The 111,674-nt window shown below is 37.2% G+C and overlaps 5 protein-coding genes and 1 non-coding gene across 15 annotated transcripts; 3 read left to right on the forward strand and 3 right to left on the reverse strand.

Annotated features, from left to right (window-relative positions):
- Positions 1 to 3,734: 3,734 nt before the first annotated feature.
- On the forward strand, positions 3,735 to 7,665 carry LOC121329598 (transmembrane protein 9B-like). The gene is made up of 6 exons (XM_041275262.1): positions 3,735 to 3,823; positions 3,922 to 4,046; positions 4,652 to 4,743; positions 5,191 to 5,299; positions 5,963 to 6,097; positions 6,594 to 7,665. Exons 2-6 carry the CDS (start codon positions 3,948 to 3,950, stop codon positions 6,747 to 6,749), a joined length of 591 nt encoding a protein of 196 aa, XP_041131196.1. The 5' UTR covers positions 3,735 to 3,823; positions 3,922 to 3,947; the 3' UTR covers positions 6,750 to 7,665.
- Positions 7,666 to 13,731: 6,066 nt separating this feature from the next.
- On the reverse strand, positions 13,732 to 16,192 carry LOC121330087 (A-kinase-interacting protein 1-like). 5 transcript variants are annotated; one of them, XM_041276355.1, is made up of 5 exons: positions 15,980 to 16,192; positions 15,437 to 15,635; positions 15,033 to 15,113; positions 14,711 to 14,833; positions 13,732 to 14,297 (listed from the first exon to the last, which is right to left on the reverse strand). In XM_041276355.1, exons 2-5 carry the CDS (start codon positions 15,626 to 15,628, stop codon positions 14,154 to 14,156), a joined length of 540 nt encoding a protein of 179 aa, XP_041132289.1. In that variant the 5' UTR covers positions 15,629 to 15,635; positions 15,980 to 16,192; the 3' UTR covers positions 13,732 to 14,153. The 5 variants fall into 5 exon arrangements, with proteins under 5 accessions (XP_041132289.1, XP_041132290.1, XP_041132288.1 ...); XM_041276356.1 differs by having other exon boundaries at positions 15,437 to 15,638; XM_041276354.1 differs by having other exon boundaries at positions 15,969 to 16,192.
- A 1,469-nt stretch (positions 16,193 to 17,661) lies between these two features.
- Positions 17,662 to 84,024, forward strand: LOC121329486 (DENN domain-containing protein 2B-like). Of its 4 annotated transcripts, none has more exons than XM_041275056.1 (20): positions 17,662 to 17,762; positions 40,759 to 40,863; positions 49,647 to 50,885; positions 53,538 to 53,683; positions 62,115 to 62,251; positions 62,908 to 63,120; positions 64,665 to 64,761; positions 65,059 to 65,103; positions 66,465 to 66,649; positions 67,923 to 68,032; positions 68,145 to 68,214; positions 70,139 to 70,216; positions 71,325 to 71,465; positions 71,699 to 71,847; positions 79,065 to 79,242; positions 80,568 to 80,609; positions 80,829 to 80,940; positions 81,626 to 81,865; positions 82,953 to 83,039; positions 83,367 to 84,024. In XM_041275056.1, exons 2-20 carry the CDS (start codon positions 40,790 to 40,792, stop codon positions 83,399 to 83,401), a joined length of 3,378 nt encoding a protein of 1,125 aa, XP_041130990.1. In that variant the 5' UTR covers positions 17,662 to 17,762; positions 40,759 to 40,789; the 3' UTR covers positions 83,402 to 84,024. The 4 variants fall into 4 exon arrangements, with proteins under 4 accessions (XP_041130990.1, XP_041130989.1, XP_041130992.1 ...); XM_041275055.1 differs by lacking the exon at positions 17,662 to 17,762 and adding an exon at positions 25,259 to 25,415; XM_041275058.1 differs by lacking the exons at positions 17,662 to 17,762; positions 40,759 to 40,863 and adding an exon at positions 47,797 to 47,893.
- Positions 84,025 to 84,095: 71 nt separating this feature from the next.
- Positions 84,096 to 89,076, reverse strand: LOC121329487 (60S ribosomal protein L27a). The gene is made up of 5 exons (XM_041275059.1): positions 88,981 to 89,076; positions 87,919 to 87,982; positions 87,418 to 87,493; positions 85,037 to 85,211; positions 84,096 to 84,266 (listed from the first exon to the last, which is right to left on the reverse strand). Exons 1-5 carry the CDS (start codon positions 89,053 to 89,055, stop codon positions 84,138 to 84,140), a joined length of 519 nt encoding a protein of 172 aa, XP_041130993.1. The 5' UTR covers positions 89,056 to 89,076; the 3' UTR covers positions 84,096 to 84,137.
- Positions 84,849 to 84,979, reverse strand: LOC121330429. Its single transcript, XR_005951859.1, has one exon. It is a non-coding gene; the product is annotated as a small nucleolar RNA SNORA3/SNORA45 family (small nucleolar RNA).
- A 4,730-nt stretch (positions 89,077 to 93,806) lies between the features above and the next one.
- LOC121329476 (tripartite motif-containing protein 66-like) lies at positions 93,807 to 108,971 on the forward strand. 3 transcript variants are annotated; one of them, XM_041275031.1, is made up of 18 exons: positions 93,807 to 93,916; positions 94,872 to 95,028; positions 96,202 to 96,322; positions 96,608 to 96,724; positions 97,051 to 97,165; positions 98,222 to 98,368; positions 98,537 to 98,654; positions 99,024 to 99,988; positions 100,851 to 100,994; positions 102,187 to 102,435; positions 104,265 to 104,397; positions 104,557 to 104,620; positions 104,870 to 105,068; positions 105,333 to 105,661; positions 105,957 to 106,089; positions 106,277 to 106,351; positions 107,660 to 107,812; positions 108,354 to 108,971. In XM_041275031.1, exons 1-18 carry the CDS (start codon positions 93,908 to 93,910, stop codon positions 108,639 to 108,641), a joined length of 3,516 nt encoding a protein of 1,171 aa, XP_041130965.1. In that variant the 5' UTR covers positions 93,807 to 93,907; the 3' UTR covers positions 108,642 to 108,971. The 3 variants fall into 3 exon arrangements, with proteins under 3 accessions (XP_041130965.1, XP_041130966.1, XP_041130967.1); XM_041275032.1 differs by having other exon boundaries at positions 104,870 to 105,038; XM_041275033.1 differs by having other exon boundaries at positions 108,358 to 108,535.
- The last annotated feature ends 2,703 nt before the right edge of the window (positions 108,972 to 111,674 follow it).

The raw sequence follows: 111,674 nt of genomic DNA on the forward strand, positions 1-111,674 counted from the left end.
CTTCATCGTCACATTGGTATATTTTCACAGGTTGATATCACGTGGTGCATAGCTATTTGAGAGACTTTACACCATCTTTCCTGCTTTGTGTAGTAAGATTTGTTATAAATTTTGTTTGCCATTTCTTTTTAGTCCATATCAACAGCACAACCAAAGGGAAAGATGCAAAATGCAAAGCTGGTTCGGTACAAATGCCAAAAATAAAAATTCATGCAAAAGAGACGTGCTGTATCTATTTATGTTTCAAAGCAGCAAGCTTTCTCACTGTGAACAAGAAGCAATAATTGGAAGAAAACTTCATATGGAGAATGGACATGTTGAAACCACGGACACAGCAACAGTGGTAAAGGTGACTAATAAGTGTGAACCAGTGTCTGCTTTAATGGTTTAATACTATATAAAGGTACATGTGTGTTGTTTACACACACTGTTTACACCAACAGATGTTTTTATTAAAATAACAGAGAGCTAAGTGAAGACCAGGATGCTATTTTAAAATGTAACGTGTACAGAAGCAGCTGAACTTGAAAGCTCAATTAAAAACATACCCTTCAATTCAAAGGACAAGTACTTATTTGTCAAGGGTCCTGTACATTTTAAGGTATAGTGAAGAGTATTAGCTTCTGTACGATATATACTAACATAGTGTTCATCATATAAATATACTATGCTAGTAGACTATGTAATTCATAATTTAGGAGGCAGTGTGGTCATGTGGTTAAAGTCTCGTGCTTGTAACTAGAAGGTCACTGGTTCAAATGCCACCTCTGCTACTGACTGACTCACTGTGTGACCCTGAACAATTCACTTAACCTCCTTGTGCTCCATCCTGCATATATGTATATAGTGTGCATTTACATTTATTTCACATATACATGTGGATTTGGGACTGAAAATGAAATATTTTGTAGAACCACTATCTCCCTAGGAAGCTGCTCAACCAGAGGACGGGTCCTCCGGTCCACCTGCTTGGGTGGGGTATTAAAAGCAGGGCTGTCTCCTAGGATACCAGGAAGAACATCTAACTTTTTCTCAGCAGGGGAACTGGGTGGCTGAAGCTGCCTCCTGGTTATGTGGACCCATTTTAATTAAAGGCATTAATCAGGACAGTGGGGATATGTGACATTAAGATTATAAAGCAGATCTAAGCAGACAAGAGAAGAGGGTTCCTCTTCCAAGAGCCGAGATCCCGGGGTGAATACATTAATCACAAAGACTAAGTAGAAGTAATTAACCCTTTCATGGAGCGGAGAGCAAATGCCACATTAATTACTGGGCATAGATGCAAAGCTGTAAAATTGTATCAGATGCAGTAGTTATTATGTAATAGTATGCCATTGTGCTTTATAGTTGTGCTAACATGTACATTGGAGTTGAAGCTGAATGGAGCAGTCCTGAAAGGGTTAACGTGATTAAACAATAATTTTGACCTAAGAGCTGAACATTAGGTTTTGCATTGAATGAGCTCAGCCACAGATAGGTGATACTTCCAGATACTGTCCAGGTGGCATTAAAATGGCAGAATGCCAGGCTTTATCTGAAAGGAGTGGCAAGCACTAACAAAAGACTAGTTTCCCATGAGGCTTCAGGACTGAGAAAGTGGGTACAAGCTGCATTTTTTATTTGGTCAGGTAAGAGGGGATTTAACTGCATAATTTTGTTTAAGTATCAAATGGTTTAGAAATCTCTGACAGTAGGTCCAGGGAGGCACAACGAGTAAAAACGAAACACATGGTAGAAAACACTATAATTTATACGGTAGAATAATGGCTGGTATGGTTATTCAATAGAGGGGAATGACACATACAGCGTTTCAGTGCAGATACATTGCAATTGAAACATTCTCCTTTCACATGTTGAGTACCCCCTGCTTAAGCATTAGAGGCTAATGAATGTGCAGCGTGAGCACTTAATAATAAACCATAATAATTACCATCATTAAATTTGAAGTACTCTTTGTAAGCCATTCATATTCAGCTCTTATCAAAACCGGCGCGCACACAAACTGAGGGAAATACACGAAAAACTGGAAAATTCTGCTGTGTCATCTGGACAGTAAACATATGTTAATGTTCATAACGGATCTAAATCTGTTCCTGCTTTGTTTACCAAGTTTATGAAAAACAACATCTCTTAAACTGAATGTGAAAAATCATTTAATTTATGACGGTCATATGAATAAGGCAAATTGATTCCAACCACTACATAACTCGCATCTTCTGAATATTACAGATTTCTGCACAGCTATTGATTTTTGTTATGCGTCATTAATTTATAATTTGTTATTTAATTGTAAATACAGTGAACAGATTTCCTGAATGAAAGCATCGGTTGGAGCTCTCTGCATTTACTAATCTGTCTGCAGAACATTCGCAAAGGGATCCATTTCGTTGGAAAGTTGCTATGGAAACCCAGTGCCCGTGGTTCTTCGGTAGCCTGTTTACAACCCCTGTTTCTGTCTGCTGCAGTTGACACTAAATCAGTATATATGGATTGGCACTGTTGAAGTGACTGCTCTTTTCTAAATGTCTGTACCACTAAATGCAGGCATTGTTAATATAATGGAATAATAGGATATACGTCAGCTGTATCAAAATACATCGAAAGCTCCCAACGCTTGCAGAAATGTTTCATTTGAGTAATGGAGCAGTTTCTTTTTTTTAGTGCAGATTTTCGCTATGTTCAAAATATGCATCAAACTTTTGAACTATATTTCACTTTTGCCAAAGGTGTATTAAAGAAAACGGCACATTGGCAAATTATGACACTACGTCATTATATATATATATATATATATATATATATATATATATATATATATATATATATATATATATATATATATATATATATATATTAAATATAGCTCATGTCAGGGCTTCCCGAAACATTGCTTGAAATAGTTCGAAGCTACATACGTGCAGTCCAGTGCATCTTAGATAGGCAAGTTTTTCGCAATGATAAGAATTTATATGTACATTAAATTTAAGTTGAAGAATAAACAATTTGTTCGATCTCTGGCTTTTTTACAATGTTACAAATAAACCGCTTTACGTATTGCACGTTTTAACCAAAATTATTTAAAGCTGTTATTAATTTAAATACACAATATTTCTATTATGCTGTTTTTTTTTAATATGTTACGATTAAACTCATTTTAGTTTAATTGATATAATATTTTTGTTGGGGTACAGCTCAAACAATATTTTGAAAGATGTTGAATTTAATAATCCTGCCGCAGTGTCTTTGGTCCCTCCAGTTCTTGCCTATAGGCAGATGGCAGTATAGACTTCAAATTCTAAATGGCTAATTATTTTGCATAGTAATTGTGGCTGGCTTATGAGGTTGGCTGTCCCCGTGAATTTCTTTTTATCAAGATAAACAGTGAAGAAAGTCTTTTAGAAGTTACTCCTCTATGAAATTTGCATTTGCTTAATCATTGGGCCATTAAGAGAAACAATTACAGTACTTTCTAAAGTATTTATTTTAAAAACAAAACCATACCAGGGGAAATATAATATCCGGGTTTCTTTGAAATATATATTCAAGATACTGTGTTGAACATTTGTTAGCATCTGTCAGATACAGCCAGGCCCTCTACTCGAGGAGAGGTCCAATAAAGAGATGATTTGCTGCAAGAGGCTGACTGTGAATGGCTAGACTGATTTGCAATGCTCTGAAGGAGGGGAAGGGCATAATCCACCTGCCGGGCAATTAAAAGGTTACGCAATTGTGCAGGAGTAAACTATTTCGCAAAGAGGTGTTACTGTGTGTATCTTGGTTCTCTATATATAATATTTTGATTAAGTGTCTGAAACAAACGGTAGGTTCAAATAATGCGTAAAATAAACACTGTTTTTAAATAATAATAATTATTATTCGATAATAATAATCGTACTTCCTATACGTTATTTACAACAGGAAGTACATCCTAAATATAAGAAACAATGGCGTTCAACAGCAGTGACATTTTCAGAGTATTCCAGCAGCTGCTTGTCTTCTTCGTTATAACACTGATATTATCAACACAGAAAACGCACGCCAAGGTAAATGCGCTTCTTCGTAACTTTCAGGATTTGTTTGCTTTTAATTTTAAACGCAGACCCAATTCACATCCCATTGGTCAGTCATATGACGAGTAATGTGACGTACGCACAAATACAGTTTTTTAATTAAAGGTTAGACTTTGTAGGCGATGTTACACAGTGATTTGAAACGTTACTGTAATGTGAAGAGGTTAAACGTGAATGTTTAAATCGTCGACCTATGTGTTTGCTAGTCTACAGCACTGATACAAAGAGCTTTCATTCAAAGAATCTTCATCTTCACCACTATTTTGACTTGTTATACTATTTTAAGCTCGTTATCGTTTGGTCTTGCTGTATATATTATGTATTTTCTGAATCCAAGTACTAAAAGAGACAAGAGCTCCACTGCCGTGTTGCCTTCGTGTTGCAAAACACGTGAAAAAAAGGCCAGTCACACAAACCTATAATGAATTATACTTATCATTGTGTATTGTTTTATGCATTATTAAGTAAAATACTGTCTGTTTTAGTATAAATAGTCAGTTATTGAATAACCTGAACATATTCATATGGTACTAACTTTTCAAATCTTCAGAATGCTAAATAACACGTTTTTGTTGTAGAATTCAAAGGACATTCGGTGCAAATGCATTTGTCCGCCGTATAAAGAGCTCGCTGGGCAAATTTACAACAAAAATGTGTCGCAGAAAGACTGGTAAGTCATTTGCTGTTGACATATTTAAAATTAGTAAAACATTTTGATGATAATATTTTATATATATATATATATATATATATATATATATTATATATAATATATAAGTATGGTAGTTATCTACTTAAGTTTCCACCCAAAACGAAGGCAGTTTTGCTCCTCATTAATTAACTAAACATACAGAATTATTTTACTTTTTATTAGAACCATTTGATACTATTTTGAAAACTGTGCACACAGTAATTCTTCAAAGTTCCCTATCACATAGTGGACAAAGTGCCAGTTTGGTTAAAGTATTTACAAAGAGTAGTTAGAGACTGTTATTGTTCTCCTTTCAATTAATAAATGGTGCTTATAAGAGTAAAATATGTAATAGCAGACCTGTGGGTTGTGTTGGTAGTAACAGAATATCCACAAAAGCATTTGTTTCTTCCATTTTGTTTCTAGTGATTGTTTACATGTGGTAAAGCTTTGGCCTGTGGCTGGAAGTGATGTGGAGGCTTACTGTCTACGCTGTGAATGCAAATATGAAGAAAGAAGCTCAGATACTATTCAAGTAATTTACAAGTTTTCATTTTCACACAGACACACACAAAAAAGTCAGTGTCTGACCTGAATACTTTTATATGCTTTAGAAAAATTAGCTAAGAATGTTTTATACGTTTGTAAACTTAATGTGTCTCCTAATCAGTAACCTCTTGGTCGAATTAAATCTCCAAAACTAAAAGCCCTGCCCCTTTAGTCATGGGATGGGTATGCAGAATCTGAGATTGTCTTTGGCCTAAACTAAACTCATTTCAGCTGAATTAAATCATTAGTTTCCTATGGGAAACTGTAGGAAACGATATATCTGAAAAGTTGTGGAGCATATGGATATGAATAAAGCATATCTATATTAATACAGTTATATTAGTAGTGGAATAAATGCTCGCTAACATCTACAGTACCACCACAATCTGTTGCCTGTTCTGGCACACGATAGTGCCCTCCCTCAAAACCCTCCCACCCCTTCTTTCAGTCTTTATGGAACGATGCTATAGTTACTAGCACCAGCTTTTAATTTTAGCTCAAGCATTTTTCTTAGTGTGTTGTTTTTGGTGGTCATAAAATAAGCATCACACCTGACCACTGAGCATTATTTATTTATTTTTATTTATTTATTTTATTTATTTATTTTTTTTTATTTTATTTATTTATTTTTAAACTCTGTTCCTTTCAGGTAACAATCATCATATACCTGTCAATCCTAGGCGTGCTTCTGCTGTACATGGTGTACCTGACACTTCTTGAACCAGTGCTGAAGAGACGCCTCTTTGGACAGTCACAGCTGTTGCAGAATGATGATGATTTAGGGGTATGTTATTCTAACAAATAAAAAACCCTTAATTAGTCATTTAAGACGCTTTTATCCAAAGTGACGTACAGAGACTAGGAGGTGAACTGTGCATCACAACTACTGCTGCAGAGTCATTTACAATAGGAACTCGCTTTTATGTCTCTTCTGAAAGACGGAGCACAAGGAGGTTAAGTGACTTGCTCAGGGTCACACACAGTGTCAGTGGCTGAACCACCAAGTCTCCTTATAAAATAAATAGGAGATTAAACATAATACATTGTCAAGTAGACAATCTTTCCAGCTGATGCCTTTAACAACTGAGAATTTAGTCTCAGAATTGATGATTTATGGCTATAAGGACACTCAAAAGGTAAAGTCCAGTAGTGAAACATATATAATGCATGGTTTTCACTTAGAAGTTTTTAAACTTGTGATTTGGTTTAGTTAGACTATCCGTGCTATTTGTAATCGGAGCCTAACCTTTGCCTAATCTTTTTTTTAAATCTTGTCATAGGACCACCAGCCATTTGCCAATGCGCATGCTGTGCTGTCCCAGTCCCATTCTCGAGCCAATATGCTGAACAAAGTGGAGTATGCCCAGCAGCGCTGGAAGAGGCAGGTCCAAGAGCAGCGCAAGTCTGTCTTTGATCGGCATGCTGTCCTGAGCTAAATCTACATCCTCGATCAAACGTCTAACTGCAAGAAGAGATTTGTACTGGCGTAGCAGAGTCACTGGGGCTTAAGTCTTCTAAACAGCCCGACCTCCAGACATGCTTTCTTTCTATCTATTTACTTGACTTGCATTTGCCCAAGCCATTGCATCTTTACTGTGTATATACAGTAGTGGTTGATTATAATCTTAACATGGTCCTTTTTTGGTTACCTAATTCTTGATTAAAGGGTCTCAGCTAGTTGTAATTCTAATGCTCAACACTTTGCTGAAGTACTTGTACAGTATTGCAGCATTTGAGGAAGTTATTAACCAATTTTGCACACCATTAAAGGTTAGTGGTGTAGTAATCTATAATCTGCTGTCCACAGTTTTGCCAATTGTTTTTATTTTGATGGTCATGTTTTCAGAATCTTTTCAAGGATGCATTTGAATACCTTCAAGAAAATAGAGATCTAATCAGTTTGCTTGTAATGCTAAAAAATGGTTACCAATGCATTTGAAAACAATGCACACTATAGTTTAGGTGAGAGACATACTGGACATTAAATTTAAATCTATATATATATATATCATGTTAAAAAAAGTTAAACTATAATGGGGATTTATCTGCTAACAACACTAAATATTGTGAAGCTATTTAATTTTTCACCATGCAACTCCTATTGTTAATGGCTCTAAGTACATTGATGCTTCCATTGACACATCATAACTATAGTACTGAAATCACTGATGTTTTCTTTTAAAGGCTTTTATAAATGTATGTTTTGTGTAATTGTAATATAGTAAAGGGGAGACATTGCTAATGATTGTATAGGATAGCAATTATGACAAAGTTCCATTTGTTTTTTTAGTTCCTCAGGAATTGTAAATGCCTTCTAAATTACAATTAAATGCTGTATTGTAACTACAGTTATATTTGGATCAACATGTTTCTCATTTCCCCTGCGGATTGTTTTTTTATTTGACTGTTTAAGTGTGTTCTGGTTTGTGAAGGCTGCTGTAAAAGTGCCCATCAAATATCTGACCGAGGTTAGATTATCTGCCCCTTCACCCTCTGCAAACCAGATTTAAAGGTAGACAGTGTGTGTAGACACTTGCTAATTGTTCACTTATTTTAAATGAAATTATGCACAGATTTATGGCATATTTCAAGATTTGTGCAACAGCAATTGAGTTTTGACAAGTTTTTTATTTTTATTTTTAACCTTTTTAACTATTACATATTAGATACAAACGTGATATCTATGTTGCGGACAACTTTTAAATCCACAATGAATGAAAGGTTTGGTGTAGTGGGTTAATGACTCCAAAGGATTCTGATCGGAACCCTTTGATGTTCCATAATTGATGTGGATAAATGTTTAACTGTGAATTCCATTTCAATATTTCAAGTTTTGCAACCTTATACTTGTGAGAATTTCTGTTTTAGTGTTGATAAACCTGGATTAAGGTGCATTAGGTAGATATTACAGCCAGCAGATGTTGCATAGCCAGGTCTCTATGACCTCCAGTGCAAACATACCATGCCTACTATCTTATTAGACAATTAATAGAAGAATTTATAAAATATTGTGTAAGGTAATATTACCCACGTTAATGTAGATGGAATAAACACATTGCGAAACAAAATGCCGAAATGGGAATTAAAACTGGAAAGCACATGCCCATTTAATTAGGAAAAACTTTGTATTATTATTATTATGATGATGATATTTTCCTCAACGTGTTACATTCACTCTCACGTGGCAAATAAAACGTTTGTTGTATTGTGTGAAAAATGTAATGAGTGGAATTCTTTAAGAGATTGCAAAATCTTTTTAATAATAAAAAAACACAACACAGCCATGTACATGCTGCTGCCTCTGAAAAAAATGCATGCAGATGGCTTGGGGGGGGGGGGAATCATGTTTTTTCTTTTAGTATTGGACGTTGCCGAGTGGGACAATGCCTGTAATCTACCCCTTGCTCCAAGGTTTCCCCACGTTGTTTGGGGACATCAGGGTTAAGAACATGACTTACTTTGCAGACACCTCAGAAAGCATGTATACTTATCTCGACACAGTGAAAAAACACCTAATGGAGACACTGCTGGGTAAAGCTTATTGCAGTGACTGTTCAACATTGTGGAATTTTCACAAAAGGTATTCTGTTTTTATGTTTTCGTGTTTATTTTGTTACTTTCAAGAAGACTGTGGTTATTAAATATAATTGTTTTGTTTGCCAATTTATATAACCCTGCTATTAAATTAAAACCAAATGTATTTTTTTTTTTTAATGAACATTGCTCTGATGATACTGCATCATGCTGTGTAATTCAAAAGCAGCTGTTCTCTACTCAATCAAATCAAAATGAAACCCTTCACAGTGTGTAATGTAAAACTAGATGACAGTAAGCTGGAAACTGGGTTTGGCTACTTGCTTTCTTGATTGTTCTCTCGACCCATCTTCCCAACATATAAAAAAGCAAGTGTATTTCTTTAAATACAAAAATTACATATACAGCTATAGCCAAAAGTTTTGCATCACCCTTAGAATTAACACATTTTGCTTCATAAAATCTAATGAAGCCTGTTGAATAATGTTACGGTAACATTACACACCGCTTTGTAGTTTTTGGTATACTTAACGAAAAACTGAGAAACATTGAAAAATGTGACATTTTTGAAATCTAACATGAAATACTGTACTACTATTATGACTTGCGATTTTGTTTTGTAATTTCTTTGCTTACATGATGTTAAAAGATTAAATAAAATATCTAAATTATGTTCACACACACACACACATATGTGTGTGTATATAAAATTTTTTAAAATTATGTCTCAATCCTGATATTCAAGGAATGCAAAAAGGCCAGAGCTGTACTTTAATTTTTTTTAGATGTCCATATATTTTCAAATTATACTATACACAGTACTTTTACATATTTTCCTGACTCCTTTCCCATTCTCAAGGTTAATAAGTGGTGTGGCCGCATGCTCCCCGGACGTGGTTTATGGTGCAATGGGTTGGATTCTCTAGGAGAGACTTGAATGCACTGAGCGCTTCCTTTGATGACCAAACCTGTCAAGCTGTTTACCTGGTAATGAACAGGCTGCCAGAAAACAACTGGAAGGAGGTTTTGCAGGTGGTGTCTTGTGAGTCTCAAGGACGACCTGTGCATATTTTCTTTTTGTCTGAGAAGTGGATTGAATGTGATGTGCAACAGTTTCTGCAGCAGTTAGCTCAGTGCTTCAGAGGGAGCTGTCATCTCATTGGTTTCAGCACTGGGGATGTTAAACAGGTAACCCTATACAAAAGACCACACTTTGTTTAGTTTCTTAGTCAAAGCCAACACAAAGATGCAGCTTTAATATTTCCCTGAACTTGTTTCTAGATCTTAAAGGGCACCAGTGCCCCATTTTAAAGATATCCATTCTGTAACAGGAAATGTCTTATTTTTAGAGAACCAGAATGGTAAGGAAGCCAACAAGGGCCGGTTTCCAACAATCTAGTGTCCTCCGAGGAGTAATATTTTAGTTTCAAATTAAATGTGAATATCAGGCATTGTGTCTTTAACTCTGGGTGGTCATCCTTCATTGCTTATTGCAGCCAGTGTAGCTGTACTATTTTTTATGATGCAGGATGGTAGTTGGCAAGTCCCTTTTAGTAAAATGCTGTTTAACTGAGCTGCTAAATTCACTCCCAGCTGCAAAAATGCTGTATATTAACAAAAGGGTGCATTAACTTTGTTTTATTTTAAATATATTTGTAGGTGATTCCTCTTTACCCTGGTGATTGTTTAACTACAGGACCTCTCTGATTTAAAATACTGCAGAGTCCAGACAGCCTTGGACAGACCCTCATCCATAGAGCTACCCCATTGTTACGCAATCAGGGTGCAGACACCCTGGTACACAGCTGCTACACTACCTGCAAGATAATGATGTGTTTTAAATAAGCTAAGCAATTGGATTATGATGCGAGCCCCTCGATGGAATCATAACCTTACAAGTCAAGCCCATCTATTATCCAAAAGTGCTGTGCTCGCCTTGATTGCAACTGTAATAAACCTAATAGAAGGTTTTGCTATTTTACATGCACCTTGACCAGTTTTGTTCCTGCGTGTCCCATCAGTACTTGCGAGAGTGCTGATATGCTGGAGAACTCCCAGGGCTTGAGTCAATTAATGATAGGCACCTGCGTTCTAGCAAGAAGAGAGCCAGATGGATTTTACTACCTTGGTACCATAAAACAAGAAGGTAAGAGCATACTGGTGTTATGGGTTTAGCAGATTTTTTAAAAACCTTGCCAGACGTTTAATGTTTTTATTACTGTTGAGCCTGAAGCGTTGGGTATTCATCATGTTTTTTTTAATTATGTGATAAAATTGCCTTCATTAATAGTGTGTAGGATTTTTCCACTCTACTTTTATTCTGATTATTTACTGATGACAGATTATTGGACACTTAAGGATAATTTTGAATGATTCATGAAATATTTAATTGTAAATCATTTGTCATTTTACTGCTGCGGCAAATAACCTGGCAATCGTATTAATTATTTATTGCAATACATCTCAGGACACATTTTTATTTATTTACCCAAACAAACACACTGTCATAATGATGGGTACTAGGGAAGAAGAGGAGTATTTTTGGCTGATTTTGTCAAGCCAGCTGTCATGGGTGGGAGCTATCAGGCCTCCATGCAAAAAACAACCCTAGTAGACATCATTCAATACACTGAGGCTCACAGACACGATATCATCCCAGGGGATAAAGTCCTGGCACCGTGGGAAACTGATCTGACGAGATACGGACCTGAGAGTGTCACGTCTGGAGTCGAGAGATCCCTTGAGAGGTAAAAGCGTCAGTGCTTGTTTTTTCTGGTAATTTTTTATTTATTTTTAGTAGTATAAAAAAACCTACAGATGTTTCAAAACTAAACTGCTCAGGCCATTTTTGTCCAAAGTATTTCTTAATAGTTTGGGAAAGTTACCAGTTTTTTATTGCAAGTGGAGCAATCTTTGCCTTGACACAAAAGCTGACCCCACATATTTGCGGTTACATTTAATATGTAAAATAAAAGAAACATCTTTATTTTAATTATTATTACTATTATTTTTTATAAATACAGCATGCATTTAGATTGTTTGTCTTGTGTATTAATAATGCTGATCACCACGCAGTATCCCAACATTTTACTTGCATTTCTTTACAGATTATGTAACCTTTAAAATGTCTTCATTGTAATTTTCGCAGCCAATGAAAATGAAGAGATCAGTGTATGATTCTGGAATGGAAAAGAAGCTAAAGTGGTGGCATCTGGATCCCATCTTCTTTATATGAGAGGACACTGCGAGAAAAAACATACTGCGAAAGGAAATTGTCCATTCTGAAATACACACTTACAGATCCAGAGTAGTCCCCATGGCCTGTGTGATCAGGACTCATTTTGTAGGTGCCATGGGCCATGTTACCTGTCAAGTCCTTACAGACACTGTAGAGGCACTTACCCACCCTGTACATAACTGTGATCAGCATAGGTACCACAACTGGTGGCTTCTTACCCCAAGACCCGCTGTTTATGAAAGGGATCCTAACCATGAAGAACTGGACAGGAAGGTCACCACACAGCTTGAGGAGCTAGAGATTTCCAAGAAGGCCGTTCCTGCATCATTGTCTTCATCTGAAGAAGAGTCGGACTCTGACCAAGAGACTTCCAAACCTACAGTGACGAACAGGGCAGTGAACACAGATTCCAGTCTCTTTGGGAAGCAGAGATCCCTCTCTCCAGACAGGCCCGATTGGAAGTAATGGAAGAGGAGCCATGCTGAGCCACATCATATGAACCAGTCAGCCAACCCCTCATATGGGGTTCAATGATTAATTACTCTAAAGACACGAGTAATTAAAAGTCAGGGTAATACAAAGACTACTTAGTCTAGGCAGCAAAACGTGATACACTGTATTAACACGTTTCTCGCTTGTGGTTGAATGGCTTAACAGGTATCAATTTAATTCTTAAAGAAGAGTATAAAAGTCAGGGTAAAGATATAATGTCCAGCATAAAAAAACAAACAAAAAACAAACATAAAAGGAGATCTCTATAGTGCTGTAACAGTGAACTTCTCAAAGAATAAAATAATATATGAAGAGCTTAAACTGCTAAATGAAAAGGGCTGAACCTTATAAAGGGTAGAAAGCTATATAAACCAGTTTATAATTGATCCAGTTAACAGTATTGCTCTTCTACCATTTTTTAATTATTGTATATTTGTACACAGTATTATAATGGGTAAATTAAAGATACACTATTTTTGCTTGTGGCACAATGCAAGTATACAGCCTGCCCTCTAGTGAAAGCATATCTGTACTGCAACAGACAAGGATATTGCAATTATATTTACTTTGATTTGGGTGCATTTAAGATTTTGCTTGTTTTACACAATGAGGAGGTACAATGTCTTCTTTATATTTGTAATTTGTTGCATTGTGTGCAATTAAAATAATATAAAAATCAGCATTAAAAAACATGTGTTTACTCAACTTGTACACTACCTCATCCTTCCAGGTCATATATTGGGAGTGCTTATTTTTTTGCATGCAAATAATGCAAGAACAAGTAACAAAATGTATATTTTTTAACAACTACATGCCTCTTCTGAGACTTTTCTTTTAGTATGTCAGGGAATGATTTGCTGGTATAAACCACAGCTGAATTTTAAGAGCTTTTTCTAGAAATGGAGAAATCACCCTGGACTGCAACACCCATCTGTGTATAGTTTACACCTAAAAATATGCAGTTGATGGTATCTAGATCGATTGCCTGGTACCGTCAAATTGTGTAGCTCATTCCAGCAGTGTACAGGTTGATCAAATCAACCTCCAAGTAGAAAAGGAATTGGAAACCCCATAAGAAAAACCTGGATGTGAAACAGCATATCATTGCAGCCTGCAGGTAACAAACAAACAAACAAATAAATAAAATAGCCAAGTCATATACCTTTAATTTGAGATCTACTTGTCTGCATACTACAAATTCACACACATTAATAGTTACTTATAAGATTGAAAATAGTCCATATTTATTGCATATGCAATACAGTACACTGGTATACAGAAAAACATAAAATATATAATTTGTTTTAAACTGGTGCAAACATTTACAATAGAGCCAACTAATATTTAGCATATCTGATTAAAAAAAACAAAACAAAAAAAAAACAACATAATTTTGGTCATTTATATGAAAAAGTGCACTTTTTGTACAGGTCAAGTCCATGCTCTACAGACTACATAGAACATGACAGATACCAGCACCCATATATGAATAGGACGTGCATAAGAATAAAATACTTTGGTAAGAGACAGGAATGCTAGTTTTTTGCCACAAGCCCTTTACGCCTCAGTAAACAGGTCACACAGCAAAAGAAAGATCCACGCTCTCCCCTGCATTGATTTTCACCACCCGGGTCTGTCTCTCAGAGTCACATGCTCCTGCAGTGATGGCGTAGGTGCCAGGAGCCAGTTCTATATAAAAGTCTTCTGAAGTCCTTTGTGTCTGAATAACAAAGCCAACAGAAATGTATTCATGGTACAAAATGTGGCTGATTCAAACAGAGTATATACACGGTGGCTATGAAGCGACTCACAGTGTATAGAATAATCAGGAATGGTTCAGGACATAGACAAAAGCAATACAAAGTCACTTGCATTCCACATAATGGTTATTGAATGATGTATACATGTATGATTTATTGTTGTCATGAATATATGACATTAATAATGTTGTCACATGCCTCATCATACAAAGTAGTAGCACCTGCCAGGACCATCACATGTATCACTCCCTGTACGCTGCTGATAAAGTTGCATGTTTTAACTGAGATTCACCGCAGAGCAATTAAACCTTTGTGGTGCAACTGAAATAAATAGATCCTGATTTATCATAATTCAGGGGTAAGTTTGACTTACTGGCTTTCTGGAAACCCTTGGTTTGGCTACACCATGAGAGGCGAAATGAGGTGAGTGGTATCTACATACATGGTTCATTTCAGTCTGGTTGCACTCACATGCTGGCACTGATCTGTAGAGGTTCTGAAAGACAGATTACCTATTATGTACTGTGTGCCCCAGTAAATATAGAATTCTATACATGCAAGATGTTTCATTAGCTTTTCAATAGGTAAATCAATAAAAAATATACTACCCACCACAAAATGGTGTTTTGATAATGGTCTACCTGACCCAAATATGCTACAGATGTATTATTTATTTCCCAAAACCTGAATCTTACCTTGCATTGTTTGGTTGTGTGAGCCATAAACTCCAGCACTGTATCAAAAGCATCATCAATGCTGGTGTGCCTAGTTGCTTCCTATTAATAGAAATTACATAAATTGTGTTGGTAGGTATTCCATAACCAGAATTATATACTGCGTGCCATATATATATGTTATAATAGGGTTTAAGACACCTCCACTGAAAACTGCAAACGTATATAGGAGAAAAGGAAAGACAACACCACTCAAAACAGGAACAAGTAAACAAACTGTGTGTGTGCATGTATGTATTGTATTAAACATTAATCACTTAATTTCTGTAGTTACCTGCTGAAATAGTTCATACTACTGAGTACCAAGTTATTTTAGCTCTGCAGATTACAGAGGCTGACACACACATTTTCCGCTATTTTATTACCTCATTATCACTTTTTCCTACTCGGTCCTCCCCCGAATGCCTTCTCAAAGTCTCTTCTACTGTGAGTTGGGCTACAGGACAGACTGAAGGCCACTCCACCATGCTTCGTCTCCTTGCACGCTCCAATACTTCAAGACCAAGTTTAGCAGAACGTCCCAGAGAGCCTTCCAGCCAGGTCTGCCCTATCTCCATATCTCAACTGCTGACAGAGTCATGTGGAATATCATATAACAGGTTTACTTAAACAACACGAGATACAGGATCTGTTCATGCCAGAAGGCTATGGTGTTGACATACCTTGGCTACGGACACTTCTCAATAAAGTTTTCCAAGCACTATGACACTGTCTGTACAGGGTATTATTATTATTATTTTTTTTTTTAAACACTGCATATTTTAATCACCTTGATATCTTCTCCAATAGTAACTTCACATATTTTAACAGTTAGCTATACAGTATGAAGGTTGTCAAAGTGTGAATGGCATTGATACTATTTAAACAGTTAATAAGCAATAATTTATTAGTACTTACCAAGTACACACCTTTTTAACTTGCATGGCATATCAAGTTGTTGTACACAGCTTTGCCCACTTAAGTTTCGTAACAATGTACCGTCACGTTTAAAAATAAATACATCACCTCAGCACAGTAAATGATCAGTTTGCTAACAAATAAAACAGACCACCGCAAACATTTAGGTCGCTTTTTAAGCGCTGTAGGAAAACTTCCTTCCTAACTTTCTAAAAGGAAACGCACTGTCACCTGGGAGTCGTAGTCCAGAATTAACTGCTCTCCGTTACACCATCGACATACAGTTTTGTTATTTCAAATCAGAATGGATTCATTTCAAATTTAAAATGTATTAATAATTATATTTATATATAGTTAAATGTTATCTATAAATGCTCAAGAAATAATTAAAAAAAATTATACCAAACGTATTGCCAACCAAAGCCTACATTTCCCAGCGTGCAACATTATATTAAACACAAGGCACGTAAACACACGTCTTAAGCTGTGCAACAGCGTGTTTTTTTATATAGCGGCAGTTTGCATGCTCAATGGAGACATGGCCAGCGTTTCAGTGTATAAAGCTGCGCTTATCTCTTTTAGCAGCTATACACAATTAGGCTGTAACAGCATGAGATTAATACTGTGTTCTTCCAGCATCAACTCCAAACCTGATGCGTTGGATGAAAGAAAACAATACAGCCAGTCGATGCTATGGCGAATCTCTGTCTAAAGTGTACGTTTACCATTATCACCAAGGCTACTATGAGACAGAAAACACTACTGTTTACAGGAAACATTTAAATCCAATATTAATGGAATAGAGAGCAGGTAACTTAACTAACTACCACAAATTCTGCCTGAAGATGAAACTGTTTGAGGTAAAATCACCAGCACACAAGCACACTTGTAGATTATTAGTTGCATTGTTATTAGTAATATTGAAAATGTCAGAAAAGACCTCTTGTGATGATCTAGCTTTCAAGCGTGTCTCTGATTTAAATCCCCATGTGTGCTTTCCAAAGGGGCAAAATAAGTCATTTGAATGCACAGTTTTAATTCAATTAATATCCCACTATTATTTTAGTCCAGTATGTTGCTACTAGAATTTTGCAAGCGTAGCAGAATTGAACAATTCTGTTAAAATGCGCAGTAAGTCACGATCTTCTTTGCAGAAACAGTTGCCTGTATACAAATATGGCTATATTTTGTTTTCATAACTCATGGGCATTGTCTGTCCCTTACTGAGATAAAATATTTATTGCAAAATGTAAAAAAAAATTATCTTAGGGTTACCTTGTGTGTGTGTGTGTGTGTGTATATATATATATATATATATATATATATATATATATATATATATATATATATATATAAAAGTATTAATCTGATGTGCTTAAAATTCCCTTCAAATTTACAATAAGAAACAAAAAAATCCTTGGACATAATTCCATTCTCTGATGATTGGAATGTAAATACTTTTATCTCTAACACTTTTATTTGTGTAACAAAATTACAGAATGTGATGTTATTATCATCAGCTGTGGCTCTGAACCACGGTGGATCTCAGAGGTCTGCAGAATCAGTACTCTCTAGACGCAGGGAAGAAAAAATACATTCTTCCACTCTCCCTCTTAAATTTCACACAAGCTTTACTGGTTCATCGTCATTGCTTCCTGTTCTTTCTTCAAGTTTCCAAAAATTGCTGCACACAGACCAGTTAGTACCAGCAAAGGAACAGAGCTAAGAAGAAAACTATGGATTTCTGAAAGAAAAAAAAAGAAAGGGGGGAAAAAAAGAGAAAATTGTAGAAAGGTAAGAGAATAACTTGTAATTTGATTTTGTCTATTTTGCCACGGGATAAACAATTTTGAAAGAAATTATGGACAAACGCTACTGTTAGATTTATTATGTTTATTGAATCGTGTGTCAAATTAATATTAGCATTGTATGGACGTTCATTTAATTAAAAATACATTGCTAACGTGTAATACCTACTACCCCCCCCCCCCCCCCCCCCCCAAAAAAAAAAACAACAAGTTTTTAATGTGGTATATTTAAAAATTATAAGTATGATATTATTATCTGCAATATTATAAATTCAATCACTTAAGTTAGTGAATTTAAGCCTCATATATATATATTATATATATATATCATATATCTATTATATCTATATAAGAGGTTATATATAATGTTGCAGTTTATACATTAATATGTTTTCTGGTAATGCACTTTTGAAACACAGTAGATGTGTGATGTTATTTAAATATGAATTGATATTCTGCAGTTTTAGGAAAGAAGAGGGCGCTGTTATCTTGCTTCGATGAATGCTTTTGTAAAAAGAAAACAAGCGATGCTTCAGTAAAGGAAAATGTTTATTTTCAATTTTGTAAAACGTTAACAGTTATGGGGAAACTAACGGAAAATGATCCTCTCACATTGTGTTTACATTTTTTTTATTACTGTTTTTTTTTTGTGTTTAATAAGACACTGTTTTATGTATTAGCATGTATACATCAATATAGCATGTATACATTAATAGCATGGCTGCTTCCTATGGGATATTTACAAGCTGTTAGTATAAACTGGTACTGGTAAATGTGTAACGGTTATCTTATAAATCTACAAAGCTTTGCCAGGAAATTGTACTTCATTGTATATTAACAGCTGCAATATTGTGGTTACATAGAAATGGAGCTTCAGTTGTGTATGCTGTCTGGAGAACAGTAAAAAGATATATCATTTTAATGAGCATGTTCTTTACAGTTAAAAGTAGACATTAAAGTGCTTCAGTGAAAACTTGGGTTACTACCAACCATAACTTTGTGATGTGAGGTATTGGGTGAAGGGGGTTAGAAGCATAATACTGCATTGCCTTTGGAACAGGGAACATGCAGATGTTTGAAACAGCAGTAGCTCAACAATTTCTTTACAGACGTGCAAGCTAGTAGAAAGGTCAGTATTTAAACATGTGGCGACGGTTTCAAAAGCGAGCCTTAACAATCCCTAATGAAAGACAGAAATGCCTTCAGTTCAGTTCCTGTGGGTGTTCTGTATTTGTTTGGGTTCTGTAAAGAGCCCATTCTGTATATCAAACCTCAGTGGGTTCTGTGTACTGGCTAAATCTGTTGGGCTACTTGTGCCTGGGAACTGGTAATTCCAAGAAACAGGCTCTATTATATTTCCTTTACAGGTTTATTTCCAAGACCCTCTGTTTTATTCATTGGCTATAGTGTGGGAACGTTTAGATAAACAAATGCAACTGCATCACAGAATCAAGTGTCCATGAGAAATCCTGTGCTTGCATTTCAAGGCCCCTATAGTCTGATTTCATATCGTTATTATGGCTCCATTTTATTGAAGGTCTTGTCAGTGTCATTAAAATACAATTTCTTATCTCTATCCCTGTCACCACTGTGCTTGTTAATTTGTATGACAACAGAAAGAAACCATGGATCCACTTTAATAAATGTCTTTGAAGTATAAATGTATAAATTAGGTTGCGACCCCAAAAAGATCACACACTGATCGTTTGATGTTTTAATAAATGGAATCAAGCAACATATCGAGCTTATGCTTAAAAAAAAAAAACAACTAATACTTCACGTACACTTTGTACAGGACCAGAGGCTTTAGTAAATCTGTTGTATAATTTATTTTACCTATCAGCCAGCTGCTGTGTTTGGAATATGGATTTATGTTATATTTTGTTTTCCTTGTGGAGCACACACTCAATCAAATGACAGTGTTCTTTACTAAGTAGCAGGGTTTTGTAAAAATGATGTCCTGTACTGTAAAGTAGGAGGAATCAACTGATAGAAAATCACAAACAATAATACCTCTAGAGAGGAAGCTTGTCACAAAACAGAAAAACACGAATACTCTAGTTCTCCCAGCAGTACTACCCCCGTTCTCTCTAAGGCTAAGTGAATTGTCTGCTCATAAGAAATTAACAAATGGAACAAGTCAGGCTTTGGTTGCATAGAGTTATTATAATGCATAGTTCATGCTCTGTTTCCTTTAATCATACGTGTCAAAAGCAATACTGCTGCACTGTGTGCCAGCTTCAAAACTTAAAGTGCTACATTCAAGCAATCCTGTACAAAGTACAGCATCTTGCAATAGTCTGAGATAGCGTTTGTCTTTCTCATTTAGTATGGAGAGAGTACAGAGGCTTTTGTTTAATTCTAGTTTAATTCAGGAAATCAATCCTACTATAGGTTGGAAATATTCTACCAGCAACTTTCCCATTTAGTTTGGTTTAATTAGCTCAATGTTTTGATGGTATAGATTACTTGATTAGTGTCATCCTGCAGCAAATCAAACAAATGTTATTCAGGAATATCACACAGGCCTATAAATTGGGTTTCTTTCTTAATTCCATTTTGATTTGTGATGTTGTTTTGGCTGTGATATGTTGTTGGAGTGCCAACATTCTATCATAATGGGAGGACTTTTAGCTAAACGTAGCACAGTGTCCGTCAGTAAAGTTGGAAAGATTTGGGGTCCCCCACTGTGCCATGTTAAGAGTCATGTCCTAAAATATGTTCAAAATGTGTTTCCTGGACCACCATTTCTGGAAAATGTGCAGTTTGTCATATTGCTAGTCATTTACCAGCTATGTTTACAGCGTGATTGAGTTTCTTAATTATATCTGACTGAACAACTGCAAAGTGAGTTCAGGCAGCAGTCCATACTTTTGTACATAAACATACTGTGCTGTGCCAGATGGCTAGCCTTTCCAGCAGTGTGATATATATATATATATATATATATATATATATATATATATATATATATATATATATATATATACACACACACACACACACACACACACACACACACACACACACACACACACACACACACACACACACACACACAGTACCTTCTTTTTTCGCCCCAAAATGACCTCAAAATTATTTTGAATATTAAAAAATAATCTGTCAGTTTACTCCAACCTGAGTAAGAATAAAAAAGAAGAATGGGATTCCCTTTTAATTATAGCCCCACTTTATTGTGACTTACCAAATAACAAAAAACAAAACAGTGACCCTCTTTTATAACATAGGTAAGAGACTGCACAACTTGTGTTCCACCTGAGAAATAGATTACACGTGCTTGTGTCATGGCATTATGGCTCTAATGGGAGCCATGGCAATACCACCTTTGAACCCTGTTCTGTAAATACTATTATGTTGCCAAAAACATAACTTACCTTCATCATAATCTGCTTTTGTTACTGACTTCTTCTTCAAACACACTATGAGGATAGCAGAGCCTTATTTACAATTTTGAAGAAAAAAAAAACATCAAACCGATAATAACTTTTAGATTAACAACCTAATTACTGAAAAAGTTAAGATTTAGGTCGCTATTTTTTTCATTAACTTATTATTGTTTAACAGGAAACTGTCCAGCCAACTGTGTATTGAGCTTTGCATCCTAATTTGTCTGACACTGAATTTAAATTCTGCTAGACCTCAAATTATGTATCGCAGTATTTCAAACTTTTACTTTGGCAGAATTGCTTGTAATTATAATTTCAGTGCGAATTGTGTTCTGGCTTGCTCATAAGAGTTCGCAAATTACAGATTGCATAAGAATTCCTCACCTCTTAGCAAAAAGGAAGTGCTTTTGTTTTCCCTTGCAGCCAGAAAGTTCTGTGGTTAATTTTAGAGCTGTGGAGTTTAACTAACTGTGTGTGGATGTTGCTACTTGTTTAAGATTAGTCAATACTAGGCAAGTTGTTTAGAGACTTATGGGGTATAAATTAGTTTACATTTTTTCAAACATATTTCATTTTTAAACCTAAATATTAAAAGATCTCCTCATCAGCATTCATACAATGACTAATGGATAGCGTGGGTTCTGCGGTTTTGTTCAAGGATTTTGATAGTTTAGTGTGCTGTGACTGTCCTCAGGCGAACACACAGATACAATCCCACATTCTTACCAAAAGGATCATTTCATTGACCAGACCCGTGGGTAGGTGAATCATGTCAGCAGCCAGTTCTTTCCCTCACTTTTCTTGTCCACGATTTAGCTGTTTGTCTTGTTGATTGCTTCTGCTATCATCTTCGCAGAATGAAGGCGCTACCTAGAAGGCGCTGTAGAAGTTAGCTGCCTGTGGCCCCTTCAGTTTTATAGATAACGTTAACGTTAACCCGAATCGTTGTTTCAAACTTAGAGTGTAGGGCCAGAGGGCGCAAATAGAAGGTAAGTCAAAGTTCTTCTGTAGAGACTTACAAATGCATGGGATATATTCAGCAGGTGAAGTAGTATAATGGTAACTGGAGTTGATGGTTATAGACAAAAGCTGCTGCCTTGTTGGTCAACCTGCAGGCATTATTTCAGTCATTTTTTCAACTGTTTTCAATAGAAACAGTACTTGTAATGCTCTTTGAGAAGTTTATCGGCAGGTATTCAATAAATTCCATCATTAATGTGTTGATTTCAAAAGAAAAAAAGACTGTCTTTCCCTTATTTTCAATTGAGTACCAATCAATGGCAATTAAATTCTGAGTGTTTTAAAAGCTGATTTGGAAGTGCATTTTCCTCTGATCCGGGATGCTTACATTTTTACTGCCATACTGAAAATTCACTTCCAGGTAGCTTTTAAAACATCCAATGCGTACATTGATTGCCATTGATTGGTACTCAGTTGTAAAGGTGAGGGAAGGTCAGCTTGTCTTTTTTTTTTTAAATCAGCACATTCGTTAATGGATTTGTTGAACATTACCTGCTGATGTCTTTTCAAGGCAATTATGAGTACGGGACTAGTGTCAGCACACCACGATTTTCCACTATAAGGTGAAAACTGCAGTCATTATTAGATCGGTTAAACCTGTAACGTCAGGGGACAGTGTGCTTCTTCATTACAGCACAATGAATTTTAGACACTAGCTTTTCCAAAATCATAAGCTGTAAGCGGGAAAGCTTTACAGCTGTGCAGGATGAGCCAAGCTCTGGGAGGCCATTGGAGGTTAGCTTACACTGGAGCCAGATAAAATCTGGAAAAGCGAAAAACATTCCTGAGTCCAGTCTTGAGAGAAGAAAAATGACAAGCATGCTGGTACAGTATGCCATCATCTACTACTTTCTGGTACTTTCAAAGGAACACAAAAAAAAGTGAACTTTGCTAAAACCCATGTGAATAGTACAAGCTTACTGAGAGATAAATGTCTCATGTCTCAAAAGAATAAGTGATGGGTGCCTAATCTTTGGCAGTGACAATGAACTCCTCTAGGGTGTTATGAGCTTTAAGAGAGGGCTAGACCTGGCTGGAGCATGCTGCTGAGAACAGAACATTTTTCAATGATATACTCATTGTGAGCAGTGTTTCTCAACTCCAAAAGCTTGAGTCAACAGTGCGGGATTTTGTTTTTTATTTCAATAACATCATTCTGCCAGAGCCAGACACTCTTGTGTTTCACGCCAGTTAATAACTGATAGGAAAGAAGACATGTAGGTTAAATGCAGCATGCCAAACTTTTCAGTGCACACAAATACTTGCAGACTATGAGGATTTGTTTGAGCATATCAGCCAATGTTTATGACATTTATCCATTTTTATGACCACCGATGCTATTGCATTTTATAAATAGCGTGCTGGTTATTAGTTTGCATAATATGATGGGTGTGTATCAGATTTTTGTTTTCATTTTCATAAAATAAGCCCTTCCAGCTGTATACTTGCTTGGCAGAGGAAAGGCTGTCGTGAATTATAACAGCAAATTAATCACCTACCTTGCCTTAAGGCAATTTTATTTTATTTTATTGAGGTATACTAATGAAAATGTAGGAACGCAATTACCTTGTGTTGGAGCAGCTTAGCAGAAACCTATTTGGTCCCAGTTTTACCATTAGATGATAGGGTTTTATTTATGCAACAAGCTATGCATTGTCCTTGTTGTAAGATTATCAGCCCTTTGCAATCACAGAGCTGTTTTTTAAGCAATAAAACATTGAAAGTGAACTTTGTAGTGAAGGATGCTATGTTGCCTAGTTAAATTTAAACACTGTGGCATTGTTTACCCTGTGACTAAATGCAGGAATCGTTTTGACATAGTTCAGTGCTCAAGCACAGTAAACCAGTACTCTCCACTCATTTAGATTGCTGTAAATGCTTTAGGCCAGCTGTGGGACTCTACATTTTAACTGTCAAAGTAAAAAAAAAAATGTGCTTACTGCCGTGAAAATAAATCGGTTCATCTTTAGGGGTTCCAAGGCCAGCTCAACTTGAATAATTTTGTAATGCAAACAAGTCAGTTTAACAGAGTATAACATATACTGTTTGTATGTAGATATACAAAGTGCGGTGGTACCAGCAGTGGAGATAACAATTTATGTTACACATGTGACAATGAGTTGATGTCATAACCATCATTTGGCTTTCTATAGGAACAGCTCTTGTCTGTATACTGTGTGCATGGTTTAAAAAAGGGATCCTGCATGGCTCAGCATGGGATAATAATTTTTACAAAGAATTTGGGGCTCTGCACTGAGCATGTATAATAGGGCACTGGTTTGGCAGAGGATAAGGGCAGACTAAAGCAACAGGATTACAGCATGTATTTGCCTTCACACTTAGACTTGGGTCTACCAACATGCAGACGCAAAAACAGCCAAAACATTTGAAAATGTTCAGTATTATCTGGTGCATTATGGGAAGTAACTCGTTAAAACGGTAAACATAATTTTAAAAAGGTAGTCAGCTACTGTGTTATAATTATTCAAATAGACCACATAATACTGGAATAGCCTTACCCCATTATAAAAATTGACAAGCCCAGGCTTCAAACGCGACTGGAAACCCTACCCTACCTGACTCTTAGAATACCTATGCTAATTTTGCCATTCAGTAAATTGTAAAGACCTGGTTTATCAGCAGGGCACAAGCTTGTCTAAGCACCATTCATAAAGCAGAATACCGAAAAAAAAAAAATCCAAAAAAACCCGGTAGCGTTGTGGAATTGAATCCATGTCATACTTTTTTACATGTTACACTTTTACATTATATTGAAAACACAATACATGTTTTCAATATACTATAGCCCACCCCCACAGTTCTTAAAATCCCAGATACGCATTCAAACTTCTGAAACCATGGCATTTGCCTTGGGGGGGAAAAAATGAATAATGAGACTGAAGCAAGGCAAACGCAAGCTTTTCATGAAACTGCCTGCAGTATCTGTGCCTGTGTGCGTGTGAGAGGGAGAGAAAGAGAGAGAGTGAGGGGGAAAACAACATGTTACCATGGAAACTAGCCCAGCCTGCTCTGTGGATTCCCCGGGCTCATTTTTGGTTGGAAGAGGTGATGCAAGGAAGTTGTAGAGAAAGATCAGCAGGTATCTCGGCTGAAACGACTGGTTTTACAGAAGTCTAGCTAATAGGGCAGATGTTTGTCTGGGAAATACAAAACTGAGAATGGAGTGGAAAGAGAAACACTACAGCTTCCAGGTAATTAAAATCGTCATTTTTTTGTCTGCAACGTTTTTTGAGTTTGCTGTAAAAAGTTTGTCTAGCAATGAGTGCGGCAGTGCAGTTTTCAGCTTAACTTTGGCATATCTGTCAGGGATGATGTCACACAGAAACAGTTGGATTCTATTAGGCTAAACAGAAAACGTAAACATTTCTACGTTAACGTACACAGAAAACGTGACCATATTTGGCCATTTATGTGTTTGTGATCCTCTATATGTAAGAGATGCTAAGTCGTTTTTAACAATGTACAAAGTTCATAAAACGACATCTTTATGCTGTACGATTTAGTCAAAGATTTTGATGTGGTTGTCTTAGTTTATGTTAGATACACAAATTCTGGTCGTATACTTATGCTGAACGTTATCCTCGGTTTATAAAACTTTATAGTAATTTATAGTGGCATTGCTAAATAGCGGTGCACAACAGTTAAGTGGGCAAAACACGTGTTTTGTGTTAGACGGAAATCATTATGATTCTGGGAGAATTGTACACATTTTCATGAACAATAAATAAATATGTTTTTGTTGCTTTTGTTTGTTCGACACATGGAGATGTAAGCTACAGCAATTTTACCATAAAATCAATTACATGTTTGTTTGTTTATTTATTTAAAGAAAGTAGGTAACGTTATATTCTTGGCCATCACTTATCGTTTTTTTTTTTCATTTAATTTATTATTTATTATTTATTATTATTATTATTATTATTATTATTATTATCTGTCTTTTAGAGAAAGTAATAGATAATGTTGTGTATTATGTATTGTGCCTTACCTTAGGTAACGTTTAAGTTTGCAACAAATTGTACAATTAAATTGTGATTGTATAACATTTTCAATCTTTTATTGCATGCAATAAAATATTGCACAATTTTGCAAACAATACAATTCCAAACTGCTTAATGAAGTCATGACATTTGAAAATCATACAGTGTGAGGTTACATATGGTAGAAAGTAAGGGAAATTATTATGCAGGCCTATGGTTAATGTGAGCAGAGTAATTTTCATTCTTTACACTCCTCAGTGGAATAGCTAGCAGGCTGAGCAGCCCTGTGTTTTTTCTTGAACTTTCTAAACAGTGTGTCTTTTGTATTCTATCTGACAATGGCCTTGCCTTCTGATTGGCTTGCCTTTGTCTGACAGCTGAAAGTCAGGGAAGAAGGCTGCATGTTTCCCTGCTTGTTTCCCAAAACGGTGTAACAGGAGAGCACCTGAGATGCTTTCTCTCTGGTATAGGCTGGACTTTAGTCTATGTTGAGGGTATATCTGCCCTTTATACATTCCTTTTAATAAAAATGTTTTGTACACTTTTCACAAAGGGTTTTTAAGCACTGTTTGAACCGTGTTTTCAAAAGCATTCCTAAATTAATACAACATTTGTTATAGAACTATTAAGAAGCAATAATTTAATTTATATACAATCAGACAAAAAACAAAAAAAAACCTCACTGGGTTATAAAATGTCATTAATTTATAATGAGTCTCAGTAGCCTGATTACATTACTTTGGGGGCATCAGTGGTACACACCAAAGGTGTTTTGAATGATTGATTTATTGATTGGGAAATACTTGTTAGTGCGTGACCAGGGTGTTTTGTAACTTGAGGAGTTTTTACAGTGAGCACATGTAGGGCCAAAGAAGGGAGATTGCACTCCAGGGACAATAAATACAAATAGGCCTTTATTCATATGAAGCTTCCAGCAGCCTGAGGCTACATATTTCAAACATAATGAATGGTTTAGAGACTAGAGACATTTTAACACAACCCCCTTGCCTTTTTAGGTTCTTTTGTTGTTGCTTCAGTATTTAGCTAGATTCACATTCGCTGTTGAATGCCATGCCATTGTCTTTGATTTCCTCATTCCAGAAAGTCATGGGAGACTATGACCTTTGAACTCTGCTAGATTCACATGGTACCAAACACAGGGAGTGAAGCTAAAGCAGCTGAAATCCAAAGCAGTAGAACTCTCAGAATGATCAAAACATCGTAAAAAACCATGTGCAGTATGTCCCATAAACAGGCCCATACAGTTGATGTTCTCGTCACAAATGGTTTCAGTTCTGTGGTTTACCATAACCATACAGCTCTGTTGTGTAACAGTATTTTTCTCTACCTTGACAGGCTACAGTATGGAGAAAGAATGAGCAGGTCTCAACAGTGAAGCACTGCTGTGTAATTGTTTGATAATCATTGCTGTGTTTTTTTTTTTTTTTTTTACAAATAACGCACACCTTACATATTAAGATAATCTTCACAATACAAGCATGCATTGTTAAATATGATGATGTCAAAGCTTATAAGCTTGCAATACACAGCAGTGAGCAATTTTGCTTTTAGGGTATAGTATGGGCTGTATAGTATAGATTCTAAAGTTTCATTAGCTTAGAGGGCATACTTGTGGGATAACGGCCCACTCTGCTCTGGAATTGGCTAAGATAATCCAAAATCCACGTCCATGTTGTAGCAAAAGATGCAAGCTATTGTAGATGTACTGGATCTTGCTGGAACAGGTATTTTAAATTGATACTGGTTGACTATATTTTACCGTAATGTAAAAACTAAGGAACTCAGCAAAGGAATTTCACATAATATAAACTGTAGCAGTATTTCTAGACTACGCCTACAATATAGATTATGAGACAGGTGTGTGCCCTTCCCATTAGTACATGATGTATTTAGTAAATTACATTTACCAGGGCATTTCAGTGATACTGCACATTAAAGCACAACGGTTCACATGTACAAGGTGTCAGACAGTCCAGGTGTGTGTGCTTGTGTATTGTAAGTTTTCATAGCCTTGTGTAAACTTTGAATGTGAAATAAATAAAATGCGTCTTTTTGGTATTGCAATCCTTTGACCTGAGTTGGAGACCCAGCTACTGTAGGAATGCTCACGGAAGTAGATCATGTTTTGATGACCCACCTCCTTCATCCTTGTCTAGCAGTATAAATTGGTACATCTCTTGGCCCTGCTTTATGGCAAGTCTGAATGCACCAATTGCATTACTTTGTTTTCCTTTACTTTTTCCTAAGATCACTAAAATGTCCACAAGTTCACAACACAGTAAGACAAGACACAGCAGTATTTTCATGTGACAACAAATTGCAGCTTAAACATCCCAACAATTTTTCATTTTTCTCTACTGACCTCTGCTATCTTGACATATTATAATTACTGCTGGTGAGGGTGAACTACAGTACTTCACATTTTAAATAGGATTTACGGCAGCTAATATACGATTTTATACAGAATGGATGATCATGTCTTTATGTAGTATATTTGTCATATTTTATATTAGCCATATGTTATATGATTACAAATACATATTTGTATTGTGTTATATGCTTTTGTTTCTTGTAGACTGGGAGAATTTAGTGCATGCATGAAGTGAAACATATTCTGTATGCTTTGAAATGGCTTGTTTTATCCTGTTACGGTATTCATTTGCTACAGTTTATCAAGGAAAGCAACAATTTCTGCTTGCTTATTATCTATTTAAAAATGTAAAGAGCAAAGAAGTAAAAATGTTCAGGAAAAATGACTCAAATGAGTTCCATCTGGGCTGGGAAAGCACTGCTCAGCCTGAAAGGAGTGAGTAGGGGCAGCTGCTGTGTATGGGGTGGCAGGGTCAGAGAGAGCTGCTCTTTCAAAGGACTTCAGGACTCAGAAAGGGACTCCACAGGAAATGTATTGAGGAATTCAGCAGTCGAATTAAACACCTTCCACTATGGTGAGTGGACATGGAATGTGTGGGCATTGCAAAAGCTTACAGAAAGAGCCTCTTTAAAATGACTCGATATAGCTGGGATGATTCTTTTACTTTTTGAAGGATAAATATTTTGGGGTGGTATTAATCAATTGAAATCCATGGACTAGTAATATAAATAATGCCAGTGATTAGGTTATTTGGTAACGTCTCATGATCGTTTGTAAAGTCTGGAAAATGTTGAGATTTACGTTTCAAGCTATGCTTCTCCTTTTGCTGTGAACGAGTTCCATGGTGGTTTTAAAACATTATACTGTTCTGCTGTACTCGTGCTGACCAGCAGAAAACAGTCTGATCTGGCTGCCAGTGGAAGCTGCAGCTTTACACAAAGGTAATAAATATAACAGACAAGAGACATAATTTGCATCGCACATGTATTTTTTCAACTTTTTATTTTGTGTCCAAGTTTGATTCCATTCTTTTTATTTTTATTTTTATTTGGGGGGTATTTATGTATCAGTCTTGGAAACCAGATTAAAATTTACCTTCTGCTGCTAAAATATTGGGCTCCCTGTTGTGCTTTTTGAAATGTAGTTGGGTTACTACTGGGCTGTACATTGTTTCTTCTGTTTTTATACTTTGCACAAGTTTGTTTTACTGTATTCATTGGAATTAAAAGGAATTATGCAACCTTTCAGCGTGACTCAGCTGGAATCTGTAAATAAGTGGTGAAGATTCATGGTTATTGTAAACCCACTGAATTGGTTGAGCTTATTAAACAGGAAGAAATGTTTTCACAAAAATATGTTGGGGATTCTGTTTTTGTAGCATGTTTATAGAGAAAAGATCCTCAGAATGGGAGAGGGATATAGAAAAGCACTCTTCTGATAAGAGAACTATTTAGGAAATGATATCCAGATAAGAAGGTTACAAAGCTAAACAACATGTGGGACTTTCACATGACACACATTATGAACCAGTTTGTTCCAAAGGATTTGTGTTCAGTATAAAATTTGCCTTTGCCAATTTAAAGAGGGGTATAGTTGACAATTTCTGTGCATTGGTACTCACCAAATGCAACAATATTAATAATTAAAAGACCTTTGTTGGTTTTGTATTTAGAAATCCTGCAATACTTTATCTAGTTTAGAAGGGCAATATTCATATTGCTGTACAGAACAAAATTGTAAAGGGTCATTTTGTCACATTCATTCCATTCTGAAGGATTTACAGCTGCCTATGGCTTACTTTCATTTTGTTCTGCATTAAAAAGTGATTGATGTTACCAAAATGTGGCACATAGTATATCACACAAAGGAATCAAATGGTTACATCATAGTGTCTGTTACAATCCCAATGGGAGATCAGTGTACAGTATTGCTGATGCATGCAAGTAAGTCTTTTTGCACGTAGGGTTCTGTTTGTCAAGGCTGGACTGCAGTTTCCCAGAGGATTTTACCTTGAAATGGTGAAATAACATCCATCAAGTGAACGAAGGGTCAAACTTAAACATTTAAGTAAAAACATTCTAATTGGATTTCCAAGGGGATGGTCCCCTAGCTGAGTTGTGGCACTAAAGTAAAAATACCATTAACAATGTGCAAAGAAGTCCTATTTACCTGAAAGAAAGGCCATGGGTGTTTTAAATGCAGCCCTGAAGGCTGTGTGTTACCATTGTTATGCAAAAGGAATGCTGTGATTTGTTAAAACATAAAAGGGGGCTTAAAGCATTATGAACTTCAAAAATAAGATAACAATCAAAAACTTGGAGAATGCCGAACAGAGTGGAGTGGGGCAGCTCTATGGCTGCCCTGAGCTGTGAAGCAATGCGTGCTGGTTTTAATCAAGCAGTCGCTCAGCACTTGGGTTGAGTTTGAAGCCGATGTGCCAGTGGCTGCTGCTTTCCGTTCCTTTAGAGTGTTTGGCCGATGGATTGGCCTTCAGTCTGTTTTTTATTAGAGTTTTGTAATGAAGGAGCTGATTAATCGAAACACGACTGGAAGTTAGCTTTACAGAGAAGCTTTTTTTTTTTTTTTTTTTTTTTTTTTTTTTCAATTTCTAATTAAAGCCAAAGTAAAAGGTTAGACACTAACAGCAACACAAAACACAAGCTGGATATTCAAAAATGGAAAATCCAGTATTAATCAATAAAAATCTGTAACAGTTTGTTAACAATAATCTACATTACAGGGTAATAAGTGGTACTGTAACGCTGAATAATGCATAAACCTTATTTGTGCTCATATGAACAAACTAAGTGAGTGTTACCTATTAATATTATCCTATTACAAGGTCCAAAAGCATTCTCCAAACAAGGCAGGTGGAAACTTGTAGTGATTTAATTTTTGTCAAATGCCAACATGGTGCAGTAATGTTGGAAAGACTTACTGTAAAAACTTTTGTATAAGTCTATTTTCTAGCTATTTTTAAGGGGTCCTAAAAAGGAGGAGTGACTTATACACCGATGTGACCTATAGGCTTTTTCCTGATATTGTTGTCTTAAAAAAATAGGTGGGGGTGGGGGGGGGGGGGGGGGGGGTGGGGGGGGGGGGGGGGGGGGGGGGGGGGGGGGGGGGGGGGGGTGTGGGGGGGGGGGGGGAGGGGGGGGGGGGGGGGGGGGGGGGGGGGGGGCGGGTGGGGGGGGGGGGGGGGGGGGGGGGGGTGGGGGGGGGGGGTGGGGGGTGCGTGGTGTTTGTGACTGTTTTTACTGGACAAAAATGACATGTATGATAATCTACTGACATATGTCATTCACCAACTAGGTCCTGTTTTAGACTTGTACAAAATCTTACATAGGTTTAGAAGAGAGCAGATTGTACGTGCAGTAGAACAAACATACAAACATTACTGTACGTGATGAAAGCCTGAATCGTGTTTATGAGGTTGTATGTTTGGAGTTTATTAGTATCTAGTAACGTCCAGCTGCTGCATGTACTGTATAAAGATATTCATATTTGCAATTACTAAGACACATACACATGAAAGCAGCACTGCGTTTTATTAAAAAAATAAATCTAAATTCGGAACCTGTTGAATACAGTACATACAAAAACAATCTGCTCAAGGTTTCCAGCACGTCTAGAGATTATTCCATCGCTATAGATACTATTCATGTAGTTCTATTCAAGTTCTATTCAAGTTCTGCCAGTTTAATGCCAGTTCCATGCACAATCATTTTCAATGTGTCGTCATACTGACATGTTTACAAACAGCTACAGCATTACATGTATTTGGGATGCTTAACAAGACATGTGGTTCTATGCTATGCATCTATAACTATAAGTCTAAATGAAAGTGAGGCCTGCATTACAATTAAATTGAATTGAATTACTCCTTTAAAAAATATCCTGAAGTGACCTCCCCAGCATATGGAGATATTATTAAATGTGTGGCTTAGTCTTCATGTTACTATAAGTAATGTTGTTGAAGCTGACACCCTGGGATCCTTCAAGAAGCTGCTTGATGAGATTCTGGGATCAATAAGCTACTAATAACCAAACAAGCAAGATGGGCCGAATGGCCTCCTCTCGTTTGTAAACTTTCTTATGTTCTTATGTTCTTATGTTCTTATGTTCTTATGTATACACATTTATACAGGTAAGTAGCACTCATAAGTCATTATTATTATTATTATTATTATTATTATTTTTATTAAGCAGACACTTTTATCCAAAGTGACTTACAGAAATTAAACATCATATAAAATAATTAAAAAAAAAAAAAAAAAAAAGTTTCATATAAGAAGGAAAAATAAAATAGAAAAATAAAAATAAGGATACGGAGAGAAATGGCCGATGAAAAGACACAGCAGACACATAAAAGCAAATGAAGAATTGTAAACATTTAAAACGCACAGCAAACGAATTAATAAAATAACACAACACATAGCAACACAGAAACAATGCAGAGCAGCCCCTGTCCTTTCCCGGGGTTCTTACACGATTGCTGTACACTCTGCTGCTCACACCGGCAGGGGAGATGAGTTGGCAGTAAACCTTAATCAGAGACAACAGCAACAGGTGTGTGACGGACGCAGATAAAACAACAAAGCCATGACATGAACATGACATAAAACATGACACGCAGAGAACACTTGCAATGGTGTTTGAATAAGAAAAGTGTAAACAAAACACTCTTGCCACCCGTTACTACAGCCCCAAAACAGAGCCAGAATCTTTTCTATGCTGTGACACGCAGAGAACACTGCATTGACGTACGTGGTCACCCATTTAGAATGGACATTCTTATCCCACAGCTGTAGATAAATATATCATGGAGGAGTTTGTGTGCCTCAATAAGGCCTCTTTATCTAATATGTCTTACTCACAGTTGTAAAGTGTTATTGATGACAGTGCCTAATTGCTTCCATGTAATTGCAGACTGTCAAAAGGAAAGATGTGTTATTGTTCAGTAATTCAACATTTATAAGCAGCACGGTGACAGGGTGAATGCTCGGCCTGCTTATTTTATATGAATGGCTAAACAATTTAAAATAGAAAAATGGAACAATGCATTGAAATTGTGGTACCAGTAGCATATTCATTCAAAACCACTGACATTTTTGAAGGAAGACTTTGTTTACATACAGTGCGTACAGTAAGCCAAGAAAAAATACCTGGGGCAATTGCTACAGAAATTTACATTAGGTTTGTTTTTTTAAGCTAGAAAGTAGACCCTACAACAGTAGATCACAAATATTAGAATTGAATGCTCATTTTGTGTCTTACCACACACTTTTCTCAATAAACTGAATATTAAAAATATCTAAGGTTTTAAAATCTACTTTACTGCCCCCTTTTTTTTAGCTTCAGTACATTTTTCACTGTTCCCTTTATTATGCAGTTGAACTTTTCATACAGAATCTTAAAAAACAAGGATCTGTTGTTAACTTTGCTATACTTGGAACCATTTCCTGATTATTTTAGTATGGGGATTGATTGAGGAAGATAAATGGCTTCTTTTATCATTCCTGTATGGAACATTAGTTTTGCCCTTTGCATCTGTCACTATTAAAAATGACAAGGTCAGGGATCTTGTCTATTATTTTGACTTCTGAACATTCCATACTGTGTCAAACACATGTGGGCTACTATATATTGGCCTGCCACTTTGAGATAAAGAGAGAAACCGTAGCTTGTTAGTAATGATGTTGTCAAGGCTGTGATATATTAGGAACTTTTCATTGAGTGTCCTTGCTGTAACAGTGGGGTCTGCTAATGACTTGGGGAAGGTGTTATCAGCTTCAGAGAGAGATACTGTAGAAGGCAATGTAGCAGCACTTTTTAATTAGAACAAAATTGTAGGATTTAGAAAAGTATTAAAGGGATACTTTACTGTAGATCAGTCATTTTTTGCATGTTTAATATCCAATTAAGTGTGATTGGTATGGTTCTGTAATGCTGTTTTTTAAAAAGCTAATTGTTTGCCATGCTGATTAGCTATTCTAGCAAAATCCTTCTGAAAAGACTGCTCGTGGCTGATTGTGGAGTGAAGTGTGGAAACATGCCAGTGTTGCACATGTTTCAGTGCACAATCCTTCACCTGTCATTAAACAATGATATTTATGCTTTCTAACCTGGAATAGTTTGTAAGCATACTATAGTGATTCCTAATCAGAAATGGTGAGAGTCATACATCATACACACACAATCATACAGAGCACACATATTAAACAGTTAAGAAAAGAAATGTGACTAAAATGTAGGTGCTGTAAACTTATGTACTGTATAATTAGGAAAACAGAAAACTTAAACATAGAAAAACCAATGCAAAAGTAAAATGGTGAAACACATTTCATTCGATTCTTTGGTGGACACAGTTAGGCCACCTCATCAAAAATGTAAAGTATCTTGCCCCTTTCAGGCTGTTCTGTACCACATGTTCCACCTGTTTGAAATCTTGCTCATAGACTTATACAGTACCATCACACATTGTTTACACATGATACCAATATTCCCGTTGGTTACGCCCGCTGTTTAAACTGTTTCTGATTCAGGGAGAGATTGAGCTGTCTTGCATTCTAGCAGCTAATACTATCAAGTGGTTGAGTCTATTTGGCTGATGCAAGGCATAGGGAATGCAGTCATTACAATGGCAATACATGGTGCTGTACTTTGGGGCAATGGCAGCGATAGGGCTGCTACAGTGGTATGAGTTATCAATGGTAAAATAATAATAGGAGGCAATACATGCTTCTAATCCATTGCAGCACCAGTGTTTTACTGCAATATGTGTTTCACATCAGTTGTCCATAAAGGGCCTTATACTGTGGCTACAGTCAAGTTATTATAAAATATTTCTGTTGTTTTCCAATGTTGGTCAATGATTTACAACCTTCAAATGAAGCAGCAGTTATTACATGACTCGGAATGGCTTAGTCACACAATGGGATGGACAGAGAGGGAGTGTCCCTAAGTTCTACAGAATCTTGCCCGTGTTTACACCTAGGCGTGACATTCTTTGTCAAACAGGAATACTTTAAAGCTCTCAGCTTTAGAGACTTGAAAACTTCAAAACCCCTACAGCTTCTCAGATTTCATTTCTTTTGTGAATGGTACCTTGTGTGTACTGCTAGAGTTTGCATTCCAGTATGCCCTGTTGTAAGAGGGAGATGAACTGTAGATTGAGAGGTAGTGCTAAGACTGTACAGTACAGTAATCACAAGCTGGATTCAGAGACAGTATTCTGCACGATAAGGCTGTGAAGTAGTTTGTTTCCTGGTGGCCCTCTTTATATTAGAGGATAAGGTTCCCAGCCCACCCCCTCGGACCTATGCATTTTCTTTTTAAAACTGCAAAAAAAAAAAAAAGACCCATAAAATGATGCTGAATTCCAGAGGTAGTAGGCTTTAAAAAAAAAAAAAAAAAACAGTAAAAATTATAATAAGTTTGAAAAGATGCAGACCTAATCTAGACCATAGCTCGAGAAGCTCTGGATGTGCCAGCACACATTGCCTTTTTATTTGATTGATTTGAGGTACAGTAATTATGTGCATCACAAGATGAAATATGACTTGCTTCCAGGATTCTGGATTGGAAGGTTAATATCCCAAGCCAATACTGTTGGGAGGTACAGTATATATAAAAATGTGTTTCTGATTAGTGCTAGTCACATGATTTTTCCATAGAAAATAAAACAGAATCAGGCCACTCACAATTGGCTGATTTCAGGTTATATCTTGGAACGTGTCTCAATCAGAACTTGGCTAGGGTTCAGGCTGATATAAACATATACTTCAGAAAAGCAGAAATATTTCCATTAGTATCCATGTTTTGTTTGAATTGTTCCCTGGATTGCTTTAGGTAAGGCTAAGAGCTTTCAACCTGTTAGGAGCTGTGTAACATGGGTCAGCATTAAAGGCTGCACTTGCTTATCTGTCCTTAGTGGGAAAAATAACAGTGGAAAAACACGCAAAAGGTTTTAAACGTACTGGGGAGCCTGCAGGGTGATTACTGAGGGATGTTGTTGTCTGTGTGTGGATAAATCTATTATATTGACACAGAATTTTGTATTTGTCAAAAAACAGGAAACTGTCTAGTACGGTATTTCCACCACACTACAGATGACCTCACAAGTTTGGTTTCTTGTGTTGCACAAGTTCCAGTTCAGAGATGCTTGTCGTGATTTGTCCAATGTCAGACTTGCTAGCTGGGCAGAAATGTTATAGTGATCCACTTTATGATAGATTTTCAAGCACCTTTTATCAAAAAGTGCTCTCCTTCATTGCAGGATCAGTGGTGAACTGTACATGTACTGTAGGCACTGTCCATATTCTTTCTATAAATTGGTAGTTTGCATTTTACAACAGACTACACAGTATGTCGAGTTGTGCATCATATCCCAGTGTGTCTTTTTTCTCGTTCAAGTGTATCACTGTTCATTGATGCACAATAGATTCCTCGACCCCAGCGGTAGACCTTGTGATTTTACTCTTTCTGGAGGAGCTTTTGCAAATATTGCAGTCGAGCAGTCTGTTCTTCATATACTCACAATACATAATTTACCCCGGTACAGTACATGTGGAATGCTATGAGTCTGTGACGTTATACATGCTTTAGTTTCCATTTAACGGAAAGTGAGCTGAAATTCCACCCGATGTTAGTGTTAATCTGAAGCCCCCGAGACCTGCCGCACAGCCTCTCCTTCCTTCAGTGCGAACACTGCAGAGGACTAGCTTCTCACTGAGATCATTCCTGCATTTGATTCTTTTGCAGCTTTTATCTTGTAGCTTTCCTTTCATTTTGAGAAGCTGCATAAGGTCTTACACCTTTTTTAAAATACCTTTTTAAAGGATGTAGTCCTATTGGATACATTGCCGGCTTGCCAGCCTGGCTGCAAGTGCTTTTACTCGGTCCAGACTGTCCTGGCTAGGACTCAAACCCACAACCTCCTACTCCTGCCACCTAAGCTAACCACTAAATCTTTTGATTGGTAAAATAATAAAACTGAAATCATGGTTCATGTACTGCCAATTGCTGGCCGGCATATAAGTTTGACTTTTCAAGGGAAATATTTCAGGGGGAGATACAGCAGAAAGGACAGTGTGAAGAAGTTGCTGCTGAGAAGAGGCTTCTTGTAAAATATTCCTCTGTGATCAAAGAGTTCATTCCATGCAAAGTCAAACCTTTTTTATAAGACGTTTATTTATTTAGGGAGGCTGACCTGGGCTATGTACTAGACACAACTTGACCCCCACATCCCAGAAGTGATGCAAATTACTACTAAGAATCTGAAAGAGTAAAAACCACAGGACTACGAAACTCCCTACTCTGGAGTGAAACGAAGATCTATGTTCTAGTAGCCCTCTCTAACAGGAAATAGCTGACAGGAGGAATGCTGGCTGTCTCCTCCAGCTGTCTTCATGGTGATCTGCAGGCAGACTGGAGCTCAGCGCTTGCTTGCCAGGCTTTTCAGACAACAGCTTCCTGTAAACAATCATCTGTTCTAGTGTCCTCCTTCGAGATTGTATTATGATTTACACTATTATGTGACTACTAATCTTTCCAAACTGAAATGTATTTGCTGAACGCTCATGTTCCTGTTTAATTGAGGTGTTACAGTGCATGCTGGAGGATGAATAAATCTGGCAAATACATGTAGAGTACTTCTAAAGCGTGCCTTTTTTGACACTTTCCCACATTAGTTTGTTTGTGTTTGTTGATTTTTATAGATATGCATTTGTGTAGATGGATTCCAGGCTTTGCAAGCAGCAGATTTAGAGCCTGATGATTAAAAGACGACTGAGTTGATGAAAATGCTGCATTTCGAAATGATGAATAACGTGGATGTTAGCCAAAAAAAAAAGCTTCCATGTGTGTTTTTTTCTTTTTGTTTGAAGGATTTTGTGGAGCACTTTCAGACAATAAAAATGTTTGCTGTGTTTTAAATAACCTGAAAAAAATGACCTGGAATTGAAAATGCATATCTTTCTCTATTGATTTAAGTACCCATTTTGGACAATGCTACATTGATTCATGAGGAAATAAATCTCTTGTGTGTGTTTGTGTGTATATATATATATATATATATATATATATATATCATAAATTCTGTATTCAACATGAATGTAATTATGTTCCTTCTAATGGATGAAAAAAGTAGAAATATCATGGTATCACTACTTCAGTACACTTAACAGTACTTGCAGCACTAGAGTACTTGTATAGCAGTCTATAACTACACAGTGTCATGTATAGATTTCAGAATATGTCTCTTGGAACACTTTCTGGCACTTGTTTTTTTATATATCTCAAGGCAGCCATACCCAGGCTGTTGTACCTCTGGAGGTACAATAAGGACTACAGTATTGTAGATCAAGCCTGTCAGAACACAAATCTACAAGAAACCCAAACTATACTTAAAAGGTTTGTGACATACTACTGTGTATGGTATGGCAGCGAGCGACTGCCATTATAAACATTATAAACACATACAGCATTGCTTTACGGATTTGTTTTACAGTATGAAGGTCAAACTCAGTAGTAGGTGGCACTGTGGGTCTTTTTTCAAAATGCAAAAGAACAATAAACAAAAAAAAATGTGTTGAAAAAGGCCCATGAGTGTATAAACCATGTTATGACTAATTTATCATCCCTAGAACTTGTTTGCATTCTGAATTGCCCGGTCAGGTTATAAAGGGAAGGGCTCTCATAATATTTAGTTTAAGCTTTGTGGGTTCTGAACATTGAAACCACAACTCTCCAGCGGAGCTTGTAAAACTAATATCTGCAATAAAAACACAGTGAGCCGTTTGCTAGGTACACACATTGATGGGAAAAAATAATCTTCTTGTAATGAGCCAGGAGGCTGACCTTGTTAATCTTGGCAACTGCTTCCAAACAGTATAGGATACGCACAAGCATTCTGCATTTACTGGAAAGGTTGCTTCCTCCTATTATATAGAAAATATGCATCTCCTCTATAATTTAAAATGAATAATAAGTGTTTTGCATTAATTAGTAATCATTTTAAGTAGCAGCGTGTTTAACAATGCTACTGTACTGTAGGGTTCACGATGTGCACCATTTATTCATTTTTAGTTCTACAGTATTTACTGTTAGTTAATTGGATTTACCACACTAGATTATATTTAAAATAAAAAAAATAAACAAAAGTAGGGCTCTTTGTGGAAACTAATACAGTGTCTAACAGGGCATGTGTGTCTCGTTAGGGTACTTTTGTATCTAAAGCATATTCCCTTTGATCCTACTTTATTGATCTAGATACTGTACAGAGAGGCTCTTTCAGTCCATTCCAAACCAGTTTCAAGGATCTTCAGTACTTAACTGAACACCTGCGCTCAATCAAGCAATTAAATACCTGGCTGAAACAAGGCTCTGCACGTCTCAAGTCAACAAGATAGCACAATGTTGAAGCAAAGTCCCGCAGCCACAAGTCAGGATGTAAACGATGGAGTATCTAAATACTGCTGTTATGTATAGTATCTGGTGTTACACAGTACATACTGTACTTCCATCCCTTTTTGGAGGTTAATTAAATCACATATTAAGATAGGGCCCCTTGGCTGGTACTGTATGTACTGTGTGCAGACCTTGATGTCAGCCTTATTTATCATTTAAATTGCATAAATTAAATGTAAAAAGACAAGAGCAAACTTTTAATTATTTATGACACATGTATTTTATGTAAATTTTATTTCCAATCCATTTTTGGGACGAGCAGCCATTTTTAAAATGTGAGGGCTAAGCTGTGGTTTATTGTTATGTGCTTTCCAAAAATAAAGGGGGGGGGGGCTCAGACTCATTCATTAAAAATATACTTAGTGTACATTATAAAACGGGTGATCAAAAGATCATCAGTGCCCTGCTTTGAGATCTTATTCATACATTTAAAAGGTTGTCTCTTTAAACTACCTTGTACAGTACTGTCCAATTGTGAATGTACTGTAATGACTGTTAGAAATTTGGCTGTTGTTAGTATATTTTTGTTAGAAGGTGCACCACTGTTTTTTTTCTATTTTACTGAGACAACTCCTCCGCACTTCTCTATAGGGTTGTGTTAAGGGGGCTAGCAAGACAGCTACTGACTTGAACAGTGTCAAGAGACAGTGTACAGTTAGTTCATTACAATCAGTTGTACACTCATTCTTCCAGGTGACCAGGAGTGCTGAGGGCAGAGGTGACAATGACTGCCAACAAGAATGCCAAAGTGTCTCCTCGAGCAGGAGGGAATAAAGCACCGCGGGACATCCCAGACAGGTTAGTGATGGGTGACCAGTGAGGGAGATGCTAATGAAGATCTGAGGGGCCCTTTTAATATGTACTGTAAGACTGGTAAGGCCTCTACAGCAAAATCCAATTTGTTCCTGTGACAGGGATGGTTGAGTGGTGACGTCAGGCTTGAGAGACACATAGACAAAGGATTGCAGTTGTAAAAATAAATTTAAAAGGATTTAACAAAAGCACTTTGATCATAGAGTGAAAATAAAAGTTTAAATAAAACAAATCACAAACACAAAAACCATATAGGTCAGGCTGAGTAATCGCCTTCACTGCTCCTTGCTCTCTTGCTCGTTCCCTCTCTCCTCCAAACAACCCACCCTGAGCAGTGAGAACTGCAGGCTTTTATGTTTGTGACCAAGGGATTAACTAGCTATCAATTATCTGGTAATCCCTCGGCCACATTTTGCACGGGTTTTCTGTTTACTACTGGCAGACGATGAGCTGCCAACGTCGCCTGTGTCAGAACACATTTAACAATAACAAAATAAAAATGCACGGCTACACCGTCATATTTAAAAATACATAAATTATAATAACAAAACACACTAAACACAGGGGCGGCGGGGTAAAATAATTAAATAAACAGTAATTTTAAAATCATAATACGAAACAATTACATTTTACAGCAGGGCTTTGCCCTTCCAAACATGTTTGGATGGAAAACGTTTGTTTCTGGGAATTTGTGCCGTGGACTAGAGAATATGTGCATTTACCAAACAGTTTATAAGAATCTGGGGATAAACGCATGCATGAATAACCACATATTTGGCATTCAATACTGTATACTTTCAGCTACTGTGCAGTACCTGTCAGTTTTGTTGATCTTGTTATTAACCTGATCATGTGATCAGGTTTTAGGATTTTGTTGGGATTTCCATGAGGTATTTTGTTTTACTGTGTTCTCAATGTGGACCATGGTTACAGTATGAAATTCAGGTCAGTGAAAGTCACCTCATTTAAACTGGAAATACTCTATAAAGCAGTGATCACTCCTGTCCGGTGCTGTCGGTGCTTAGTCTCTGTACGGCAATTACATTGACTGCAGAGTTCATAACAGTGGCAGGTTGGAATTGAGTGCTGTCATTTTGATATCGTTCTACTTGATCGCAGTGCAAATGAAAGACGACACTGCCGTGCTCAGGAAGAAAAAATATGAGGAAATTAAAATTGAATTAGTAGAAGTAGAACAACAGAAAAAGTATTCTCTGCTCCTAGTCTTTATAGCTGTGGCTCAGAGATAACTGCATATATATTACCACATGTACTACAGTACAACTTGAATTACACACAGGATCCATTAAATTCCTTCCATTTCTAGTCTAGTATCTTTGCTTGTCTAGTACAGTACTTTGCTACACTTTCCTTGAGTAGTAAACTTAAAGGGGTTAACCAAAAAATAATGAAAATACAAATACACATTACAACCCCCCCCCCCCCCCCCTTCCCCCCCCCCCCTTTGTGTGTGTGTGTGTTTATTTATTTTAGCTGATAATAGATTATTAACAGGAGACCACTAATTAAACCCAGGGTTTCAGTAAAGATCACTTTATGGCCAGTAAGTGTCTGTCAGGGGGATTGAAAGGATGCTACTGAATAAGGAGACATTCAGCTTTGAAGTGATTGAGTTCAGTTTTCTTAACAGAAGCACAGTTGTTTAGTTTGAGCGTAGATTCACCAAGGTTGTGGTAGAGCCATGAGAGTGGTGGAGAACCTTTCTGTGTTTGAGAATTCTGATTGCTTTTTTGTTCTTCATACATAGAAAGTGTTCTACAGTAGTTAGTTGTATATTTGCATCAGAGTAGCCCAGCTGAAATGTGTTTCTTCAGCTGTCTCTTCCCCTGTTCCTTTTATCCTGTGGAGAGAATTACTGTTACTTGTGTAGGGTTATAAAACATCTTAAATCTGGAAGGGTAGGTTGTTGAATGAGCAATTCCCACAGATGTTCTAAGTTGCACACTAGCAAAGTGATATGATTTACATTTATCTTGCAGTTATCTTGAGAAACTTCCAATACAGTATTGCATATGCAACATTTATAATAATGTTATACTATATTCAATTCTCAACTCAGTGTAATTAGTTTTTCTGTAACACACTTATTACTTCGAGTGACTAAACACAGTACCATTTTCAATTCAAATAATATTTCTGTCTTTCAGAAATGTAGTTTTGCTGTGGACAATACCCTTACCTACAGCTTCACTGCTTCTGTCTTTGCAAAGATGCTGTAACACATTTACTGTATTGCACATTCAGCTTCATCACTGTAGCCAAGCTAGATTTTGAAATATGTATCCAAGCCATTCCAAAGCTTTTGATAAGTTTGAACATGATTCTTTGTTTTCAGTCATTGAAGTTAAAGGGGGGAGCATGCACGTCCGCTGTTCTCTGTTGGAACCGTTTTTATTTAGCTAAATGAAACTCCTTGACCTGTAACAAATGTTGCTCCTTTAAAAGGACTGTAAAACAGGATGCCTATCACTGTAAAGAGTAAAATGACCTTCTAGAGCTCAGAGGCCTGGGTTGAGCTCATTGTACTGTCACTGTGGCTGGAGGACCCTTTCTCGGGGCGGACTGGTACATTTTCGGGTGTGTTAATTGGGCCTCTTTTGAAGTTGTCTTTGATCTCTGCAACTCGAAGCTCTTCCTCCCAGTCTGTTATCGGAGTCTGCAAACAGGAAATGGCCGGGGGCTGACATGCCCACAAACCTCTGCAGAAGCTTGGCTTTGATTAGCACCCTCTACAGTGTATGTGTGGCCCGTTCCAGCTCCAGCCAGTCGTTTGATATCTCAGAGTTGGACATCTCCACTCGCTGACTTGCTTATACTGGCCCAGTGCTCTTGTTTTTCTTTTTCTTTTTTTGGGGGGGTAAAGTTAATATATTATTCTTTGTGCTAAAGTGTGTTTCATTTTTTTTTATCTGTATGTATGCATACTGAATAGTATATACATATACTGTGACTATCTTCTGTGCTGTTGCACCCTGTTCTCACAAGGGAAACGTCAACACAGTAACGTCTTGCTGAGACTCTGGAAACGCTACCCAGTTAATGTTTTGCTCCACACACAGGCGGAGGTGCTTAAGTGTGAGAGGCCCCGAATTTGCGCCCGCCCTCCAGTTTTGTGTTGTAAAAAAAAAAATCTATGTTTGAAACAAATCCAGTACTGAAAAGGTGACACCTTTGTTGTTCTGTGGTAATGTAGCCGCAAAGCATGGTGGTTGATCGAGCAAAACGTTAACTGGTTAACGTTACCATAGCCTCATCAAGACGTTATTTTATTAACGTTTTCCTTGTGAGACCAGGTTGGCTATTCAACTATAACGATACAACAATTCTGAATTCAGCGGTTCCAGTTTAGTACAGAGTATATGCACTGTACTGTACAATTGTAACTATGCAATAACCAATATTTAGTTTCTATCAGTCATTTTATTATAGAAAGAGTGTGGTACGTTGTGTTTGTTCGTATGAAGTATATTTTAGAGACATCATAGCCATATACACACTTAAAATAAATACTGTATATTTTTAAGAAAGCCTTGTTTTCCCATACCGTACAACAAAGTACTTCATGCTTTAACCATCGTCATAGTTAGGAGGCAACCCCATAGCCTGTTACTTTAGTCTGCTATTAATTAGTCTGCTAAAGGAAGACTCCCCAAAGCTTACCATGGTGTAGCCAACACTCACAAGGTTCTGATAAATGTGCCTGTGGTGTATCACATTTACTGGACCTCATTGGTTAGTATTTAATATAAGGGTTTATGTGGTACTGGACTTTTTGCTTATAATGTTAGTTGTTCAAGGAATAAATGGTTCAGAAGCTAGTAGAAAAAAATGAATTGGTATGCAGTAGGTAAAAAAATAAGATTGCACAGCATAATGTTACCATGATGTTACAGTCGTTCACCAAAGAATGCCCCGTTGACATTTTAAAACAGCTAAACTAACACATTTAATGAATCTGCTTCATCTTCTGTTAGAAATAATACAGCTTGCAGAGACGTTCACATTTTTCTCCTTTCTGTCAGATGTGGCCTTTTACACTTGGATTTGCGTGCTTTTTCTCTCTCTCTCTTTCTTTACATGACTTCATAATGACAAGCCAGCACAAATGAACTGCTATTCTCCGTCTGTGCAGGTTAAAGTAAATACTGAATCAAACATGACTCAATAGAAAACCGGAACCTCATTTCAAGTACAGCATGCACCACAACGATGAAAACATGAATTTTCGAAGCTAGAAAGCCCACATGCAAAATGTTGTTGTCAAAGCTGAATATATTTTATTCAGTGTCCAGACCATTCCGTAGGGATTACAGTTTTTTACACTTGTAAAAAACCCTTCTAATCCAGGAACATCACAAGCATTTATAAAAGCTTTTATATAAATTGTGTTACTACCATTTTACAGATTCTATTTAAATAATTAAAACTGACCCCCCACTCCTTATGCTTGTCTGATTGGGGCCAGGCTAGCAGTGGGATTGTGAGGTTTGTTGCCACACAGAATCCAGTCCTGCAGAGCAATGTACTTGGTCTTGTTGAATCTCACATGCTATAGCAAAAATACCTAAAAAACCTCCAGAAGCAGTTTTATCTGCAGCTGATTTTCCTTTGATTTTTACATTTCAGCAAAACCTCCCTACCACAGGCCAAAGTATATAAACTCTGCTTTTAAAGTAAATTAAACACATTGCAAATGTTATGATTGGATATACATGTTAAATCTATTTGGTGCTGGACAGAATTGTATTATTTTATCCTTAACATGCAGATGCTAGTGATTCCAGAGTTGGCCCTGTCCTCTTTTCCTCATCTTCTTTTGTACCATACCGATACTGCAGAATTTAAAGTGCGAGTTACGGCTGTTTGTGATATCTGAATGCAGATAAAACTACAAAATATGTGCTGGATAAATATAACATAATGTGTCTACTGCACACTATACAGTAATATTATAAAAAGCTACATTTGCCTGGAAAATTACCTTTTATCTTTTTAAAGTACGCCACCTAAATGTTCAAGTAAAACAAGCCACATGCAACAGCAGCCTATGCATTTCACTTCTCTTTGGACTTTTGTAATGTTAGCACTGAATGGAAATTCAGCCTTTTGTGAATTAAGAGCAGATCTGTGGATGCCACTGGACTAATTAATAAATCCATACCTCCAGTGTTAGCCAGTAGTGTTAGCCAGTTCTCTCTGTACCTCCTGGAGTACAGGTTCTACCTGGTTTCAATGCAGGGCCAGAGAACTGTACAGTCATTAAAAACCCAGTCTCTTACTATTTTCTCTCACATTAAAGTGATTGTATCCTCCTTGTTCTTTTTGGTTTTAATACACCATCAACCCATATTGCATGTGTTTCCAGTAGTGCATGATTTAATTTTATAAAACGCCACCACAGCTTATTGGAAATGGACCTTATGTAAAGTTATATAGGATGATGTCAGTAAACTTTCATGTGCGCAGTGAATGAAGCATGGATGCCATTAGGGCTTGCTACTGTTGGTCTCATGGAGTCACTGTTTAGTTCATTACGAATTCTGGATTACAGACCATACTGTTTATATTACTGAGAGTTGTTTCATTTCTGCCTCTTGCTTTATCTGTTATCTGATGCTGACATACTGTAGGCATTCGCCAGGACGGTTGCCTTCAGCTTTACTTTAGATTATAAAGATACTCATAGCTAGTTAAAGACAATATAATATTGCCAATAGCATGGCCGGCCATGTGGCAATTGGCTCCTAAGGAAAAAAGTCAGCCTAGCCTGTCTAAGCTGCTGGTTGACAAGCATTTTCTGAATAAATAAATAGTTATTATTACGTTAAACTATGTTGTTTCTTTCTGTAGCCAATAATTAGCTTTATATGTGAATCCTAAGCAAAATTACACAACACACTGCACTTTGGCCTTGACTTAAGTTTAGTGGCCTTGGTGCCCCCTACAAATGTATTGAACTGAATGCCATCTCTCATGGTACTGCAGATACTTATAGAATTTATTTAATACAACCTGCGCTGCTGTTGAGACTTGTTTTGCAAAATGACGTTTCTGTACTGGGGTGAGTGCATTTACTTTTCTTTTAGTGATGATGAAACGCTCAGGATGTGAATGTCTGGCCCAATCTCCAGGATGAAAAAACAATGAGTAACAATGTATGTAAATGAAAAATACGAGTAGATGTCATCTCTTGCATCAACATTGTTGACTTAGAGTATGTTGAGTCTGTATTGGCAGTCAGATAGAGAACCAGGTGTTTAGTTCAGCTTTGATTTGAATTCAGTCAGTTGAGCTTCATTATATTTTTCCATAAGAGTGCATCAGCGTGGGAAACGGATTCATGAAACTGAAAGTCAGTTATTGTAAAAGCTATAATTCCTGGGGTTTGGTTTGTTCAGTTCTTGTGCTAGCAGTATAACATGCAGGGATATCTTTAACTGCTGGTTTCCTCTTGCATGCTTGCTTGTTGAAAGCACTTTATAAGATTATTTAGGGTAATTGATTTTTTTTGCAGGACGATGGCAAAGGGTTTGTTATGTGCTTAGTAACTTTGATTTGACCCAGGGCCCAACTTCGTTCCCATAAAGCAGCTCTAGAGGGGAGGTCTGAACATCAGCCACTTCCAAGGAAGGTTAGCAGCAGTGCCACAGACTCCCAGTAGGGGCCGTTGCAAAGGTACTTCATTGAAGCACAGGGAAAGCAGGAATACCAGAACCTACATGCAGAGGGTAGTTAGGCAGATGGCTGGAATGATTGGTTTTGGAACAAATGTGGGTCATTGTCCTCATTCTGGAATCATGCATAGCTAAAAGTTAATAAATTGCACAAGTGGCTTCAAATTCTGTTGCTTTAACTTTACAGCCCTTGTGAATATAGTGCAAATTTTTTTTTTTTTTTTATGTTTAACCAAATTTATAAAGAGTGTTGTGTTGGTGAAAATTCAGGAATCTAAATTGCTATCAGTGCTCTCAAAATGTGCTGCTACTCTAGTCACGTGAGTATTTTCTTAAAATTGTTTTACATAAGCATTGAAATAATCTGTCTGCATTTTTTTTAAATTATCAGAGTATAGGCCATATGCTGCTGGCTAGTTGATTACAGTTTTCAGATGTAATTAACTGTGTAGTTGTTGGACTTGAGCCTAGATCTGCCAAGTCCTAATTATGAAGAAAGCTATGTGCAGTACCTAGTAAAGATGAGGTGCACTACTGATAAATTACAAGATGTGATTTAAGTGTGTGATTGGATGACATACAGTATGCCATTTGCTATTAAATAAAATATAATATAATAGGTTTAAAATTCAAGCATTGATTTCAAATTACAGTTGGTCATGAGAACTGTTTTTCTGAGGCATTGTCAAAGGCGTTCTCCAATAGTACGCAAGGCCAGACATACCTGTGTCGTTGACAGATTTTAAGGAAACAATATGAATCACTTAACAAATAGAATGGGTCGGAATATTTTATCACTAATATGTCTCTGATTGGTTATGGGTCAAATAACATTGTTTGGTTAAATGTCACAGAGTATATATATATATATATATATATATATATATATATATATATTATATATATATATATATATAATGGTCCATTTACCACTTGAAAATACGCTGACTGACTGACTGTTATTGTAACAATGATGAAAATTTTCATTTACAGTTTACAAGTTTCAGACACCTGGGGACCACATCTGGTGTAAGACCAATTATTAAAGTGGCATATAGTTGGTACAGAACACTGATGCAGAGTTCTGAAATCTGAGGCTGCCAGTCAAGATTGGAAATATATTCACAAGCAACCAAACTATTTCCAGTTAAAAGGGAAATGGGTATTGGTAAGAGTGTACTGCAGGAGTTTTATTTGCCTCAACCTGTCCACTGAATCACTCTCTGTGTTTCATTCCAGTTTTCTGAAGTTTCCCCGAACTGCACCTAATTGTAACGTCAGAGTGTCATTATTCAGTGATCCTGTTGCTTAGATTTCACAACAGTGCTCCACTTCTCAGCAATTCTTTTAAAGTGCTTTAGGTGACAGAGGCATGAAGATTGGATGGGATCAGCGGTGTTTGGAAAGATACGTTAGGTTGAGGTGAGCAACAGGACATTAGGTAACCTGCCTCGGAGACGTGAGAAAAAAACCTAGTGCAGTTTCTGACATGACTGCAGGTTATTCCGTGCCACAGATAGCGAAGTAATTCACTCTGCTTCCCAGCTTGAAAGAAAGAATTCTGGTAAAGCACTGCTAAGGAAGTAGCCTAGAGTTGGATTAGTCAATTGAAGGTAATGTACTGTGTTTACATAATCATGTTCAGCTAATTGTAATTGCAATACAGTGATAAAAACATGCATATTATACTGTTCTTTCCTGTTTATGGTGACCTAAAGTACAAGAAAACCCTTGTCAGGTTAGCAGTTTCCACAGGCTGTTTTACAAAATTGGCCTTGCGTTTTCCATCTAAAATGAAGTGTTTTTTCATGTGTTTCTTAAAACTTTGTTGTATAGCGTAAATTGGTGTGCAATGTACCAGCAATGATACATTTATTGGCTTGCTGCATACCTTCGTCCTTTGTAGAATTCATAATGTTTGGGATCAGTGTTAGAAATGTTTGCATGGTACTCTTGCATTATTATTTTGTTAGACCTAATGTTTAAGAACCAGTTTCATTTCAGAAGCTACACGGAACAAAAATAAAAACAACATATTATTTAAGTTATTATTATTTTTCCTTCTCTCTCCAGGTGCCAATCAGTGTCTCCACCCCCTATTTCTTCCCCAGTGAAAGGTCTCACACACCCTCTGAGTGATAGTGACGAGCCCTGCCGGAAGGGAAGGTATGCCAAGACATCAGACTCTAAGCTTCTAAGTCTCAGGAACTGGAGCAATAGAGGCGTGACTCTGAGGAGTGGCTCCACACTGCCCTCCGACATTGACTCTCAAAACAGACTCCTGAAATCCGTCAGCATTGGCTGCCTGGACACAAAGCTGTCACTTTATAAACCTCTGGGAGGAGGCAAGGACCAGAAGGAGAACCATCAAGAGGACCCAGGCAACGATGGAGTAAGCAGCAACCAGCTTGGCTGGAGCACGCTGTCCTTGGGACCTGCCTCAAACCACAGGAGTCTCTCCCTGAGCAGGAGTAGTGTTTGTCCTCAGTCCCTGGGCATCCGGAAGAAAATTTCTGAATGGGAGTACAGGAAGGCAACTCCTGCTAGAATGAGCCTCTTTCTGGACAAGAGACCGCTTGGAGATAGAGTTGACAACGAGGGCTGTCCGAGCCTGCTGCCCTCCCCTTGCAGCGAGAAGACCTTTGACTTCAAGGGAATAAGGAGAATGAGCAGAACGTTCTCTGAGTGCTCTTACCCTGAGACTGAAGAAGAGGAGGCCTTGGATAAAGAGCCTCTCCCCAGGTTCGAAAAAAGACTGAGTAAGATCGAGCCGGCTAGTGCTTTCCTCCGCTCAAACTCAAGGAAGGAGACTTCAGCTGTGCTGAATAGGATACAGAAAATCGAGCAGGCACTGAAGGACAACCCCAGTCAGGGTCCTCCTCAGTTCCTCAGCAATTGCTATGGAGCGGACAAGGTGCGCAAGAAGTCCTTCACTATAGGCTCCCCAGATGATGCCGGAAGCATGTGCAACAGCAAGAGGGGCAGCTTCAGCTCTGTGGTAACGGAACCAGATTCTACCCCAGGGACTGATAAGGTTTCTAAAATGAAGCAAAGGTTCAGTGTGAGTTCTGAAAGCTCCTATTGTCCTGAACTGGTTCCCGAAAATCCTGACAACACTTCAGTAAACCCTGTACCCAAACCCAAACGCACCTTTGAGTACGAAGCTGACAGGAACCACAAAAGCACGCCTAGCAATGGACTAGCTCCCACCCCAACCTCTGCATCCCCTCCCCCACTTCCATCAACACCAGCACCACCTGTCACCAGGAGACAGAAGAAAGAGAGCATTTTCCACAGGAAGGTAAAGAACAGGTGAGAGTCTTTGAATGCCTTCATTTTGCATACTTGGACCAAGAGAGTTTTGCAGTCTATCAATGAAAGAACTTGCAGTTCTATGTACATGCTTCTTAAAGTTATGTGGTCTTTACCTGCATTTCACTTTAGGGGGGGAGTGCATTAACTGAGGAAATTGCAGAAAAATGTTTTGGAGATGCATGTCTTCATGCAAGTCCCATTCAGTTCACATTGGACTCATACCCAGTAATGCTATAAAGCGTTTGGTTGTTTGGTAAATTGTCAGACCCCAAGACCATTTATCTAGTCCTATATGTGTCACTGATACGTGCTCCAAGAATGCTGAAGAGGCAGAAGCTGCTAAATTAATGCAGTTAAATGTTTATTTTTCAAATCAAGAGTGAATTCTTTCCATGTCTGCTGAGACTTCTTATGACAGAAGGTTATTTAAGTGGCCTGAGAATATAGCAAAGGGTAAAGGACACAGGTCAGGGTTTGCTTTTTACTATTCGTTATATTTATTATGTTTATTTTCCATGTGACTTTTGTGTTTTCTTATTTTAAGTGCATACAGCAATGTTCAGAGTAACTCTGATTGTGCAGTGTTTATTTTGCCTGGACTCTGCTTTAATTTGAAAACAGGCAGTGTCAGGTGCGGCAGATCCAATTCATTTTCACATGCGCTGTTTATTTTACACGTGCTGTTTTAAAATATAGATTTTATTCAGGGTAAAACAGGTTAAAAAGGCATTGCATGGCAAAATGACATCAGTACTGCATCTCCAGCCAAGCCCAACCCCTTGTTTACTGTATTTTTCACATACCTCTTTATAGACGTGCATACTGATAAATCCTCTCCTGATCACTCGTTTTATCCTCAAGCTCCTCAATAATGCGATCCAAGTCATTATTTTATTACAATAGCATCTCAAAAAGCTCTGCAAATGTCTGTGATATTCTTTGAGAGCTGGATGCAGAAGCAGCTATCTTCTTTCTTATTTGACCGTGTTATCTCTGTGGTGCAGGGGCTAGCTCCATAGCTCAGATACGCCCTTTTTAAAATTTTAATTTTTTTTTATTCGGCTCCTATCGGTCTCATTCGGCCATTGTAAGGTTTTCTCTGCTTTTTCCTTAGAAAAAACGACTAGAGACCTGTGCTTTACGTCTTTTTGATGATGTCGGACAGTGTCCGACATTGGACTGGAAAGGGAAAATTGTAATGTCGGACCTGGTCTGACATAGGACTGCAAAGGGTTAATGGATCAGCTCCAGAGCGCAATCTTCACTTGATGAAAAGCAACATCATTTGAAATATAACCTTGTAGGTATTTTAAAGCATCTGAAAATTACTGGCTTAGGCATTGTGCTACCCCGTTATAATGTGGTTATCGGGGTCCATAATTAGGACACTGTGCTGTAGTGTTTTGCCTTATGACAAAGTTTGGCATTTTTGTTCTCACAAGCCAAATGAATACTGTAATATACTGTGGAAAATGAAAAAAAAAAAACACACAGAATTAGCAGGTACTCGAATCCATGGTTTATTGGGATGATTATTCCCTGGGCCACATCAAAAACAATAAACAGTCTTGCACTTTCACAGCAGCACATTCACACAGCAGCTTGTCTCTCTTTACGCTGCCTGCACTCATGTGGGCACCTCCCTGTATGTAAGTCAACTACAGTGACAGGAAGGAAAATAATGGTGCTATAAAGAAAGTCCTTTAATTTTACAACAAGGATCAAACGTGAAACCAAAGGTATAAACCCTATAATACAATCCAGTTGAAGCATTGTATAATTCAAAACAGACAGACTTTTCTCAATGGTAGCTGATGATCCCTGTCCAAAGCTGTAAAACATTCTGAATTTCATGTAGTCTTTTCAACAAGTTCCAAATAGCTTTGTGGAAACCCATTAATTTCAAACCCAGAGAGGAATGTTTTATAAACTGGTGGGAAAAGATGACAACAAACAGTATTTTCAACTGCAGTATCTTGGATAATTAAAACTGCAAAATGTAATGTTGTAATTGTTGCTGATTTAGAGTTATGATAAATTATCTAAGGAACAGAATCAAATTGCAAGAAGTTTGAAATTAAATTTCCAAGGTGTTTTGTATTGATTTATTTTACAAGTCTTCAGTAAACACAGGGCTAGTCAGTATAATGTTGGATTAGATGGTATTTAGAGGTTTTGGGTTTACTCTCTGTGTCTATTGCCTAGATGTAAGCCTGAAATTAGTGCTTTGGTTAGGGCTAGCATCTAGTCCAGTATGTGAAATAAATCTTTTCTCATTTAAACAGCAGAAATGACCAATTTAGAGAGCTTGTGCTTTCACTATTGTATGAATCCAGAGTAGGTACTGCTCTGGCAGTGTCAATCCAAGCTTTCCCACTCATCACTGCCAATGTGCCTCATCACCCCACATGCTAATCAGAGGTGCCTGTTAGTATAAGCATACTGTTTCAAGCTGAAGTATCTCACACTATTAAATGTTCAGGATTTGGTTTTGATCTCCTAAAGTGGTCTCTTGAATGCTATCGATGTCAAAATCATTTATAATTTTTTTTTTTTTTTTTTTTTTTGACGTTTCTACATCCTGGCTGATTAAAAGTAGAAAGAGCAAACCATTTAATGATGCACGGTTTTGTTACTTGTGTTTATTAGAAAATCCTTGGAGTTTGAAGATGCTGCAAGCCTCCAGTCCTCTCACACACCCTCCCCGACTGAGAACGGTACTGCCTCCCCCGAGACCCTCAGTCGACTCAGTTCCAAGAGCACTTTGCAAGAGAATGCTTATGAAGACATTGTAGGTAAGAATTTTCCATGCTGATATTTTTCGTTTGTACTTGTGCCCGGGCCACACACAGCAGTAGTCAGTAGGGCTTTCAAGCTGATGCTGTAATACTGAATGTGTTCATGCTTTGTTGGCTTTAATTACATGCTGGGAAATATTGCATATTTACTGTATGTGGATCTTTTCAGCCAACAGCAATAACTATAAAAGCACATACACACAATGGACTCAACAAAATGCAATAAACTAGACTCTGTAATACTCATACAACCATTGAAGTTACATTAAAGTAGATTAAGTACAGTAATCCATCACTAACCACGGAATTCATGTATACACGGTTTTCTTTTTGTGTACCAAGTTGCCAACCGCGGCATATAGATTTGTGTATACATGGTTTTGCACGGAAAAATATGCCGCAGCTGCATTTGCTTCCGCGGCATCTTGTGTATTCTTCATCGCACACATCTCGCCAGCATCTCACCCTACCAGTACCAGCATCATCTCTCGCTTAGTCTCGTGTACCAGTCATAGTAGTATGCACATTGGGTCTTCAATCTTAACTTAGCGTAACTGTCACCAGTCAACAACACCCTGGCCTTCAACTCTAGGGATTCAGGGTAAATAAAACCTTAATTTTGATTACTTTTTACATATTAATTACCATTATGTTACAGTATTTGCATTGTTTTTATGTTACTGTATTTTTCATTTGTGTTTAGTGAAGGAAAGTGCAACTTAGATAGGCTTTGATAAGTGTAACCGCAGCCATGTAGAACCTAACCCCCTATTTTCCCATAAGCTCTAGTATTTACCAACCACGGTTTTGCCAACCACGGTGGTTTTCAAGAATGTAACCCCTGCTGTTAGCGAGGGATTACTGTATTTAAATATACAAGCAGGCTGTAGTGGTGACGTCAGACCCGGAAGAAACACATAGTACTGCGAGGCGAAATGTGAATTGCGCGGTTTAATAATGAAATAAAAGGTTTTAAACAAAAAACAGCACGCGGCGCTTGAGGCCAAAATAAACAGACAAACAAAATGGACTAACACTAAACAAACAGTGGATGAACAGATAAACAAACACAGTGAGTCAAAATAAACAAACAGGTATCATGCTGGTCCTATCAACACACAATAGAGATTGTTATGAATTATGATTATTATTATTATTTAACTTTATTTTGCACCTCCTCTCTCTCCCATTCACTATTCACCGAACACCCAACCCAGAGTGTGTGAAACATGCATCTATATATACTGTTGTGCGGGATTCAATTACTACTTAATTATTCACTTGAATCCCAGCACGTGAACTAATTTGTGCAATCCCCATGCTCACATACAATTACATACTTTAAATGCATGTGAAGTGATTGTGCAATCCCCTTGCGTAAATACAACTATATATTTTAAATCACTTTTGCTACACAGACCCATTTATATCTATACACCAACATTAACACTCCACACGTAACACAGAACACATAAATACGCACAGGGGCGGGCACTTGGCCACAGCCAGTCTGTGTTTTTTTGAGTCCTGCCGGTGAATCATGACTTGGAGACATAGAAGTGTCACCTTATGTAAACATGAACTATATAGTGACATCGGGAAAACTTATACAGGGCAACTAAATGCTGTTTAATGCCACCATGGTAATCAACAGAGCAGCTTGGCCACACAAATTGTACATTACTAAATTAATTAAATTTGTAAACATTTTATTTGAATGGCAGTCCTGGCTAGGAGTTCATAAGTATGGACTGTATAGACCACTCTTCTGTATACCATCCAACAGGAACTAATTGCTCTTTTTCATTACATATTATATGCTTTATGAATGCTTGTTCTTATGTAAACAGTATCTAGTCCCTTTGCTTATTTATGGAAGGAAATAGCGTTTAGCAAGCATGAAAAATGTATTTAATAATGAATCCTTTATATATATTAACAGGCATATTGGAGTATGCCTGTTAATCTACTGTATGCACTGTAACAGGCTGTTTCCATGGGCAGCATGAAAGTGATTGCCAAGAGTCACATGTAGGTTATATAATGTCTGTCTTGCTGTGGGTCTGTGCAATTTGACAGTCACGGTTCAAATTTATATTGCATCCCCTATATGTGTGTAGAGTCTGCTTTGACTGATATAAATAGTTACGACTTCAGTAAATGAAGTATGAAAAGATTTTGAGTTTATTTATTTTGTTGCTGTTTATGTTAAGAGTCAATTCAGGCTACTTCATAGAGATGTCCAATTATCTCTGGCAGCACAACTGTACTTCGGAGGGTATGATGGCAGAGTTTTAATAAGGCTTGGTTTTAATAAGGCTCTGTTTACTGAAACTGACAAAAAAAAAAACCAGGACCCTGAACTTCACATATCGATTCTTATTGTTGTATGTTGTAGCTGACAGCTTATGAATGCCCTGTTGGATTGACCTGAAAATATGCTTACAACTTCATAATGGTTTGGGAATGAAAAAAAATGTACCCCCAAAACCGATCAGCTAAATAGATCTGGGAACATAATCATTAGCGAGTGCACAATAGTGTGCTTTGCAGTGGTAAACAAACTCCCTTGTACTGGAGTTATTTATTAAGTCATGCTGAAACTTGACAGCTTAAGCCATGCGGATTTGAAGGGACTCTTCTGGTCAGCCTAGAGTTTCCAGTTATTATATTTACAATACAAGGGCAACTTAAAAGTAACAGAAAATAGTTAAAACTGCATCAGGGAAACATGTGTACCTCTGCCCTTCAGCAACTTTTGTGACTGTATTGGGTAGTATTTACATTATAAGGCAACCCTGGTAATTATTGACTGTTTAGTCATGCTTATTGGCTACTCTTTCTATTTTAAGACAAATTATTGTGAATGGTAAATAAGCCATTGTCCTAATTTCTGCTTTTCAAATTGTGTGCTTATCTATTACCATCATTGTAAATGTTATATAAATAACACAGTTCCTCTGAGTAAGAAATCTTGATTGATTGGGGAGGGGTTCTGCTTATAATGAAGTGTGACATTGCAGTTTAATTGGATCTAGCTCTACTTGGTCTTTTAGGTCATGTTGTAAGTTTTGAATTAAAATAAGTGCCAAAATCCTTAGAGTGAGAAAGAGTGCATAGCTATGGTAATAACCCCAATCAGGCCATCTGGAAAAAAAACAAACAAAAAAAAACTGTTACTTGTTCTGTTACGCATACATGTCGTTGGTAATATAAACAGCTGTCCTTCTGTTATGATAAAATTCTATGAATTGCTTTTAGTCCTTTATCTGAAGTGATTGCAGTGTTTCTAATTAGCCTGTTTACCAAATCCAGAATTCTCGGATCTACAGTATGTTATTTTACAGTTAAAAAAAAAAAAAAAGTGTTTGTTTTAAAGCCTGCTAAGTTTTAAGGCTGTCTCCACGACACTATAAAAATACAGAACACATATTTTACATTTTTAACTGCTGAGTAAATGACTCGGCAGTTGACGCAGGGAAATTGTTGTGGATTCACTTGCTCTAGGAAATGGATTGGGAAATCATCGATTGGTATTGACAATGTCGACCCAAGGGACTTTTTCGACCTGAAAAAAGAAACAAGGACCAGGGGTCACAAATGGAGATTAGACAAAGGGGCATTCAGAACAGAAAATAGGAGGCACTTTTTTACACAGAGAATCGTGAGGGTGTGGAATAAACTCCCTAATAATGTTGTTGAAGCTGACACCCTGGGATCCTTCAAGAAGCTGCTTGATGAGATTCTGGGATCAATAAGCTCCTAACAACCAAACGAACAAGATGGGCCGAATGGCCTCCTCTCGTTTGTAAACTTTCTTATGTTCTTATGTTCTTATGATTGGAAATAGAGGTCACTAGAGGTGATGTAGCCAGCCAGGGGAGACCAAATCTCAAACGACCTCTTAGGAAAGAAAGTCAAGCACAAGTAACACATTAAATAAAATAAAATAGTGCATTTATATCTGTAATATGATAAAACACGAAGATGATTAGTAGATTAGCAAATCTTCTATAGTGGTAATGTGTGTAATGAAACTGATGCGGGTGCGTGCTTTGTAAAACGATTTCTCTCTTACTTGAGCTTGTTGAATCTAAATGAAGCGTGCCGTGTTTGTTTGCTCAGGTAACCAGCCAGGTCAGTCTGGGTATATACTTTGGAATGAAATAAATGTAGGCCCATGTTACATTGGGTTTTGCCAGCTGTGCTGCACTGAATAAGTGTGTTGTGATTAAACTCCTGACTAATGACTTGTAATCCCCTTCAGTTGCTGTGCTCAAATTCTTACCTACTTACACCGTATGATTTTATGACCCAAAACCCCTGTGAGTTAACAGGCCCGTAATCTCCATTACTGTAGCATTAGTGGAGCGTGTTTATGTGTGAATTCCCATTATAATACAGTACATTATGAAATTCCAATGCAGTGAAATAATATTACTAATTTGCCAGTAGAAACAATTCAGGGGCAGCTGTTATCCAGGCCTTCCGATTTAAAGCAAAGCAGAAATAATTGCTAAATATGTCAGGGGCATTAATAAAAACATATCTCTCAGCTTTCTGTGGAAAGGAACAGAATATTAAATAACTTCAAATACCCTTTCAACTGTTCTGAGTAGTGCTGTTGCTTCAATCATCTATATATATATATATATATATATATATATATATATATATATATATATATATATATATAATATCTAACTAGTTTCCAGCTAGATTTAATGCTACTGTAGAATGGGAACTGTCCAGCTGTTTGGGTTTTCTTGTTCAGAAGGTGGTGTGTGGCATGATCAGGAATACACAGAGTGGTTGCACAAGTCAAAATAATAGAAACTGAAAACGTTTTTTTTAAACCTACCAACTGGCTTTTGTATTTATACATCAGAAATACCACACACCTCAGATGCCAATTACACAGGCTGTTAACTAGGTAGACAACCCTGTTTTGAAGATTAAAATGAATGTAGATGTGAAAGTCTTTTCATAACAAGATTTATAGCGACGTTGAAAACTACTGCAGGTCATGTAATTGAAATTATGGTAAAAATACAATCCATGATATGCAAACCAAACTCTTTTATGGCGATTCGCTTGCCATGTAAATACAGTAGATTCTACAACCAATCTACTGTACTTTTTGTCATGCGTTGTATTGTCACACCTAGCAGAAAGGTTTATTTTGTAAGCTGCAAAAGCATCAAATATAAGAGTTTAATGTGAACGCTTAATAAATATGCTGTCTCTAAAAATTATTTTGAGTGCAGTAACCAGAGGAGTTAATACCTGCTTTCAGCTTCATCAGCTGCAAAAGAAACCCATAATTTCCTCACAAGCACTGTTATTATGCAGTTATATTACAAGTGTAAATGTAGCTTACAGAGGTCATTTTATATATTTTGTACAGTAATTATATAAACCTCTAAAACGTGTTTCAGCAGGATATAAGTAAGACATTCTAACATTCTAAACATTTTGAAACAGAAAAGGAAGATTTAAAGTTCTCTAAAACAGTTTTGATCTAGATCTTTAGCTTTTATTTTCTCCCCATGGGGATGAATATCCCCAGCGACAGGAATGTATGTATGTATATATGTATGTGTCACACTTTTACATATTGAAAACCACTTTCCTGATTGTGATGAAACTTGATAGGACCTTCCTCTGCACAGGTTAGTATTAGACTGTGGGGTTATGTGTTGTTGTTGTTGGTTTTTTTTTTTTTTAAGTATCATAAGAAATATGTTTTTTCTTTATGATACATGCCATCAAAATGTTTGATTATTTTGCATGCAATTATTTAAAAAACAAATATGTGTATAATGCATAGATTTGTTTTGTTTTGTGACATGCAAGCTGCCAAGTGAAAAAAGAGTCCTGGAAGAACTAATACCTGCTATAATAGAGTCTGCAATTACTGCTGCATGGCTGGGCAGAATCAGGTTTAGCGGGTAGGTTTGTATGTAAGAATTATTTCAGCCCTTAGAAATGATTCCAGGGCAAGTTTTTCTCATTATAGGAAAGTGTGAATTTTAAAGCTTCACCTGTGATGCTTGAAAGACTTGTTCAGAGATATCCTGTTCACACTACCTACTGAATACAGTACAAAGCCGAGCAACACGTTCTCAAAATGGATTTATGAATGACGTGAATGATGCATGTTTTTTATGCATGCAGTGTGGAAACTGTATTAGTTTACTGGGTACTAATGCTTACCTTTATGATGGATCCCTGTAAATGGAGTTGAAATGGTGCTGTTTGCCATGTGTGTGGATGAATCGTTATCTTGGATAATTTGTAAATAGATATTTTTGGAAGATTACTGCTTCAAATCAGGCCTCTAACTAGACCCCATTCACACTACTGGTCCGGCCCTGGTCTGCAACCCTGATCACATTTGTGTTTTTAAGGCACTTTTGCGCGTTCATGTATGTGACGGAAAAGCAGGCCTAAAACGTGCCTGCTTGGTTTTTTTTACGGAACTACAGTCTGCACTCAGAATGGAAGAGCTACCGGGATATACAGCAATCCTTTTGTACCAGGTGTTTCTTATTCATATATATTTTTTCAATGCAGCACAGTAGCAATTTTATGGTATATATTAAAAAAAAACCACAACATATTGACTATTTTGATTCACTGTTAAGGTGTGTAACAGGGTGACAGTTTGAGCACCCACAATCACATTATTCTCGTAAGAACGCAGAGGTATTTAGAGCGTGGGAAACAGCAACTTGCTAGTGTTGACAGGTTTAGATATTTATTTTCGTAATGGATACTTCACTCAGATTGCAAATGACTATAAGGTTGTACACAATGACTGACATTCACAAGACAAACCTAATAGTACTATTGCTTCCTCCTAAGGAAAGACAAAGCATTAAATAATGTTAAATACATGACACATGTTTCTTTTCATTTATACAGTTTAACCTGAATGAATACCGTCTTTGTTTACATACACGATTGTTAAACTATTCTGTCGTTTACACGCTATTGTTATTGTTATTATTGTTCTCTAGTCCCTAACCATTACCAGTAAAGACTGAACATTAGCATTATCCATTATATTGGAAGATTACCGAACATATGACTATAACAAAACCCTTGTCACACATGTAGAAGACAACATCATTAAGGGAATCGCCCTATTCTGAATACAGCAATACATCATCAAATATCAAATACCAAATACACTTTGCTCAACAACATGCACGATACTTATTAAACTACTGCTCTGTCGCTAGTAGAATAACATTAGCAATAATAATCACAATAACATGCATTGGAATGTTACAATGAGGGTCTCATCCTCACATGGTGCATCAATGATCTTAATATCTTGTATTAATGATCTTGTGTGCAAGCAGCTAAAAGAAATGATCGGCATTTTAATGTAAAGACCAAGACTTCTGTAGCTGTGTAGTGTATCTCTGCGTGCAAAATAAACCAATTAAGTGGTGGCTGAATAAGCCAAGTCGCCAGCAACGTTATTGATCATTATTGAGATCCACAATCCTGCAGTTTTTAGATTTATCGCTTATTTACTAAATAACAGGAAGAAAATGCAATTGTGACAAATTAAGCATAATTATTAATGCACTGCAGCTCGTATATTATGTGACAGGAACAACCTGAATGCTAACCCGTTAGATTTTTTTTTAATTTCATTTTTTATCATTCAAATGGTATGATGTAGTAATAATTACCATTCAATATCGATCCACTGCTGTCTTTTGTAGCACAACTTGCACCTTTCTTGCGCGTGGGAGTATGGGAGTGTCTACTGAGCTATGCAATCACATTGGTCATGTGATACGAAAAGGCCGGCCCGGGTCTGCTTTGCATTCATACATATGTAAAGACTGGTCTCAGATTGCAGGCCCTGGGCCAAATCGAAACCGCGGCCCTGGGCTGCCTTTTCTTTTCTCATATGAGACAAGACAGGCCGCCTCAAATCGGAAGTGTGAACAAGGTCCTAGTCATTAGCTTTGTGTTCCATTAAACCACTAAAACGATCTATTAATCAATGCACCAAAAAATTACTGCGATATGTAAAAGCTTCTTATGATAATGGTACATGCTGTCATTAAAAAATACAATTAAATAATTTCCTTTCAAACAAATTAGTCAACGTCAAACCCAAGGAAACCTCTTAACCTGTGGCTGCAGACATGCTAGCGCATTGACTCATGGTCATTCCAACATCTTGAAAATACATTTTCTTCTTTTAGCTGTTGCCCAATGGTAACTATTGTAAAAACTTTTCCAGCTGCTGGCAGCAGCATGACTCATGCTGTAAACCAAGGAGTTTTTTTTTTCTTTTTCTTTTTTTTAAACACTCGCATTTTTTTCTTTCCTTTCTTTATTTCTTTTAAACAACTTTCCTGCGGTCTGTTTTTTTTTTCTCTCCTTAAACGCCACTCAGAATCCCCCAAAGAGAATCCTTACGAGGATGTGGACCTGAAAGGCCGCTCCCTGGTCCGAAAATCCAAGCTGTCTTCTGAGAACTCAGTGCACAGGATGTGGACACCTCAGGACAGGAAGTACACTACACCTCCTCAGGTAATTCATCACTTTTAATGGAATAATCAGCCATGTTGTAAAACAAGACCCAGAAGTATTTATTTTTATTATTAATTAAAGCATTAAGCTATGGAACTGAGAAAGTCTGAAAGACATACATTCCTGTGGACAGTTTTAATAAAAGGCAACTATTCTCTTGGAAGGAATGAGTAAAATACTGTAAATAGGAGGTTGTACAGGTTTACAGTGCTGTTTTCCTAAAGCCCTGGGCCCATAATTTAGCTTGAAAGGTGCAGGTGCCAGGTGTGCTAAAAAATGCTTTAACACTTGAGTGGTTTAGTCACCTGTTAAAAGTTTAGAGGAACAGTTTTAGGATAAAATGAATTCAATTCTTAGCAGATTAAAATGTAATGATATCAAAAAAACTATGTATCCACATTGGGTTTTATAATGTTAAATGTGATACAAACGTACAGTGTCATGGCCATCAATAATATTTGCGGGCATTTTTTTTAATAACCCTGCTCTACTAATACTGCATATTAAGCGCCTATAGTATGGGGATACTATAAGTTGACTTAACTTGGCCTACAAAAGATAAAGGGGGGAATAGATTAATTCACAAAACCTACACCACCACAACTCATCACCAGTAAAAGCAGTTTGTTATTAATCTGAAACGGTCTCATTTCAAGCTCCCTTCAAAGTCCAGCAGTCAGTCACTGCGCCTCCCAGGGCCCTCAGAAAGGAAGAGCCACCGTCTCCCTCGGCTTTCCCAGAGGCACAGCCACGATGACATGCTGCTCCTTCCCCATATTGGTGTGTCCCCACTCCCCTGCAGCCTGAACGAGGACAGCCTGAGCACCACCAGCGAGCTCTCCACACGCAGGCCCAGGAGGGTCCCCAAGGTGACACACCCCGCGATCAACAAGCACGGCAGTGACTGTCACCCCCTGCCATAAAAAAAAAATTATATCAACATAATTCAGATCTTTTATTTGACATCATGTAATCAAAGAAACTACAAAAAAATAAATTGCAAAAAAGTCTACCGGAAGCCATAATAAGAGTACAATATTTCATGTTCGATTTTGACAATTCAACACGTTAGCGTCACTTATTCAGCAGGTTTCATTCAACTTTATGGAGCAAAATGTGTCAATTCTTTATGGTGACGAAAAACTTTTGGCCATAGCTGTAGATTCTAAATTAGAGCTAACAGTAATGTAGATCACCTTTGTCCTCTTACATGTAGACGTGATACAAACTGGTAGATGCCTTTTGTATACACCCAGATTCTGATACTCTCAAAAGATTGTACTGAAGTATGTCCAGTTTCATTGCATGTGACATCACAATTAAATAGCTTCTCTAGATATATGGCAAAAGGTACTGTGACATACAGACAGAGAGAATGACAGACACAGGGTGCCTCCATGCAATCCCGGATTTTGACACACTTATAATTTCCTACAGAATGTCCTTTTCAAGTTTGATTTTCTAATTAATATCTATAGTTAATATTCTTCTCATGTGAGACATTTAGATGAAAAATGTCCTGTATGGAGCTAATGAAACAAATGCAGTTCTGAAATATTTTTTCAACGTTGTGAATTCATTCAGCTTTATAGTAATTTTGATTTATATTTTGGTCACTTCACTGACCTATGGCTGGACTGTTTGTTTTCATAAGGCAGTTTGCAAACGAACAGTAAAAAGCTTCAGACCTACCTCCATAGCACTAGAGTTTCACAACTCAGCATTTTTAAGTGCTTCTTTGTTTTGGGACCTTCTTTCCATGTGAATGGCTTATTGTGGTACTTGTAAAACTTCAGAAACACATTTGATGCATTTGAAAACAGTTCATGTATTGATGTTTCATGTAGAGAAGAACAGTGACTGGTTTTACCATTGTTTGTAGGTTGCATTCAGTGCCACTGGGAACACGTTGGATAGCCTAGTCCATATCGAATTGTGTTTGGCTTAAAAACACCATCCTCACAGTCAGTTTTCTGGTGCTATACACTGTAATAGTAAATACAAACCTTGTACTGTGGCATACCGGCAAAAAAGACAGACATTGCACCAGTGTGTACTTCCGAGGGAATGTGATTAGTGAAAAATACTTATTAATCTGAAACCGCATGCAAAAAGATATATTATCAGCTTTGCAGTGGCAACCATATTGAGGACAAACCAATTAAAACTTTGCTATTTTGGATGTCAACTAAGCTGTCTGCATTTCAAGTGTCTTATTGTTGTAGACAGTCTGTTCCAGCTTCTCTCTGATTTTCATTTTTTTTTTTGTTTTTATTGCACAGTTATATTTTATTTCATATCAATTCTTTTTATCAAACTCTTTAACTACTTCCCTAAGCATGCTTTAGCAGGCTGTCATATTTGCTTTCCAGTTTAATGCTGCCTTTTTTATATTTTGTGCATTTCATTGCAGCTTGTCCAAAGGATTAATTCTATCTACAGTGCGAAAAGAGGGAAGAAAAGGCTGAAGAAGCTTTCAATGGCCAATATCGAAACATCATCATTGCGAGGTATTGTCCTTTTTTTTATCAAAATACATTGCCACAACAATGCAGATTCTAGCACAAAGATAGTTAAGTAATGCTAGTGTATGTATAACAACAGATATACTGTAAAAGTGTTGCCAATGTATTTAATTAAACAGACATTTGTTTTTAAAGATTTGCTTATACTTACATGCAAGCATATGGTTTTTCTTCAAAACGTAAATCTAATAGATAATACAAATACTGCTTGTGGATGATAAGCAATACAACTTTACCTAGTGCTGTATGTGTTTCTGACTCTTGTTTGTATGTGTTTTGCAGATGAGAACAGTGAGAGTGAGAGCGACTCTGATGACAGGTTCAAAGGTGAGAGGTCGCTCAGCACAGTCATGCCTCAGTCTCCAGAGAGATGGCTTGGCACCCCGCTGTGCTGTACTGCTGTCTCTTTGAGACACTGGACTCTTGTTTTGTCTATGGAATATACAGACCACATATACATTTTTAACAGGTTTGCATGCTAACTGTGTCTTAAGATCTGAAAGCCAATTAAACCAGGACAGAAGAACTGTTTTACTGCTGTTCTATCCTACTTACTATATCACGTGAAATGTTGTTTGAGGGTGAATTTCACATGACATTTTATTAAGCATTATGAAAACTGACCTCTCAGTCCCCTGACAACAGAGCTAAGAAAGCAATTACTATAAAAAGATATATGAAGAGATGCATTACAACACACCACTAGCTGGATAATTATTTGAATATTCAGTAGTCCATATTTCTGACTATTTACTCTCAAACAATATGTAATTAATGTTTCAGGGTAAACTGAATTAAACTCCCCAATTAAAGGTTCCAAACAAAAAAGCTTTCTTAATTTATTAGAAATATATGAAAAAGAAAAGTACTGTAGTACACTCAAATTTACTTAGTCATAGGATTTCTGTTTATCAGATTGATGCTGCTAGCGTGTTAAGGATGAATCACTGGGTAGTTATTTAATTTAAACTTTGGCAGATTTACAAAAAATAAAAACAAACAAGAATCGTTTTTTCTTTTGGTCGTTTTTGTTTTTCTTGCTTCCAGCAGTATTTAAAACCAAACCCTAAAACATAGATGACTAAATCCATTTAAACTAATAAACATTATAGGTTCAGCTCACAGACGATTTAAAGTAGTATTATAGTAGTATGGCTGAAGATGGTATTGGTAATTGGTGTTTTAAGGTGGTATTAAAGGAGTATGGCTGAAGCTGGTATTGGTAATTGATTTTTTTAAGGTAGTATTATAGGAGTATGTCTGAAGGTGGTATTGGTAATTGATGTTTTAAGGTGGTATTAAAGGAGTATGGCTGAAGGTGGTATTGGTAATTGATTTTTTTAAGGTAGTATTATAGGAGTATGGCTGAAGGTGGTATAGGTAATTGATGTTCTAAATTGCTACCCATTCAACTATAAAGCAGAAATCTAAATTCTTAACCTAATAATGTACTAACATCAATAACATAAGTTTGATGCCGCCATATAATTGTAGCATTTGAAAAATAAGTTGGTGTCAATAATCTTAAGCAGCTAGGCTTCTTGCCTAAGCTTTTTTATACAAATGGAAGTGGAAGTCTAGTTCCTCTCCTGTGTCCATTGTGCCAGTCAGGGGAGCTGTGTAAACACCAGAGCCCACTGACTGCCCTGTGTAACCCCCCTGCCGTCTCGGTGTTGTTCCTTCTGCAGCTCACACTCAGCGCTTGCTCCACCTCCAGTCCATGCTCAGACGGGCGCCCAGTTACCGGACCCTGGAGCTGGAGCTGATTCAGTGGCAGGAGCGGGAGCTGTTTGAGTACTTTGTTGTGGTGTCCCTGAAGAAGAAACCCTCCAAGACCTCCTACATCCCTGACGTAACATACCAGTTCCCAAAGGTACAGGAGTGGTGAAGGTGGTGGGCGAGTGCGTTGCAAATAGACTTGGGCTGGCTGGGTTATTGAGAAGTAAGGAAATCGTTGCTGTGGTAATTAAATTTGTATTTACTTAAAAAAACTAGCAAAAACAAGAAGGCTATTTATGTTTGTTTACAAAGGGGTGTTCCCTTGGGTATGAAAATATTCTAACTGTCATATCCCTGCCAAAGATAGCCTAGGAGATTTGGGGTTGAAATAAGAACTAGATAAACCAAGGAAGCTTGTGGGCAATAGTGTATACTGTTATATTATAACACTACATTGTGGTTTGCTTAAAAGGGATTCACATATTAATTTAAGAGAAACAGTAACATTTTCAGTAAACAGAGCCCCTTCTTTATTTAAGAAGTACAGTGCTTTCTTGATTGGAATGTTGTGTGCAAGGGGGTCTTTCTCTTGGCAATGTTTAATACAAAGAGCCAATCAAACCATGGTTTTAAGACTGTTAATGTTTTTATTGTAATCTGGTACCAGTATACAAACAGAGGGGTCTTGTTAATCATCTCAAGAAGGGACCAGAGCCAAGTCTTTTTTTTATTATTTTTTTAGATTACTAATTTTGAAACAAAAAACCATTGTGGTAGAATGTAATGTGGGCCATTGAGATCCCTACGTATACAAGAAGCAGTCATTGTGAATGAAAGCTTCACCTCGGGGAGCAGGGTAATGGAAGCATGGACTGATAGGTTGTTGGATAGCCAGCACACCAAGGGACTTTAGATTTGCAGGTCTGTTGTTGCCAATTTTCCTTAAATTGCTTTCCAAGACTGTTTTGTTTCAGTGAGGATTCAGTAGAATTCTAGGGACATAAATTAAAGGTTTGTGTTAAGATTAGTTCACTGAATTTATTTTCATTCAGTGTCATTTTACTTATAACATGACCCTGTTTCATAGTTCATTTATTTTCACTCTATTCACTTTTAAAGTGAACTTAGTACAGTTCTAAAACAGTTTTCCTTCCCTTTTCATAGTCAACATGTATATATTTTAGCATGTCAAAGTTTGGGTTACTAAAAAGCTATGGTTTCAACATGTAAGAGCTAGTCTCCCATACTAACAAAAAAGTGTTCATCTAAAACAAGAAGCTTGGCTACACAAAAATGCTTTTAAAGCAAATGAAAATCTCCATTTCTCTAGGCACTATAGAGTAAGTGGTGTTTAGTACAAGGTTGCCTGTATCCATAAAGAGTGCAGAGAAACTGATAATGAAGTTGACTGGAACCTCTTCTCACAGCTAGAGAGGCCGACCAAACAGATGAGGGAGGCTGAGGGGCGCCTGAAAGCTATCCCACAATTCTGTTTTCCTGATGTCAAGGACTGGACCCCAGTGTTGGAGTACAGCAGGTGAACTCTCATTCTAAAATCTACCGCTCTGACCCATGCCATTTAAAGCTAGGGACATGACACAACTTGGCTTTAAATAACATAAGTGCAATTATCATTATTTTGAATGCAGCGAAACGTTTTCATTTATGCTGACTGGAGAAGATGGAAGCAGAAGATTTGGATACTGCAGAAGACTGCTGGTTAGTTAATACATTTTTTTGGAATTCATTAGCGTTGTTTAAAGGAGTGAAAACCAATTGTTTAAATGGGTTTACCTCTTATTAGCTTTATTAAAATATATACTGGTCCCCCTTTATAGGGCAAAGTGTGTTTTAGATATGCAGATTTTATAATAAAACACTAGTGGAACACTAACACTTTTGTTGTAAGTCACAGGTTCTGAGAAGTGAATAGGTACAAGGAAGCGGCAGCAATAGCTTATATGAAATATCTGCATATTACAAATTGAAGTTTAAAACATAAGACAATTCACAAAGACCTTCTGTAGATGAAAATGGTACCAGTGATAATCTTGCTAGTGCTAATAATAGGTAAGAAAATTGATTATAATGGATCCTTATTTAATTGCATTAGTCCTCAGATCAATAGTGCTAGTCTTGTTTTAGTTTTGTCTTGCTTTTTGTGGAACTGGTTTTGTAACAACGATGAATTGGCACTGGCTGGATTCCCAGTTGTACAGCAAATCAAGACTTTACAAAGCTTGTGTCACCAGTTGCCGTGGTTACATTTAGAATTAAAATAAACATACTTCTTTAGAATCAGACATTTTTTGGGAGATATGAAACGTTTACACAATCACTTGTCATCAGAGAAACGTGTAAATTCTGCCTCGACACTGGCTTCTCCTTTGTTTAAAGTTCGGCTTGCTGGCCTTGGTGGATGCCAAGTTTGAATAAAAAAGTACAATGCATTAGATATGTCAAAGAAAAATGCTTGCAAACCCAAACATTTTCAAGGAAGTTCTGTCTTAGCTTTCTGCAGTATATATTACTGTCTTGTATTTATGAGGCGGATTGTGCCAGGGGTCAGCTTGTAAACCTTTTATTAAGAGGTTGGACAAAAAATAAATAAATAAACACCTGCCATAACACATTTGAAAAGAACAAAATGTTACAAAACTGAGAAGCTTGAGAGTACTTAAGAATCTTTTGAGTTGCAGTAATTTCTTGTTTGGTTGTGTTAATTAATGACTGGAGTGAACACTTTCAAAATATGACCCAGTGTGATAACGTGAAGAATCTTTAATTCTGAACATACAGAGATCCTGAGACGTACAGCGTATGTGTTTTCACTGGCGACCAGTTTAAGCAGCTCCTTGTCTGGTGGTATTCCAAGACCTGGCATTCTGTTGACATTCCTTTAGATTCCTTGCTGTGATTTTAACCAAACTCTGCATACTTGCATACTAAAATCACTCATTTTAGAAACAGTTTCATACCTAATATGGACAAAAAAGATTACGTTTTTTTTTTTTCACCGAGCTGGAGAGTAACAATAAGCAAGTTTGATCCATGAATAGATTCATATGGGTTTAGTTAGCAGAAATTCTTTGCCCTTCATTAAATACAATGAGGCACGCACCTGCAGGGGATTCATAATCTGAAGCATCCATCTGTTAACTCTCCAGAGACAGTAGTAAGTCATATCCAAAGTTTATTAGCAATGAAACTGGCCAGGAGACTGCTTGCACTGAGCACTGGTTTTGTTGCATTTAGAACCCAGAAAGCACCCCTAGAAACAGTGATATAATACAATGCTCCCCCCATAGTATACTCTTGTTATCTGCTTATTTTTAATAGTCCTGCAGCACAAAAGTTTTTTTCCTGACAATCAATTATACAAGCTAGTCCCCATGCTCACAGGTGTTGCTCAGCACCCAAATAACTACATAAGGTTCATCTGTAAAACTTGAAATTGATGTTTAGTCAAACTGATTAGGTCAAAGAGACTGTATAAACATATGTGTACAGAACATGTATTAACATTTAATTAATATTAAACATAAGTTCAATAGCCTGCTATTTGTGATGTGGGCTGAACAGTTGTTCTTCATCTGATAAACTTTAGTAGTATGTTGAATGTGATTTCATTTCCCTTTCATAGCCAAGTGGAAAAGGCCCTCGCTTGCCTGAAGTGTACTGTGTCATCAGCCGACTTGGGTGTTTCGACTTGTTTTCCAAGGTGAGGTAATGCTTTCACAAACGTATTGTGATCTGAGTCGCTGGCAACTAAGGGCAACATGTAAGCCTTATTTAGACATAAAGATGAAAGGAGTTGGAACTCATTGAAAGGGTGGGGCTCACCTGTGAGGAACAGATTGCTTCTGGATCCTCAAAAGCCTTCGCCAAATTTCAGCAGTAACAGCAAAAACTTTAAGAAGACTTTCAACAGATCAGGTCCAAGCAGAGTAGTAAAAGCTGAGTCCATTATTTTCTTCCATCAAAGTAGTCTAATTAATTAGTGAAATTAAAATAAACTTATACTCTTACAGTTCACATATCCCTTAAGTTAACCATTGATCCGTGGTTTTAGTTTTTTTTTGTGTGTGTGTGTGTGTGGTGTTCCAGAATTGTTTTTTTAAAAGCAGCTTTTATCCAAGTGTGCTCATTGTGGAACCTTACAGAGCAATGTGTTGTAAATGAATCGGATCAGTGTGGGGTTTATTAAACAGCCCATAATCTGTTGTTTATGATCATTTTGGGGGGTAAAAGGTGCTTGATCCGAGGACGGAATAATCAGAAAGTGATGGCTGATTTAGATAAAATCGGGTAGTTATGGTTTGATCTTTGATGTTAATAAGCAACTAATGAATCTCCTGCACCACTGAATTTCAGGGGTATAAAAGGTGAAATAGAGGGCCTGGCTAATGAGAGGAGCGTATGGACCATTAGTAACTGGTTACAGGATGTCAAGTTAGGACATGGATTTCATTAGCAGAGGATAAACATGTTCTTTACACAGTTTGTTAATGAGACGGGTCCTTGTGTTTTCCTATGGAATCTAGTGTAGTCCTATTTTTAAGACTTGGAGAGCAAAGTCAGAGGGTTACATTTACTTGTGCAAGTATGAACTGTTCTAAAGATAAGCAGGATAATTTTTCTAAAATGTACAATTATAATGATCAAAGCACATGAATATGTATAGAAAACATATTTGCTAATGAAACAAGAACGCACTTTTAAATGCATCACAATGTATGTATCAATGAAATATAACAAATGTACAATGAACACTTATCATTGAAAGATGTTTTTTTTTTTATTGGCAATGTTGCCCTTTGATTGGTTAGATCCTGGACGAGGTGGAGAGGCGGAGAGAGGTTTCTGCTGCCCTAGTCTATCCGTTCATGAGGAGTTTGATGGAGTCCCCATTCCCTGCGCCGGGGAAAACCATCAAAGTCAAGACCTTCTTACCTGGAGCTGGAAACGAGGTCAGTCAGCCTTAGACAACCCTGTTATCTGCTTGCCTACAGGCTGTGAAGTTTCTGTGTCCAGTTAGTTGTATGGTTAAAACTGCAATTAACAATATTTGATTAAACAGTGAATTACATGATTGTGTTTTCTTCACCGCTGGGAAAATGCATTGTTTTATCTTTATTTTGCTTGTCTGTTTAGAATTATATGAGTCTTCACCGCAGGTTCCAATGTTCAATTTCTGTTGTAGGTGATTGAGCTGCGTCGCCCCATGGACTCCAGGCTGGAGCATGTGGACTTTGACAGTCTCTTTCGCTGCCTGAGTGTCCGCCAGGTTATTAGAGTCTTCGCTTCTCTACTGCTGGAGCGGAGAGTCATATTCGTTGCAGATAAGCTCAGGTAACATACCGTATGCATAAGCACCACTGATATTTTAGAGCAGATCTATTTTTTCATCCACTGATTATTTTCATATGAACTAAGGCCGCTGGCCTACTGTGGAACTTTTAGTTTTGAACACAGGTAAATGCAAAAAGTACAATTGAAGATGTTTGAGGTTTTGTGTGTTTATCTAGAAAAGTAATTAACTACTAGCATGTTTTTGTGAACTTGTACTAGCATGAACCTGTACGAATAGACTAGAGATTTGAACTTTTACACAAAATATGTGAGTGTAGAATCTAATGCACTGTCACCCTGCATATTATAATGAGCAATACTGGCAGCTGTTGCCAGTTGTAAGTCCATAGCACCACCCTCAGTAGCCACATTTTAACAGCTTGGCTTGTTTCAGTAACACATGGGCGTCCACACAATACCGGTACTAATGTAAAAGAAAAGCATTCATTTTACTGCAACGTGCCGTACAGAATGGGTCCTGACTACTCCCACTGCTCCACCTTACTAGAGCCTATGAATTAGATTTTTTTTTTTTTTTGTAGAATATCAGCAGCTGTGCTCATGACTTGTTTTTCAACTTTGTGGATGTGTAATTAAAATGTTTTTTGTTAGAGACTAGAAAGCTTAATCCAGTTTGGTAGAAAAGGGAATATTTCCCAGCTGTGTTCAGAAGAGCCTTCTTTACTGTAAATCCATGATGTGTTAAAGAACAGTTTGCTTTGTTGAGCAATACTGTCCATGTGTTGAGGTCAGAATCACGGTCATGACAGGTAATCAATAACACACTGCTGGGTATTTGGCATATCCAAACAAAGTCCCCTGGACTTGGAATTTTTCACATTGCACAAATGGTGCTACTGGTGTGATAAGCATACACATTTAGGTTACTGAGTCCTCGTTGAAGGTCAGAGCTGTACTAGATATAGGAGGTCACTGAATAGTCAGTTGTATGTAACTCCTAACCAGGCACGGACGTATTAACTCATAATAACCACTGGTATCTCAAGCACACTTGTCACTAGAAAATAACACAGCATATGGTCTAATAATCACTTTTTATGAATTGTATCAATACATATAACTTGTGGCTCATTTAAAAGTATAGTTCTATGGAGTTTAGTTGCAGTGAAAGTGCATAGTGTGGCTTGGACTTCAAAGTTTTCTGAATTCTCACTACCCCAGCTATTTCCTTAAGGACTTTTCCCATGAAGAGGCTAGGCTAAGGTCACAAAACAAATTTTACTTGTGAATTGAATAAGATTTGAACCCAGACACCTGAAATACAATAGTGAACACTAAGGCATTATGTACACTGTATTGCATTTTTTTAAACTGAGTTTGTGAAAAAAAAAAAAGAACAAGTCCATCTTTTTAACAGAACTGAAGAGACAGCATTGTCACAGCCAAGGGCATTCAATTATCACCTAAACTCCAGTGGACTGAAAGCAGGGTTTCCAAAGAGTTCATGGACTTTGTGAAATATCTGTCTTTACATTGTTTGGGACAGTTTAAACAAACGTGTCTGGGGACTGCTGACGTTATCTGGAAAATATTCACTTCCTTTTGGTTTGTTTTAATGCCCTTATCATGGAGGACCCTGCTTGATCACGGCAGTTTGTCACAATTTTACAGATAATAACGTCATCCCCACCCCTTTCATATCGCCAATCATATCGCCACATGTTCCAGGGAGTGAATGACTGAGCTCAATTTTGTAATCCGAATGTATGGAATGGAATTCCAAGTGATGTGCATGACTAAGTGGATTTCATATTTAGATTACTTTTGCACTGTAGCAACACTAGACAGCCTTTCCTTGATTATAATGACTCCACTGTGCAGCTTTTGAAAACTCACAGCCTTGATAAAAGTTTACCAGTTTGCTGTTTTCCATGCTTTCCCCATGGTTATCCTATACATTTACCTTAGCTTACCATGGTTTGCTGTTTTGTACCATAAATCTCTGGGTGACGCTTTATTTTAAGGGATGTTTTTTTAGTTTATTAACAGTTAACAAACATTGTTAATTTTTACCTTAGGGCTAGGGTTAGGTTTAGGTTTATGGTTAGGGTTAATAAAAACCTGATTTAATTTGCTAAACATTACTACAGTGACAATTTGAACCGATTTCAAGCATATGATCGACTGGGCATCAAGCGCTGGTGTTTGATTGATCATCCGTAGGGCTGTGGTATTTGCAGTTTTTGCAAACACCAGTTATTAGCTAACAGTTAACAGAAAATAAGTAATGTGCATTAACATGTTTATAACTGTTTGTTAACAGTTAATAAACTAAAAACGGCCCTTAAAATAAAGCATGTCCCATCTCTGTGTTTTATTGGGCTTTCACTATACATTACTACACTTTGCTATATTTATATCATGGTAGCTTTTTATAAGGTACTGTATCATATACCTAAGATGACTGGAATGTGGGAAAGTTGTAAGATATTAGATTGAAACATAAATGCAAATTATATTGCAAGTATGGATCTGGGAATAGGGCTACTAAATGTCCCCTTCACCTGATCAGCACAAAGCAAACCCTTCATATTTTTCCAACATCATCTTTGCCACTCCTCAGTGCTCAGTTCTAACAAGATCAGACCGGAATGAGCTTCTGGGCTGGCCAAGACTTGAACATTGTTGTAAGCACATCAAGCTTTGTGTGTTTTTTTCTGTTATAACTGTAAAGTGCCTACACTTAAGAACATGGGGGCTGTAGAACTTGCACTGCCTGATCAGACCTGATCCTTTAGAGCCTAGTAGACAGTCCACACAATACTGAAGAATGCCTGTTGGGATCCTGTTTTGGCAAAAACAAATCATTTTTTTAATACCTCAGCAGCCACAACATTGTCGTAATGTATGGGGGAGATATTGTTATGAAACTGAAATGAAATGAACAATGCAGATGTAACACTGTGGAACCCTCTTGTGGGCTGTTAGTTGAGTTCTGAGCTTCCAGCTGGGCATGTTTTTGTGCAATTTCAGCATATCAGTGACATTTGTGATGCATTTCCATTGTCACACCAGTTAGTGTGAGAAGAGTATTAAGACTGTATATAAACAAAGCCATTGATGTCATTGAAGTAAAAAGTTGCACCTTTTAGGTAATCCTTTATAGTGTTTCCTAAATGCCTTATTAGATTTGATGCAGTAACTGCTTGTGTAGATAATTGAACACCTTTTACCCAGAAAGTAAAACAGATTGTGTTTCTCCTATGCCCTTGGAAGTATTCTGTTTCAGTACTGACTTGTGAATGTAACTATTGTCTATGAAAATGCAGTGTGAGAGCACATTCCACGACTGCTGGTTTTTCTCACGGCCATGGTGAATTAATCAAGATGTTTCTATCACACTGGCTGTTTTTAAAAAAAAAAGAAATAACTGACTCATACAATTTTTATTAGATACAGTATTTGTTCAGGCAAAGCATGGAATAACAAAAGCTGCTGTCTGTTTCAAATTAAATTAAATGAGATGGGAACTCTTTAACCACTGTTTAAAAAACAAAAAATACAGTATATTAAAACAGTTAATGCTGGAGTTCTAAACACAATTTGTTAAGTAGTCTTTCTATGACAGAAAATAATACACCGCTTGGTGTTTTCTTTTTATTAAGATGAAGTGATTAAAGCTCATAGTTTTCTGAAAATTGAGCAGAGTTAAATGAGGCTGAAGAGAGACAAGGATTGTGGGTAGCATGTCTAAAGTGACAGCTTCCTGTTCAGAATGATGCCGGCTGAGATGCATCAAGTTCACTTGAGCTGGAATTGGATGAGTGTGTTTGTATATGTGGGGGTTCACTTCTGCTTTTATTACAGTTTACTGTGGAATATCATGGTCGTAAAGCAGCATCACTGGCCACTTCTGCTCTGCTTCCTTGAGAATGGAATAAAAGTGGATATTCTGTGACCCATACATGAAACAGAGACATTGACTAGCTTTAAATGGCCAGGGATTTAAAAAGTTAAAGTAAACTCTTTAAAAAGTCTAGCAAGAACATGTTTAGAACCAGATTAATGTCATCTTTTCCTCAACAAAGATATTGCGTGTGTTAATAATAAACATTACGCCTTCGTTGTCACCCAAATGAGTGCAGTATTCAAATCTAAGAAAAAAAAAAAAGTGGGTTTGGCTGGAAGAGGAAACACAGTGTTTGAGACTTTGATTTTCATCTTAGTAAGGAGGGGTTTGTGAATAACCTGTCCTTCTCTCAGAGTGCCAGATTGTGGAAGGAGCTGTCATGGACGATAGTAAATACAGTGAAGGGAAAATGATTCCATGACTTTTGTTTCGGCTTGATTTTTGTACATCTAGACCTGTCTCTTTCTTCCCAGCGCATTGGTTTGTCTATTGATCATTGGTTTTATGGGTGTGATTGATTGAACCATTTTCAGTCAGTGACAATAGCTGTGAAAGCCTGCATTTCTGTCTGAATTTGCTGAGTGAGGATGGTTGTTGTTGTGTACAAACATTCCTTTGTACAGATTATGAAGCGCAATCTGTTAACAGCAGCAGGAGGCAGTCTGCCCATTAGAGCAGCTTTATGGGATGTGTCTCAGTCGCCATCAAAGCTGATTGTACTTCTGTTATTTAAAAACTCAGTGAAAGAAATCTTGGCTTACATGTTAACCTGCTGTTTTAGTGTAGGAGGCATTGGAAATTGTTGCATCAGTCCTTTTCAATAGATCTCTAACTGGGACACTATCCCCAGCTCATGCAAAGACACACTAACGCTCTGTCAACCCAAACGGCTCTTTTCACTTGCCGAACCTTAGCAGCCTATGGTGCCAAGGGGGTGGACCCTGGCTATTGTCAGTAGGGTTTGATGTAGCACAGTGAAACGTCCTTTTGTAAAACAGCTTGCATACAATATTGAAAACAAAATGTACAGTGCTTTGCCAAAACCTCAATAAATGATTTACACAAAAATCTAGGTGTTTAGGGATTGTGCACTCTTATATTGTATTAGTCACTAGGCGTTCCTGTGGTGAAAGCTTGGATAGGTCAAAAGGTGGATGGCTAAATTATCCATTATTTCCAGGGAATATGCAAAATTGAGCACAGCTTTTCAACCCATCTACACAAATTGCAAAAACTATTCCCATTTGCCACTCCCTCAGCAAATTGACATATACATCCAAAATACCCATATGCTGCTCATTACTAAACACCAGCATGAAACTCCCCCCCCCCCCCCCCCCCTTAATACTGTATGTAATGCATTCTGGTACATTCTCTTTGATTGTACATGCCATAGAATTGAGTGTTTTGTATTTTGAGCTACTAAGTCCTTGATTAGTGTGTCCCTTTGAATCCGCCACATCCCTGGGGAGTATACCTGTGTGTGGGTGTGTTGTAGGATGTGCATTTTAGTTACGAGTCCTATAAGGTGATCGCTGTAGGTACACCTGAATGACTTTAAATCCTTTAACTGTTTCCTGCAGGTGTGATTTTTCAGGTCATGTGAAACAAATTCACTGTTTAAACATGTTACATGTTGGCATCAGAATTTGTGTTTTAGTTTAATCTGAATCTTTCATTTGATCAATACCATATTTTATTTAGTTGGCTTTAAATGGGTAAAAATGCTTTTAAAAACATGTTTTCTGTAATTCTGGTGTTAGGACTCCACTTGACCCTATAGTCCTATGTACAGCTTATAATATCAGTGTGAGGAGAGCTGGTGCTTCACCACAGGAAGGGAACGTGTACGAAATGTGTATCCTTAAACTTGTACAACCCTTTCCCTGACCCTGATGAGCACTAATCTTGTACTACTTCACTTTTTCCAAGGTAGGCCATGATTAGTGCTTATCATGATCCAATCAATGTGAAAAGTAAGTCTGCCAAAAATGTATACCAAAACCTGTAAACCTACATCTGGTTTTCATGTGGACTTTTACACGCAGCATTGTGTAAGTGTACTTATTTGACGTAAAATGGTATCTTATTTTAACATAAAATGGTATCTGATTAGCCCAAGTTCTTACCTTACAATGAGCCGTTGAAGATCACTCTAGGATTTGTAGAACTGGAGAAATTATGTTTGAAGTGGCGAGTGGCAGTGGCAGTAAACATGTATGGAGCACTAAGTGTAAAAATAAATAAATAAACTCATATTTTAATATGCTTTTTTCCCCCCTCAGATTTAATGTAAATTGTGTATGTTTTCCTAGATTTAACCAAAAAAAAAGTTCAGATTTAGATAAATACATAAATGTTAACAAACACCTTCTTAAAAGTTTTGAAACTTGGAGGGAGGAGGGGGCGGCATATAAACATTTGTGCCATGCTGGACTACAGTATGCCGTTATGAAGTAAATAAACTTGCAGGACAAGACTAAATGAGGGTGAATGGCACCAGGGATACGGCTGTAAATTTAGGGTACTATTTATAAATAGAGATGACATATTACAAGAAGGGTGCAGGAAAACAGAAATGTTGAAGTATTGTTTAAATGAGCTTGGTTTTAGAGATGTGGGGTTCTCTCAAGGGCTATATGTTTACTTGTTTGATAGTGGCTTTATTTAGACATCCAAGTCTGCACAAGTTTTGTAACCACTTTCATGTGTTTCTCTGAGGGTTTTACAGTTGATTTAGTTTCATGTCTTATTAATTGTAGTCCTGTTAAAACAGTGAAAAGGGGTTGTTCTAAAGAAATATAGATTTACACAAGATGGTGAGAAAGAAAAGATGCAGCATGTGATTCTGCATCAGCTGGGGTTGAAACAGCTAATGAGGTCTTTCCACGTGCCAATTCCAAAGCAAAGGGAAGAACAGGGCATCAATGACGCAGAACTAATCTATTGAGTGCATAGCAAATATAGAAAATCACTTTCAAGTATAGTGGGTAGTCAGTTAACAGTACACATTATGTTCTGCTGTATAGACATCAAACTTTTGATCTGTGGATTTCTGTTGCAGCAGATTTCCATTTGACCTGCACCAAATATAAATCCTCAAATCTTTTTGCAGTCTTTGTAATTTCTGTATTCATTCATTCATTCATTCAGTCAAGCTTATTTGTGTATTCATCTTCAAAATATCTATTATGCATGAATATACAAAGCAATGCTTTCTATCAATGGCCCTAGAACTCCTCTTGTTGATTCAAGTCTAATTGGTTTGTGTATCTTGCTATGGCCAAAACAAACCAACAATGCACCCAGGGGTCTCCATGAAGCTTGTGTTTTGTGTCCTCTGCAGCATCCTGTCTTCCTGTGTCCATGCAGTGGTTGCCCTACTCTACCCCTTCTCCTGGCAGCACACCTTCATCCCTGTCCTGCCCTCGTCCATTATCGACATTGTCTGCTGCCCAACCCCCTTCCTGGTAGGCCTGCTCTCCAGCTCCCTCCCCAAACTGAAGGAGCTTCCTGTGGAAGAGGTGAGAATAGAATTGCTCAGTGCCACTCTTCTGTTGTATATGCTTATGTCCGTACATTGCTTCATCAGAGAGGTCTTCTTGCTGACAGTTAATCCAAAGCAAAAAACAAAAAGGTGTGCTTAAAGACTTTTAGTTTGTCAAAGAATATACAGTATTCAAGTTTTTAGTTTTATGACAGTGAAGTTCCCAAATGTAGCTGTGTTCCATTTTCTCTCACAGGTGGATCCTCTTGTACTAATGTAGGTCTCTTTGTGTGCTAGAGTCAAAGGTAACCAATTAAAACCAATTAAACAGGGAGGACTATGAATTATTTGGTTTTCTCTACAGCCCTTGACTACTTTAGTTCTTGGTGAAGTCCGTGATACACTTTAGGGGCTTTCACACAGAGGAGTTATGATGGTTCAGAACCGCCACTGAAGCGCCTTATAGGTCTGTGTGAATTGCCTGTACCGCCACAGAACTGTCTCGGAACCACTTCGCGAGGAGGCTCAGAGACGGCACTGAACCATCATAACTGCCTGTGTCAAAGGCTGTACCGCCACTGAAGCACTATAGTGGGTGTGGTTTCAAAGTCAACATGCATGTTGTATTAAGTCTCTAAGTTCTTGTGTGCTCTAAAGAGAGATAGTCCGCTGCCACGTTTGTAGCCTACTTTAAATTACGATTTCAGCTTGAGTGCTTTTAAGATGACACTGGCGGCAACTTTATTGTCATTTTTTATACACAAATAAGTTTACTTGATTTGAAAAACGCGATGAAAGATACAAGCAACTTCTTACACTGCTTGGTTTCATTAAATGAGTAGTAAGTACACAACAAAATATGGAAGATGAACAACAAAGAACAATGGCAACTTTTTAATGAAAAAATATATATTGTAGCCTACTTCAATATTAGCCTGCTGTATTTGGTCTTGCCCTTGTTGGTTTGGCACCCTAATGAAGGAGAGGAACAGCAGTAAATCATGTTAAATACAGAGCATTGGGCTCTAATGACCCTGTCAACTCTGTCAGGAGCTGTTCTCACTTTCGTATGAAATGAAAATCACTGTTGGGTTAAAACTAGTTACATCTGTTTATTATTATTATTATTATTATTATTATTATTATTATTATTATTATTATTATTATTATTATTTTATTTATTTTTATTTATTTTTTTTTTATTTATTTATTTATTTTTTTTTTTTTATAATAATTGCATGGAGTTGGATTTATTTATTTAACCAGGGTGAGCAACTCAAGATAAAAACGTGTGTTTGTGGGTGGGGTGTCTTTCAGGGTTTGTTTTATGCATTTATTCATTTGTTTGTTTGTCTTAATTAGGCTTTGATGGTTGACTTGGGAACAGACCGCTTCATTAGACAGGTAAGACCTTGATCAGAAATACAGTAAAGCATCTTAAATATAATTTTGCTTACACAAGTTGCTGTACCATTTAGAAGTTAGTTCCACACATATTACATGTGATATTGAATTGAATCGTACGTGCTACATGTAGGCATACAACTGTAATTACAGCTTTATTATCTACAGTTGGGTGGGTGTATTATTATTATTATTATTATTATTATTATTTGCCATTAGATGGATGATGAGGACACACTGTTGCCACGGAAACTGAAAACTGCTCTGGAGCAGGCTCTGGAACAGAAGAATGACCTCATGAATCAGGATTCCGACAGCGAATCAGATGAAGGTATGAGAGACTGCATATAGCAGAAAGCATTGAATTTAAACAATGGTTAATATTATAATTAGAGAAAGGTGTGTTCCCCATATACAGCTAAATACTAAAATTGATAAGTAGCAAAATTAACTATATTGTTTATGAAAACGATTATTGTGTGATCCATTGATATTCCATAGATGAACATGTTTGTCAGTTTATATCAGTCTTCATCCAATTCAAAATCTAATGTTGCAATACACAAGCTAATTGATTCCAAATCTGCAGTCATGTCTTTGAACATCGACAATGCAATAATTCACTTGAATATGACGCAGGATGCCTGCCACATTTTTATGATTAGACTAATGAGTTATGTTAAGCATGACGGCAAATATTCATTCTATTGTTGCATCATTATGGTCTTGCTCAGATATATTATATGGTTCAGATATTTAACCTTTCTTTATTATCTTAATATTAAATAAACCTCACTTATGATATATTATGAATATTATATGTATGCATGTCTATCATGTTCTTAGATTTAGTATGTTAAGGATCAAAAATTAGCTAAACATTTCTATGAATAATCCTGCAGGATAGGTAGTTATTATTACCTTACTAAAATTGTGCCCCGCAAGGTAAAGTATGTGTCAAACTGTCAGTATGACCATGGTCCTAAAAGCAGTTAACAGTAACATGCCATTTTCAGAGTGTAACAGTCTGAGCAGTCTGGTGTCTGAGGCCTTCATCCGCTTCTTTCTGGAGACGATCGGACACTATTCCCTGTTCCTGACCCAGAACGAGAAGGGGGAGCGGGTTTTCCAGAGGGAGGCCTTCCGCAAATCTGTGGCTTCCAAGAGCATCCGCCGCTTCTTGGGTGTTTTCATGGAGTCCCAAATGTTTGCAGGATTCATCCAGGACAGAGAGATGAGGAAGTGCAGGGCCAAAGGTACAGTGGCACCCATAATGCTTTCGTTTCGGTTTAGGCTGTCTGGTACAAACCGTGTGCAGGTACAAAGCACCTTTCTACCCAGAGAATAATACATGTGTGAAATACTTTACCAGAGGCAGTAGCAGCTCAGGGATCATTCCAGAAGTAACTAGATACTGTTGGGGACCCAACCGGCTCTTTTTGTTTCCCACATTTCTCATACTGTTATGATGTGATTGGCATGTACAGTATGGGAACAAACATAATTCCTCTCAGAATCCAGCACTGTTAGATTATGTTTCCAAGTAACATTGTACCTTTGTTTAATATACCAATGTTTACCAGTATATCTGTGAAGTGAGTTAAAACCAGACTACAAAAATATGTATAAGTTAAATATTAAGTATGTTATGTGTTGTCAATCAGTTAACAAAGCATTAATCCTAAACAGGACATCACATGTTCAATAAAAAGGAAGTGCATCTTGTCTTACAGTTGACATCAGTGACCACTGGCAGTGAATATTTGTTTTTTCACGACCTTCAGTCATAGACTGTTAATGGAATGTCTACTTTTCTCACATTCCCCTCAGTAGATTATCAGAATGTAGATGTGAATATATAAACATATCTTCAGTGTAAATATATTCAGTATCTTTCCTATACCTATGCTACAGGTCTGTAGTGATAAAACAATGCATTATTGTTTCAGGTTTTACAACATTGTGTTTCCAACAAAAGTTGGCAAATCAAGTGTTTATCAACCAGCTGTAATCTGTGCAGCAATTTAAATTGCCATTTCTATATTGCCACCTAGTGGCTACTATTGTAATATGTTTTAACCCTATTAACAAGGCAGTTAACATTACATTAACACTTTATTGTAGTTCCCTCTACTGGTGAGGCTGAGTAGTACAAGGATATATTTATTTTAAGGATTTTAGAATGGGTCCCTTCATTCGAATGTTCATGACCAGCCTTGCCTTTTTTTTTTTTAATTAAACAAAGTTCTACCATATGTAAACGTTTTACTTGAGTGTCTCTTAATGGACTGCTGTTTCAACAAAGCTCTTATCTTTAACTATGTTCTGTACTGTTTTAAACAGGTCTGTTTGAACAGAGAGTTGAGCAGTATTTGGAGGAGCTGCCAGACACCGAACAGAGCGGAGTCAACAAGTTTCTGAAAGGATTAGGTGAGTGGGTATCTGTTTCAAATACATTTCTACTATAGGAACATTAGCAGTATTTTACAGTAGTTCTGGATGTTTCAATTTAAACTTTGGAAAGCAAATACAATGGAGGTTGCTCCAACTGTACTTTCAGCAACTATCATTTTTCTTTAAACAGATTGGTTCACGGGTGATTATCTATGGGCTTTCAGTATATCGGCATGGCTCTCTGAATCAACGTACTCCAGAGTCGTTTTGTTACAATTTAACAGCATTTCAATAGTTAAATTACATGTGGAAACTATTTACAATTGATTATCCAGTAATTTACCCACTTTTCTCTTTCTCTAGGCAGTAAAATGAAGTTTCTTCACAAGAAGAATTGAAGCCATTTTCTACTGTAACGCTTACCAAAAAAAAATCCATCTGTGGAGCTTTTCATGTACAAGACAGCAATTTATGCACATTAGAAAACCTTTGATACACCAGAGACTGGCCACATCCACTTCAAAGTGACTGCTATTTTTAGCTTGGAACAATTCATTACTTCAAGAGGCTAACTGTTGGAAACATTTTGTACAGTTTAATGTAAGCTGGTTGTTTAATGAGCATTTTGAATTAGGCCTCTGAACTACTTGTATGACTGAATAAAACAGGTGCTCATTACAATAGAATGAGTATGCATGTTACCAATGACTATCCAATAATGTGCATTTGACTGTTTCAGAATAACCACTGATTTTAAAGAATGCCTGTGGAGAATCTGGGCAGATGTATTGTGGAAATGAATGAAACCAATGAGTGCAAGGCTGTTTGTTAGTATGGAAGAAGTCAAAATAATTTTGCTTCAATTTAGTTTTATATTTGCCTTTAGCTTTTTATTCTTGCAGAACAGTAAGATAATATGCTAATTTGTATGACAGAAATCCAATGTATTTAATAGCAGTGGTCAGTAAACTGTTTTATGTAATGCACTACTTTAGATATATAAATAAAATAAATGCTACTTCCTCTCTTCTCTTTAGTACTCTAAGAATCCATGACTAGGGGGGGGGGGGGGAAAGCACACATCAGGCTTCCTTTTACAGAACAGTTTTATTTTCACATGATGCAATGAAACCTTTATGCCATCAATACACAAGCTCCGCCAACTCCCTTGATCTTCTCTTCAGCCTTTCTGCTGAAGAATTTGGCCTTCACAATGACAGGCTGCTTAGGCAGTTTGCCTTTGCCCAAGACTTTGAAGAAGCCCTGAATAGAGGGAGAAAAAACAAAACACACATTTAATTCCACTTGTTTAGTATTCATTGTAAAATATGATGTTTAAATTTAATCTTGTAATTAAGTTAACAAATGAATTTTGATTTAGAATACAATCTGATTTTAAGTGATGCAGTGCAAGCAGATTAAAACCTGTTCTCAGACACATGTTCTGAGAATTCAATAAATCAGAAAGGCTGGCCTTTTACACAAAACATGTAGCTAATAAATAAGATCAAGATCATAGCCGGTATTCGAAGGAATCCGATTATGGATCAATATACCCCATAATGCCATACCACCAACACTTGTAAAACACAGCCTCTTATGCTTCCCAAACACACTAATTTAATCCAGACTAGGACGAGACTTAAGGAACATAGCACAACAGGGTGTGTGTCGTTGTGAGACATTGTGGCTATAAACCAACCCGAAAAGTGGCAATATCCCATCAAACACGTCCTAATATATTGCAGCTGTGACACACAGCCCATTGAAATGAATGAGGACGATTCTTTTATTAAAATTACCATCTGATAAGCTTCAATACACAAACGTGAAAACACAAAAACAAAATGTCACAGACCATGTGGCTGGCTGAGCTATAAGAAGCCACAGTCAGTGAATAAGATCAGCAATTGCTCTTCGAGTACTATAGCACACCAGGACAATCATGTGTGTCAGGGTGTGACTCTAGTCTCAGTGTTAAGAAAGAGGAATCTAAAACTCATGCCCTGCATTAAACAACAAGAGCTACTTACAGCGCGCACAACATCAATAATGGGAGCTGGACCGTCTGGTTTCTTGGAGTAGTTGAGTCTGGTCTGCTCACTGACCAGTGTCCACAGCTTGTCCAAGTTGATTGTAGGGCAGAAGTATGTATTCTTCTTCAAGTGGTAGTGTCTCATACCAACCTTACCAAAGTACCCTGGGTGGCTAAATTAAGAAAAATACAACATTAACAAGCAGAAGCAGATCAAGTTACACGATAAGATTACAACAGAAAAACAAGTGTCAAAAATCACTTTCACACTCGCGATTTAAGGCGACCCAGGGCTGCCTTTTTCTCATGTGAACGCTCCAAAAAAGAAAAGGCAATCCAAGACCAGGGCCGGCCTTTACATATGTATGCAAAGTAGACCACAGTCAGCCTTTTTGTATCAAATAACCCCAATGTGGTTGCATAGCTCAGTAGACACTCCCATACTCCAACCAGGCATGAAATGTAACTAGAAAGCTGAATGCCCTGCTAGCCAAGACAGCAGTGGATCAGTGTTGAATGGTAATCATTAGTACATCATACAACTTTAATTGTAAAAACATTAAATTAAAAAAAAAATTAGCGGGCTAACGTTCAGGTTGTTTCTTTCACATAATATACGAGCTGCAGTGCATTAATAATAGTGCTTAACTTGTCAATTATTTTTTTCCTGTTATTTAGTAACTAATGATAAATATAAAAACTGTAGCATTGTGGATCTCAATAATGATCAATAATGCTGGCGACTTGGGATATTCAGCCATCATTGTCTACTTTGCACGCAACAATATACTACATAGCTACAAAAGTATGTGTCTTTACAATAAAATGCCGATTATTTCTTTTACCTGCTTGCACACATAAATTACTGTTCTCATGCACAAATATTAAGATCACTGATACACTATGTGAGGGTGAGACCCACACTAATATTTCGATGCCTGCTATTGTGATTATTATTGTTAGTTATTCTACAGGCGACAGAGCAGTGTTTTATGTATTGTACATGTTCAAAGTATTTTTTATATTATATATATATATATGAGACTGTGCATTGCTGTATTTAGATTAGGGCACTTCCCTCAGTGAAGTGGTAATTGTTAGGGACTAGAGAATAATGACTGATAAAAACGAGTAAACAGAATAGTTTAAAGATCATGTTTGTAAACAAACCCTATTCATGCAGGTTAAATACATAAGTGAGAAGAAACATATGCAGAGTCCTTCTTTAGGAAGGAGCAGTAGTACTGTTAGGTGGTCAGTGGTGAGCCTGTCATTGTATGTACAACCTGATGATAGTCAATTGCAATCTGAGCGATGTATCTATTAGGAAAATAAATATTTAAATAGCGAGTTGCTATTTTCTCCGTTCTAATTACCTGTGTACTTGAGAGAATCATGCGATTGTGGATGGGGTTAAGCTCTCACTGTCACACACCATAACGTTGAGTAAACTTTTTTTTTTAAATATACACCATACAATTGCTACTGTGCTGCATTGGAAAAAAAAATACATTAAGAAATACTTGCTACAAATCAAGGATTACTGTATATTCTGGTAGCTCTTCCATTCTGAATGCAGGCTGTTCCATAAAAAAAAAAAAAACCACAAAAAAAAACCCCAAGCACACATTGTAGGCCTACTTTTCAGTCACATATGTGAACATGCAAAGGCTCCTTAAGCCGCAAATGTGAACGGTGTTGCAGCGGCCTAAATATGCAGCGGCCCCTGAGGTGGCCCAGTAGTGTGAACGGGGTCAAAGACCTATAAATAAATACAGTACATTTAACAGCATGCACCACAAGTTTAAAAACTAGATGTAATAGTTGAAATCTGCACATTTAGTGTGTGCATGCATTTGTGAGGCACCATGACTAAACTTAACACACAGACTACTCAGTGTAAATGGTGTTTCATAGGTTGGTAAACTGAATAGACCTCTATCGTTACTTAATAGAAACAGTCCTCTTCCACGGACATACAGTATCAACATCACCATTTGTAAATATGGGGGTGGGGGGTGAGTTAATCTTCCCAGTGGATAAACCTTCCAAGTTAATTTGCAAGGCTTTGCACATATCCACAGCACAGCCACTCGTGCACTGCTAATAAAATTTGACATAATGTGTCTACAGGCCTATGTGGTTTGGAATAAAACATAAAATGGGGACTTCACTTCAGTAACCCAGTCTCAAGGAAGCACCTACCAACCAAGTACTCACATTCAGCTCAGGATAAATAGTCTATTACACCTGCTTAACTACAGCATTTATAGAGAACAAGGGGATGTAATAAGCCAGCTGTCTTTTACCAACATGGGTTGAATGCTGTGTGCAGCCCAAATATGTAGACTAATACTACACCCTATTCAGTTAACTTACTATTTGTCAAAGTTGATTCTGTGGTGATGCATACCACCAGCATTACCACGACCTCCAGGATGCTTTCTGTGCTTGCCTGTATTAAAAATAAAACACAAAGTCAGAATTAAAACTCACTCTGAATGACAAATGCGTCTTAAAGCTTATAAAACATTAGCCGTTAGTGTGGTGCATCCACAGTACTGCTAGATCAGGGGTCTCCAAACCTGGTCCTGGAAAGCCCCTGTCTGGCAGGTTTTATAGGTGTCTTTACATCACTGGCTAAAGATCTGGAACACCTGTTAATCTTGACTAATTAAGCCAATAATTGGTTCAATTAAGTAACAGACTGGTTGAACAAAAACCAGAAGCTCTCCAGGACCAGGGTTGGAGACCCCTGTGCTAGATGGATCAAATTTTACTTTACTGGAGCAGCCAACAACTAGCAATATACCTACACTAACACTAAATAAAGGCTGCCTTTATTTAAAGACTTAATAACTAAATGCAAAGTTTACTTACCAACACGCCCATGGCCGTGGCTGACATGCCCCCTGAGCTTTCGGGTCTTGCTAGTTCTGGCAGGCTAAAAAAAAAAAGAAACAGCAGCATTAAAACAAATACATACATAGATGGATGAAACCCTGAAAGTACTGAGCACACCCACACAAAACACAGCCAGGTGTGAAACTAGGCAAGCCTCATTTAGAGATGTGCAAAAAAAAGTCTTGCACATATTTAAATTGACCGTTTATTACCAGACCTCACCATAAAGCTTTTCTGAAAAGTACCCGACTTACATTCCAGACCCTTCACCAAAGCGTTTGCATTCGTGGATAAAATGTAGAAGCACTCGATTTTCGACTTGTATTAGCCCGGGAAATCACTTGCCTGTACCGGTACGAAATTACTGTTACTTTACAGAACATTGTTACTGTGCTAGTACTACACGTTCGTTTTCAAAAGCAAACCATGTTATACATTTCTGCTTGCAAAGAAATAAATACAGGCCAAATAAACATTTTGTGGTGTTTTACAACAAATCACAGTATGGCCAAAGTTAAACGGGCCTTACGAAACAGTGCACATGCATTTACGACAAAATACACAGAACGAACGGTTTAAAACCTCTAGTGGTTACAAACGTGGGGGGGAAAAAAACACACTACAGTATTTAGGAATGGCTAAACCCGTTGCGAATATAACAGTAAACGCATCTGCTGTCCTGAAACAAAACGCACATTATTAAATCACTACACAATGGTGCGTAACACACAAGGAGCAGACAAACTGAACATACAAGCTAAGAACGACAAATCTGCACCTCGTAGAAAGATAGGAGAAGTACGAGAAGGCCTTCAAGACTACAGCGAGCCACCTAACACCAGAGGCACCAGCAAGGGAAACACAGCTCTTTACTCATTCATTTCGTACACTTTCATTACCAATTCTTGCTTAGAAGATATCTTGACATGTTTATCTGTCTCTATACCAAGGGCTTTGTGCACTGTCTTTGTTTATGAACGCAGGATGCTTTCGGATTTTAATAAAGATTTGTAGCAGAAAGAGACTACAGCTACCTACCATCTTGGAGGATGACGCAAAGAGGAGACAGAAAAGGAAGTCTCGCGACTTTATCCGAGAGTTGTTTTCTCCCATGCAGTGAGGAAGGCAAGAGCAAAGGCCGCAGGGACCTCTAGTGGAGCGGAGAAGAACTAGTGAATACGAACCAGTAACATAACAAGATCACCAATACCTAAGAAGACCTGTATCCTCTGTATGCACATTATAAAAAGTTGCAAACAGACATAAATCCCAGATTACGATAAAGGCAATTTGTGATAAAGAAAAACCTTTGCAAGTTTCATCACATTTAGCCAAGCAATTATTTGCTGCATGATCAAATGTAGGTGAAACAGATATTAAGAGCCAGCCTCAATGTGATACTGTGAATAAGCTGAAGAATGCAGGAATCCTTAGCAGGCTTCATTACGTATGGACGTGGTTCTCGACCTAACGTAATTATATTAGTGTTACATCCAGACAGCATAAGGCAATGGATTGTTAAAATCTAATTATCACTCCTTTAACCGTAACACAAATAATATCTTGTATGTAATCTCCTGCTAACCCTGTTTATTAAGCAATGCATCCACAGAAAACGATACTGTGCCTGATGTGCATTCCCTGTGCTGAGTAAGGATGTGTTTAATTCGGTCCTGTTTGAACTTGGCAGAATGCTTGAAAGATGTATCTATAATCACCCTGGTACAACATCACATAGCGTATGAGTTTATTGATTTAGTTTATTCAGGGACCTAACAGTAAACAGGAAATGTGCTTATTGTCATGAATGAGTACATAGAAGGATATTTCAACAGTAGCCATTTCCAGGTGCCTATTCTGATTCTCCTTCTCATTCCAAGAACAATTAACACATCATTTGTATAGCCCTAAAACACTTACAATTACAGGGTTGCCTCATAACCTAACTGTGTTAACTGTGTGTTCTCTATTCTTCCGTCTTAAAAAGCAGATGCAAGCGACATGGAATTATTATGCACCTTCTGATATTTAAAAAATAGGAGACCTTTCAACTCCTTGTCAAATAAGCTCCAAGTGTGTCTTATTTAATCGGTCTCTCTTTGTACGTGGCAGGACATGTTCAGAGAGAAATAATGTGTGGCAAATTAATGCTTGTGAAACATTATATATGTATTTCACTGACCCCTTTATCGAGGTAAAACTGCAAACTACAAAAACTTGTGCCACTAAACCCTGACAATGATTAAAGGTTCTAGACATTGCTGTGATGCTATGATTACTCTGGAAGGAAGCTGCTGTTGTCATGGATGTATCTATAGATTTTAAAAAGGAGTGGCAGGCTGTAAACAAAGCCAGCGAAGGATGAAAGTATTAACACAGAGTGCAGAGGATGCTGCTCTTTTCAGTTTATTTTTAGCGTATGTTGGAGTGGCTGCTGACAGATTTGTGTTCTCACAGGAAGCTGTACCAGGTGTCCCAGCTGGCTGTTTAAAACAGTGAGATTTCTCTTCTTTAAAAGACAGATTTATAATGATATGTGTACACCACAACCTCGAGTAAAGATTCAAAGAAAAGAAAAGAAAAAACAAGAGAAAGGTGTGTTTGCATATGATAAATAAATGTTCTGAAATGTGTTTAAGGTACTGCAAAGCTAAACCTAATTTGTATAGGCTGAATCCCTCTACTGGAGTGAACATTACTCATATCTAGAGAAATTTTGCCTCAGAAGATTGGATTCTCATGCAGATAACAGCCTCATGTCTCCTTTGTTGCTTGCATAGACAGACTACAGCATTTAAATAATAATAATAGCTTTATTTTTATATAGCACCTTTCATATTGAACCACCATCACAAAGCAATTTACAGAGGTAGGCTGTGAACTGTGCATTATATGCAGAGTCACTTACAATAGGATATTTATTTAACATTTCTTCCGCAGGATGAGCGCAAGGAAGTTAAGTAACTTACTTAGGATCACACAGTGAGTCAGTTAGTGGCAGAGGTGGCATTTGAACTGTTGACCTTCTGGTTACAAACACTGGACTATAACCACTGGCCCACACTGACTCCTTAAGATAAGGCAAGATGGCCACGTTCACTTCCTTTTTATCAGCCACCCCCCCCCCTCACTCCCCCCCCAATGATATAAAATAATAGGGGAAAACAATGCAGGTTGTTTCCATGCAGGTTGAGTCATTTCATTTGGGTTTTGTGATTAAAATTGCTGCAGGAGTCATTTTTATTTTTAATTTTGCAACCCTTCCATCTTATCAGAAACCACCAGGCTTTGTGAGCCTGTATAATCTTAGTTGACAGCTCCTTCTGTGTATTTCCTGCTTCCAAAGAAATCACATGAAAAAAAAGTTGTCATTATTATTATACATATACTGTATGAGTTGTTCCAAACAATTGCTGTACATTTTTGACAACACTTCTCAGTTAACAGTGATCAGCCCCAATGAGAAGGGCTAAGGAAACTTTTCTGATAGGAATAAAACCACTTCAATGGTGTAAAACTGGCATTAAAAAACAACTACATTTCAGTTAGTAGCAGGTAAATTGTTGACTTGAGCAAGTCCTTGCTACTTTATACTGTTAAGACTGTTTTGAGCTTACACTTGTTGGTAAATAGTGCCCTGTGACAGGGCAATGGCCTAGCACACTGAGAAGTACAGGTATGTTGTTTGTGCCAGTCAGAAAGGAATTTAATTATTGATTATCAATTAACCCCTGGCTACACCCCTACAAAAAATATAAGACACACATATATATATATATAAAAAATTTGTAGCGATCACGGTTAATGCACACAGGCGCATCACACAGGGCGAGGCAATCCACACATAGACGGAAGGATCTCAGGACCTCTTGCAATAAAGCATAGCGCCAATACTGCTGTACATCGCTTATGTTTTTGTATGTGATTAGGTCACCTACCAGCCCTGCTGCTGCCTTCCCTGTGCACGCTACACTATATATCACTTTTTTGATCAACATTTAAAAAAAAAAACATGTTTGTATATTTGAAAGCACTCAATTATCTATTTCACTTCTCCAACCAAATGTTGATGAAGGCTGTAGCAGCTGTAACACATTCACTGTTCTCCCTTTCTTTTCTTAATAAACTAAACATGTTGCATTTTTAAACAGTGTTACGCTGATTCATAACAGAGTGTGGTTGAGTGTTAATTGAAGTAATAATTTTAAAATCAGTTAAAAAAAATTATTCTGAAAGGGCGGCGACGACGGTCAAAAGTTATTCTTTTCTGGAGTAGTTCATGGTAATTTTAATATAGACAGAAACAACCAAAAACAAACTGTTATATATGTTCTGATCCAAGGACAGGTCCTGTTACAGGCCAGTACCCAGGGTGTGGAAAGTTATGAGAGTAAAATCAAGTCAAGTACGTAATTTTTTTTTTTTAGGATAAGTAGAAAGACAACTTCCTGTCTATAGCAGTTACTGCATAGTGTAATATTTATAAACACAGTACTTCTCATTTCAGGTTTAACTCAAGTGTTATAGTACACGACTGAGTGATAAAAGCAGAGGGTACAAAACTTTCAGTATTTTCATCTTCTTTGATCATGGTGAAAAGGTTCAGTGAAGGTTCATGCCCGGCGTAAACAACAATGACAACAACAGCAATAAGAAGAAGAAGAAGAAAAAATAAAAATAAGTGAGAGAAGCACCAGGATAGCTGAAACTTGGGTGCTGTAGTGTTTTGTTTAAACCTTTTGTTTTCATTGCTCCTGCACTTGCTTTGTTTGTTGTAAATGACAGGTGTGCAAGGAAGCACTAAACTGCAGTCTTGCTAGCACTTATTATAATGAATGTAGCTCATTAATTATACCACAGCGCTTTGTGCTACTTGTTCCAGCAATGCAGTCTCTCTTGCCTCATGCATGGTAACAAGGCAGGTTTAGTCCTAGTACAGTACTGTAACAATAAAGGTAAAACACAGGAATTAGCATATAGAGGAAAAGCAACTACCCTACAGTGTATTAACCTTTTCTAGTTTCTTTATTACTGCATGGCTCTGTACGCTGTCTGTCTTCAAGAACTCCACTGACGCCTCAGTTTTTGCTTGCAGAAAACATATTTTACCACTGCAAAGCTTTTCGCTATATATAAAATTCTTATTAACTTGAGAACTGGGTCATTTTGAATCTTTATTGCAGGGTTTGATCTTACCAGGACAAATTCCAGGCTTGTTACTCTACAGCGTCCCAATTTGGCAGCTTATCTTTTTAGTGTGTCCATAGAGATTTTTTCTATTATGTGTCACATAAGGAAGCTAGAAAAGGATCATATGGTGCATGTTTTTTTTTTTTTTTTTTTTTTTTTTTGCAGTACCTATCGAGATTTTAATTGTATTTCATTTGGACTTTTTAGCAATTTCTGGCAGGGCTTTAGGGGTTATTTTGTCCCAGAAAAAATCCAAGCTTTTATTACAGGTTAGGAAACATGAAGGACATTCACAGTAGTCACAGCTCCATGATATTTTTTTCCCCACTCAATATCAAAGGATTTTCCTCACAATATTGGATTATTGTTGCTCCAATGATAAATAATTGTTATAATTTTTACATACAACCGTCTAGATACTGGGTACTGCTGACTGTGGACTGCTTTCTTTATTCCATCATGTAATGCTATACATTACTGTACATGGTGCTGACAGAATTAAAAAAAAAAAATGATGATAAACCTTTACTCATAAGAAGTTCACCAAACTATGAGATCAGAAGGCAGTCCAGTCTTTATGCTGGTTTCAGAACAAGTTCAGACATCCCTTATTTCTCAGGGGCGGTTTCTGTCATTTCCTGCTGCAGACAAACCCTCTTACTACTCTGGTTTTCTTGAGGTGAGGTGTTGTTTGCTGCCCTGTCAGCAGTCAGACCTGCCTCTCTGGAGATTCAGAGAACATCTTCTTAAAGACCTTCAGAAAGCAATTCCTGACATGGACAAGGTAAGTGTGTCTCACTTTCTATTTCAACCCTCCGTATTGCCGTATCATTTTATTTCTGCCTGTCTGATGTACAGCACTAAAAGGGTTAATAAGAAAAGTGCTTTTATTTCCGTATACATAAATCCTTCTATTCTAATACAGTATGTGATACATTATATTGAGTGAATACCTTATGCCCTCAAGGAGTGTCTCCTTGTATGGGGAGCCTTTATCTTGATCTATTTGTATTGGTACTGATCTGAAGAATAAAATACAGATTGCTGTTTGTGAAATAGTATGTGTTGGCTTCTTTAATTAACATGGGACTATTTCATGAGTATCAAATTTTATTTATTGATAAGCTTTGTGAGCAAGCCCCAGTAGTACAGCAAATAGCCTCAAATGTCTTTTTAAATTGGTTCTGTTTTTTGGTTCTGGTGCTGTGATATTGGTTCTGAATTTTCTCTATATGGTCCTGTTCTAACTCTGAGTAGACATCTTCAGTCCTTTCAAATCGTATGGGAATGGAATCTATTTTTAAGACATAGTTCATTTAAACACGTTAACCACATTTTCTGTAATTAGCCCTGTATCATACTTTCTTTTGTAGTAGGAAGACAATACAGATCTTGTCATATTCTGCTGTACAGTTTTGTTTGATATAGTGTCCTGTGACCTTACAGAGCCTCATACAATATATAACAATCAGTCAAAAAAATAACTCATTTTGTTGAAATTTAGTGACTAGGGTTAAATTCTAACAATCTACAGCAACTTAAAGAAAGGTCAGTGGTATTAATTTTAGTATAACACTTTTGCAATTACATTTTCCATGGTTTTTGTTACACCAAACTAATTTACTGTGAGATGTATTAAAACTCCAGAGGCACTGTGTTACTACCTAGCTCGCATTCTAGTTTCAATGACAGGGGTTCATTGTGTTTTTTTTTTTTTTTTTGCCTTTTTCATCCTACAGGTTTTTTGTACCAATTGTAAGGAACAGAGATTAGCACAGAGTCTCTGCCCTTACTGTAACAAATGGCTATGCTTGATATGTACCGACATACACCACCATGCAAAAGATAGCAAAATGAACGTCTTGTCAGAAACTGACAGGAAGCAACCCAACACTGGTAGGCTATATATTTTTTATTTATGAAATGATTGATTATGAGGTTTTAGGGTACAAACAAGCTATTTAACCTAGAGTTTGGTTTAAGGCTGTACTACTCCACATATATACTTTCACAGTTTGCAGAACAACACTGGCGAAAACAGAAACTATTTCAACAGGATGTGGTCATTGAATGATTTGCAGAGGCCTGGTATTGGATTTATTCCATACTCTGCTAAATAAGTCTACCTGTTAAATACATTAAAATCGTGCAATATTCTTTTTAACAGAGACCATTTTGACAGTATTATTTAATAACTACATTTGACAGAGCACAGGCTGCACAGCAACCTAGTTAATTGTTTGGTTGATTAATTATGTGTTATTGGAAAAGTGTGAACTATAGCCAGGTGGTGATTGAATCAATCAAGCCCCTGGCTACATGGTAAAATGTATTAATATTACACTGAAATCACTGTACACATGTTCATGATACACATAACTTAATAACACAAATATAGTTTGGAACTAGTTTTGATGAATTCTAAAAAAACCTGAAACCTAAGGATTGACTGGTAATCACTTAGTTTATAACTGAATTGCAGGTCTTTATTTTTTTTAGACCATCTGTGTTTTAATGGACAACAATTAATAACAGTCCATTGACACCCATGATCCCTTGAGACCTGTCTCCACATTATGACATTGATGGTTGGTAAAATGAATCATGTATGATATAGATATGTCTGTGGTAAAAAGAGACTACAGTAGCAGAAGACTGAACAAATAGTCATAAATGGAAGACTTTGTGATATCCCTGGGGTTGGAATTTACTGCACAAATGTGACTTAAACATGACATGAATTACATTTTAGACTCATGGGAAAATAAGGTTCATGTAACTAGTTTGTTTTTCAATATTTGCTTGTTTGAAATACTGGCCAGTATGCACAAAATTTGAACTCAAGAGTTATTTAAATGTTTTTAAGTCTGTTTCAATTAATAAAGTACAGTTTGGTATTCATGAAACTTCTCCTGAATGTCGCATGTATAATATTTGATTGGTAACAACAAATTTCATATAACACACATTACAGCTTTGTGAAGAGGATACGCTACAGTGGTCTTCTTTTTTTTTAAGTAGTTTATTACATTAAAGCATGGCTTTTTGAACTTCCTGTTCACTAAAAAGGTCGGTCACAGGAACTCCTGTATTGTCAGCGTCACAATGAGGAACCTCTGCGTTTATTTTGTGAAACGTGTGCCATGTTGACCTGCAGTAGCTGCCACCTTTCATCACACAAAAATCACAGGTAAGGAAACCTCTTGTTCTGGAAGCACACAGGGAGAGAATAACTGTGAAGCTGTCATGAATCGAGACTCCTTTCTTCGGTTGGCCCCCTAACTGCACCACCAGCATCCCAGCAAGTTGTAATCTACAAATACTTTGTTCTGTAAAATGTTATAGGTTCTTAGTAAATTTAAAGCATTTATTTATCATTTTTGCAGCTTAACAATCCTTAAACGGCTTATGGAAATGTGTTTTGTAAAGTATTCATTGCGGACAGTTTTTATGCAACGATTCTTTTGTATTTCAGCCTTTTCCATGTTGGTAAGGCCATTCAAAACCAACAGAGGCTTTTTGAAAGTTTAACAGCACAAGTGGAGGACAAGAAAGCAACCATGAAGAGTGCCACTAAACAAATCGAATCCAGGTAGAGTACACTGGACTGCATGCATTGCACCCTCCATTAAACAAATCGAATCCAGGTAGAGTACACTGGACTGCATGCATTGCACCCTCCATTAAACAAATCGAATTCAGGTAGAGTACACTGGACTGCATGCATTGCACCCTCCATTAAACAAATCGAATCCAGGTAGAGTATACTGGACTGCATGCATTGCACCCTCCACTAAACAAGTAGAATCCAGGTAGAGTATACTGGACTGCATGTAGTAAAACAATACATTCAGAGTGTATAAACTATTCTAGTGATCCAGTAAATAATTATGTTCTGAATGCTGTCTTGTCCTACAGGTTACACGACATAAAAGTCATGCGCAGGACAACAGAAAACCAGATTAAAATGGCAAAGATGATAATGTTGAATGAAATAAACAAACGTGCCAATGTACTATTAGAACAACTTGAGGTAATTACCCATCCTGGAGTTAGCTAAACCCTTTGAAGGGGTTTGTTAGAGGTAAAGTTATTGATATATTTATTTGCATATATCACAGGCCAACTAAAAGGTATACTGTACTTTATATGCATTTCTGTACTATTTCATTATTTACCTGCTTAAATCCTGTTTGAATGTGTGCTCTATTGTGGTGTATTTTTGTTTATGCTTAGATCATGTTTGCCATGCTTGCTAGCTATTCTAGCAAAAATGTAATTTTTCAACTGCTGGGTCAGCTTCTGAAAAGACTCCTAAAAGCTTTTCTGAAGAGAGGTAGTTTAAAAGATGACCACTAGGGCGGTGCATCTGTAATTCTTGTCCCCACTGAAACTGATTTTGTAAAGAGCTTTTCCATTTCCTAGCTTAGTTGCTGCAGTTTAGTTAGCCTGCTAAGATAAACAGAAACAGTAATTCAGATTTGTACAAAACACACATTTCAGAGGGTGTTGTAACCCTCTAGAGTTCCTTTGTCGTATGTACAGCATTGAAATGAGACATTCTTTTTTTTAGATATCATGATTTTCCAGCTATGTCCTTCAAGATGTATTTATTCAAAAGATCTTTTTTTTTCTTCTGTTCACCAACATGCAGTATGTACCAGAGGCTGCATTCACGTTCTGTTTAATCAGTACAGTTCATGTGTATAAATTAATTTTCATTCATTTTCACATAATACTGACCTTGTGTTGAGTGGTCTTGACATCAGTGGAAATACTTAAAGCGTTATTGAATCTTTATTATGAGACAGATGTATTTGGGGTTGTTAATAAATATTTTGAAATTGTCCCTTTTTTCGAACCTTTGCCAAAATGGGGATTCATGTGTGTTTGTACCCAAAAGACAAGAAAAGCAAACAGTATCCAATGTTGAAGGTTCAGGTAATAACACCAAAGCCATTAGCCATGTTTTTGATTTTGAATACCATTTTTAAAGACCCCCCTATTAATGTAGTTTAGATTTGACAAGATATTTCCCTCTTGGGCTACTTTAACTGTGAGCTAATGCAGTTTCTTTTTTGTCACACAGAGGATAATGGATCATTATAAGTTGAGTCTGGAGTACCAGCAGCATAGAATCGTAGACCTTTGTCAGCAGCTAGAACAAGTGCAGAACTTTATAAACTGGGCAACAGCCCACGACAAGACCATTCCATTCCTCTATAGTAAGGAACTGGTGAGTTGTATCTTTCTTTTCATGCAGCCTAGATTTTTCTTCTGGTGGATATATATGTGCAGTGGGTATAACAGTGGTGTCAATAAGAGTTGGCATCCCCTTGTATGTTTAAACAGTGTACATGTTTGCAAATGCACAAGGGAAAATAAAATACGAGTTGTCTCTTAGCTTTCATTTCAGATGCAATGTCTGCATGAATCCCAGCACCATGCAAATATGAGTCCTGCTAATAGAATCAGCTTCTACTGGGATGCCAGTTTCTGGACCAAGCAGATTTCACTCTTTGGTACAACAATAATGATATTTATTTATTTTACCCTTGTAGAAGCAGTATTGCAGTGGCAAAACAGTAGTGTACCAAACCAAAAAAATAAAAAATGTTTATACAACAAACAACATATAACTGCTCCATTTTTGTATAATTGTGGTTTTAACCACGGCACATGCATTTAGAATAAGCTATCTATAAAAGTATAAAAGGTAGAAGTTAAAATGTTCAAGCTGTCATATTGACTAGATAAAATGGAAATCATTTTAAATTAAATACATTTCAGGATAACATTTGGCCGTCCATGAGGAGAATAGATTTGTTTCAAAATGAAAGGGTTGCTCTCTTGAATTCTGTCTCAACAAAAGTGTGCCAATTTGTTTTCAGGTCAGCTGACAACAGACACAGCTCACCAAGGTTATCCAGACAATGCTAACATACAGCGACCCCAACCTTTGATTTGTCAAGGCCTGCCAGCAGCACTACATCACAGACCTGTAGATCAAGCCAATGAGTTCCAGCCGTGTTTTCAACAGCCAATCCCTGCCCATTGTGGGCAGTGCCATCATAGGTCTCAAGCTCTCCAAGAACATCTCGCCCAACGGTGCATGCACCTTACAGAAACAGACAGAGGGCACAGGTTGCAGCAACAGAATCCCACGGGACAACATGAACTAGAGCAGGGCAGGAGGTATCGGCGGATAATGCCTTACCCCGTGAAAACATTACATCCCTGGAAAGTACCTCAACAAGCACAGTTTGAGCAGGATCAGCAGGCAGGTATGTGTATGGGAACGCACTTACAAATGAAGCAGTTGGAGCAATACGCCTATCCAGTTAGCTGCACGCTGCCGTCACACAGCATTCACCAGCAGATGCATCTGCAACGGGCTTCACCAACAATGCAAGCCCCACAGACACACATGACACAGCAGCAGCCTGCGGTGCAGCTCAACCATTTGCAGCCGATGCAACTCCTGCAGCAACGACAGATGCAGACAACAGAGCCCCTGCTGCTGGACCATGCAATGCAGCATGGTGTCCTGCAACCCAGCCAACTGGAGCAAATGCAAAAAGGCCCAAAGGACCTGCTCCAGAGTCAGGAGTCCAAACTGCAACTCCGGCACCCAGCAAAACCCCAGCAGTTTCAGCAAGCAAGAGTGAAGCAGATCAATTACATTGTGAGACAGCAGCCTGTTCAATCTCAGAATGGTATGCAACAGCAAAGCTTCCAGCCAGCACTGGATAATGGTCAGGCTCAACAGATTGAGCAGCTGCAGCAGGAAGCTGAACTCCAGCAACACGATGAGAACCATAGGATGACTCATGCAAGTGTGGTGAACCAAATCATTGTAAGTTTTACACATTAGATTATTTGTCATATATAGCGCAGCTGACCACATACTTTAGAAAAAAGATGCATACAGTATTTTATACCTCCAGGCATAAAGGTGTAAAAACCACAATGTGTATTTAGATCATCAAACAGCAATGAAATAGAAGAGGGTAGAATTGGTTTCTCCGCATTTCAAGCAGTCATATTATATTTTCGCTTTCATATTATATTTTGTTTATGAAAGTTAGACGTGCAGATCTGGTAGTTATAAATGACATAGCTGTAGATGTATTTATATTGTTGAATTTCAAAGCACAACATCAGGTTAAGAGAAGCAAGATCCAATATCAGCCATGTGTAATGTTTTTCATATTAGGTTGGTCAGTTTTTAAATATTTTTCAGATTTCATATTTGTGTCCTTCATTTCTTTGTTCCTGCTATAGTCACCATATTTTATATAGCGGTAAGAGCCAGCTTCATATTGAGTATCTGAACTACTGTGTTTGGCCTGTAGATGTAGAATTGTTCTCACAGAACACTACATGACTATTGCTGAGCATAGCATGCAGTGGGCTCTGACCACTTCTGGCCCTGAACAGCTCAAAGCAGGACATAAGAATAAATTGATGTAACTTAGTAACTGAGGAAAGGACATAAAATGTGAGAGAGACCCTAGGACGAGAATATATTATCCCCAATCTTCCAATGTACCAACCAACATCTTGCCAGGATGCTTCCAAAATTCTGACCCACCGTGTAACTTGCTCTGAACACAGTGTGTTGCTAATCTGTTGAATGTGTTTTATTGTAGAGATTTTAATGAACATCCTTCTTTTCCTGACAGCTACCTGTAAATTATGACTCTGTACTTTCACAGCCACAGCAGACACCCTGTTCCGAAGCTATGAACGGGGTACCTTTCATACCAGCACATCCACATGATTCCCATGGCAGTGTGTTGACCTGCACACTGTCCTTACCCAGCCATTCAGCATCAACAGTTTCCAAGCAAAACACAGAGGTAATGGTTTACCTTGAAACTATTGAATAAGTTAAGTGAATAAGTCTTACATATTTAGGAGTAACCTAATTTAAAAAACTGCAAAATTAAATCAATATATTTAAAAACTCAATTTATGAAGAGTTTCCAAAACTTCTGTAGTAGTATTATTATCATGTAAATATATGTACATCAATATATTTATATACACACATGTGTAATCACAAAATGTGTCACTTTTAATGAACAACAAAAGCTTAAAAAAAACGTCTGAAATAACGAAAACCAGATATAGCTGGACATTAGTAATAATGTAAAAACAGTGGGATATATTAAATACAATGAATTGGCGGTTACTTAAAAGCAGAGTTTAATGAAGGGTAAACATTGAGTTGAAGCCCTCTATTTATTTAACCTCGAATTAATGAGTTGTCCTGGGAATATAGCTAAGCTCGCTGTTAGATTTCATTCCTCAGAGCGCATCTCTTACTGTTGCCTCGAATCAGTGCATATCACATCTTTCATTTGAGAGGTGGGTGGCATTTAAAGGCTTTTTACATTTAGTGCTATTAACATTTAAAACACAGAAAACGCAGCTGGATTCCTAAGGGACGTATTACAGGCAAGTATGTTTAATTGCTCAATAATTACATGAGATCTGTTTATCTCAGCCTAGCTAAAACCTTGCAGCTGGGTGCGTAGCTAGAAACAAGGTAAGCAGTGGGCGAACATGCAGTATTATTGTGCAGAATATGTCTCTTTATTTTTAAGAATACAGTTAGTCTCTGTAACTAAGCATAAATATATAAACAAATACTTAGATTGGTAGATGGATATAGGTCATTATTTAATATTTTTTAAACTATACAGACAAAAGAAACAGGGACATTTTGCTAATAATGGCTGTATTTAACCTTAATTGTTATGCATGTTTGTCATTACGTCATTGTTATGAAAATGCAAATCAAATGGTTGAACAAATGGACATTTAACAACAGGTTTAATTTTCTGCCTACCCTGATATAAATAACATGTCAATTAGCACATTTTGCATGTCTTCCTGCAACTGTAATTCTGGCACAGTTCTTTTTTTTCTGATGATTAAATCTGAAACTCATTAGCAAGCAATGCCTGATCCTTGCTGCCCCACTTTAAATTTCCCCGTGTTAATTTATATGGGAAATGAAAGTTCAACGGTCTAAATCTCTGTCAGGATTGTGCATCAGCCATCGCTGACAGGGATCCTGCCTCGCAGAAAATGGCCATGCCAGCCAACCAACCCCTGAGCCTCACACCAAAAATAACTGACCTAATATCTGAGAAAAGGGCTCTTGAAAACACCCAGCAAGATTCAACACCTTTCCCAAGGCCTGAAACACACTCATTCCCTGAAGACTTGCACAGTGGGACTCATGATAACCTAGCAACACATAACAGGGACCAAGGGAGCATGGAATTCAAGGTAAGGTTTAGTGGTGTGACATCACTTTCCACGCTCAGGTTACAAATGATCCAGATTGCCCAGAACAGTTTGAGAGATTGATTTTCCGACAAGCTAATAACCTAACCAATGGATTTCTTGTTAATCAGGTTTCAAATTTGTGTGTGGAAAAGCAACCAGGTGATTTTATGAGCCAGTCTTTCTTAATAAGTTTGAAAGAGAGTGAAGGGTATGTGATGTTTCATTGTATTTTTCATTGATTTGGTGGGTCACCCCACTAAAAAAAAAATCCCTAGCAATAACACTGGTTGACCTTATACAAGTTACAAATACTAATAAGTGTACTTTATTGTTAAAAAATAAAAGATTATATATATATATATATATATATATATATACCGTATCACTTCAATTTGGCGCCAAGCGGCTTTTATTTTAAATTGATGACAAAATGACTGTGCCGCTTAAAAGAGGGGGGCCGTTATATGAGGGTGACCTTTATTAATAATACTACGATTTTCAAATGCTGCAATATTTATTACATGATTTATGACATTTTAGAAGTATCGCGGTTGCTTATTTTCTGTAATATGGTAACCTACCTGTATGTAACAGCGTGTGTGGCTAACCTGCTTTGACTACAGTGCATTCATCGCTGACAGTTACCGAGAGCCTATTAGGTGGGAGTTGGAAGGTCAGGGAAGTACTGTATCAGTGAATCAGGAGTGTGTATGGTTGTTAAGGGGCGGGACAATGCTGGTGTGGCAGTTAAATCCAAGATTGTGATGTAGATGTTTTTCTGCACCAAAAATTACCTCAGAATATAAGCTTGATTTCTGTAAAAACTACAGTATATCCTACTCGTTTTTTTTTTCCTCACTGTAACTTGCTTGTTTTTAATATTTCTGCAAGAGAAACAGAAACTAAATTTTCTCATAGATAGTAACCACATTGTTTTTATTGAGTGAGAGAATTACAATTGAACTAAAAAGAAAACAACAAAACCACCCATAAGAACTTTAGAAGGAATGCTGTTCAGTACGTAGTTTATCTTGGGTTTTCTTTCAGAACTGTACTACCATAAAATAAAATGTGCTTACTATGTGTGTGTACATTAGTTTGTCATTTATGTGCTAGATTGAGGCTGCCGTCTCTTCGGGGGCGTTACATGTTCATAGTCAGTGTTGCGCGTTTATTTGTTTATTGTGTGTGTATTTTTTTTTTAGTAGGGGAAGAAAAAAACCCTTAACGTTTCTTTATTGGTAGTGGCGTTTATTCGAGGGAGGCCTCTATTATAAAGCTGATATATGACTGCGGTGTCAATATGAGGGCGGCGCCAAATTGAAATTATATATAATGTAGCGATCTCGGTTGCCGCAGGCAGGCGCCTCACACAAGGCGAGGCAATCCACACACAGGTGGAGGGCGGGCGCGAACCCGGGTCCTTTTGCACTAAAGCATAGCGCCGATACCGGTGTATAAAAGAGCTGGCTCCTTTATAAGGAGCGTATATGGGTTTATGTCTTTGTATGTGATTACGTCATCTACCAGCCCTGCTGCTGCCTTCCCCCGTGCACGCATGTATATATTTGCCAGCAAATCTTTTTTCAATAGCAGTTCTGTATTTGTGTATTCATTTTAGTAACAAGTGGATTTGAGTGTTGACATGTATATACAAACATACTTTACATGCAAGATTATAAAAATCCAGTATGTTAGCGTGTCTCTCTTTGAAAATGAAACATGTGACCTAGTAATTATTCCCTATACAAAAGAGCCACACCAAGATTATTAAGGATAAAAAAAGATAAATGATTTAATGCTACTTGACTTTTTATTTTCTTTTAAAGGAAGGTGACCATGTCTTAACAAAAGCCCGAATTAAAAAGGACGGTGAAAATACTTTAGATGAACCAATAAATTTGTCTTGCAACGAACGCCAGTTATTTGGCTCGGCTGGTCTTCGTTTCGCTCCTGTAACAGGTAAAATAGAGGGACAGTGCCCAGACTCTGTGCTTTCATGTCAACACCATCTTTTTTGTTTTTTTTGTTTTACTATTTCCCTAAACTTGTAACCTATAATAAATGTATGTACTGTTCATACCATAAAATAAATTAAAGGGTTTTTTGTTTCTTTATTAGCTGGCAGCATCTTTGAAGGTGAAGATAATAAAATGAATGGAAATACATCACAGAATAATATCAGGTACAGTACCTTATTCCAGTCTCCTGTGACCTATATATCTTCCCTTTTCTACAGTGCCCCTCACTTTGTCACAATATAGATAGATAGATGTATGTCCAAGTTCCTTTCACGGCAGTTTGAATTTTTTTAGGCAAAGCTTGTATGTTGTGAATTGCTAATTCAGATTTGCATGTATGAGAAAAAGCCAACAAAAGCAAAAAGAGCCAAATAACACTGAACAAAGCATGATTACACTGTATCGTATTTCAGAGAGCCCAAAAATTTGATGGTCCCGTTCGTCAAGCTGGAACGTTTGAAAATTTGTCCAGGTGCTGGTCAACTACCAGTGTTCAAACTGCAGCCAGACTGCAGCCAGATGGGTAACAGCTATTTCATCCTGATGGAAGTGAAAAATGAGACTCCAGCAGCAGCTGAACAAGTATGGGAAACGGATAACATTGCTCAAGAGGTTAATACGAAAATACATAGCACAAAACAATTGGTGTTGTAGTTGTAAAGGTGTAGTGTATTCATTTTTATTCCGTTGCAGTGTATCAAAGGATTTTATTATAAAATTCAACAAAACTGAATACTTTGACTGACTTCAACTGAAGGTTCTGGTCATGTCAACAGAAGCCTTTGATAAAATTACAGATTTATATTGTACATGATGCCTTATGTAAAGCAGAGCTATTTGATTGATAACAACATGCACCTTTTCTCTTTATTAAAGACAGCCCTTTTTGATGACACAGTCCACCCTCCACAGACCAACCATTTGCAGTCACAAGATGACCCTAATCAGAAACCACTGGACACTTCAGACTTGCACAGGCTCGCTCAAAGCTGTGATTCCAAAGACCCAGAGCCAGCGCCGCTGTGTGGTGACAAAGAGGAACCTCCCTGTACAAATCTGCCTGAGGAGATGGAGGAAGCCAGTGTCATGGAGAACGAGGATTTCTGTGCAGTCTGCCTCAATGGAGGAGATTTGCTATGTTGTGATCAATGCCCCAAGGTTTTCCATCTCTCCTGTCATGTGCCTTCACTGCTGAGCTTCCCAGTGTAAGGACAATACCATTCTTGCTGTTTCTTAGGGGAGGTAGGGGTTGGGCAGATGAACTGAAGTACCATCAGTAGAGTTTTGGGACCACTTTCTGCACTTTGCAAATGACATCACATTCTTTAAAATTCTGTGCAAATCATTATTAATATGCAGTGTTAAGAGTACAGTTGTGGGTTTAGGCAAGGCAAATTCTGGAAGTTAGTCTCTAAGTGGCGATTCAATAATTTAACAAATCAGATTAGAATAAAGGCAGGTCACATTGGTCTCAATGATGATTTAATTTGTTTGTTTTAGCGGTGAGTGGGTATGTTCACTGTGCCGTAACCTGCAGATTCCAGAGATGATATATGACTGTGAAAACACTCGACTGATTCAAGAACATAAAGGGAAAAGACCACAATACGGGCTTTCACTCTATGACCAAAGGGTATGTAGAAACTCCTGCCACTCATGCCCTTATATAACCTGCTGATTGCCAGTCTTTGCACCTGGGATGCTGTATTTTAAGTTCTCTGTGAAGGTTTTAATGGTTTCTTTTTTTTTTCATTATGCTCCTTGTCTGTCTCATTTAAACATGATCTATTCTGATGAGTTATATTTATTCTTGTCAACAGAAATGTGAAAAACTGACTCTCCACATTTACTGCAACACCCTCAGCTTGCCTTTCCATGAGCCTGTCAGTCCTTTGGTAAGTGGCCTTGTGAGGAAGCTGAAACATAGATGGTCTCCTTGAACAGTGTGGTATTAAAATACATTTTTAAAAAAGAGGAAATACTGTATTACTTCAATTTGGCGCTGCCGCGTTTATTTTAAATTGATCAAAATGACTGCTTCCCTTAAACGAGGGTGTTGATTATACGAGGGCAGCCTTTATTAATAATACTATACTTTACAAACACTGCAATATTTTATTACATAATTTAAGGCATTTTAGAATACTGTAAGAGGTTCTGATCTGCAGCACTATACTCTTGTGTGTTTTTGGAGCTTGAATACAGTACATTTACTTATAGTTAATGAGAGCCTATTAGGTGGGAGTTGTGAAGTCAGGGGAGTACTGTAACAACGAATCAGGAGTGTGTATTGGTTGCTATGGGGCAGGACAAGAAGAGGAGAGAGAACGGTAGTTGAGTGTGATGCAGTTGTTTTTCTTAATGAAACGAATATCGGTTTGATTTCCGTTAAAACTAAAATATATCCTATTTAGATATTATTATTTGTTTCTCACTGTAATTTACCTACTTGTTTGTAATTTCTCTGCAAGAGAAACTGAAAATAAATCTTCTCATAGGTAGTAAGCAAGTTTAAAAAAAAAAAAAATAAAATTATATATAATTGTACAGGATTGAGTAAAATTCCAACTGAATAAAAAACAAAGCAACTAAACCCCCTACAAGAAGATATCTTCAGCCAGCTTTCAGTTAGCCCCTAGAGTTCCTCTGAGTTTAAGTTTTCACCATCCAAGCTGTGGACGAGGTTAACAGACAGCCCTTGTTTTATCCCCTACTGTGTTGGCACTGAACTCTGCCGGGGGAAAAAAAAAATGTATGTGAAGGACTGCTGTGCTGTAAGTAGTTAATCTTGGGTTACCTGTCGGGACTGTACCATAAAATACAATGTGCTTACTAAGGTGTGTGTACATTAGTTTGTATGGCATGGTGGATTGAGGCAGCAGTCTCTTTGGGGGCGTCACATATACATAGCCAGAGCTGTGCGTTTCTTTCTTTAATACCTTTACTTTTAAATACCTTTACGTTTCTTTATTGAGAGCGGCATCAATTAAAAAGCTGATATTTGAGGGTGGCGCTAATTTGAGGGCGGCGTTAATTTGAAGTAAACCGGTATGTAATGAATTCAGTAAACAAAAGTATACAATCATTTTTTAAAGAATCTCAGTGTGCTCTGTGTTAGTCAATTCTATATGTTTTATTAATGTACTCACATAGTTAATGTAACCTTTTAAAATACTGTATCTCCATTTTCTACTTCAATCTAGGCACGCCATTACTACCAAATAATAAAGAAACCAATAGACCTGTCTGTTATAAGAAGCAAACTGAACAAAAGGAGCCCTCTCTGTTATTACACCCCCGATGAGTTTGTGGCTGATGTTTTCCTGATGTTCAGGAACTGTGCAAAATTTAACTATGTAAGTATATTCATATATATTCATTCATATATATATGTATATATGATATATATATATATATATATATATACATATATATATATATATATATATATATATAGATATATATAATATATATATATTATATATATGCTCATTTAAGTAGTGTATTCATATTTTAACCATGTTATTACAACAGTGATATACTGTCGTTACACAGAATAAAGTCAGATTAAAGGATATTATTTAAATCTTCCCCAGTATATAACAAAAATAAACAGCATTATGCAATTATTAAAGATTCTGACCTCTGCAGGCGAGCTCAGGAATAGCTGTTTGCACGGTGGTTAAGGCTCTTGCTTGGGGAGTGCAGGGTCTCGGGTTCACACGCAAGCCCAGCTGTGGTAGTCCTACTTTTCGAATTACAGTTCTATTAAGAAATGATTTGCCATTCAGTGCGACAGAAGTATATCCTTTTTTATTATGAACACACCTTCAGGGCAGAGTGTAAGAACCTACTGTATGTTGAAGGGCAGTACATTGTAAACAAAACCCATTACAGCCAGATTCCGAGGTGGCCCAAGCAGGGAGGAGCCTGGAGGCTTTCTTCAATGAGAAGCTCAAAGAGGTGTTCCCAGATAAAGCCTTTCAGGATTTAATGGATGACTCAGATCCTGAAGAGTTTGATGTGTATAAGGTGGGCATGAATGGCTTTCTGTGGCCACCAAAGGAAAAGGAGTCCTGTCACATCAAACGAAGACGGCGAAACTGTCGGCTGCGAAAGACATCAGGTTTGATCAAGGACACTGCAGAATATAAGCTTTCTGGGAGTGATGGCAACCCACATTGACCCCATATGTCCAATCTGCTGAAGGGGCAATTGCAAGTGTTCTTAATATGCGATTTCACAAACTCTAAGGGAACATGTGATTCTTAACTCCTCTTAAGTGGTTGTAATGAGGAATGTTCCTAAAAGGGATGTAGTTTTACTGATTGTTTTTTCGCACCTTCTTCTAAAAATAATGTATTAGTTGCACCGGGTTGTATTTTAAGGACTTACATTTATCTGTTAATATATATGGATTCTTAATCTGTTTCTGTTTTTTAAAGATGTGAAGTAGAATGTAATTGTTTATGCAAATGGTAATAATAATAATAATAATAATAATAATAATAATAATAATAATAATAAAAAAAAACAGGTTTTAACTGGCATTGCTGTTAAATCTCTATACATTTTTTTTTACAGCTAATTAGTTGCATGCAACAGCTTTTTAATAGACCAATTAACAAACATTATGCCGCATTATCTTATAAACAGGCAACAATTTATTTACCTGCAGACTGCAGTGGGATTTCATTTTACATTTTGTTATAATGTTCTCTGTGTTTTTATTTTCTCATTTCATATTTTGTATTGACTTTCTGTAACTAGAACAGTAACATACAAAATTTTCTATTTCATACAACAGGTGGCAATAATGCTTCAGACTTACAGTGTACAAAATGATATATTTGTCCAGGGGAGCCTGCGGGCTGTAGAGAGGCCATCAGGAAGTTTGAATGTTTATTCTCTTACAAATAAAACTTTGATATATTTTTCTTTCTTCAAAGAAAACACGTTTTTTTTTCTTCCATATACTGAAGCTGTGAATGCCAGCGGCTAGTTCCTAGGTTACAACTATGTTGGAAGGCTGGGAAATTCCACTTTATCAGAAGGCTACCATTTACAAGCCTCATCTCTCTATAGAAGCCTCTGTCTAGGGTGTTAGGTCAGCTCTTTATGGTACCTATAGTTAGCTACCTTTTAATTAAATGTATTCAGAACTAGAAAAGTTCAAACAAAAAAGCATTTCATTTACCAGTAGTAGCAGTAAAATCAAATTACCAACATGTCTTAAAAACTGGTTTGCAGATTATCTCACACACAAATAATGCACAGTAAAGTTTGAACTGATTTTAAGAAACTGGGACTTATAATCATTGGCATCAAGCAAGCTTTTATTCGCTTTTTTGATGTAAAACAGTTGAAACAGACATAACATTGTTATTCAACAGTGCAGCCGAAATGTTTTTCATCATGGAACTTGTTGCTTTACTGACTTGATTTAACACAGAGGTTCAATGCTGAAGTCCAGCTTGGAAAAGCATGGAAAAGCATGGAAAAGTGTCAACAAGTAGTTTTAAACATGTTCCCTACACAGGTGCATAGACATTTTCCTAAAATATTTTCTCAGTTAAAGTGAATTGAATTTTGCCCTTAATTATGTCATTAATTATATTGCATATGCATTGTGGCAGTCCTTGGTTAAACCTGTCCGTGTTCCTTGAAGATGAATAATGGACCTTATGAACATAAGTACGTAAAAGGTGCTTGAATGAGGAGATTGTGTTCAGCCCACAGAGGCTTGTCAAGCTAGCACATCATTCAGTATCTACTGCAGGGATCCTGTTGTTTGAACTTAACCTTGGCAAACCAACCTGAAATTACATTGTCAACTATTATAAATTAAATATGTTATGTTAAATCTTTTAAAAAGGAACTCTAAAACCATATTGTAGCCCCAAGGAGGAAATTGGATACATTGAAATATATTGTCACTGACTGGACCATTTTAAAACCTTAAACTTTTTTAACAGCTCTCCTTATTGTGCTTTGTGTATAAATAGCGCTATTTTTGTGGGGTTTTTCCCTCCCATTTTCTTTAAAAATGTATTTTCCCCTCCATAAACATAAGAAAACACATTTCTATACTCAATTTCCTGGTAAATACTAAATCCAGACCTGTCTTTAACATAAGTTCTGCTTTACTCTCAAAGTAAAGAAGACATTGTCAGGCTCAGTTTGAAGACTATCTCCCTTCGAGGCCAGTTTTATTAGACTCTGACATGATGTAATAGATACAGTACCCTGTGCCCCCATGTGTTTACCCCAGTTCTCACACAGGGCAGCCAGCTCTCTCAGCTTTTGTCTCTGTGACCCCTTTTTTTTTTTTTTTAGTTGTAATTTTGACATTGATAGTTGCTAATTTTTAGAAGCACATTGAACCAAGAACTTAAACAATAATTACCATAATGAATAGTGTATATACCACATGTGCGATTCTTTATATAACATGGACTGTTGTTTTATTATTATTATTCTCAAAGATCTATACTGTCATCAAATGCTGTTCATATGGAAAAGGAATTAATATAAAATGGAAAATGTAAAACCATTCAATTTTGTGACTGCAAGTATTCAATGAAAAATGAGCTCTGTCAGTTTAAGTCAAAATCCAGGTTGATTTCCAGAGATCATCTTTAATTGTTTAATATCGATAGTGTTCAACAACAATCTATCTTCTTTGATGAGCTGTATTTTAGGTTCTAGTGGAGTGAAAAGAAAAATATCTTAACATTCAGTGCTGTCAGTATTAAAATAAAATGAACAAACTTGCAGTTTTGCCAGTGGCTTTGCAAGTCATTTTGATGGTATGATTCACAATGTTCATGTCTTCTTCCCAATGACAAGACCATTGTGAAAAATACCAGCCATATATACAGTACTGAAGGCTGTTAAAACACCAAGCATTCTCAGGCACTGCATATTACAGTATCCTTAAGATGCATGTAGAGAGCGTTTAAAAGGGAAATCAATGACAAGCACTACAAACAAAGACTGGCCCAATTATAGATGATTAGTAAACACTACATTTAACTGAAAGACATCTAAATGTCTTATTTAGTTCATTTCAAACCAGGCACCACTATACTAGAAGAAAGGTAGCTTGCATAGCATAGAAGTGCAGTAAAGGTTTTCTGGTGACAAAATCTCTGACTCTGACAATTTCTTGGATTCAGTGTTCTCAATATGTATTTTAACTTGGGGTGGTATGAATGG

The sequence above is a fragment of the Polyodon spathula genome, chromosome 17 (genome assembly GCF_017654505.1).
Source record: "Polyodon spathula isolate WHYD16114869_AA chromosome 17, ASM1765450v1, whole genome shotgun sequence".
Taxonomy (NCBI): Eukaryota; Metazoa; Chordata; class Actinopteri; order Acipenseriformes; family Polyodontidae; genus Polyodon; species Polyodon spathula.

What these genes read in the sequence shown, in the direction of transcription:
- LOC121329598 (XM_041275262.1), top strand. Translation starts at nt 3,948, where the DNA reads ATGGCGTTCAACAGCAGTGACATTTTCAGAGTATTCCAGCAGCTGCTT. An exon ending in AATGTGTCGCAGAAAGACTG is followed by an intron (nt 4,744 to 5,190) that starts GTAAGTCATTTG and finishes TTTTGTTTCTAG; the next exon opens with TGATTGTTTACATGTGGTAA. An exon ending in AGAATGATGATGATTTAGGG is followed by an intron (nt 6,098 to 6,593) that starts GTATGTTATTCT and finishes ATCTTGTCATAG; the next exon opens with GACCACCAGCCATTTGCCAA.
- LOC121330087 (XM_041276355.1), bottom strand. Translation starts at nt 15,628, where the DNA reads ATGGAGATAGGGCAGACCTGGCTGGAAGGCTCTCTGGGACGTTCTGCT. An exon ending in TAGGAAAAAGTGATAATGAG is followed by an intron (nt 15,114 to 15,436) that starts GTAATAAAATAG and finishes TTCTATTAATAG; the next exon opens with GAAGCAACTAGGCACACCAG. An exon ending in ACACAACCAAACAATGCAAG is followed by an intron (nt 14,834 to 15,032) that starts GTAAGATTCAGG and finishes TCTGTCTTTCAG; the next exon opens with AACCTCTACAGATCAGTGCC.
- LOC121329486 (XM_041275056.1), top strand. Translation starts at nt 40,790, where the DNA reads ATGACTGCCAACAAGAATGCCAAAGTGTCTCCTCGAGCAGGAGGGAAT. An exon ending in AGTACACTACACCTCCTCAG is followed by an intron (nt 62,252 to 62,907) that starts GTAATTCATCAC and finishes TCTCATTTCAAG; the next exon opens with CTCCCTTCAAAGTCCAGCAG. An exon ending in TACCTGGAGCTGGAAACGAG is followed by an intron (nt 71,466 to 71,698) that starts GTCAGTCAGCCT and finishes TTTCTGTTGTAG; the next exon opens with GTGATTGAGCTGCGTCGCCC.
- LOC121329487 (XM_041275059.1), bottom strand. Translation starts at nt 89,055, where the DNA reads ATGGGAGAAAACAACTCTCGGATAAAGTCGCGAGACTTCCTTTTCTGT. An exon ending in CCACGGCCATGGGCGTGTTG is followed by an intron (nt 87,494 to 87,918) that starts GTAAGTAAACTT and finishes TTTTTAATACAG; the next exon opens with GCAAGCACAGAAAGCATCCT. An exon ending in TTATTGATGTTGTGCGCGCT is followed by an intron (nt 84,267 to 85,036) that starts GTAAGTAGCTCT and finishes CCCTCTATTCAG; the next exon opens with GGCTTCTTCAAAGTCTTGGG.
- LOC121329476 (XM_041275031.1), top strand. An exon ending in ACTAAACAAATCGAATCCAG is followed by an intron (nt 96,725 to 97,050) that starts GTAGAGTACACT and finishes CTTGTCCTACAG; the next exon opens with GTTACACGACATAAAAGTCA. An exon ending in ACATCACAGAATAATATCAG is followed by an intron (nt 104,621 to 104,869) that starts GTACAGTACCTT and finishes ATCGTATTTCAG; the next exon opens with AGAGCCCAAAAATTTGATGG.